We start from the raw sequence: 144,179 nt of genomic DNA, 5'->3' as shown, positions 1-144,179 counted from the left end.
ATAATTGTCTTTCTCTGATTGACTTATTTCACTTAGCGTAATACGCTCTAGTTCCATCCATGTCGTTGCAAATGGCAATATTTCATTTTTTGATGGCTGCATAATATTCCATTATAAATATATATATATATATCTCACATCTTCTTTATCCAAAGCCAGCTTCTTTTTCTGCAGGTGCATCGTCCCCGGGACAGTGGCCGCTCAGGAGGCTCGCCTGCATGGTGAGCTGCTGCGGCCTGCACCCTGTCCTCCCTGCATCTGTGGAAGCTTGTGCTCGTGCTGGGGCCCTTCCCAAGTCCTCAGCTCCTCGCTGCAGCCCCAGCTTCTGTAAGGCTGGCAATATCTGAGCACCATTTTCTCGAGTCGCCAAAGCACAGACCTACTTCTACACAGTCACTGCTTGCACCTGTCCTTGTCATAAGCTGAGGCTACCAGTATGACAAAAACTCCACCATCAGCCACCGCACAGTTTTAAAAGCCTGTCTGGCCCGAGGTAAGCCTGCAGAAACTGTGGCAATCAGAACACCTGCTTACACACTGAGGTCCAAAATCCAAAGCCATAAAATCCTTCCTCCTCTAACAACTTTTCTTTCTCAAATTCCACTCTTTCCTTCCTATGCTTCAATGTTTTTGGTTCATGCACCAAGTAGTGGGGTACCTGACAGGACCTAAAATAAAAGCACACTATCTCAGCTTGAGATCTGAATAAGGTGGGAAATAAAACAGGAAGATATAACACATATTACGACAAATGCAAAGTTAGAGAAGGTAGCATAGTTTGGTGGTCAAAGGTAAAATTAACGGAAGCTGGGTTCAAGGGCAATGCTGAACCTCAGAGGTACAGAGAGGAAGAACTTACGGCATACCCCCGTCTCAGGAGGAAGCAGGGCAGAACTAAGCCATGCATATCCCATTTAACCTTCCAGAAATGTATGGTCCTCAAAGTTGATATTTATCAGCCAGATGGGTCTTCTGCCATCCACGGGAGAGACTGAGGGAAGGGGCTAGGAGTTAGAGTAATTGATTTCCTTCAAGTGAAAGGGAACAGCAGCATTGTTCTTCCCTTACAGTGAATAAAAAAAGAATTTTCAAAAGCCAGCTTCTGTGATTTATGTAGGCTATTTTTGTAAGGTGTGGAGGGCCTGTGTGTGCAAGCTACCTGAGATTTATCTAATTATGCATTCAAAAGCTGCATACAGAATTTAAAGGCAAAGCACTTTAAGAAATACAAAGTTTTTGAGTCAAAAATTATAGCACAGTTTGGTTTACAAAACTGCACAGGGGCACCTGGCTGGCTCAGATGGTAGAATGTGCAACTCTTGATCTCAGGGTTGTGAGTTCGAGCCCCACATTGGGTGTAGGGATTACTTAAATAAATAAATCTTAAAAGAAAACTGCTCAGAAACATGCAGATTTAAAAAAAAAAAGTTTTCAAAGGGTCAAATTTCAATGAGTGGGAGAACTAGGTCAAATGGAAAGATTTCTATTTTCCTAATTGGAAAAGGAATAATAATTAAGGGATTGATTCTGCTTTCTGCCTTTCTCTTTTATAGGTTTGTTTTCTAGTTGTAGCAAAGGTGCATGGAACCTAAGCTAGTTTTTCTCTCCCAAAAAAGAGCAACTTCAGTGAATACTTATGCTAAATAACTAGTTCTTCTTGGTTATCAAGTTTCAAAATGAGAAATTAAGTGTTGCAAATTCACCAACTGTAACCAATTTGCCTTAAGTATATACTACATCGAAAAGGAATGATTTCATGAGAGTTCTGCTTTGTGACACTCCAAATTTGTAGAACTATGATAAAAGCTCCTTAGTGTGAGTAATAAGAAAACTAACAGGTTTCAAATGCAATTTTTAAGCAGCCTACTTTTTTTTTTAATATCAAAGAAAATACTTTGGAAATGTATTGGATTGTAAAATTTTTGACAAGCTAACTGAATCAAAACGACCTATAACTATTTGTTGCATATATATGTGTGTCTCTTACTCTGAAATGACATTTCAAAATGTCAGTGATTTCCCCCAAACGTCTCCCAAAATGATGGGTATAAAGATAACCACACAGGGACATCATTAAGCAAAGTACTAGCTCACAGTTGTAGTGTGAGTCTAAAATTGAAACTTTTAAATTTGCTTTAAGGAATTAAAATAAGCATTTGAAATCGAAATACATCTAAGAGCTTGTAAATTTGAAAGCACCATGCCTGAAGAAAAACTGAATTCCATGAAATCAATGGAAAATCACATCTCCCTTTTAATTAGTTTCCCTCCATGAGGAAGGAAGGGATCACCTAAATGTAATGCCTTAGGTTTAACAAAGTTTTAACTGTTTTGACTTCTCATCTAGAAGAGACATTCGCCATTCCTGGCGGTGGGGCTGATCTGTGAATTATGAAAGCAGTTTATGGAGATCTGTGCACAGAGCGTGGGTTTGGGGTGTCATGTGCTGTTTGGCACTGAGGGCACAGGGTAAAGAGTGGAGGGAGGACTGGAAGCTTCCAGACTCTGAGCTAGCACCATGATTCGTGGGCTGAGTTCAGTCCCGAGTCATGAGGAATCCATCAACTATGAATTACAAACCTGGCAAGGTGCAGGTAATGCCAAGGTTAAGTCCTCATCATCAGGCTCTGAACATTTATAACGGCAAAGCCTGCAAGTTTATCTCCAGCAATATTTGGTAGAACTGACGCTGAATGTTCATTTTCATAGAACGCATTAGAGATGAGCTGCAGGTCACATGGGATGATTTTGTAAAGAAAGCAATCACATGACTGAGAAGTTAGTGTAGAGAAGTTGAGCAATTTAGATACAGGAAAAGCTTACCTAGAGCAGCTGCATAACTTTCTTTGCTTAAACTCATCATCCATTTCTCTACGCAAGAACGACAATGAGAGACCCAGTTCTTACAATTAGTTCATGAGTTTCATTCAAAACTTCGATAAAAATTTTGAGCATCTACTGGGTGCAATCACTGAATAAGATAAAATCCTTGTATTCAAGAAGCTGAGTGAGAAAACCATTACACTTGCAATAATAAAGATATGCAAACAGACTGGGCAGGGTGATTTGGTCTAGCCTGGGAACTGAATGAAGGCTTCCTAGAGAAAACACTACTTAGGTTGTGCCTGAATAAGAAGAAATCAGCCAAGAATTGGGGGTAGCAGTGGGGTTGGTGGGAAGACAATGTTTCCAGTGGAGGGAGCAGAATGAATAAAACCTCAGAGGTTTGAAATAAGAGACAGGAACCCCAGAAGTGTGTCTAAAAAGTTGCAAGCAGCTGACAGCAGGGCAGGGCAGAGCATGAGAACAGAGGGGTGGGAGTCATGCCTTAATAGTTACGTGGTGCAGGCCACGGAGAACACTGCAAGACATACAAAGAGGTTTGGACTTGATCTTTAGGCAATGTGGGAGCCACTGGAGGATGTGGAGAAGATGTCTTTAGAAAGACGTGGCCCGGGGCGCCTGGGTGGCTCAGTCATTAAGCGTCTGCCTTGGGCTTGGGTCATGATCGCAGGGTCCTGGGATCGAGCCCCGCATTGGGCTCCCTGCTTGGCAGGAAGCCTGCTTCTCCCTCTCACACTCCCCCTGCTTGTGTTCCCTCTCTCACTGTGTCTCTCTCTGTCAAATAAATAAATAAAATCTTCAAAAAAAAAAAAAAAAGAAAGAAAGACGTGGCCGTGTGGAGGAAGGATTTGAGACAGACAAAACAAAATAAGGAAACCATTGAGAAGGCTTTTGCAGTAGGAGAGAGATGAGAGATGACAAAAGACTGAATAAGGCAGTAACCACAGAGATAGAGAGAAGAGAGAGAGATTTGAGACCTCTCAGAAGTTAAAATTAATAGAACGTGGTCATTCATTACATGGGAGAGGGTGAAGGAGGAGCAGTTGAGGTGGTGGAGCTTGGTAACTGGCTGTCTACACAAGGAGCAGACATGGAGGAACCTTAGTTTAGTTTTGGATATTTTATGTTAGAGCTCCCTAGTGGAGATATTCACAAGGCAGCTGGATATGTGCTGAAGGGCACAGCCAAGGTCAGAGTTGCCACTACAGATTAGGAAGTCAGCAGTGGAGAGATAGGAACTAAAACCATGAAGTCAATGGATGATTCGGGGAGAATGTGCAGAATGCAGAGGTCAATGGTCAGAAGCAGCAAATGAATGAGAGGCTCAGAAAAGACCAAAAAAAAAAAAAAGAACCCATCAGTAAAAAGGAGAAGCAGGAAGGCGTGGGTTGGGGGGAGTAGCAGCAGGGTGAGCTTGAGAAAGAACCAGAGGGATTAGAGAGAATCTGATAAAGAGTCTGATCAGGAACAGGAGTATAACCTCCCATTAAAAGTTTAATTCTGAGACAGCCTTCTCTGATGAAGTGCACTTAAAATAGTTGAGCAAGCTTTAACCTACAAAGTAACAAAGTAACATTAGTCAGTTTGATATTGGGAGAAACATTTTGATCTGTTGGCAAGTCATCTGTACCATCTAGCACTGTATTCTCTAGTATGGTAACTACTACTACATATAGCTTACATATATTTAATTCAAAATAAGTAAAGATAAAATTTAGTTCCTCAGCACTAGTACATCTACGAGTAGTACTATATACTATTAATACTGGCAGCACCAGCATATTTCAAGGCTCAGTAGCCACATGTGGCTAGTAGCTACTGTTTTGGACATCATAGATATAATATTGCCACCATGGCAGGCAATTCTATTGGACACTACTGATCTAGAAAATAACTAATTTGTGTTATTGCCCAAGGAAGAAGCCATGTGCTAAGCAAAATGCAGTTCATCAGTAGGAAGATTATAGATGCGGTCACAGTAATTATGAAGTCCTATGTTTGAAACATAATGCATCATAGTATTAGAATTAGAATACTTTGAAGATTGAAATTGTATGGTGCTAATTACAGCAAAGTACTATTCAGCAGTAGGGAATAAGCCGAAGTGAATTCTTTTCCTGTGTTCAGATTCAATAAAATTTGGAGATGCTGCCACCATCTGGATGATTAGGAAAATCGAATTAAATCTAAACACTGGAAGTTTGTATTTATTTTCCCTGAATCTGCCAAGTGACATAAAACAGTAGATGCCTTTTGTGTATCAGGGATATTTTGCTTTTAGAAAACAATCTTTCACCATCTCTAATCCAAACTGATGATCTAAACTGTTTAAATTGTTCAATGTTATAAAGTGAGAGATCAGAGGGCCCCAAAATCCTATTTCACTGGAGAAAAAAAGTAGGTGAAAAGTAAAAATGTCTCCTCAAATTTGTGTTTCCATATAAATTATTCTTCATATTAGAGAGTAGTAATGTTAGCTTCTACTGAGAGGCAAACATTAGTAGTAACAATAAACCATTAAATGAAATTAACATACATCACAGTAATGATTTAGAGGATGAAGGTAGGAATTCACTAAATGGCCCATTTTCTATGGTGTTGATACTACTTTTAATAATCATACAATGGTTACCTGGGAGAAGCTGGCCAAGTGGAGGATGCTGCCCAGTTTGGCTGACCCCAGCATGAGGCCACATGGTGTACTGCCCACAGATGGGTGCCTGCTTAACAGGGAAGTATAAGTGGCTACCTGTGTTTTTGTGAGTGTGTGTGTGACCCCAAATAGTCGGTCTTTTTTTTTTTTTTTTAAGATTTTATTTACTTGACAGAGAGAGACACAGCGAGAGAGGGGACACAAGCAGCGGGAGTGGGAGAGGGAGAAGCAGGTGGGAGAGGGAGAAGCAGGTGGGAGAGGGAGAAGCAGGTGGGAGAGGGAGAAGCAGGTGGGAGAGGGAGAAGCAGGCTTCCCGCCGAGCAAAGAGCCCGACATGGGACTCGATCCGAGGACCCTGGGATCATTACCTGAGCCAAAGGCAGACGCTTAACGACTGAGCCACCCAGGCGCCCCCAAAAGAGTCGGTCTTGTTGCTCAAGAAACACAGACCTAAGAGGGAGAGTGCGAAAAACACTATTCTAAAGGCATCCAGTAGGTGGCAGCAGTGCTGCAGTTAATGAGCATGTTCTCGCTGATAAATCCAAGTGAAACAGACTAATTTACGATCAAACTTAACTAACCATATCTCTTTATGACATCTGGCCAGAAGCACAATCTAAATATCTATATATTAAAGAGAAATCTCTTTTAATCTTGAAAATGATCGATTTAAAACATAATTTACAGAAAGCTTAGATGTAGCATAACTTCAAAGGCACGAATATGGTGTGTGGTGGGGATAGGATAAGAACAGTCCAAACGTGAGATAAGTGGATAGACTTTCACTCTAGGAAAGGCCATCTGGAAAGAATGACTCCCTGTTTTCTGTGGCTTCATAAAACCCTTATAGGCAACCCTAATGCATGGGAAGCAGACATTTGGAAGCAATATCTCAGACAACTGGAAAAAAGAGGGTGAGTCCCTTGCCGCTGGTGCAGTCACTAATGTACACACAGGCAGCTTGCCTTAGGCTTACTTCCATGCAAGAATGAACAGCTCCTGACAATTTTGCTTGAGGATTACAGAGATGAAAAATAGATGAGGAGAAGGGTCTAAAACGGTGGTTTTAGACCTGCCATGGACACACCAAATCTACAGCTATATATGGATCATATCCTTCTAAAAAAGATGAAACTTCCAAAAACTAGATGAACTGCTCTCCACAACAAAAGATACAAAGCCCACTTCCAGATGGATAGGCAAGGTAGGCACATGGTCTCGCAAAGAAACACAACCCAGCACGGCGACGTACAATGGGGAGGGATCTCACCAGACAGACACTTCTCCTGGAGAAGTGAGGGGTTGGTGCCCCACATTGAGCACCCCAGCCCCTGTGATCTGCATTAGAGAGATAAGCCACAACATCTGGCTTGGAAAACCAGTCAAGCTGATGTCCAGAGGTCCACAAAGTGCTATGGGAAACTGAGACTTCTTTCTTGGGTGGCTCCCATATGGTCTCACTGGCCCCAACCCAGCACAAAACAGCAGCTTAATAAGTACCTAGATTATATGTGAAGGAGATTTCATTTGCTGATCTGGGGGCACTGACTGGAGGGATGGGGGACAATTAAGATGCTCCCCAAAGATAGAGGTGCTGGCAGACACCATCACTGCACTGTCTACAGAGCCTGCCGGCACAGTCTGGCAAGCTCAGACTCAGCCCCCTCTTGTGACACTTGCTGGCACTGGAGAGCAGCATTCCCCTGCCACCTGACTGGGGTGAAGTACAAGTGGTTGTGGCATTCTTCTGCATCCAGCTTAAAGCCAGGGCATGCACATAGACAACTCATTCTTCTGCTGCATTGCTGAAGCCTGCAGGCATGTGCGGTGAAGACATTTTCCCCCTCTTTTCTGAAGCTGATAGGTACCCCATCCCCAACACTCTCCAGCTGCCATGCAGGCATATGCAGACCACTCAGGGGACACCCCTTGATCTCCTGGTGGCCAAGACGGTTGGTATTCCAGAGCTCCACAATACTACAATAACTGGAAAGGCAGTTCTTGGCAGGCCAACACCCCCAGGGCAGTGCACAGACAGTAAATTGAAACACACCCCAGTCTTCCTGGGAAAAAGGCCTATTTACTTTTCCTAGATCTTCAGCCTGGGGGAGAGGATTCAGGTTTCCTACACATTGAGAGGCTAAAGAGGCAATCGTGGGGAATGTGAGAAGATACGATCCTTGTACACACCCTGGGCCTTGCTACAGTTGGATGAGACCACATAGAAAAGAGATTATACACTCATCTTGAGCCCTGATTTTTGCAATTCTCACCCAGGGGACACCTCCAGATCCCCTAGATGGGAGGTCAACAGGGTCTATGATTGTGGCTTCCCGGGACTGTATATATTTGCACACTGTAAAGGCTGTTGCCTGAGGGTCTGGCTTCAGACTGCAACTAGGTGCTGAATGAGATTCCTTCCCTTGGATCACTAACGGCTCTTGGAACCCCTTCAACAATGGAGGTATATCAAGAATAAGTCAGGTAGTTTAGACAATCACAAAGGTTTAAGAGACAACCAAATGCAAGGTTGAACATGAAGGATCACCACCTAAACAAGGCCACTCCTTCAAGACTGAGAGAGGTAGCTGTTCTGTCTAATACATAAAAAAGCAAACACAGAGAGCCAAGAAAAGGAAACAGAGAAATATGGTCCAAATGAAAGAACAAAAAAAACCCAGCATTGGATTCTCTCTCTCCCTCTCTTTTTCCCCTTCCCCCATCTCCCTCTCTAAAAGAGAGAGAGAGTGTGTGAGAGAGAGAGAGATAGATAAGTAATTTACCTGATAAATAATTCAAAGTAATGGTCATAAAGGTGTTCACTGAGCTCAGGAGAAGAAAAGATGAATACAGTGAGAACTTCAATAGCATGATAAAAAACATAAGAAAATACTGAACAGAAGTTACAGAGGTTAAGACTATAATAACTGAACTGAAAAACACACTAAAGTGGTTCAACAGGAGACTGATGAAACAGGATAAAGGATCAGCAAGCTGGAAGATAAAACAATGGAACCCATCCAGACACAGCAGCAAAAAGAAAAAAAAAAAAGACTTAAAAATGAAGATAACTTAAGAGACCTTTGGGATAACATCAAGGGGAATAAAAATCACACTACAGTGGTCCCAGAAGGAGTGGAAAGGGTCAGAAAACTTATTTGAAGAAATAATGGCTGAAAAATTCCCTAACTTAGGGAAGGAAACAGACACTTATGTCTAGGAAGCCTAGAGTGTTTCAAATAAGATGAACCCAAAGAGAGCCATAGCAAAATACATTATAGTTAAAATGTCAAAAGTTAAAGATAAAGAGAGAATCTTAAAAGCAGCAAGAGAAAAACAAGTTGTTACATACAAGGGGCAACCCTATTAGGCTATTAGCAGATTTCTCAGCAGGAACTTTGCAAGCCAGAAGGGAGTGGCATGACACATCAAAATGCTGAAAGGAAAGAACTTCCAACAAAGAAAACTCTACCCAGCAAGATTACCGTTCAGAACTTAAGGAGAGATAAAGAGTTTCCAGACAAGCAAAAGCTAAAGGAGGTCATCATTACTAAACTGGCTATGTAAGGAATATTAAAGGGACTTCTTTGAGCAGAAAGGAAATGGCACTAATAACAAGAAAACATATGAAAGTAGAAATCTCTCTGGAAAAAGTACATATATTGTAAAGGTAGTGGGTTAATCACTTATAAAATTACTAAGAAGGTTAAAGGACCAAAGTTGTAAATTAACTAAAACTGTAATAATTAATTAAATTAAATTAAAGTAAAAAGATGTAAAAAAGTGACCTCAAAAACAAAATGTTGGGGGGAGAATAGTAAAAATATAGTTTTGGAATGTGTTCAAATTTAAGTAGTTATCAAATTAAAATAGACTGATATATACATAGGATGGTAAATGTGAACCTTCAGTAACCACAAAGCAAAAACAGAACAAACACACAAAAGAAATGAGAAAGAAATCTAAACATAACATTAATGAAAACCATCAAAGCACAAGGGAAGAAAAAGAAGAAAGGAACAGAAAAGAACAAAAAGAGCCAGAAAACATTCACAAAATAGTAATAAGGACATACCTGTCAATAATCACTTTAAATGTAAATGGACTAAATTCTCTAATCAAAAATCATATAGTGGCTGAATGGATTTAAAAAGACATATTTATATACTGCCTACAAGAGAGTAATTTCAGAAGTAATCACACACACAGACTCAACATGAATAAATGGAAAAAGATACTCCATGAAAATAGAAATGAAAGGAAAGCTGGTGTAGCTATACCCATATCAGAAAAAAAAAAAAACAACCTTTAAAACAAAGACAGTAAAAAAAAGGAAGAAGGGCACTCATATGCCAATATAAGAGCACCTAAATATATAAAGCAAATATCAACAGACTGAAAGGGAGAAATAGACAGCAATACAATAATAGTAGGGGACTTTAACACCCCACATACATCAATGGATAGATCATCCAAACAGAAAATCAATAAGGAAACATTGGCCTTAACTGACACATTAGACCAGAAGGACTTATTAGATATATACAGAATATTCCAACCCAAAGCAACCAAATATGCATTTTTCTTAAATGTACACCGACTATTCTCCAGGACAGGTCATATGTTAGGCCACAAAACAAGTCTCAATAAATCCAAGAATACTGAAATCGTATCAAGCATCTTTCCTCACCATAGTGGTATGAAACTTGAAATCAATTACAAAAAGGAAAACTACAAATATGTGGTGATAAAGAAACGTTACTGAATGACCACTAGCTCATAAAAGAAATCAAAGAAGCAATTAAAAAAATGCCTTGAGACAAATGAAAACGGAAATACAACATAACAAAATCTGTGGGAGGCAGAAAAAGCAGTTCTAAGAGTTGGAAGTTAATAGCAATACAGGACTACCTCAAGAAAAAAGAGAACTCTCAAATAAATAATCTACACCTAAAGGAACTAGATAACGAAGAGTAAATGAAGCCCAAAGTGAGTATAAGGAAGGAAATAATAAAGATCAGAGCAAAAGTAAATGAAATAGAGACTAAGAAGAAAATAGAAAATATCAATGAAAATAAGAGTTGGTTCTTTGAAAAGATAAACAAAATTGATATATCTTTAACTAGATTCACCAAGAAAAAAAGTAGAGAGGGCTCCAATAAAATCAGAAATGAGAGCGAAGTTATAACTGATACTACAGAAATATAAAAAATCATAAGAGATTACTATGAATAATTATAAGTCAATAAATTTAGGAACCTAGAAGAAATGGGTAAATTCCTAGGAATGTACAGTTTTCCAAGACTGAATCATTTAGAAATAGAAAATCTGAATTAGACCAATTACTAGTAAGGAGATTGAATCAGTAATCAAAAACCTCCCAACAAATAAAAATCTAGGACCAAATGGCTTCAGTGGTGAGTTCTAGCAAATATTCAAATATGACTTAATACCTATTTTTCTCAAAACTTTCCAAAAAATTGAAGAGGAAGGAGAGCTTTCAAACAAACTCATTTTAGAGGCTAGCATTATCCTGATACCAAAACCAGACAAGGACACCACACATACACCAAAAAATTATAGGCCAATATCCCTGATGAACATAGATGCAAAAGTCCTCAACAAAATGTTATCAAACCAAATTAAACACTAGATTAAAAGGCTCATATACCACGATCAAGTGGGATTTATTCCAGGGATACAAGGATGGTTCAACATACACAAATCAATCAACATGATACACTACAATAACAAAATGAAAGATAAAATCATATGATCATCTTAATAGATATAGAAAATATATTTGACAAAATGCAACATTTATTTATGATAAAAATTCTCAACAAAGTGGGTATAGAGGAAAGGTATCCTCAAAATAATGAAGGCCATATATAATAAACCCATAGTTAATTCACATTCAATAGTGAAAAGCTGAAAGGTTTTCCTCTGCTAACAGGAACAAGACAAGCATGCCCACTCTCCCCACTTTTATTCAACACAGTATTGGAATTCCTGGCTACAGCAATTAGGCAAGAAAAAGAAATAAAATACATCTGGATTGGAAAGGAAGAAGTAAAACTGTCACTATTTACTGATGACATGATACTATGTATAGAAAACCCTAAAAATCCACCAAAAAACTTGGAACTAATAAATGAATTCAGTAAATTTGCAGGATAGAAAATTAATATACAAAATCTGTTGCATTTCTATACACTAATAACTACCAGAAAGAGAAATCAAGAAAACAATCCCATTTATAGTCACATCAAAAAGAATAAAATACCTAGGAATATATTTAACAAAGGAGGTGAAAGACCCATATGCTGAAAACTATAAAACATTGATGAAAGACATTGAAAAAGACACAAATAAATGGAAAGATGTTTTGTGCTCATGGATCAGAAGAATTAATACTGTTAAAATGTCCATACTACCCAAAGCAATCTACAGATTCAATGCAATCCTTATCAAAATTCCAATGACATTTTTCAAAAAACTAGAAAAAATAATTCCAAAATTTGTATGGAATCACAAAAGACCCCAAATACCCAAAACAATCTTGAGAAAGAGAAAGAAGCCAGAGGTATCATGCTCCCTGATTTCAAACTATACTAAAAAGCTATAGTAATAAAACAGTATGGTAGTGGCATAAAAATAGACACACTGGAACAAAATAGAAATAAATCCATACATACATGGCCAATTAATTTACAACAAAGGAGGCAAAAATATACAATTGGTAAAAGGACAGTCTCTTCAGTAAATGTGTTGGGAAAACTGGAAAGCTATAATTGCAAAAGAATGAAAGTGGACCACTATCTTACAATATATACAAATATAAATTCAAAACAGATCAAAGAGTTGAATGTAAGACCTGAAACCATGAAACTCCTAGAAGAAAACATAGATAGCTCCTTGGCATTTGTTTCAGCAAAGGGTTTTTGTTTGTTTGTTAATTTGTTTGTTTTTTGATCTGACTCCAAAGGCAAGGGAAATAAGAGCAAAAACAAACAAATGGGACTAAATCAAACTAAAAAGCTTCTTCACAGAAAAGGAAACCAATAACAAAACAAAAAGGCAGCCTACTGAATGGGAGAGGGTATTTGTAAATGATATATATGATAAGGGGTTAATATCCAAAATACATAAAGAACTCATACAACTCGATGATGAAAAAACAATCCCATTAAAAAATGGGCCAAGGACCTGAATAGACATTTTCCAAAGAAAACATACAGATGGCCAACAAGCACATGAAAAGATGCTCAATGTCACTAATCATTAGGGAAATGCAAATGTAAACCACACATGGTAGAACGGCTATTATCAAAAAGACAAGAAATAACAAGCGTTGGCAAGGATGAGGAGAAAAAGGAATCCTAGTATAGCAGGTGAGGATGTAAATTGGTGCAGCACCACAGGAAACAGTATGGAGGTTCCTCAAAAAATTAAAAGTAGAGTTACCAGGATCCAGCAATTCCACTACTGAGTATCTATCCAAAGAAAACAATAGCACTAATTAAAAAACATACATGCACCCCCATGTTCACGGCAGCATTATTTACAATAGCCAAGATATAAAAGCAACCTAAATGTCCAACAATTGATGAATGGATAAAGAAGATGAGGTATATATACACCATGGAATACTACTCAGCCATAAAAAGAATGAGATCTTGCCATTTGCAACAACATGGATGAAACTTGTAAGTATTATGCTAAGTGAAATAAGACAGAGAACAACAAATATTGCATGAATTTGCTTATATGTGAAATCCAAAAATCAAAACAAAAAACCAAAACAAACAAAACCTAGACTCATTGATGGTTGCCAGAGGGGAGGGGGGTTGGGTGGATGGGTGGGTGGGGGGTTGAAAATGTTGCAGGATTCTTTTCCTTCGGTGCCCGTGGTTCTTGGTCATGCCACTTTGAAGAATGAAGATGTAGACCAGATGAAGAGTGGTGGGCAGCAAAGCAGTTTACTGAGCGATAATAAAGTTTATTGAGCGATAGTACAAAGCTCCTGAAGAGGGAGGGGACCTGAGAGTGTTGCCACCAGAGTTTCTAAGTTTAGAAGTTTTTATGGGCTTGTGTTGGTGGAATGTTTGAATCTGATTAACCCTCCATTCGCCTGCCACCCAACCAGGTTTTTGTCCATGTGTTCATCTACCTGTCAGTTAGTTGCTCATGTGGGAAAGGGCAGCAGGCTCCTTTTAGGGTGGTGTAAAATCCTTTTAAGGGTGGTTTTGTCTTAGGATGGGAGCCCTTGTCCCTGCCTACCTTTCTTCTGACTACCCTTCATTAAAATGGGTGAAGGCATTAAGAAGTACAAACTTCCAGTTATACAATAAGTAAGTCACGGGGATGTATTGTAATGTACTATGTACGGAATGTAATCAATAATATTGTATTAACTCTGTATGATGACAGATGGTAACTAGAGTTATTGTGGTGACCATTTCACAATATATACAAGTGTTGAATCATTATGTTGTACACATGAAACCAATATAATATTGTATGTCAATTAAACCTCAATAAAAAAAAGAGAAAAGCAGATGGAATGCAAAGATGCAGATGCTGAGGGAGGCTTATTAGAACTAGAGCTAACAGTGCTCTGTCAATGTGAGAAGAGCATTAGTTCTCAACTATGACCGTACAATAGGATCACTTGGGTTGTTTTAAAAGAGTCACACCCCAGATGAATCAAATAAAAATATCCAGGCGGAAGACCAAGGCATCACTGTTTTTAAATCACCAGGTGATACTAAAGAGTAGGCCAGGTCAAAAAACTGTTGAAATCCAAGAAAAGGTAGGAGAGAGGGGCCTGGGGCCAGGTTGGAAGAGGAATGTAAATAGGAACATTCAGGCTGGTCTGGTAGTGTTTGGGGAAGGTACAATTTTCTAAAAATAAATTAGACCATTCATTCACCTACTGGTTGATTCAATTATATTATGTCTAGCATCATATTAAGTATTGCATACATGCAAGTAAATAAAACTTGGGCATGACCCTTGAAGGGTGCACAATCCAGGCCTTGTAAATTTGTTAGCACCACACTGCCTAGAGGCAGGGAACCACTGCTGAATGGTGGGGAGGGTGAATGGCTATTAAGGTAGGTGCTGAGCATTGCAGAAATGCTAATGTTGACTTTATCTTGGAGTCAAAATGATACAGATGCCACTAAAATGGGCAAGGGGTGTTTAGAATTTCATGAGCAGCCCTGCTCAGGGCATTCTCAGCTGGTCATGAGGGTCTTGTCTTCCAAGGCTGCCCTCTGGAGAAGGAAAGGCTCATTACCAGTGTCCAATAAAAACCTGGTTAACAGGAAAGACTGTGTGGAAAGGGTGCAGTGGAAGTGTATCAGACTGGCCACCGTGGAATGGAGCCTGAGGGGAAAGAAAGTTTAGGATGCTTTCACTGAAAAAGTGAGGGATGTTGAACAAAATTAATGCATACAAATACCCTTGGCCAATGTGACCCACATAATTGATTAAGCAAATTAAAGCTGTTGAGGTGACCACCCTCAATTCTCATTCATTCCTATCTGTGACACCTACCTTCATCCCACTCTTATTCATTCATCAAAAGGTGTAGTATTTACCATTTGCTAAGATTCACTGTCAGCCTTCAGAGAGCTTACAATTTATTGAGCGAGATTCTTGCACTTCTCCATGCTCAGCAAAGAAAGGTCCTCTACTCTTGTCCAAGACCAACCCTTCCACCTATGCCCTTTACCCCATACTTTGGCTTCCTTCAGTACCTTGTTCAAATTCATCCCTTTTCTTTTCTTTCTCTTCAAACACCACTTTTCTATTGGTTCCTTTTCCTCAGCACGTAAGGAGAGAAATATATTTCCATCCTAAAACACCCTCCAAGCCTCCCTTGACCTTTGTTCCCAACAGCCATCAAGAAATTGTACTCTTCTTCTTCTAATCCAAAAACTTCTTGAAACCATTAGTAATACTTCTTTATCTCTATTTTCTCTTCTCTTATTCACTCTTCAACCCAGACTGAACTGTGTCCCATTCTTTTGTCTCTCATATCCTCCATATAGCCAAAAGGGAAATTTGCCCAATTTCAAATCTGAGCATCTCTTTTAAGGTTAAACCTCTGTAACTTAGGGTAGAGTTCCATTCCTGAGCTGGGCATAGGAAACAATGCCTCCTTCCCTGACCTCAGCTCTCACTAGCAAATGTCTCACTTGATACTCCTGCAATCCTGAACTGTAGTGGTTCCCAGTACATACCATGCCTTTTCTCATTTCTATGTTTTTGCCCCTACTCTTTTCTATACCTGGAATACCCTAACCCTTCTCCTTTGCCAGCTTTGCCTGGCACTCAGGTCAAATATCACCTCCTCCAAGAGGCCTTCCCTGATTCCCCCAGTCCTAGCTGAATATCTGAACTCAGATCTGTGTTTCTGCAATAACCTGAGTATATCTCTAGAATGTACTTATTAGCTAATATCCTAATTATCTGTTTGTGTGTCTACATTATTGTTATTTGCTTGTATGTGTGTCTTCCCTTCTGGACTGAGAATTGCTTTAGAGTAAAGAAGCAGTTTGAGAATTTAGTAATATATTGAAGATTCCAAATATAAACAATTATTACCGTACCATACTCTTTCTTATACACATTATTGAATTTTTTCTTTAAACATCCACTACCTATAAATACAGGCATTTATAGTTATTTCAAAAAAACTACTGTAATGGAAAAATTATGGAATTAATCTATGAGATGATTACTTAGAGAATAGAATATGGTTCTTTGGGAGAAAGTGTACACAAGTCTTCGAAAATCTAAATAAAGGCGGAAAAATTGAAAAAAAAAGACAACATAACAAACACTTAAAGAAGCCACTACCATTGCAAAATACCATGCCCAATGGTATGTTAATAAATTTGGAAATCACAATAAAATAAATGTTTTCTGGAAAACTATGAAATTGATTCAGTATGAAATATGTAATATGAATAGACTAACCACCAAAGATCAAATTTAAACCCTAATCGGCAAAGAAGAAGTCAAACTCTCACTCTTTGCAGATGATATGATACTTTATGTGGAAAACCCAAAAGACTCTACCCCAAAACTGCTAGAACCCATACAGGAATTCAGTAAAGTGGCAGGATATAAAATCAATGCACAGAAATCAGTGGCATTCCTATACACCAACAACAAGACAGAAGAAAGAGAAATTAAGGAGTCGATCCCATTTACAATTGCATCCAAAAGCATAAGATACCTAGGAATAAATCTAACCAAAGAGGCAAAGAATCTGTACTCAGAAAACTATAAAATACTCATGAAAGAAATTGAGGAAGACACAAAGAAATGGAAAAATGTTCCATGCTCATGGATTGGAAGAACAAATATGTGAAGATATCAATGCTACCTAGAGCAATCTACACATTTAATGCAATCCCTATCAAAATACCATCCACTTTTTTCAAAGAAATGGAACAAATAATCCTAAAATTTGTATGGAACCAGAAAAGACCCCGAATAGCCAGAGGAATGTTGAAAAAGAAAAGCAAAGTGGTGGCATCACAATTTCGGACTTCAAGCTCTATTACAAAGCTGTCATCATCAAAACAGTATGGTACTGGCACAAAAACAGACACATAGATCAATGGAACCGAATAGAGAGCCCAGAAATGGACCCTCAACTCTATGGTCAACTAATCTTCGACAAAGCAAGAAAGAATGTCCAATGGAAAAAAGACAGTCTCTTCAACAAAAGGTGTTGGGAAACAGCCATATGCAGAAGAAAGAAACTGGACCATTTCCTTATACCACACATAAAAATAGACTCAAAATGGTTGAAAGACCTAAATGTGAGACAGGAGTCCATCAAAATCCTAAAGGAGAACACAGGCAGCAACGTCTTCGACCTCAGCCACAGCAACTTCTTTCTAGAAACATCGCCAAAGGTGAGGGAAGCAAGGGCAAAAATGAACTATTGGGACTTCATCAAGACAAAAAGCTTTTGCACAGCGAAGGAAACAGTCAACAAAACCAAAAGACAACCGACAGAATGGGAGAAGATATTTGCAAATGACACATCAGATAAAGGGCTAGTATCCAAAATCTATAAAGAACTTATCAAACTCTACACCCAAAGAACAAATAATCCAATCAAGAAATGGGCAGAAGACATGAACAGACATTTTTCCAAAGAAGACATCCAAATGGCCAACAGACACATGAAAAAGTGCTCAGCATTGCTCGGCATCAGGGAAATCCAAATCCAAACCTCAATGGGATACCACCTCACACCAGTCAGAATGGCTAAAATTAACAAGTTCAGGAAATGATAGATGTTGGCGAGGATGCGGAGAAAGGAGAACCCTCCTACACTGTTGGTGGGAATGCAAGCTGGTGCAGCCACTCTGGAAAACAGTATGGAGGTTCCTTAAAAGTTGAAAATATAGCTACCATACAACCCAGCAATTGCACTACTGGGTATTTACCCCAAAGATACAAATGTAGGGATCCGAAGGAGTACGTGCACCCCGATTTTTATAGCAGCAATGTCCACAATAGCCAAACTGTGGAAAGAGCCAAGATGTCCATCGGCAGATGAATGGATAAAGAAGAGATGGTATATACACACAATGGAATATTATGCAGCCATCAAAAGGAATGAAATCTTGCCATTTGCAACGACGTGGATAGAACTGGAGAGTATTATGCTGAGTGAAATAAGTCAATCAGAGAAAGACATGTATCATATGATCTCACTGATATGAGGAATTCTTAATCTCAGGAAACAACCTGAGGGTTGCTGGAGTGGTGGGGGGTGGGAGGCATGGGGTGGCTGGGTGATAGACATTGGGGAGGGTATGTGCTATGGTGAGTGCTGTGAATTGTGCAAGACTGTTGAATCACAGATCTGTATCTCTGAAACAAATAATACATTATATGTTAAAAAAAGAAAAAAAAAAAGAAGAAGAAGATAGCAGGAGGGGAAGAATGGGGGGGGGGGAATCGGAGAGGGAGAAGAACCATGAGAGACGATGGACTCTGAGAAACAAACAGGATTCTAGAGGAGAGGGAGGTGGGGGGATGGTTAGCGTGGTGATTGGTATTAAAGAGGGCACTTATTGAATAGAGCACTGGGTGTTATATGCAAACAATGAATCGTGGAACACTACATCAAAAACTAATGATGTAATGTATGGTGATTAACATAACATAATAAAAAATGCAAAAAAAATAGTCTACATAAAGAACTTTGGCTATCTATAAGTGAATTATTTAAATATTTCAAAGAAAATTTAATTTCTGTCCTCTTAAATTGTTTCAGAACATAAAGTAGTATGACTCATAGTTCAGCCTAAAAAAGTAAAAACCAAAAATGTATCCTTAGCCCCAGAACAAAAACAAAAAAAAGGCACATTTCAATTAAGAATATACATGTGCTATGATGAGCGCTATGAATTGTGTTAAGACTGATGAATCACAGACCTGTTCCCCTGAAACAAATAATACATTATATGTTAATTAAAAAAAAGAATATACATATGGAAATCCAACCAAGAATATTGGCTAACAAAATACAACTATATATTTTAAATATTATGCCTTGATCATAAATGATTTATTTTAGAAAAACAGGGAAGATTCCATACCTGAGAAGCCATTAATATGTGGCATCTCAAACTTGGAGGAAAAACTTTATAAACTTTTCAATTTTATCACAATGACACTTGATTAAATTAAATGACCATTTCTAAGAAATTCTCTTTTATTTATTTATTATTATTATTTTTAAAGATTTTATTTATTTATTTGACACAGAGAAAGAGACAGCTAGAGAGGGAACACAAGCAGGGGGAGCGGGAGAGGGAGAAGCAGGCTCCCGGCTGAGCAGGGAGCCCGATGTGGGGCTCGATCCCAGGACCTGGGGATCAGGACCTGAGCCAAAGGCAGACGCTTAATGACTGAGCTACCCAGGCGCCCCAAGAAATTCTGTTTTAGTAGAATAGTCCTTAAACATAATAAAGAGCTTCAAGTATGAACTTTAACAAATTTATATTTTCTCCATTTTTAGAGAAAGAGCCAATGGTTTCAATTTCGTGTCCTGGAAAGAGAATGTGGCAAATTCTTTTGAAATCCAAAATGCCTACAGTTATGTGGCAAAGACCCCATATGTCTTGCTGGATATTCGTGCAAACGTTATTCTGCCAGTTTGCAGCTCTTCAACAGTAGGTCTAGTTGATTTTAAACTTTGTAATGCTTTTCCTACAAGCTATGTCTGTATATATCTCTAGAATGGCATCCCTTATAAAATCAGGCAACTATCACTTTTCAGAGAGAAAAAAAAATTGTATTAAATAACGATGTGACAGAGTTTACTTAAAAATGATTTAAGGAATTAGAAACATGAGTTTTCTCTTTGTCAATTATCTCCCAGGAGTAATCCAAGAGCAGTTATGTCCTTTGCTGTGTAATACCAATAATAAAAGTTGAACTACTAAAGTACCTTAGAAAAATCTGACGGGCAATCCCTCATCTTCTTAGTGACCATTGTTCTCAGGGTTTGAAAGTGATAAGTAATCACTCTCCTATGTACATAATCCCCTCTGCCCCAAATCAAAGTCAATTAAAAAAAAAATCAGAACAAAATAGTGGAGATGAAAAACATCAGTTTACATACCGATAAAGCTAGATGGAGATGTCAGGCCATATTAGTTGCCAAATAACTTCCTCACCGAGGTTTACTTTCCCTATGACTATAAGATTCTCCTATTGTTGGTAGAGCCAAGCATGGTCAACTTATCACAAAGAAGAGCTAGGAGCAGTTTAACCTGAAAAAGAGACTCAATGTCCTTTCCCTAAACTCACCATTATGATCAGTTATTTCTCTTCCCATGGGAATGGGTGAGTGAAGTACATCTCCCAGTACTAGAGAAAAGGGATAAATTCCTAATTTGTAGGTGGACAGAGAGTATAGTTGCTGCTACCAAACCTAACATTTTCAGTAAGTTCTTAGATACCTAGAGCAAATCATTATTGATCATCAAATGATTGTGTGGTTTAAGATTACACTTAATTCATATGAATAAAAACCCAAAACAATGGCTTAAGCAAGAAGGAAGCTAATTTCTTTCACAAAAAAGAAATTCAGATGTTCATAGTATAGGCTAGCTTAGCAGCTACACGATCATCCAAGATCTAGCCTCCTTTCTGTTATTTGCTCTGCCAATCCTCTTCTATGTAGCACAAGACAGATGACTCTAGCCATAATGTAAAATCCATACTCAGTGCAGAAGGAAAAAAAAAAGAAAGAAGTGAAGAAGACTATGCCCTTTATTATTAAAGAAATGTCCTCAAATCACACACAACACTTGTATAGTTAATTCCTTTGCCAAAATTTAGTAACATGGCTGTCCCTAGCTACCAGGGAGGCAGGAAATGTGTGTGTGTGTTTTTTAAGATTTTATTTATTTATTTATTTGAGAGAAAGAGAGAGAGAGCATGAGCAGGGGGGAGGGGTAGAGGAAGAGGGAGAAGCAGACTCCCTGAAGCAGACTCCCACTGAGCAGGGAGCCTGATGTGGGACTCGACCCCAGGAATCTGGGATCATGACCTGAGCCAAAGACAGGCGCTTAACCGACTGAGCCACCCAGGTGCCCAGGAAATGTGTCTTTTATCTGTGCCCAGTTAATATTGGGGCCTTATTATTATAAAGCAAGAAGGGGAGGATGTATTTGGGAGGCAACTAGCCAAATCTGTCCTGCCAATGAAGCAACCTGTGAAGGAATAATGGCAGGTAGCAACCCAGCTAATCTGAACTGAAAAGGTTTTAAACTATCAGATTCTTTTATATTAAATTCTTTACTCTTACCTCTTTTCAATAGCATATAGCTATGTAATGGTTTCAAGTTATAAGTCAGACTCTTCATAGGACAAAAGGTACACATTTTATTCACATGATATTTGCATCAATTTCTCCATTCACGTTTTAATTCCACAGTGAAGAGAAAGTGAAAGAACAGATTATATTTCTGTAATGAAAAAACAACCAGATCTGCATAAGTATGGCAACTTTTTCCTTTACACTTAGAAATAAGTTTCTTTCTTTCCTTTTTTTTTTTTTTTTTTTGGGACCACTATGCACTTCAACTGTATATGTCGGGTTAGGATGGAACCCTTGAACTTGAGCCAGTCCAGGTTTCCATAGGGTTAAATTTAGATTCTATTCAATCCTAGGAAAATCAGTTCTAACGTACCACCCAATGAATTTAAATTGAACTGAAAGAGAAGGATCCTGGAGGCTGATATGAATGAAATCCAAAATTCTTTTCACTCCCAGGGGGCCTTAGAGCTTCATATTCTAGTTTGGATCAGATCAACTTTGAGCTCCGACAAACATCTGGGGACTAAGCTAGCATGCACTCAAAATCTAGGGAATTCCAGTAACCTCTGAGCCTCTGAAGTGGCAAAAAAGGAACACTTAAAAAAATTTTTTTTCCAGATGCTATTACATTAGCCAAAGTACACATGGCATCCCTCAGCTTGGGTGGTGGAATAGTATTCCTGACAAGAGGGCGCTATTTGTTTCATTCATCTGCAAACACCATATTCATGCTTCCACAGGAATCACATCTGAGCCACCAAATTTCAGTATCCAGTTTCATAATACAGCCACATCTCCTACAGAACACTACGAACTACCTTTGGTTACTTGACATTTCAGGAGACTAATTAAATATCAGCTTCAGTTTGTAGCAAACAAACTGAGTTCCCAGCAAATGTCAATCCCCATGAAATTCTAAAAATGGACAAAGAACACAGGAGGGTGACATTTCTCTATGTGGTGTCTGGCTCGTGTCTAGTTTGGTGGCCCTATGATCACCAAGCACTCTAAATGGTAATCATTCTTGCTTTTCATGACTCAAGTCTCCCACTCAGTAGTCATGGCAGTACATTTGACTGAGATTGAAGAAATCTGAATTACAATCCCAGTTCTTCTCCCAACTAGAGATATACGATGGACAAGTTCCGTAATTGTCTTGTCTGTTTTATAATTGTCTTGTCTGTTTTATATTCTAAAAAAAGTCGGAAGGTTAGATTAGATAGCTTTTAATCTCATTTTCAGTTCAAAATTCTATGATTTGGAGTACTTTTTGAGAACTCATTCCTTCGATGATACCTAAGAGTAACATATTTCAGCATTTCCACATCTAAAAGAGCCAATCTTGGCTTTAAAGGAAATGGATGTAGCATTGTATGCAGCATGGGTTTTCTTAATCCCATTTATAAATCTCCATTAAGTAATAGATCCTATTTGTTGATTTCTAAAGTAATGAAGAATTTTTCAACACACACTGAAATGTGTCCTTAAGGAAACCTTTGCAGAGGATGTCTTAAGCACACAGCTGAAGAAATGTGGTAGTGTATCCAATGGTTCCCTTAATTTTATAAACCTTAACACACTTCCTGCTACGACACTGGGAAATTGTTGAAGGCAGAAAGAAAAATACCTCCATTGAGAAAGAACAAGCAGGGCTATTGCAAGGGTAAATAAAATCTGATGAACTTGGCATAAAGTTGGAAAAATGCTGGATTGCATACCAGCACCATCCCACGAACTCTCTCTTGGGTGAGTGGGTCTATGTAACCACATGCCACAGGACAAGGAGAGCGGTACATAGTGGTTTCTTTCACAGGGAGTAGGGATAAAAATATTAGATTGAACCTTATGAAAAGTTTTGTAGGTTAAAACTGATTGAATATTGGCAATGTGATATGCCTGGGCCAAATATTTCTGCTTCTTCCACGTGGGTATTAAGTGCCAATTCTACCAGAATGTGGTACAAGAGCACTCAGGATGTAGAAGTATAGTTATCCTTAGTAATGACACTGTGAGGACTGTTAGGCTGGACCGCCACAGGAGGTCTGACCACAGTAGAACCTCCAAAGGAACTAGAGGACATGGAAGTGGGGATGGAAGGTAAGGAGTAGAGATGAAGCCACAGCGAATACACAGGAAAGCTTAGGGTACTGCTTAATTTGTATCTATTGCACTAAAATTAACTGGAACCCCACCCAAACATGCTGAGGAGGAGACAAAAGTATAATCACAACTCTGTTACACTTGGGGAATAACACATTTGATACTCCACCCAGGAGAAAAAGAGTACCCAATGCACAGGTTATTGAGAGGCAGTTAACAGTATCATCCTTCCCCACCATGTGGCTCCTTCCCTCACACTTCCCAGTCATTACCAAGGTGCTTTTCTTAGAATACAGTCTCAGGCCCTCTGCTTTCATTCCTCCTCACCCACTTTCAAGAGCTCTTTCCATTTACATAATGTCATCTGATTCCCTACCCATTAGAAAGTCCTCTCATCTTGCCTTCTTGTCAGTCTTATAGGTACAGGTGCTCCTTTCCTGGTTGATTTCACCCATGTACTACTCCATTTAATATCCCATAAATGTTTATTAAGATCTTTAAATGTCTACTCCTTTGTAAATGTTGCGTCTTTTTCATTTGGGTGCCTTGTGTAGTTCCATAGGATTGTGAACTCTGAAAGTGAAGACTTAACATTCTCAGGAAAGCCTGATACAAAACTGGATTCAGAGGAGAGATTGTGTATGTGGAAGTGCTCTTGTTATTACCGACTCATACAACAATGCCTCACCTATCCAGGAATCAGGTATCTGGAAATCTCAAATTTCTGGGGACACAACTAACAGACACAAAATAAGATGAGAAAAAGTACTGAGAGAATTTAAAACCCAAATAAGTGTCATAATATCCAAACACTAATGCTCATGAACATTTCACACATGATGCCAAATCTGAACCCATTTCTGCTTACTTTGCTGAGAAATCTAACAAGTTTTAATACCTGGTTTCCATAGTAGATTAGAAATTTTGACCAAAGGATTACTATAAGTAGGGATGAAATAAGAAGGTTAATATGGCTATTATATAAAGACCATACATCTAAAGAAAGGGCAGAAAAAAATCAGAATGCAATATGAGATTTTAAAGGAGCAATTTTGGGTTATTTAGTGTAATGACAAATAGTAGGATTTTTTCAACTGATTCTGTGGCAATGGCTATACTAAAATTCAGAATAATATTTTATTTCATACTGATGAACATATTTTCAACAAAAGTTAAAGGTAAATAGCTTTTAAGGTAAGTAACAAAACATAGATTTTAGTCTGGAAAAAGTCAATAATATCCAAAGGTTATTTATTTACTGCTTTATTAAGGTTTATGGCTGAAAGTTGTAATGTTCAGTCATCCAGAAATTCTGCTCTTTACATCGACTTATCACCCAAGGATTCTAGATAACTGAATTTCTGTTTAATTATTAACCTACTCAGTATGAGCTCAATAAATGGCATTTATTATTACCTAAATGACTAATGTAAAATAAACTTCCATTATATCTAGCTAGTCTAACCTTTGGGGAAGAATGTGAAACATGAGAAATTTTATTTTTAATTGTGACAGGGTGACAGGTTGCATAGATAAAGGGGAACACAGGGATATACTTTCACCCAGTTTTGTAAAATTTCTCAATTTCTCTTTCTACTTGTAGTCATAATGACAAGCTGCAAGCATGATACCTCTGAAGAACGAATGAGAAACTTCAATCCGGTAGTTTACCAAATAACATCCATTCAGACCATATGGTTGTGGGTGTGAAGTTGTTAAATAATAAAGCCCACAGAGGTAGATCCATGATCACGTGCAGGACGCCTGTCAGACTGTTTCTGGGCAGTAAAGGAGCCCTTCTAGCTCAATCTGGCAATCTACTCTCCTTGTAGGGCCACTACACACGATGACATTAGGCAGCAGAGTTGAAGCAGACAGCAAATAGGGCTCTCGCATGGCACAACCACCCAGAGAAGCCATCTCCACCAATACATAACTGGTGGTGGACCCTCCGACATCAGGGCTGAGGGGCACCCTCCTTTTCTCAAAGGCAGGGAAGATTGCTCTTGAAATTTGGCCTTAGAATTACCATTTTCAACAGCCTCTGATACAAAGCAGCAAAAGCCCCAGGATACTTTCACACAAGACAAGAAGAGTATATGACAAACAGAGATGGGTCAATGGGATCCGGGAAGCATAGCAAAGGTGAATAGATACGTTTAAGTATCCCTTGGTTATGGGTTGAATTGTGTCCCTACCATCCTCTCCCAAAACTCATATGTTGACATCCTGACCTCCAGTACCTCAGAATGTGGCCTTATTTGGAAATAGGGTCATTGCAGATATGATTGGTTAAGGTGAGGTCATACTGGAGTAGGGTGGGCCCCTAATTCAGTGACTGGTGTCCTTATAAAAAGGGGAAATTTGGAGCCAGAGGGAGTACACAAAGAGAATGCCATATGATGAGGAAGGCAGAGATGGGGGTGAAGCATCAATAAGCCAAGGAATGCCAAAGACGGCCAGCAAACCACCAAGACCCAGGAAAGAGGCATGGGACAGATTCTCCCTCACAACCTTCAGAGGGAACCAACCCTGCCGACAACTTGATCTTGGACTTCTAGCCTCCACAACCGCGAGGCAATAAATGTCTGTCGTTTAAGCCACCCTGTCTGTGGCAGCCCTGGCAAACGAATACACTCATTTAACCAGTTCCTTAGTAAGTGTTAAAAACTAATTACCAGAATACCTCTGTATAGAATTTGTAATAATTGTATTCATATAGCAGATGGATAAATAGATGGAAGAAGGAAAAAGAAATAGGGGAATAGGTTTTAATTAATTCTAGTTGTTTTATTTCTACATTTATATGTCTATCCATCTACCTAATCTCCCTCCATAATTTAGTTAACTACACACGGAAAACCGTCCGCCAATCTTGTCCCACGTAGAGGCGGGAGTCATTCTCAGCTTCCTCTCCCTGTTGCTGTATACATTCTAAGCTTGTTAGAGGTAACTGCACTCCAGATTATGCTGACCAGGGGGCCAGACTCACCGAGTGGTGCTTCAGCCACACTCCTGCTGGGGGCGCCACAGGTCACATCCAGGAAATGAAACAACTATCTTTTGTGCAACTACCATGTACAGGGCTCAGGGTGAGGCACTTGGGGACAAGACATACATTAATAATTAACTATTGAGCTGAACATTAACAAGAATACAGATATCAATTTTGTAGCTTTTTATTAATAATGCCCTGGACAGAAGAAAGACTGTGGATTATAGAGCTAAATCACAGGACTTCTTTGAATTTATGTTAGGTTTTATGCTTCCAAGGTCTAGAAAAGCCTAATTACAGCATTTCCCTCCTCCTTATAAAGAGGTACATCCTCTAAGGGTCCCTACTTCTTGGACATTCGCCAAGTGAAGCCCTGTCACCTAGAAACATAATGATCAAAAAAGTCATAGATAATTTATTATTATTTGATCATAATAAATCATTATATATATATGTCTTCCATTTTAAAGGGCAATTTTCTCCTAACCTCTAAAATGTGTACTACTTATCTTCATGTATACTGTGAAAAAATACGTAGTTATGGATAATTTTATTTTGGAATATTCAATACATTTTTTTTTCTACTTATTCGCTTCTTTTTCTCAGTGGCTTTATGGAAGATGTTTTATGAAATGCTTTGAATTCCATATCCCCTCTCCCATGTTCAAGAAGCACATAGGTAATAAAAGCTTCCCACATAGGCTAATTGGGACCTTACTGGATACTTAATCTCTGCTCCAGGATGACCCTCTGAAGACAGGCTTTTTAAACAGCATCATTTAACCACAATCAGAAATAGTTTCCTGACTTATACACCAGTGAAACTACTTCAGGAAATAATTTGCTTTATTGATGGAATGGGAAGAAATGCCAAATAGCAATCATAAAATCAGTGAGCAAATATTATTAAGCTTCTGATGGAGGACGCCTGGGTGGCTCAGTCATTAAGCGTCTGCCTTCGGCTCAGGTCATGATCCCAGGATGGGATCAAGCCCCACATCGAGCTCCCTGTTGGGCGGGGAGCCTGCTTCTCCCTCTCCCACTCCCCCTGCTTGTGTTCCCTCTCTAGCTGTCTCTCTCTCTGTCAAATAAATAAATAAATAAAATCTTAAAAAAAAAAAAGATTCTGATGGAAAGAACATTATTAAATCTGAATCCTTTCATTAGAATCTAGTATTCTGTTATAAATGGGTTACCATAGAATGTTTTCAAATTAACAAGAGCCTCTTATATGGATATATCTTCACTTAGCTTTATATAAATTGAAATCAGGACTTGTGGCTCCTGGAGTTACAGTTCTGCATTTCTTCAACAGGATCAATCTATTTTAGTATACATCTATAAAACATATTTGAAATGGACATGGAGTGCCTCGTATGAACAAAGTGACCACTTTGGCTTTAGAAAAAGGTAGAGAACCATTTGGAGACATTTAAAACCATGAAAATGAATAACTCCAACTTGGCACATAATAACTAGAATTTTAAAAATTGGCCCCAATCCACTCTCTTCCTATAAAAGGTGTATATACAACTGAACACCAAAAGACCCCCAAACAATCCAATTAAAAAATGGGCAGAGGATGTGAATAGACATTTTTCCAAAGATGACATCCAGATGGCCAACAGACATATGAAAACATGCTCAACATCACCAATCATCGGAGAAATGCAAAACCACAATGACATATCATCTCACCTCCCAGAATGGCTAGCATAAAAAAGATGAGAAATAACAAATGTTGAAGAGGATGTGGAGAAAAGGGAATGTTGGTGGGAATGTAAATTGGTGCAACCACCATGGAAAACAGTATGGAAGTTCCTCCAAAAATTAAAAATAGAAATACCATATGGTCCAGTAATTTCACTACTGGGTATTTACCCAAAGAAAACAAAAACACTAATTCCAAAAGATATACACACCTCTATGTTTACTGCAGCATTATTTCCAATAGCCAAGATATGGAAGCAACCTAAGTGTCCACTGGTAGATGAATGGATAAAGATGTGGTATATATATACAATGGAGTTGTATTACTTGGCCATAATGAATGAACTCTTACCATTTTGACAACATGGATGGATCTAGATGGTATGATGGTAAGTGAAATAAGTCAGAGAAAGACAAATATCATATGGTTTCACTTATATGTGGAATCTAAAACACAAAACAAACGAACAAACAAAAATCCCAAACAGACTCTTAAGTACAGAAAGGAAACTGGTGGTTGCCAGATGGGAGCCGGGGGGACGGGTGAAGTGGGTGAAAGGGATTAAGAGGTACAAACTTCCAGTTACAAAATAAATAAGTTACAGAGATGAAAAGTATAAAGAATAAAGAATATTCTAATAAAGAAAAGCATAAAGAATATAGTCAATAATACTGTCACAGTGTTCTATGGTGACAGATGGTGACTACATTTACCATGGTGAGCACTGAGTAATGCATAGAATTGTCAAATCAATAAGTTATACGCCCCAAACTAATATTTTAAAAGTCATATATTCTCTCCTCTTTTGAAAAGCCTTCTCTTGCTGTTCTTTATTTTAATCTATACATGTCTTAATTCTTTCCAGAAACGTTGATTTCTCAATTAGCATGGATTCAAAGTCAAATGCTCATAGTAGCCAGGAAGTCATACACCCGGGGGAAAGGTAGTGAGCAAATTAAAAGCAATGTGGCAAACGACAATAAGTGTTGGGAGCAATAGGGAGAAGAGATGACTGTAGTGAATGGAGATTCTCTAAATTGCCTTTAGCTCTGGGTCATTCCATGCAGGAATGTGGGCCAAGGTGAATGTCCTCATTTTAATGTTAAATTTTTACAAACACTGCGCAAGTTGAACAAAACACCTTTGTGTTTTCCATAGAAAGATTATTTCTTGCCCTCAAGGATGTTAAAATCATTGAATAAAGTGTGATAATAGAGGTAGACAGGATTCTGTGGAAAAAGGATTATCTATTCCGAATGGGCTTGGATGGATAGAGATACCCTAGGTAGAGGGCAGAACAGAAGACATGCAGGTGTGTGAACCAGAGCAGGGAAGAAGCAGCTGAGATTCTTTATGCCTGGGGTACAGGTGAGGGGGCGAGAGTTGGAAGCTGTGGGTGAAATTTATGGAATTTGAGCTGAGCTGAAAGATTTAAAATATTTCCATTCTAAGTTATTTATTTTTTATTCAAGGTCAAAACAGTGATTCTTTAGTTTTGGAATTGCATGGACCAGTAAGTCAGTTGGGACATGTATTTTAAAAAAATTGATATTGAAGATAAACTGTCGATTTATCATAATTATGGTGTAACATATCTCTTTATAGTTTTATCAAGTTTTAATTGACATAAACTTCACATTTGATTAAAATTATAAACATTATTAACATCTGTGTAAAACTGTCACCTCGATAAAGATAATATAACTCTTTCACAAAAGTGTCCTCATGTTCCTTTGTAATTACTCTTTCCCACTCCTCACTGCCCCACCCTTGTTCATAGGCAACCATTAATCCGTCTCCTGTTACTGTAGATTAGTTTACATTTAATAGAGTTTTATATAAATGGAACCATATAATATGTACCCTTTATTGTCTGGCTCCTCTCACCTAGCATTATTTTGAGATTTGTCCATGATGTTGTAAGCATCAAATAGTTCCCAAATCAAGAATATACGAAAGTTTCAGCCTTTTTGAACAGCTTTTCATGTGCTTATTTGCCATCCACATATCTTCTTCGGTGGGATACAACCATTTGGGGTCATAGGCCATTTCAAGCCAAAACCACTTTGTAAGAAAAGATTCTTTGGCCACAGACTGATTCTGAGTCTAAGGACTGTAAGCTTAAGATACAGTTAATGGACGAAACTTCACAATGGAGCACTGTGAATTTTTGGCACTGATGTATATTTAAATTATGTGTTGTGATTGATTTCACATCTGCTGTTCTAAAGAATTTGTGTTATTTTTACATGGATTTTTCCAGACCTTCATTGTCTGGCCTCCTTTTATGTTGTTGGGTAGCCCTTCCCTAAAACCTGGTCCTACCCTCGGAGGCTTGGCACTGCCAGGAGGAGGCAGGACGGTGGCCTGGTGGGTCTGCCTCCTGCCATCACCACGATGGCAGGAGGCAACAGGACACATGGCCAGCTCATGCTGCCGCTGCCCCTGCCGGGAACCTCTATTAGAGTTCTGTCTTTCTCCTGGCCAGGTAAAAATAACCAGACCCTTTGAGAACCCATAGTTGTTGGGGAAATCTGCTTCCCTATTCTACTACTACTACCCTTTCCTCTCAATGCACGAAACGGGTTTAGGATCCATTTCTTCCTCTCTACCTAGGGATTCTTCCCCTTCCTATAATTGGGTCTTGGGAGGCCAGGAGTCAAATGAAAGCTTGCCTATGGTTTTATACATACTCGGTAAATTGTATCTCTGTGTGGTCCTTTGACCCACTAGCTAGAGAAAATGAACATGTTGTACTTTAAATTTAGTCTTTCATCAAATCACTGCAGGTCAGTCAACTAACAGATTTAGGTTTTAAAATTCTTCTATGAGGGCTTTACACTAGGTAGGGCCTCACTCCTCTGAGCTCTAAACTCTCCACATTTGTAAACATCAATTTATGGAGGCATAAAATTTGTCACTGTTCACAAGGCTTAGCTGTTAGTTCTTTCTTTCCCCCTCTCCCTTCTTATGTAATGGAAACATATGGCACGGAAATTAAACAATATTAGGAGTGTTGATTGAATTTTTTTAATTTGTCAGGACATGATCTGTGATGTATATTCTTAGATGTTTAATTTTCTCAGGAAATTTCAGTTGGCACTGCCATATTACTATTGTTACACACACATTATTATATTACTTATATTTTGAATTACTCATGTTTACTATTTCCTGTCTTCTCATATAAAGAAAATTTGCTGTGAAGAGGGACAAAGGATTTAGAAGTCAACTGGGTGGCAACATCCATTAGCTCCAAGAATTGGTGAACACATTTTTCTTCTAAAATGGAAAGTAATTACTGGAAGAGAGCTATCATGTTGGCAGAGATCAATAGTACCATAAATATTCTAATATTTTTTAAAGCTCTATTATTTTTATCAAAGTTGTACATATTTTAATCAAATAGTTTTGTAAGACTTAACAAAAAACTCTTCACATACCACCACCATTTTCAACACCACAAAGGCAATAATTTTCCATTTTTTATCTAATTATTTTGCTATTTATCTTGCTATCTCGACATAATAATATGCTTCTGGATTGTGCACTTCTTGGTTTTTCAATTTTAGTCCTCTATTGAGTGTTGAAAATGGAAAACGAGGTATAAGCTCTTTTTCAGTTTTTCACAATACCACACACACTTCCTAAAACTTTAGTTTATAATTCTACTATAGGATGACCGTATAAATGCTCTTAAAAGCTGAATTTTAAAAATATACAGTGATGAGTTTTCCTTTTCTATACATTTTATTTTCACTGGAATAATTGTGCATATTTATTTGCTAACTCTTCTATGTATTTATTATTTAGCCTTCAACTTTCCTTTAGTTATATACATCTCTCAGCATGTCCAAATGTTTTAGATAGTCTAGGAATTTTGTCTTCTTGAGCTTGTCTCTCTCAGAGCTTTCAGACTGGCTTCAGTCTGGTTTTTGTTTTTTTGCTTTTTATTTAAATTCAATTAGCCAACACATAGTTCATCATTAGTTTCAAATGCAGTGTTCAACAATTTTTCAGTTGTGTATAACACTCAGTGCTCATCACATCCCATCAGTCTGGACTGGTTTTATCTTAGTCCTCCCGCTCAGGGTCATGGTGGGCTCTCCTCTCACTATCCTCTTGGTGACTACCCTCCCCTCCCCTCCTGTCGTCAATCTCCTGTTTCCTGGATTCCATGTCCTCCTTTTCTCTCTACTCCCTTGGTATGATGTGGCACATCCTCTTTCAGCTTCTTTTAGAAAGCAGGGGAGATAACTTTTTCACCTTGCTATTTATTCCATCTGAACACTTAATTGATAGTTCTGGGTTTAAAATTTCAGTTTGGAGATGAACTTTTTTCAAAATTTTGAAAGCATGAATTATCTCCAGTCTTCCAGTGTTGCTGTTAAGAAGTCTCTTCTTCACTGCATCAAGGACTAATTATGTACTATACAGTGGCTAACTGGACATAAAAAAAGTCTCTTCTCATTTTTTAAAATCGTTTTTCTTCCTTTTTATAAAAATCTTTTTCTTTTCTCTTTGAAAGCTTGTTTTTTCTGCAGTTTTGCCCCACTTTTACATATTGTGCAGAGCACTTGGTGTGTCCTTCTATCTGCAAACTCTTTTCTCTTCCCAGAAATTTTCTTCAATGATTTTTACAATTATTTCCCTCCCCCCCCAATAGAAGTCCAAATATCTGAATGTGCTCTAGTTATCTTATTTTCTTGCTATTTCATGTTTCTCTGGACTATTTTCTATAAGATTTTCTTAATATTCTTTTCTAAACTTTCTATTGAATTTTTAAATTTTCTGAAATGATCTATTACATATTATTCCAGGAATATTTTTCTCTGAATATTCATGTTTCATGGACATAGTATCTTCCCTTCTGTCTTTTATGATATTGATGTTAGTTTTCTTTTTTTTAAATCCTTTCTTCCCTCTGTCTTATCTCTATGCCACACTTATTTGTTTCTATTTGTTCATTTTGGCTTCTTTTTGCGACTGGAATATTTCATTTTGCATAATGTCTTCAAGGTTCATCCATATTGTAGCATGTGTCAGGATTCCTTTGCTTTTTATTATTTTTTTTAAAGATTTTATTTATTTATTTGACAGAGAGAGAGACAGTGAGAGAGGGAACACAAGCAGGGGGAGTGGGAGAGGGAGAAGCAGGCTTCCTGCCAAGCAGGGAGCCCGATGCGGGGCTTGATCCCGGGACTCTGGGATCATGACCTGAGCCGAAGGCATAAGCTTAACAACTGAGCCACCCAGGCACCCCTCCTGTGCTTTTTAAAGTGGAATAACATTTCATTGTATGCACATGCCACGCTTTGTTTATGCACTCATCTGTCCATGGAACCTGGGTTGTTTCCACCTTTTGGCTATTATGAATAATGCTGCTGTGAACATGAACATGGGTGTACAATATAATCCTTTTTAATTAATGTTGCTTTTGCTCAGGCCTTTCCTCAAAGATCTCCAAATTTCTTCCCTTTGGTATTTCATCAAAATTTTCTCTCTTCTTTGTTCTTTTCTCACAATTTCTCTATAGCCCTTTACTGAACTCACAGGCTCAAGGACTGTAAAGCCATGAAGACTCAATAGTCAGCAGGGTTTGGCTAAGCCTCAAAGGGACTTGTCTTCAGAGTAACCCAGGGCTCTGGAGATTTAGGGATCTGGTCCATATAGATAAATTAATATGGTTTCAACTATTTTATGGATGATATAGTTTTATATGGCCTATCTTAGAAACTTAACCTCAATTTATATTGAAATTTCTATAGGAATGTACTGAATAAACATTTGGGATATAATTTATATTGATCTGTATATTATGGCTACAACTTGCAACTAATTTGTAACTTAGTGGTTATTTGTAGAAACAAAATATTTTAGAAATAGTTTTAGCTATATACTAACAAAATAATATGGGCATGGAATTGAATGCTGCCTACAAGTCTACAATTCAAGTCTACAAACATTTTAAAATAAGTACAACATTTTAGGCACTGAATGTAATGAGAGTAGCTACCTATTAATACATGCTTTAAATATTCTGCCATGTTATACTCAATGAAACTATGAGGTGAGCATGATCACTCCAAACCCCTTGCCGGGAAGATCTAGACTTAGAGCAATGACATAACCTACCAAATCACACAGATGGCCTGTCTGAGAATCAACATGGTCCGATTCGCATGTTGGTGCTCTTACCACTTTGGTACAGAAACAGAACGCACAAAAAAGGCAGGAAAACTCTAGGTGAAAAAGGGAGGGAAGTCTTGGCATTATAGGATGGACCAGGGAACCCTCTCATAAAGTTTTTCATTTTAATCTTTGACTCCATTAACTAATATTAAAAAAATAACATCTTTCAAGAAGAATCTTAAAATTCTCTACATGTGATAGAGTCACCACAGTAGAAGTTAGTGTGGTGCATTTTCCAGGGACAATAGAACAACTTCCTTGTCTGTTTCATATATAATATATCATCCCTCAGTTATTAATCATGCTAATATGGCCTCTCTACACAAGCAGTAGCATAATACATGAATATGAAAGACCATTGGAAATCACAAGATATTTAATTCAGGTTTTATAAAGATCTTTAATCTTTAAAACATAAACCTATTTCTTTCATTATGATATTCTTAAATCCCATGTCCTAAAAACATAGTTTTAACTTCTGCCAAAAAAAAAACCTTTTATACTCAATGCTTTCAAATAGAACCTAATTTATGTGACTGCATGTCTAGATGAGATACCTCTCTAAAATTCAATAGAATTGTAACTGAGGGGGCGCCTGGGTGGCTCAGTCGTTAAGTGTCTGCCTTCGGTTCAGGTCATGGTCCCAGGGTCCTGGGATCGAGCCCCATGTCGGGCTCCCTGCTCTGCAGGAAGCCTGCTTTTCCCTCTCCCACTCCCCCTGCTTGTGTTCCCTCTCTTGCTGTGTCTCTGTCAAATAAATATATAAAATCATAAAAAAAAAAAAAAAGAATTGTAACTGAGAAAAGCTTAAATTGAGATTTCTATAGAGTTCACTTGAGATCAAGATGGTCTTAGAAAAGAATCTTTCTAATGGGCTTAATTTCAGGAACTCATTTGCCGATTCCCTTGTTACTGGTGCCACTCCCTGAAGAAAACAGTGTGAAAATGATCTGAATCCAAGGAAGAAGGGGGAATACTTTTGGAAAGCTAATGTGTTTTAAAAGCCTCATCATCTTCATCTCTGAGTACCCTGACGGGCAGCATTAAACATCTAGAAGATGAAAAGTGCTCTGTGAGAGCACAATTTTAACGTTATTCAGCTTCTCACAGTGAATTGAGGTTTCTTATTCAGAAAAGTGCTGAAGGAAACCTCAACCCTGTTGAGTAGTAATAGTGCAGAAAACTGGGACAGCAACAGTAATTGGAAGTGGATGCAGCAGTGAAATAGAAAACAGTTCTCACAGAGTTCAATGGCAATAACAAAGGAGGGAGAAGACATTTCTCAAGGTCGGCTGAGATCGAATCCTCAAAAGTTATTTGAGTGCTTCCAACTAAGAGCAGCAATTGTGTGGCTGTGAACCCCTGCTGGTACATTTTGTCATGTGAGGTAAATCAGGTCCTCTAAGGCACTAGAAGCAAGACTCTCTTCTTGCTATATTAAATCATATTCCAATGCTTTAGAAGAGAGAATGGTCACTTTCATAAAAACCATGCTATACCCGTATTCTTTAATAATGTAAGATAAGGACATCCCTTATCCCTATTTCTCATGAACAAGGTCTTTTGCAGTTGAGCAGGTCAGAGCAGTGCAGAGCGTCTCTGGATGGAATGCGGCAGTCAGAGGTGCAGACCGTGCCTCCTGCCCTGTCCTTTCTTATATCCACCCCAACCCTACAGCCCAGTTAAAGCAGTTTAACCTTTTTACAAAGAATTATACTTAAAGAAGGCTAAAAAAAAGGCATATTTAAAGATATATATCTTTATGTCAGATATGTCTATACAAGTTCAAGGCAGTCGTAAGTAACATAGAATCTTCACTTGGATTTCTGACTCTCTTTCTCTCTCCTTTTAAGAGAGGGAGAGAGGGATAGGGTGGGGCAGAGGGAGAGAGAGAGAGACAGAATCCCAAGCAGGCCCCACACCCAGCATGGAGCCTGATGTGGGCTCCATCTCACAACCCTGAGATCATGACCTGAGCCGAAATCAAGAGTCGGATACTTAACTGACTGAACCATCCAGGCACCCCCTGACTATCTCGTATTTATGTGTCATTATTTTGCCACTTTATGGAAATTTGTATGTCTTTCCATCTTGCTTTTTCCTAGAGAAAATGTTAAAAATACCCATTTAGAAGTTAAATCCAATAAAACAACACAAAAAGAACCAAACTCTCTTGGTTCAAACCTCTAAGACCCCCGCAGGTCTCTGCCACTCAGTTTCAGATTCCTACCAGCTTCCAGCTGCAGGTCAAGTTTGACACCCTGGAGCCTCAAGGAATAACCTGCCCATCACCAATTCGTACACATCCTGAGAACTCAATGACAGTTTGTGCAGTTTAATCCTCTCCCCCTACATAGTGGTATTCCACAAATACAATTATTGAAGAGTTATAATTTCAAAATACCCTAAAACATAGGGTGATAATAACATATGAACAATGAAGTGTGCCCTCATACCATAAAAGGGTACTTCTCTCCATGCAGTGAGTCGAAAAGACTCTATTGTGACATTCTTACTAAATTTTTCAAAATACATAATTAGAACACAAATCTTTTTTAATCTAAAAAAAAACTAAATAAAACTCCAAAGATTGAGTGAATTTAACACAGTAAATGAAAATTACATGAAGATTAGCAAAGAACACTAGAGTTTTGTTTAGTCTTTTGGTTTGCCAAGACTTTACAATTTGCCATAAATTGTAAAGACCAATAGGATAACATTGCATTTATTTTTCATATATATATTTTTATAATTATATATATATTATTAGATTCTTTTTTAAGTTTTTATTTAAATTCCAGTTAACATAGTGCAATAATTAGTTTCAGGTATAAAATTTAGTGATTCATCACTTCCATACAACAGCTGGTGCTCATCACAAGTGCCCTCCTTAATGCCCATCACCTATTTAACCCTTCCACCCCCCCTCCAATCCACCTTCCCTCCAGTAACCATCAGTTTGCTTTCTATAGTTAAGAGTCTGTTTCTTAGAGTCTTTCTTACCTAAAACGCTGATCACAAGAATTCTCTGTGGGAAAGAACTCATGATAATATATCTCTATTATTAAAACTTAAAAACTTTATTGACTTAACAGTCTATGAAATAATAAATTGTAAGTAAAATTCTAAAACCAAAAAAGTACTAGCCCACCTGAAATTCATTATGATATAGGCTTTGGTATGAAATAGTTATTTCTAAGTTTAAATGGATGTGTGGCATAATAAGAAATATATATTTTGGTTTTTGTCACTGGTCCCTAACATAGAGCTCCTAAAATTCTTATAAATTTCTGAGGGATAGGGATAATAAGAACATCTCTTATTCTATGGGAGAAGATATCTGCAAATGACATATCAGAAAAAGGGCTAGTATCCAAAATCTACAAAGAACTTATCAAACTTAACACCCAAAGAACAAATAATCCAATCAAGAAATGGGCAGAAGACATGGACAGATATTTCTGCAAAGAAGACATCCAAATGGCCAACAGACACATGAAAAAGTGCTCAATATCACTCGGCATCAAGGAAATAGAAATCAAAACCTCAGTGAGATACCACCTCACACCAGTCAGAATGGCTAAAATTAACAAGTCAGGAAATGACAGATGTTGGTGAGGATGCGGAGAAAGGAGAACCCTCCTACACTGTTGGTGGGAATGCAAGCTGGTACAGCCACTCTGGAAAACAGTATGGAAGTTCCTCAAAAAGTTGAAAATAGAGCTGCCCTACGACCCAGCAATTGCACTACTGGGTATTTACCCCAAAGATACAAATGTAGGGATCCGAAGGGGCATGTGCATCCCAATGTTTATAGCAACAATGTCCACAATAGCCAAACTATGGAAAGAGCCTAGATGTCCATTAACAGATGAATGGATAAAGAAGATGTGGTATATATATACAATAGAATATTGTGCAGCAATCCAAAAAATGAAATCTTGCCATTTGCAACAACGTGGATGGAACTAGAGGGTATTATGCTAAGCGAAATAAGTCAATCAGAGAAAGACAAGTATCATATGGTCTCACTGATATGAAGAATTTGAGAAACAAGCAGAGGATCATAGGGGAAGGGAAGGAAAAATGAAACAAGACGAAACCGGAGAGGGAGACAAACCATAAGAGACTCTTAATCTCAGGAAACAAACTGAGGGTTGCTGGAGTGGAGGGGGGTGGGAGGGATGGGGTGGCTGGGTGATAGACATTAGGGAGGGTATGTGCTATGGTGAGCGCTGTGAATTGTGTAAGACTGATGAATCACAGACCTGTACCTCTGAAACAAATAATACATTACATGTTAATAAAAAAAAAAGAACATCTTTTATTCTTTTTTTTTTTTTTAAAGATTTTATTTATTTATTTGAGACAGAGAGAATGAGAGAGAGAGAGAGAGCACATGAGATGGGGGAGGATCAGAGGGAGAAGCAGGCTCCCTGCCGAGCAGGGAGCCCGATGCGGGACTCGATCCAGGGACTCCAGGATCATGACCTGAGCCGAAGGCAGTCGCTTAACCAACTGAGCCACCCAGGCGCCCAGAACATCTTTTATTCTAATATTCGGTCTTTGTCCTGATTCCTGACCTAGAGCTCCTAAATCCTCTGGAATTTCCCGGGTGATCAAAGTATCTTTTGTTTTAATGGGGTGACTTTTGTATGCTCCTACATAGCTAGTCACCAGACAGACCAAGACTTTTTCACTAGGGCAAAAGTAGACAAACTGAACAGAAGGACTAAATAGACATGCCAGAAACAAACCTACATATATCTAGATACCTGCATTATGACAAAATGACCTAGAAGTACAATAGGCAAAAACAGCTTTTTAATAATGGTGCTGGATCAATGAGATGTTCATATGAGAGACAAGTGTACTTTGACTCACACCACACCACATATAAAAATCTCACACCACATATATCAATTCTATATAAATTGTAGATCTTTATGTGACAGATAAAATATCAAAGCTTTTGGAAAGAAATTTAAGATGTCATTTCATGACTTGGAGTAGGCAGATTTTTAAAATAATACACAAAAACGAATAAAGATAAAAGGAAAAGTTGGCAAAGTTGACTATGTTAAAATTAAGACTTCTGTATATCAAAAGACACTACTGAAAGAGTCTAAGGACAATTCACAGAGTGGGAGAAGATACTCTCTTATATACACCTTAAAAAAAGGACTTTTATCTAGGACATATTAAGAACTCTTACCAATCAGTAAGAAAAACATATATGTCCCAAAGATATTGAAAAAATACTTCAACATATACATCACAAAAGTAGATATTCAAATAGCTAGTAAACTTATAATAAAATGTTCAATTTCATTGTTATCAAGGAACTGCACATCTAAACCACATGATACCACAATACTCCTGCCAGAGATAAAAAATGAAAAAGATGGAAAATATTGGGTGTTGGCAAAGATGTGGATAAATTGGAACACTTACACAACACAGGTGTGAATATAAATTGGTATAACTGCTTTGCAAAACAGGGGCATCTACTACAACCGAACAGACACATACCCTATGACCCAATAATTCTACATATATACTCAACAAAAAAACCAAGAACATATATTCACCAAAGGATATGAAAGAAAATTTTCACAGTGACACTATTTTTAATAGCAAAATCCTGAAAATCTTAAATGTGAAATTGAATGGATTAGTGAATAGTGATATATTCACACATTGGAATATATGCAGCAATGAGAATGATTTACAGCTGCATGAAACAAATCCAAAATATCTCAACCTAATATTGAATGAAAAACCAAGCCATGAAGGAGTGTTTAATTTACATAAATTACATAATTAGGCAAAGATAATGATGTGATAAGCCAGTATGGTGGTTAAAGTAGATTACTAAAAGGGGCACAAGTGGGGTCTTCTGAGGTTCTGGTAATATTTTGTTCCTTTACCTGGGTGCCAGTTACACAGGTTCAATGTGTGAAATATTCCCTAAACATTATGTATGTACACACACACACACACACACACACACACACACATTTAAACTCTATGTTTAAAATGCCTCTCTTTCCTATGGATCTCTATACTAGAGTTTTCTAGTTTTATTGTTTTTTTATACATTCTATTTTTGGAATGATGCATATGAGCAAATATATTTGACACAATTGCTTTTTAAAAATCAACATTTGAATGTAAAATTGTAAGAAGGTTCATAAGAATTCAAGTGGCAGAAAATGGAAATTTAGTTTTCTGTAGCAAATTATAGCTTTGCAGATTCAAGTGACACAGTAATACGCTGGCCATGTTTATCACTGTGGTTTGGATATTTACACAAAGGAATTATAATGCTTCTTGAGCACAGGATGTTTAAACCAATGATACTCTTTCATGATGGTAAAAGGAATTTATATTATCATGACCTAATTTTACTCAACATATCTTGATGTTAGGAGCCTGAGTCATCATTGAAAAAGCTGGCCTAAGCCCTTGAAATACAATGGTGCTTTCCTAGGTAATTTTTCAATTAATAAACTTTTATGGTGACAAAGCAGAGGAGTACATTGGCAAAGCTATCAATATTGATTTTTCCCTCACTGTAACTGGCTTCAGCAATAGAACACAGTACAGCAATAGAACATAGAGAAAACTCCTGCTAGTTTATTTTGTTTTTTAAAGATTATATTTATTTGAGTGAAAGAGAGAGAACACAAGTGGGAAGGGGGCACAGAGGGAGAGAGAAGCAGACTCCCCACTAAGCAGGGGGCCCGATGTGGGGCTCCATCCTAGGACCCCGGGATCATGACCTGAGCCAAAGGCAGACACTTAACCGACTGAGCCACCCAGGTGCCCCTAGTTTATTTTGTTTTTGAAAATATGGGTAATGGGATGCCTGGGTGGCTCAGTTGGTTAAGCATCTGCCTTCGGCTCAGGTCATGATCCCAGGGTCCTGGGATTGAGACCTACGTCGGACCCCCTGCTCAGCGGGGAGCCTGCTTCTCCCTCTGTCGGCCTCTCTGCTTACTTGTGCTGTCAAATAAATAAATAAAATCTTAAAAAAAAGAAAAAAAAGAAAATATGGGTAATAAGTCCTCCTTCCCACAATAAAAAATAAAGCCAAAATTTTGGGGGCTAATCTCTGCTTGATATTGATTGGTTTCTTCTTCTTCGAGCACCCAAGAGACATCTCCCAAATTTGTGCCATATTTAATAAAGGGAAAAGAGTAATGATAAGGACTTTCTGTTGTTGCTGTTTTGTTCTTAGAATGAGTTGCTAGTAATTTTTCTATGTCACCATTAGCATTTCAATGAGAAATTGGGAGAGGCCTTGTATAATTATATGCATTTGAAGGACTGTTTTTAAATGCAAGTAAAAGAAAGCCTTTATTGTTTTAGTAACAAAAAGCACAGGGAAAAGGGGTTCCAGGATTGGTTCCGTAGCTCCATGATTGTGTCGCAGATGTAGAATCTGTTCATTCTTCTATGTCATCCTTATATGTCATCTTCTACTCAAGCAGTTTGCCTCATGCTACAAAGTGGTTGCTGCAGACCATGGCATTAAATCCTTACATGACAATGTCCAAAGCTGAAGGAAGGAGGTAAGTAGGAAGAAAAAGGCTTTTCATCATATGATTCTCTCCTATAATCAAGGAGAAAAATTATTCTCAAAAGCCCACTGTTCCCCAGCCAACCTCCTCATGTCTCAAGTTCTAGATGTTCATACCTAGAGGGACTACCATGATCAGTTTAAACATATTATGGCTTAGTCCCTGAGATTCATTGAGCAAAACTCAGTATTTTCAAAGAAAAAAAGTAGAATGGACATCAGCTAGGCAAGGAACAACATCTGTCCTGGGCTGTTTGCCATGCACCATTGTGAACAAAAGTCTTCACCGAATTCGCTTATGAGATGCCAAATGTAGGTCTTATATGCCAAATATAGGTCATTAGAAATCAATATGAAAAGCAAGATATAAAACAACGTATTTCTTAATATTTTTACTGCACAAACCTAATATCTATATGTATTTTAACGGTAGGCTCATAAGTAAGATCACATTGGAATGCAAACTTGCTCTAGCTAAATGAGTAAATTGGAATGATGATATTTGAACAGATATTTTCAATCCTACAATAACACCACCAAGAACCAGTAGAAAGAAATGCTAGTAGATGAATGCAAGTTCATCACCACCATGCAAAAATAATTATAAGCATAGGAACCTCTGATATTTCACCTTTGTACCCCAGAACAACAAGTTATTTCCATGAAATCAAAATAAAAGAACACTGGGAAATGTATCCAAGAACCTCAAAAGATAGCCCAAAGTCCACTGAAGGAAAAATCAACAAATGAAGATGTAGTTTATATAGTGGTTACTATTCTGGAACAAACACATCTGAGTTTATCTTCTCCCCAAATATTTATTTCACTTGCTAAGATAGTTTTCGTAATGTTTTAAATTTTTCATATGCCTAAACACCCTTGTGAATAGGCAACAGCACTGTAAGACAGTGATATGTCAACTTTACAGAAAATCAGACAACATTTGGCAATATAAACACATGACCATAACAGAAGATTAACATCTGTGCAGAAGGAAAATTAGCTGTTCAAACAGGGCATCAAAGTCTGTGGTGTGCAGTGACCCTTTGTACCTCTGGTTGGCCGTGTTGGCCAGCACCTTGTGGGAACATGTTCCACAAGAGGAGATTTTCACTGTTTGAACAGATGGATGGAATTGGATTAGTTTATTTCCCTGAAATGGACTGGAATCCTTATTAAAGGATGCTCACTCAAGAGAAAAAATATTACTCTGGAAGTGCAGGGTGCAGGAGAAAAAGTGGAAGGAAGACAACAGGAGGATAAGACAAGAGAGAGGATGATCCCCTTCTTGTGGAGATTCTTGGATGGTTTTAGGGGGCCCCTTCTTAGTCCAAGCTATTACTTTGTACCACATTCTTTCCTCTAACTCAGTGGCATCACTTAAAGGGGCAATGCATCACACCCACATGGTGGGGTGCAGGTGGCATTCCCCAGGACATCAGTCTTGGCTCTCCTCTCTCTTTATTCTAGATATGGTCCCAAAAGTTTTTGGTTTCATTTGCATAGTCCTTCTTCTTTCCCCACCTGTTCTTGTTCTTCCCAATTGCCCTGGGAGGTGATTCTTGTGGGCTCCTTTAAGGCTTGCTCATGGGTGTGGACAAAAGACACCAGCAGAACATTGAAGGACCTCAGGAGAGAGAAGTCAAGTAGTTCTTTCCTGCTTCCTCCCTCTTTCAATGCTGTCTATCTGGTGGTGGCCTTGTTCCTGCCAGCAGGTCCTCCTCTAGTACTCTGGGTCCCGGTGGGCTCTGGAAGCTCTAGTTCTTCTTTTCCTTCTGCCTTAGCAGGCTATCATGCTTCCCAGTGCATTCTTGCTAACTAGTGGAAGCCTCACCAGCCATTGTTGGTTTCTTTATCCTAACCTGCCTCTATAAGAAGGTCTTTTATTTCTCTACATTTGAATCATCTGGCGTAATTCTGCTTCCTTCTGGGCCTTGACCACACAGCTGCTGTCTCTTAAAATTGGGAAATTGCCTCTTGATAATACCAGGCTCATATTCTTACATCAAAACAATTAGAGCAGAAAAAACAATTGGACCTTTTAAATCAGTGCTTCCCAGACTTTAGTATGCCTGAGTATCCATTGGGAATCTTGTTAAAATGAGTATCAGGGTATAGTAGCTCTGGGGTTGGGTCTAGGATTCTGCATTTCTAACAAGCTTTCAGGTAATGTTAATGTTGACAGTCTATGAACCACATTTTTGAGTAGCAGGACTTTAGACAGGATGTAGTTACCCACACTTGCCACTCTCATTTATGTTACTTTCACAATACTTTTATTTTCTCCACCAATCCTCACTCATTTTTGATACTAGTCTGGCTTGTAATCTTTGTTCTCTATCTATTCATTTTGTTTGATTTCCTTTACTCTGATGATCTCAACTGTCCCTCAAGTTCAGACCTCTCTCTTGATCTTTAGATGAATGATACCACTCACCACCCAGAAATGAAGTAATAAGAAAAAATAAAATCCCCTTTTCTCTACGCACATTCAACTGCTTAGAATTTTTGCTGTTTCTGTCTCCTATAAATCTTGTCCATCCACTCGGCTCTCTATTTAAATTTCTACTGCCCCCCAACCAAACTCTTATCATCACCTGCCTGTTAGGACTTCCTAACTGGTCCCCCTGTCTTTAAGTTTTGTGCCTTCAAACTATTCTTCAGACAAGCACCAGACTGATATTTTCTAAGAAGCAAATTGAATGTTGTCCTACTTTTTTTTTTTTTTTTTTTTTTTGGTATTTCATACAATCTACAGGATAAGAAAGCCCTTAGCAATCTCGTTTCTACCTTCTGATGCAGCCCCTCACCTATCAATTTTATGTTCTGAGAACATTGAAAAACTTACATCAGACTTCCAGTCCCTCAAGCCTTTGTCCATGCTGTTTCTTCTCCCTGAAATGCCTTTGCCACCATCTCTTGACTCCTGCAAACACACGTATGTGCTTTCCCTCCCAGGAGAAGGTCTTTAGACCAGAAACCATGTCTTGTGATTTTTCTTTTTTCTTTTCCTTTCTTTCTTTTTTATCTCCAGCATCTAGTCCAGAGGGTCTTCAGTAAATGTTAATAAAATAAATGTATCATTTAAAATGGGAGATTAATGTTTGACCATGTATTATAATATTCTATTTCAATTTATACATTAAGATTTATTTTAAATGTCATTAGATATAAAACAAAACTGTGATATTTCTCTTGATGTTTTCAATAGTAAGGAAGCAATTTTTAAAGAACGAGGCTAATAATTTTCACCCTGGCTCTCCATTTGGCCTTTATTAGATATTAAGTAGTTATCTTCCTTTGATCTGTGCTTGGAATCTCTCAATGAGGGTGACAAATGATTTGTCCAATGCAGACCCTAATTTGGATTAACTTTGTATCTACTGAGCAAGTAAGCAATTGTATTTTGTTTCTTTTTCTTTAACCACAACACAGGAAATTTATATCTGGAAGGATTTCCTCTTGGGCAGGCAATCTGCCTGGAAGCATTTATTGAGCACAGTGAGGATGAATCAGACTATCATGTCTCATTGTTTACAGATAAAAATAACTTCCATGAGTAGAGCAATAGAGGGAGTATTTGAGACTTGGTGATGCATAGAGATCATTAAATGTTAGAACTGACAACCAAAGATGCTACAGAATCTCTATCTGTGGCAGTCCTTAAAAGCCCTATACATTGACTTGGGAAAGTCACTCCACCATTCCATGACTTTATTGCCTGATTTGTAAAATGGACAAAATAAAGGACCTACTTCATAAGTTGTCATGAGAATTCACTGAAGTAATAAATGTGAAGCACTTAAATGAGATAATAAGTATAAAACCTGGCTCACTGTGTTCATTAATAAATGTTACTATCAATTTGGTAAACAGTGTCCAGTAATTATTGTAAGTATCTTGGTGACTCTGGAATAAAGAAGCATAAAGCATTATTTCCCTTTTATTACAATGACTCAATTAAAGAATCACTCTATAGTCATTTCCCCAAAGGCTCATCTTATTCCCAAGAACCACAAAGAAGCACCTTTGACTTTAGAAAAGTCCAAGATTTAATGTTTCTCCACCTGAATGGCTCATAAATGTTTTGTCTTGCATTGTGCTCCTAATGCGTTCTCCTATTACTGATCATCAGCATAATAAATAAGCATTTTGTAATGGTGCTCATAAACCCCAGATGATTATGCTGCACTTTACAGTTTAATCAACATTTTCTCATACACTGCCTAATTTGCTTGTAACAACCCTAGGGAGGCTGGTTTTACTATTTCCATTTTGTTCATGAGAGATGAGAAATTCAGAGGAATTACATGACCAACCTAAGGTCACAAAATTGCCAGATGGCCAGTTGGGACTCAAACCTTGGTTTTCTTACTTCAAATTCCATGTCATTGCACGAACTTTTTTGGTCTCTTGGCCTGGAAAAGATTGGTTTAGCAGAGCATTTGTGGAATCTTGTGTGAGTAGATGGTACTTTGGGCATGGGTTTGCTGATTTCCTACTGGGATGACAACCAACATTTGTAGTGTCCTCTATATTAGTCCATAGCTGTTTTACTTTCCATTATGGAATTACTGCATTTACTTCATCCCTGGTGAGTCCACAGAAAAACAAAACCAAAAATAACCAAATGTAAAAGGCAGGTTATTTATTTTGTTTTTTTTGTAAGAACTCATCATATTGTAAGTTTAAAATAAATGAAGGTCATTCACCACTTAATTAAGTTTTTGAGCTTCGCATAGAATATATAGAGAAAAGCGTGCTCCATCTCAGTTTTTAAGAGTATGTGATTGTATAACCAAATACATTTTATAAGTCAATTCCACACTTTTATTTCTTTGAGACTTTGTTATTTCAGATAATGCAGTATTGCATTCTCAGTTTTGAGAGATTTTCCATTCTACCAATTCCAGTTTTGCTAATTTCTATAAGCTATTTTTTTTATCCTTCAGAGATTTGGTATTGCATTGAAATGTCTGTTGTTAAAATGTTTATCTTTGATAATAAATAATAACTAAAGCATATTATTGGCTATAAGGATTTGAAAAAAATAATTTTTGATTCTGCATACCTTGAAATTTTGTCATAAGTTCCAGAAGTCATCATTCTTGCTAATAGCATGATCTTCTATCATTTTTATATTGAACTTAAAAAAATATATTGTAAGTTACAACACTCAGCATGACATTTTAGTAATAATAATCACATGCATTATCATCATCAAATTTCCCAACAAATTTAAGCAGAGATGAAAGTCTTCCATATGGAGACATGCCAGGGTTGGAACTACAGTAATTCTGTATAGAAATAATCTTTTTTATGTTCAAAGCATAATCATTCATTTTAAAATTTGTCCAATATCATTGTGATAAACATCAAAACCCCTTCCTATCTATAATTGAATCACTTAAACACTAAACTAAGCTGTACTATTATTTATCATAACAAATGTGATGTTATTTCCAAAGTTACTAAATGCTTAGTATTAACCAATAAATTTAAATGTTCATACTGCTGTTAGCAAGGTCACCAGTGAGATTCTAGTTTCTGCATTGAAAAATTACCCTTTGATTCTCATTTTACCATTTGCAGATTTTGCAAAATTAAATTTTTCTAACATTTTGAAATCTCTCATCTCATGGCCTTCTGGATGGCAGGATTTTTTCTCTCTCTCCTCTCTGAACACGTCTCACTTTTTCCTTTCTCTGTCTCCATCTCAAGGAAACCAGAAACCCTGAAGCCATTCTACACTCTACTTTCACTCATCTCACCCTCAAATTGTCCTCCAATGTTTGTAGTGTCTATGTCCCAGATGTCTAATAAATCCTGCCCCCTCTTTATTTCCATTGCCATGACTCAGGACTTCTTCCTTCTCAACTTTATGGCCACTATGCCATCTTTACTGATTTTACTTTCTCTACTCTTATCCTGCTTGCTTTATCCCTACAATATTGTTAGAGAGACACACAAAAAAATGGAGTTTTACACCCTACAAAGTGGACAACCATTCTACAAAAACCATCCAAGGCCCCTCATGCTCTCTTTTCCTCCTATTCCTTCACAGGAACCCATGTTCTTGAAATATGATCTTGCTCACTTGCCTCTTCCTTCACCACTCCAATTTTCTCCTGGTTAGCTGCTACTCATCAAATCAGATGGGCTTTGCTTCCTTCAGAGAGCCATCTTTGACCAACCTTCCACCAAGCTGCAGTCCCAGAGCACCTGCAGAAGGGACTATCAAGAAACAAACTCCCTCTTTCTCCTCAGCACCACCTTTCCCAGCCTCCTTTGCAGTTATTACGGTCATATAACCACAAAGGACCTAGCCCAAAACAATACCCCTGGAGCTGCTCCATGCTTTTTTTGTCTTTCATGGCTGGATACAAATAAACAAGGCAACATGGGAAGCCCTGAGATGAAGATGGCAGAGTCACTATATGAGATACATGAGTCACTCTCCTTGGTTTCTGAACTATCACTTGAAGAAAAGTTTCTTGCTGATTAGGAATACCTATCTTGGACTTTGATTAAAGTACCAACTTTTATTACCACAGGTAGTTTATGCTAATACACTTTGTACACTCTAGTGAAAACATCTACTTGTCTAAGCGGGCAGCTCTCAGGGAAAGCCTAATACACTACCTATTATACTTACTACTCAATGAGTGTTTCTAAATAATAATTAAATGAGTGAATAAAAATGCTTTCGGGACAGAAAACAGAATACATCAGACGGGACATCTTTTTTTTTTTTTAAAAGATTTTATTTATTTATTTGACAGAGAGAGCGCACGAGCACAAGCAGGGGGAGTGGCAGGCAGAAGGAGAAGCAGGTTCCCCACTGAGCAAAGAGCCCAATGTGGGACTCGATCCCAGGACCCTGGGATCATGACCTGAGCCGAAGGTAGATGCTTAACCACTGAGCCACCCAGGCGTCCCCAGATGGGACATCTTTAATCAAGTTGTCATAGTTGATGTGCAAAGTTAACTTAATTTTTAAATATTACAGTTTTTTTTTTTTAAAGATTTTATTTATTTGACAGAGAGACACAGCAAGAGAGGGAACACAAGCAGGGGGAGTGGGAGAGTGAGAAGCAGGCTTCCCGCGGAGCAGGGAGCATGATGCGGGGCTTGATCCCAGGACCGTGGGATCATGACCTGAGCTGAAGGCAGATGCTTAATGACTGAGCCACCCAGGCACCCCAATATTACAGCTTTCATAAGGTAACTTTATAGTTACCCTCTTTAGAAATGCATTTTTCTTCAAATCATATCTCTGATAGACACAGATATATGCTTATAGTATGAGGTATCTATCATATTTTTAGATAATTCTCCTTGGATAGGCCAGTTTTATCCCCAATTTACTGGTATGTAGCACATTTTAACAAGGAAGTGATAATGCTACGATCTTTTATTTACTTTTCTTAATAATCTTTTATTCAGTAGGAAGATGGTAATTAGTTTTCTAAAAAAGCTGGATAATTCTCCTAAGCCTACCATTGTTAACTATTTTGATTTGTGGTACTGCATTATAAAGGGGTCATGGCAGGTGAGATAAACCTACAAGCAATAATTAGGTGATTTTTTTTCAGTAGCTAATAATCAAATTTTAAAGCTGAAATTCTGCAATCTTAGTGTTTACCCATCATTTATATAAGATAGTCTAATAAAAAGGCATAATATTGACTCTTAGAATGAACCACCCTTTGTATAATTATATGGAACTATAAAAGTGGGTGCAACCTATTGACTCTGTCAGGAAAAGAACAGTTCTTTACTTGGACATTTATACTTGTGTAACATCAGAAACAGGATGTCAATTTCTGTGAATGAAGGTAAGCATAATTCTTACTATCTTGTAACTTTCATATTTTTAAAGGATAATGCATAGATTCAGATGTTAGATGAGTCAAGTTTTCCCATGTAAGAAATTAGTAAAATTTTAATACTAATTATATATCTGAAATGCCAGTTTGGGTTTCAACTGAAAGGAATGTAGGCTCTCATTTTACATTTGATGTTATTTAGTTTTAATCTGACCTACTTCCCATCATGCACTGGATAAAATAAAAACTTTATTTTACAACTAATTCAATTCAAATTGTTTAAGCTATTGTCCAGAATTCATTAAGAAGCTTAAGACTTGGGATCCTAAAAACTTCTTCTCTTCACAGACTGAGATAAGTTAATACATCCTTGAAACAGTAAACAATATCTCTAAATACTAAAGACAGACTTTGAACTACAGACATTATTAGTGTTAGCTACTTAGGAGAAATCTGATAAAATGTTCTCATATTTTAAATACTTTAAAATTTAAATAATTTAAAATATCCTTGGACTAAAAACATTCCATATATAATAAAGTTGCTAAGGTAAATAGCAGAGGTGCTAAAGAAAAAAGAGCTTTCTTTTGTATTCTTACTGCCCTAGTCTAAAATGATCTACATATAAATTGGTTAAGTGCATATCAAGTAAAGTTGTAAACTACAGGCCTTTTATAATCAGTAGGAAGCTTCAATTGTACTTTCAAATCCTATAAAGGAATACTACTACTATGAGAAATCTGCCATTATCTCTCATTCACTGGCAGATATCATGGCAACATTTTAAATTTTGTCTGTTGCCTCAGGTTAAATAGTTAGAAATAAAAATACACAATGTAAAGGTTAATCCCATCATAAAATTTTGGCTATCACTTCAGGTTAAATAGTTAGAAATAAAAATTCACAACATAAAGATTAATTCCATCATCTAAGTTATGGAATAAAAGTTTATAAGAATACAAATAAATTTTGGGGCACCTGGGTGGCTCAGTCGATTAAGCGTCTGCCTTCAGCTCAGGTCATGATCCCAGGGTCCTGGGATCAAGCCCCACGTCGGGCTCCCTGCTTGGCGGGAAGCCTGCTTTTCCCTCTCCCACTCCTGCTTGTGTTCCCTCTCTCGCTATGTCTCTCTCTGTCAAATAAATAAATAAAATCTTTTTTTTCAAAAAAAGGAATACAAATAAATTTATATACCTAATTTTATTCCAAAATTTGAAATATTATTTGGCGTGAGCCAATTAACTTTTAGTAAGGTGTTCCTTGTCTAAAAGGCCAATTTAATTAGCTTTTTAAATATCTCACATTTTAAATAATCTTATCAGATTTGCATTTTTATTAACTGCTTCAATAATTTCTTTAGACTCTGGTTGCTAAGGGCCCTGGGAATGGTGCTGGTTTAGATCATCTATGTACAGCAATTAGTCTTCTGGGAAGTAGACAGAGCAGAATTTGCTTCAGGTTTCTCTGTAACAAAGCACACAGAGTTTCTCTGATTCCCTGGTAGAAAAGAGCATTTCATAGGTGTCCACAGTAGTGTGTGTGTGTGTTTGTGTGTGTGTGTGTGATTTATGTCACTATTTATCAATATTGAGCAGAGTTTTCCGTGTGAGACTGGCTGTCACGCGACTGATGACACAGCCTGGTGAGTAGGAGCTCATGAATATTAGTTCCCTCCCTCCCCGCCTTACCCTGATCCTTTTCTAATGTAACTTAAACATTTCAACACATGCTCTATGAAACATTTCTCCTTTCCACACAATTTGGCAGAAACAGGGTAGAATTTTTTTAAAATTATGTAAAAAATAAGAGAAAGCAATTGAAATAAGATAGTTGTCTGAGTACACATATTTATTTTCCTTTCCATCTGAAAACCTATGAAATGCCAAAAAAAAATTTTAATAAGGAGTAAAATACAAACAAAGGTATGAAAACAAAAAAGCAATGCCCGGTGATGGGTATTAAGGAGGGCACATATTGCACGGAGCACTGGGTGTTATACGCAATGAATCATAGAGCACTACATCCAAAACTAATGATGTACTGTATGGTGACTAACATAACATAAAAAAAAAAAAAGAAAAGCAATGCCACCTACAGTCTAGAAATGTTAAAGAATTCTGGAAAGATAGAAGGTGGGCAAGATCACATCTATAGAGATACAAATAAAGGAAAACACTGTGATGGGAAAATGACAAGGGAGCCAGGCCACAGGATAAAAGTGGTTTTTAAGCATTCCTCAGAGCAGTTGCTAAAGGGGGAGAAATGGTCAGAGTAAGCCTAGTCAATACATCTCCCCTCTCTAATTTGTAGTAAGCAGTGGACAGCAATGGTGTTTCCCAAAGCCGAAAGTGGAGTGTGGGCAATGCGGCCCTGGGAGGCAGGGCAATGTTCCAAAAAATAAAAATTTCTTCATTGGGGTGCCTGGGTGTCTCAGTCGGTTGGCTCAGGTGGTGATCTCAGGGTCCTGGGATGAGTCCTGCATAGGGCTTCCTGCTCAGCAGGGAGCCTGCTTCTCCCTCTCCACCCCCCCCACCCTCACCCCTGCTTGTGCGCAATTGCTCTCTCTCTCCTCTCTCTCTCAAATAAAATCTTTTAATAAAAATAAAAATTTCTTCATGAAATTAAAAAAAACATTTGAATGATAGACATTACTGGAGAGCAAAATAGTGAACTGGAAGATGAAGTCAAAGAATTTTCTCATGATACAGTGTAAAAGAAAAAATTATATATGTGTGTGTGTATATATATATGCATACCCATATATATGTATGAGTATGAATTCATACATATAAATGAGTGACAGTAAGCTTAAGATGCAGGGAAAGATGGATCAGGAAATGTTAATATGTAACCAGAAAAATTAAACAGAAAGAAGATATATAAACATTTACACATCCAGCTGGAAATAGACACTTAGCATCAATTCCTCCTTCTTTTGCCAAGTGTACTCCAATTGGTGTGGTGGAAATGATCCTTCCCCCATTCTCAGTCCATGCAATTCAGTTGACTCCAAGTATGACTTTGACAAAAGGCATGTAACTCAGATCTGAATAATCCGATCATTGTTTTTCTGGCTATGGTGACTAAGATATTGAATTTATAACTTAATTAGAGCCAGTGGTACATCATGAAATTTTGTAGAGCTGGTAGAAAATTCAGTGATTATACCCATAGATATAAATTTGAAAGATTTCAGCCAGGTGCTGCTGTAGGTGAGCCTTCAAAGAAGTGGAGAAATCTCTTGCTCTTGATGTAAAAAAGAGAAAGAGAGGAACAGCTTAAAAAAAAGATTTTATTGGTTTATCTGAGAGAGAGAGAGTGAGAGAGCACAAGACAGGGAAAGGAGAAGCAGACTCCCCACTGAACAGGGAGCCTGACTCAGGGCTTGATCTCAGGACCCCAGGATCATGACCTGAGCCAAGGCAGACGCTTAACTGACTGAGCCACCCAGGTGCCCCAAGAAACAGCTTTGATGACATTAAGTCCCGGATCCATCTGGATCTTAAGCTAGTTCTACAACAGACCTTTTTAGTTTTGGAGCCAATTAATTCTAGTTTGGGTTAAGCCAGTTCTGGTTGTGTTTTTCTATTAGTTGCCATGAAAAGATGCTTAACCTATGTAGAAATAAATAATGATAGGGGCGCCTGGGTGGCTCAGTCGTTAAGCATCTGCCTTCGGCTCAGGTCATGATTCCAGGGTCCTGGGATCGAGCCCCGCATCGGGCTCCCTGCTCAGTGGGAAGCCTGCTTCTCCCTCTCCCACTCCCACTGCTTGTGTTCCCTCTCTCGCTGTGTCTCTCTCTGTCAAATAAATAAATAAAATCTTTAAAAAAAAAGAAGAAATAAATAATGATATTAAACAAAAGAGAAGAAAATTTCCCAGAGCCCAAGAAAGATAATCACTAGATTAGAAGCAACCACAGAGTACAGAACAAGATAAACAACAGAAAATCCCCACTGAGTTACATGATGGTGAAATTTCAGAACACAAAGAATATAGTAAAAGTCCTAAAGGTTTCAGAGAAAAAAGTGAAGTACCAAGAAATGAATGAGAAATAGCTTGACATAAGACACTTTATCTGCAAATATTGGATGGAAAAAGGGAACAATAAAGTTAAAATTTCTGAGGGAAAATGACTTTGAAAGAGTTTTGTATCTATTAAACTGCTATCTAATAGGAAGCCAAAATAAGGAGATTTTTGGACATGCAAGGACCTAGGCATGTTACCACCAAATAATACTTTTCTGGCAGAATTACTTACATATAGAATCTAGAAAAATTAATACGAATCCAAGAAAAAGAATTACAAAGATTGTGAGAAACAACAATTTACAATTGTCTAAATATTTTATAAAGTTTAATTTCTTAAAAATCAGAAACTAAAATACTGGGTGTATTAATATGGATAGAAGAGACACTTAGGGAGGAAAGAAATGCAAGCATGCTAAGCTTATTATATTGTAAATGGGGAAGATATAGACAATCATTAACTTTTGAGGTTAACAAAAATCTTAAGTCATTTAAACAAGTAACAACAATATGATATTTTGATGACTTCTCATCAGAAACAATGGAGGACAGAATAATATTTGAAGTCCTTAGGGCGCCTGGGTGGCTCAGATGGTTAAGCGTCTGCCTTCGGCTCAGGTCATGATCCCAGGGTCCTGGGATCGAGCCCCACATGGGTCTCCTGGCTCAGCAGGGAGTCTGCTTCTCCCTCTCCCTCTGCCTCTCTCACTGCTCATGCTCTCTCTCTCTCTCTATCTCAAATGAATAAATAAAATCTTTAAAAAAAAAAAATTGAAGTCCTTAAAAAAAAAAATAACTGTTAAACAGAAGTTCTCCATCCAGCAAAAGTGTGCCTTAACATTTTTCAAACAGAACTGCCTTACAAAAAATTCCAAAAAAGTCCTCCAGATTGAAAAGAGAGGACACTATACAGTAACTCAAATCTACAGGAAGAAATGAGTAGTGGATATGGTAAATACAACACTATATTTTGGAGTGCATAACATAAGAAAATAACATTTTAAAAACCTACCAATAAATGAGAATGGTTTTCTAAAAGAATTGTTGGACACAAAAGAAGGCAGTAAAGAAAGAACAGATGGTAGAAAAAGATAGGAGACGTAGAAAACAAGTATCAAAATATAAGTATCATAGCAACAATTACATTAAATGTCAAAGACTAAACATTAATTAAAAGGCAGAGACTATCAAGCTGGATAAAAGAGCAATATCTAACTCTACTATATACAGGAAACACACTTTAAAGACACAAATAGGTTAAAAGTAAAAGGATGGAAAAAGATTTACTATGGAAACAATAAATATGTGATATCTGCAATAGCTATCTCAGACAAAACCGACTTTAACAGGAAATATTACTAAAGACAAAAAAATCTTGTAATGATAAAGGAAAAATACAACAGGAAACCAATAATTACAAATATGCATACATCTAAGAACAGAAGATCCCCAAAATGAAGTAAATACTGAACAGAATGAAGAGACTAGACAATTTAACAATTATAATTGAAATGTTAATACTCCCCTCTCAGTATCTGATAGAAGAATAGACAGAAAATCACTAAGAATATAGAAGGCTTGAGCAGCACTATTAACTAACTGGACCTAATAACCTATTGAGAAACTTGACCAAACCACAGAAGAATACACTTTCTTTTCAAGTAATAATCTCCAGGATAGACCACATGCCAGCCATAAAACATGTTTCAACAAGTCTACATTTGAATTTAGACAGACTAAAATCATACAAAGTATGTTTCCTGACCACAACCAGATTGGATTAGAATTCAACAACTGAAAGAAATTTGGGGAAACCCCACATATTTGGAAATTAAACATTACACTTCCAAAAAATAACTTATGAGTAAAAGCAGCAGCTACAAATGAAAACAACAACAAATTAGAGTTTATGGGATGCCACTAACACAATGTTTAAAAATATCTTGTAGCTTTAAATGCTTACAGTAGAAGGATGAAAGATCTAAAATCAATAACCTAAGGTTACATACCAAGGAAGTAGAGAAAGAAGAGCATATCAAACCCAAAGTAATTAGGAAGAAAAATCAGAGAGAAAAAAACAATGAAAACAATGAAACCTAAAGTAGAAAGACAATAGAGAAAAACCAATAAAATTAAAAACTGGTTCTTTGTAAATATCAAGAAATTTGATAAACCATTAGCCAGAAAAGAGAGATGACACGAATTATCAAAATCAGGAATGAAAGAGGGGACATTACTGCAGGTCCTATAAGAATTAAAAGGATTATAAGGGAATTTTATGAATAAACTTATGCCAAAAATAGACAAATTAGATGAATAGATAAAGTTATTGAAAGGCACAAATTACCCAAATTTACTCAAGAAAAGTACAAATTCAGAAAAGACCTATAAAAAGATAAGAAAAGTGAATTGGTAATTAAATATATTCCCAGAAAGAAAACAAAAAGCCCAGACAACCCAATTCATCAGGCTGCACTGGTGACTTGTAACAGAAATCTTAGAAAGAAATAACAATATTATGTGTACTACTTCAGGAAATAGAAGGGAACAGTTCTCAACTCCATCAGTGAGGCCACTTACACTGATACCAAAGCCATACAGAGACATTACACAGAAGAAAAGCTACAGACCAATATTCTTCATGAATGTAAACACCAAAATCCTTAACAAAATATTAGCAAACTGGGGCGCCTGGGTGGCTCAGTTGGTTAAGCGACTGCCTTCGGCTCAGGTCATGATCCTAGAGTCCTGGGATCGAGTCCCGCATCGGGCTCCCTGCTCAACAGGGAGTCTGCTTCTCCCTCTGACCCTCCCCCTCTCATGTGCTCTCTCTCTCTCTCTCTCTCTCAAATAAATAAATAAAATCTTAAAAAAAAAAAATTAGCAAACTGAATTCAGCAACATATAAAATGTTGACTTAATATTAGAAAATCAATTAATGTAAAATAATAGAATAAATGAGAAAAAGCACACAATCACCTCAATAGCTGTAGAGAAAGCATCAGATAAAATTTAACATCCCCTCATGATTAACAACTCTTAACAAAGTCATCATGGAAGATATGTTCCTCAACCTAATAATAGGTAATTATGAAAATTCTAATATTAACATCATACTCAATGGTGAAAAACAATGCATTTCCCCTAAGACTGGGAAAGAGGCAAGATGTCCACTCTCTGGACATCTATTCAACAATGTCCTGGAGCTTCTAACCAGTGCATTATGGTGGAAAAAAAGAAGTTAAAGGCATATAGTTGGGAAAGAAAGAAGCAAACTGTCCTATTAGAGCAAAAGACATGATCTTATATGTATAAGTTTCTAAGAAATCCAGAAAAAAAAAAAACTATTAAAGTTAATGAGCAAGATTAACAAGGTTGTAGGTTCTAAGAGCAATATAAAAATTCAAATTTTATTTTTATATTTATTTTTTAAAGATTTATTTATGTGACACAGAGAGAGACACAGTGAGAGAGGGAACACAAGCAGGGGGAGTGGGAGAGGGAGAAGCAGGCTTCCCGCTGAGCAGGGAGTCCGATGTGGGGCTCGATCCCAGGATCCTGGGATCATGACCTGAGCCGAAGGCAGATGCTTAACCGACTGAGCCACCCAGGTACCCCTATCTTTATACTTTAACAACAGATAATCTGAAAGTGAAATTAAGAAAACAATTCTGTTCAAAATACCTTAAAACTAATAAAATTCTTAGGAATACATTTAACAACAACAAAGTATATGACCTGTCCATGGAAAACTGTAAAACCCTGCTGAGAGAAACCAAGAAACATCTACATAATAGAGAAAAATGCCATGTTTCTGGATTAGGAGACTTGATATTGTTAAGATGGCACTTCTGCCAAACTGATATATAGACTAAATGCAATTCCTCTCAAAATCCTTGCAAGCTTTTCCATGGAAATTGACAAGCTGATCCTAAAATTTATAGTGCAAAGAACTTAGAATAGCCAAACCAATTTGGAAAAAGAAGAACAAATTTGGAGGATTTACACTATCTGATTTCAAAATTTACCATGAAGCTACAAAATCAAGACTGTGTGGTATTGACTTACTTATGCACAGACTTATCAATGGAATCGAATATGAAGTCTAGAAACAAACCCATATATTTATGGTCATTTGATTTTTGACCATGGTCCCAAGGCAAGTCTATGAAGAAAGCATAGTTTTATTTAACAAATGGTAACAAGTGAATATCCATATGCAATAAAAATGAACTTATACCTCTACGTCACACCCCATACAAAAATTAACTCAAAATGAATGTAAGAGAATAAAATCATAAGCCTTTTTATTGTGAACATAAGCAAAAATTGCTGTATATGACACCCAAAGCACAATCCATAAAAACTAATTAGACGCTTATCAAAATTAAGTTTCACTTCTCAAAAGACACCATTAAGAAAATAAAGAGAAGCCACAGACTGCAAAAATTTGTGAATCATTCATCTGACACAAGACTTGCATCCAGAATAAAGAACTCTTACAACCTAATATTAAGAAGACAACTCAATTTAAATAAGCAAAATAATTTAATAAGCATTTTGTTAAGAAGATGTATGAATGGCTAATAAGAAACAAGAAACAAAAAACAGTCTCATTAGCCATTAGGGAAATGCCAATTAAAACCATAATGATATACCACTATATACACACTAGAATGATTATAATCAAAAAGATTGCTGACACCAAGTTTTTGTGAGGATACAGAGAAACTGGAATCCTCATACAGTGCTGGTGGGCATGTAAAATGGCCCAGCAACTTTGGAAAATGGTTTGGCAGTTTCATACAAAGCCAAACACATACTTATCATATGACCCAGCAATTCACTGCCAGGTATTTAACCAAGAGAAATGAAAATATGTGTCCACAGAAAGATTTGTATGAAAAACTTCATAGCAGCATTACTTATGATAAACTAAAATTAAAAATAATCCAAATACCCATCAACTAGTAAATGGTGATAAACTTCAATATTATCCTTCTAAGGAATTCCATTCCATGGGTGGAATTGATGGCAATCTGCAAAATCTATTGATAGATTTTTTTGGGGGGGGGGGAGCTTCCATAGTCCCAAAATATAATCATGCCACATTACCTGCCCTTATGTTCAGCCCAGTAGCCCTCTAGGTCAAGTAGTCCACAAACCTTTATTTAGCACAGGATGTATGCCAGGTCCTGGAGCCATGAGGGTCTTAAAACAGGTGCTGGAGATTGCCAGGTGATTATGACCATCCAGGGCCTTAAAGAAGCACACAGATTGTCCCAACAACAGACTGCCGAAGCTAAGTTTTGGCCTGTGCAAAGTGTAATCAGTTCTTGAAAGTTTTTTTTTCTTTCTAACCTTGTAGCCTAAACATAGTTGCTACAGTTTCAAAGCCTCCACTGAATGAAAAGAGAGAAGCAGCCTCTTCAGCTGAGAGGAGACACCTTCCACTCCACAACTTACACCCATGCTGTTGATTAATAGATGCAGGGCAGGCCCATGAAGATAAGCCTTTCACAAACAAAGCTGAGGGTAAACAAGCCGGCCGCAGTCAATGCGATTTAACCTTTAACCTAACAGTCATTTTTTTTTTAGCCATTCTGAAACACCAAATCGTGAGATTAGTATTGGCATCCACAGGAAATGGGACCTGAGGTTCAAAGGGACCTGATCTAGTTGCTCAAATCAGTGCTAGGATTTAATCTCTCTCCCTATTCTTCTGGAAAGAGAAGTTTTCATTAAAATCTTATTTCCAACTCAAAGAGTCTAAAATGAAAAGGGAAATCCAACCTCAGAAGCTTTGGGGGGGGGGGGGGGGAAATCCTAAAAAAGAAAAATCTTCCCAACGGACTCAGTTATTCTCTCATTCTCAATTCCCCCCTCCCTTCCCTCCCCTCCACCGCCCGCCGCGGTCCTGCGGATGGGCGGTTCTTACTGTTTTTATTATAAAAGATTCCAGAGTCCTTGGATCCACCCAGACCTGACACCTTGACTCAGGGGGTGCGCGGCCGAGCCAGGCAAGTCGCGCGTGCTCTGGGCCCGAAGCGGCGAACGGGGGACGGTCTCGGCGCGGCCACAAGGTCTGCGTCCCTGCCTCTTCCCCGCGCCCCTCTTGCTTCCTACGCTGCCGGCAGCCCGGGACGCGGAACCCCTTCCAGAAGTTCTCTCGGCCTGGGGGAGAGCGAGTTGCCGGCAGCTCTCCGCGCTCCCGCGTCTCAGGTGCCCGCGCTCGTGGGGAGCAGCTGGTGCAGGTGGCGCCGGGGTGCGGTCGATGAGGCGCAGCCTGAGGAAGATGCTGAGCCCTGGGGAGCAGGAAGAGCCCCAGGGCGCAGTCTACCAGGGCGTGGAGAACGACATGGACGACTCCAAGGACTCGCTTAAGGTACCCCGGGCGATGGGCGGGGGGGACGGGTCCGGAGCCCGGGCGGGGGCGGCAGTGCTTAACTCTGCCCTGCGGCGTTCGGGGTTTGCCAGCCGGCAGCCCCGGGACGGGAGGACGCCGGGCACTGGGGACCTTCTCAGAATTGGGGGGGTGGCGGTGGGCGCGAGGGGCCGCGTTAATGAGGCGCCCCAGCAGCGCCTGCTGTGTCCTTTCTGTTTGCCTGCGGGTTTGCTCAACCTGCCCTTACCCCTGCGGGGGCACCTGCAGTCTGGGGAGACTTACCCCAAAGTACTGGGACTGGCGGGACTGGCGAGTTCCTCCAGGGAGTGGGGGCGTCAGGAAGGACTGTGGAAGAGGAGGCCCTCTGACGTTGGCTAGGTGGTCTTCGCGAGGCGCTGAGGGCTAGGATGGGCTTGAGTCGTTTGCGCGGTTCCCGGGACACCCTGGCGTCCGGAGAGGCACACTGGCCCCAGAGGGCACGGTCAGGGCACAGAGGCTGTTGAGGGCTCAGCAAACCCGCCCCTGGCTTTCCTCACACGGTCAGCAGGAGGAAGCGTCTCTTTTTAAACGTTAAAATATCACGTCTTTCCAACCTACCCCCCCCACCTCAAATCCATTTCCTGAAGTGGAATCAAGTTAACAGTGCCTCATGTATTTTCCAGAGCGCGGGGAAGGGGGAGTTTGCACAAATACACACACGTGACTTACAAAATTATATTTTAGAGTACTTTAAAATTCACCTGGAGATGTACCTCACTCTTTTTTGCAGCTTTATAGTATTCCCTTGTGTGAATGTATCATGATTTACCTAACTAGTTCAGCATGAGTAGACACTTAGGTTGTGTTTTTGTTTTATTTTGCTATCACACACGTGATTGTGTTTGTGAGTGTGAGTACAGCTGATTCTGTTAGTATATTAGTGAATATGTATGCATGTCAAAGTCTTAGCAGGACCAAGAGGTATGTACAGCTTTAATTTTGATAGAAATCACCAGATTGACCTCTAAATAGGTTGCACAAATTGACACTGTTGCCAATAGTGTGAGTCCGGCATGTGTAGTAAATCACACAAACTGACAAACCAGACTTCTCCTATTTGCGCATACAGATTAAACACTGGCTTTTTTTCCCCCTCCCCCTTAATAATAGCATATTAACTAGGGTCTTTTGGCTTAATCCAAAGAACTGAGATCATGAGCTGACTTCAAGTGCCAGGATAGTGTCTTTGGAATTAATATTATGGACTGTAAGAAAATTTTACATTTCAAAAATCTCGTCAGAAATACTTCACTTACCAATGTGGTTTTGTTTTCAAGAGGTATTTGCTGAAGGATTTCTGTAACACAGAGTCTCAAACTTCATGTTTTTAATTGTCTTCATTTAGTTTTATGGCCTAAGTCAAGTAGAGCTATTTATGTTATTTAAGGCTTTTAGAAGCTACAATAGAGCTTGTAGTTGGAAGGGTTTATGTATTTTATTACCTACAGTAATTATAGATCATTCTGTAGGAATGTCAGTGGTGAGACTAATTACAAATCAGTACCATAATATTGTGGAGAGTTCTGACTCTAAGGATTTCCTGATTAAAAATATATGGTGTATAGTATTTTCTCCAGCATAGACACACCATGTCAGGAATACTAACAAAATCAAAGAATGGAAGAAACCTTAGAAGATGAGAAATGTAGAAAAAGAACCATCTGACTGAGGCCTTTACCTTTTTCCATGACTTACTTTCAAGAGTTAATACTTTAGCATTTGACTCTTCATTTGTTACAATCTTTCACCTAGCTTCCCTCTTTTTTTTACCCCATTACTGCTTATATGTATTAAAGCAACCTAGAACAAATGTATTTGATATCTGTTTTAAAGTGCTTAGAATTAGCTTCTTTAAAAGTGATCTAATCTGTTATGTTCTGTATCTAGTCATATAGTTTGGAATCCAAAAGAATCTGAAGTAACCCTGTGACAATAAAAAACTATATTGAATGAATATATAATAATTTTGTCTAAATGACATCCTTGGATTACTTTCAGAACCTTAAGAAGTCTCTTCAAGGGGCGCCTGGGTGGCTCAGTCATTAAGCGTCTGCCTTCAGCTCAGGTCATGATCTCAGGGTCCTGGGATCAAGCCCCGCATTGGGTTCCCTGCTTGGCAGGAAGCCTGCTTCTCCCTCTCCCACTCCCCCTGCTTGTGTTCCTGCTCTTGCTGTCTGTCAAATAAATAAATAAAAATCTTTAAAAAAAGAAAAAAAAAAGGTCTCTTCAAAACCTGACTTAACATGTCATGTACTGAATTCAGACTGTTTAACATATCTGATGAGCTTATATAAAGTACTTAGAGGCTCTTTTGTCATTGTGAATTCAGCAGTACCTTATGAGCATCTGAACCTAGTACTTGTTCTCAAGAGTGTGTAATTGGGTTTGTGTTGACAGCACATCACTGAACAGACCTGTAAATTGTTCTCTCTGGCACTGTGGGGTGGGCAGTGTAATCCCTTTCTTATCACTGGGAGAACATCAAATTCAAGTGCTAAAATACTTCCAAATGTAATTAGACACTTTCTTTGATAGAGTGAGACATTGAGAAATAGCTTATTTCTGTAAGAACCTCATTTTTAATTTATTACTGAATCTGTTTAAATTTGGAAATGGTTGCATGCTCATTGTTCTATCCTTCATTCACTAAAATTATGTGTAGTTACATAGAATTTTGTAGTTGAAAAGTGATACATGTGTATTTAAAGACTCATAGAAAAATGATTTCTTTGGTACTATTCTGTGATAACAGCAAAAACCAAAGTTCAAACTTCTAAGGGATTTTGTTTTATTTATTTCAACCTGGTATTTATTGAATGGATCCTTTTTGTTGTTGAGTAAATCCTAATATGCTCCATGTTTATTAACTATATTAAAACACATTAAGTACTTTAACACTTAATTTTATTTCATATGTGTCAAACATGACCAGTCACAGCCAAAGGTAGAATTAAAGCAAGTACCTGGATCATTTGTTTGGAGGAGGTTTCTGTATTTTCAGGAAGTAGTTATTTTACGGTGGTTTCTATGAAAAGCTACTGTCTTGTACAATGTTTTTGTTTCATGTGATGAAATATTTGATAAGAAATACCTTCAGAAAAAAATCAGATGTATTATTTGGTCACATACTTGCAAAGCTGGGGGCAACACTGAGAAATAATTTTAGTCTGTATATTAGCGTAGCCCTGGAATGATGTTCCATTCCTTTTTCCCACTGATTTTTAAAAAGGTAGTCTGGGGAAATTCTAGTGTGTCCATATGGCCCAACTGTTGCTCTGTAAGAGCTCTGGATTTTCCTTATTTCTCTCTTTCCTTCACTCTCTCTTTTTGGAAAACCTATTTACATATATAAAGTATCATGCAAAACAAGTATCCAGATGTGTAGCGCACATTCAGCACAGACAGTGTGAGGAATGAACTAGAGTGTTTCTCAAACTTTTTCTGTGTCTTAGAATCCCTTTAAACTTAAAATTGGTGATTCCAAAGAATGCTTGTTTATGGGGTTAAAGCTAGAGACAGAAAGAAAGGCTAGGCTAGAGAATGGCATCTTGTAGCTCTCGTGAGAGCCTCAAGGAGGAGGGTGAATTTAGGAGGGCATCAGGAAGGTGGATTGGAAAGGAAAGAGAGCAGGGCACACTTCATTCAGGTGGACAGCCTGGTATAGCTCAAGCTAAGCACTACGTGAACACGGCACAGCATGGTGCTAGAAGAGGCTGGCTTCTGGAATAGAACACTTGTGTGCAATTCAGGGACATGTCAGAGTTTGGCTACAGCCTCAGTTTTGGCCCAAACTCTGCAATTCAGCTTTGGCTTTGCCTTTGGCAATCAAATATCAAAATACCTAATTCAATGCCATTTCTGGTGTCTTTGGACCGGTGTGTTATCAGTGATACCATCATATCTAAACAATGTAAAAATGTTAGCAATAGAATAAGGTATGTTGTTCATATCTGTTGATAATACCTAAATACTCCCTTTCAAATATAAGGAATTCTAGAAGCAACTTTGAATAACACTCTTGTCAGTCAATTGAAGTGTAATTAATAAATATGATTATAATTATTTTGAAGATTTTTTTTTAAAGATTTTATTTGAGAGAGAGAATGAGAGAGAGCACGAGAGTGGGGTGAGGGGCAGAGGGAGAAGCAGACTCCCCCCTGAGCAGGGAGTCCAATGAGGGGCTTGATCCCTGGACTCCGGGATCATGACCTGAGCCGAAGGCAGACGCTTAACCGACTGAGCCACCCAGGTACCCCCAATTTTGAAAAGTCTTAATTTTTTGTATAAAACAGATACTAAGAATTTTCAAGTAGGGAACTAGAATAGATTGTCAGTTAATATAGATACTAAAAGAGAATACTTAATTTTTAGAAAAACCGTATACTTTTGATCTAAAATGTTTATGAAAATTTAAATAATGCAAGGCAGGATAATAGAAGCAAGTTCATCACATGAAGATTTTTATAAAATTTTGTTTGCAATAGTAACATTAATATCAAATGAAATTATTTTTAAAGATTTATTTAATTTTTAGTAAGTTTATTCTGTTTAGGCCATGAGACTTTCTAGAAAAAGTTCTGTTTGGGAATTTTTCATATCTTGTGAGAATGAATCAAAAGCAGAATGTCAATATTGTCACCACAAAATTTTACAAGGAAAAGACACAATGTCATTTATGATAAATCATCCTCAGTCCAGTCATAATAAAGAATATAAAAAGCATGAGGAAGAAAAGAGAGTATTAGAGAAAAATAAGGTATTCAAAAAAAGCTCTCACTTCTCCCCTGACATCAGTGGAAATGAGCATGTGTTTGGAGCTACACTTTCACAGGGCCACTGTGCCAAAAACTTACTGAACTGGCTTTCCAAAGGCTATTCTTATGGTTTAAAATATTTTAGTCTGTCACACAACTCATTCTATGATAATGGTTTTTACCTCCGCTTCAGTTTCTCTCGTATGTTGGTTTTTCCATCGTTGACCAGTCAGCCAAAATACATATTCCATGCATCTCCTGTTCAAGTTCTGACTTTGCCATTTACTGGGTGCCTTTGGGCAAATTGTGTAACCTCTCCGTGTCCTTGTGTCCTAGTCCTATTTACTTTATCATAAGCATGATAAATAGTTTTGGATGATAGTAACCTTTTAACAATTAACTTGTTTTGAGGTGCCTGGGCAGCTCAGTTGGTTACTCGTCTGACTCTTGATTTTGGTTCAAGTCATGATCTTAGGGTTGTGGTATTGAGTCCCACATTGGGCTCCACCCTCACCAGATTCTCTCTCTCCTTCTCCCTCTGCCCCTCCCAACTTAAAAATTACCTTGTATTATTAAGTTTTACATATGCTCGTTGGAGGTAACAATTTTTTATATACTTCCAGGTGGTTTTTGAAGGAAGTACATGTAGATTTAAAAACCTTATGAAGAAACGAAAGAAATTAAGCAAATATGATATGAATGCATCCCCTTTGCACCATGCTGCGGAAGAAGGTCAAGTGGAGCTGTTGGAGATGATCATCAATGACTCCTCTTTTGAAGGTCACAGGATGTTACAATGAGTGCTGTATAAGTCCATCATCCCATTAGATTCATTGGGAAGAGTGGTATGAAGTAATTTTGAAGGGCAGATTAGTTCCAGATTATAAAGGGCTTGAATATCTCACTCAGGAGTGTGACTTTTCCCTTCAGGCCAGTTTCCACTGAAATACTGCAAAGGATGGTTCAGGGATTTGGGACATTGCACAACATGCAGAGATTTTGTTTATATACATTTTATGTATTCTTCTTTACTATTTCCACTGAGGTCATTCTGTACTTAAATTGCATCATTGAACAAAATCAAGGCTCGTATCCAGCTTCGTGCACACACAGCCATGTTTGAGAAACTCAGCTGTAGTCACATAAGGAAGGGCGATGCCACAGATTTAAGCAGTGAGATATTGTGATAAGACCTTTATTATTTAAGATGATTCCATCAGTATTGTGGGATATGGATTGGAAGTGGAAGCCCAATTGAAAAGCTACTTTAGTAGCAAAGAGTCCATGAGGGTTTTGAGATTGCAATAGGGAGAAAGGGAGAGAATCAAGAGCTATTTTGCATGTAGAATGGACAGTGCTTGATAAGAGATTGAGTGTGAGGAGTAAGCAGCAAGCAGTTGAACTGACTTTGAGATTTCTAATTTAGGAGATTAGGCTAATAGTGTAGCTATCCAGAAAAGAAGGCATATAAAAAGAACAGAAGAAAAGTGAGAATGAGGTGTGAATAATAATGAATTTGGTTTGGTCATACTAAGTCTGAAAGGTCCAGAGGACCTCTACTTGGAAATATCCAGTAGACTAGTTCTAGTAGCTAGTGTTCTAGTAGACTAGAACTCTAGAAGGAAGAGAGCTGCCCCCACAGGGCCATTGTTCATAGAAAGTATCTGAAGCTATGGAAGTACATGGAAATCCTTTAGGGGACCGTGAAATTGACAGCAAAGGTAGCTTAAGGGTAGGGCACTGCCATTAAGGATCAGATGGCAGAGGAAAAGCCGGCAAGAGAGTGGTGAAGAAGGCGGTGGATAAGAGATTGATGGTACAGAAGCCCGGGGAAGAGTTATCAGATAGATGCATAATAAGGGTAACTGCACCCAAGAGCTCAAGTAGGAAGATCACAATAACCCTTGTGTTAAAGGGCCTCATTGACCTTTGTAAAAATGATTTCTGAAAACTGATAGAGATAAAAGTCAAATTCAAGTTATTTAATTAGTGAATGGGAATTTATTATTGTAGGCCCCTGCTTAAGTTTGGTGCTGAATGAAATGCTTGAATGGAGTGACTTGATCAGACAGAATGGTCAAAGGATGTATATGAGTATGAGAGAGTGGGAGTGTGTGTGTGTGGGCGGGGGGGATGTTGCTGAGAATGAGGTACTTGGATGAATGAAAGGAGAGTGGAAAGATAAATTTTAAAAGGAGGAAAATGGTGAGGTGGCGCCTGGGTGGCTCAGTCGTTTAGCATCTGCCTTCAGCTCAGGTCATGATCCCAGGGTCCTGGGATCGAGCCCCACATCGAGCTCCCTGCTCCGCGGGAATCCTGCTTCTCCCTCTCCCACTCCCCCTGCTTGTGTTCCCTCTCTCGCTGTGTCTCTCTCTGTCAAATAAACAAAATCTTTAAAAAAAAAAAAAAAAGGAAAATGGGCAGTGTGCCTGCAGCATGGTTGCACATGGTCCCCAAATCCTATTCATGACTAAATACTTCCCCCTCCTCAGACATAATAATATCCTGCCACGAATTAAAAAGGCTGATAAAGCTGACAGTCATGTATATTTTAGAATAGATATAAGACACTGCTGTATAAAAGGTTATATTCTTATGCTGAGCTCACAGGGTAAATAGTACAATATGGTGCTTTATAGAAAGAAGTGGAAACCGTGTGTGGCATTAGGGGCACAAGCTCTAATTCCAGTCTTAATGGTTTATTAGTGGTGTGTCTTTTTTCTCATTAACATTTTTTTGAACCATTGCTATGGGCCACTATACTAAGATCTTTGAAGACATGATTTGATATTCTCCCCCGCCCACCCGAAGCGTTGTGAAGTATATATGTATTTTAAGCTTTCCCCTCCCTCCCTCCCTCCCTCTCCCCCACCCCTTCCTACCAAATTTGAATATAATAACACTGAGGTTCAAAGAGTAAGGCAGTTTACAGAACTCCATACTGGTTGTGTAACACTGGCAAAGTTTTGAACCTCTAGGCCTCATTTTTCTTTATTTTTCTGAAAAAAATGGTCATGGTTCCTTGTGGGCTGTTGAAGGGTTGAGTGCAATAATGGTCGTATGGAACTTAGTGTTTCTGGCATATAGTTACTGCTTTTATATAAGCTCAATATTTTATAACTATCCTCGAAGTCATAGTGCAGATAAAAACATATAGCAACAGGAGAATCTGTTTCTTGTGGATGCTATAGACAGACATCTAACTCATTTGACAAAGTCCGTGCCGTACTTCAGCATATCCTCTGTAGGTGTCCATTAGATGTTTCCTGAGAACTGAAGCTATATTTTAATGTTTTTATAAAGAGGGTGAAGCCTATGTCAGCAGCACTTGGCACTGAGCTTTGAAGTGAACAGGCATGCAATAGGTGTTGAATCTAGTCCAAGCAAAATCTAACTCTTATTTCGGTGTATTTTTCTAGTGCTGAATGTGATGGATGATTATGGAAATACCCCTCTGCACTGGGCCGCAGAAAAAAACCAGGTTGAAAGTGTTAAGTTTCTTCTTAGTAAAGGAGCTAACCCAAACCTCCGAAACAGCAACATGATGGCACCCCTTCACATAGCTGTGCAGAGCTTGCACAACGAGGTGATGAAGGTAAGGCTGCTCCCTGCTCCCCATCATAGCATGGGCCAGGACTCAGGTCCAGTGGTCTCTGCCTGAGCCACTGAGCCAGAGTGGCCAACCTAGCCTACCAGGATGGACAAAATATAGTGATTATAACATTAGTTTTGCTTTTGACCAACCAATGATGATTGATGATGATAGTCTTATCTTTAAGACTAGAGATAAGAAGATTTCTTATATATCAGCATTTTAAGAGAAGTTTTATATGTTTCAATTTTTTAATCCTCATTAAAAGAAACAGAACTGTGTACTAAGACTATTATCACTATTTCATAGCTGACGGAACTGAGGCACAGAGAGAATGAAATAATTTGCCTAATGTCGTATAACTGGTTGAAAGCAAAAATTAGGAATTTTGTTCTCATCTTTATGTTTGTGAGTTAATGCTTTACTTTTTTTTACCTGACTGATAACATGATAAAAAGGAAGATAGTGATGAATGAATGCCTCAGTGAAGACAGAAAGCATAATTGTGACTTACTATTTTTGTTAGACAACATGCCTTAGTGGATGGCATGTCTTGGCAGAAGACATAATGATACTTTTGGGGGAATTTCTTATTTTTTCCAAGGCTTCAGAGTGTTGTCAAATAAAGGAAATGCTGGTGAATGCCAAAAGGGTGAGTTTTAGGCCAAGGCTTTTAAACTGCATTGCAGAGTCTCTCGGACATATGGGAAGACACACATGGTTACTTAAAGAGCACTGAAATTTACAAATGGATCAGGTTCCACATATTCATTTCTGAGAGAGGCAATTTGGAACTTATAATAAGTTTTCCTGAGGTAATTACATTGCAAATAATAACTTGGATATTATGCTAAGCCACATATCTTAATTAGTTCGAGTTGCTATAATAAAATACCATAGATTGTGGGCCTAAAGCAAAAACATTTATTTTTCACGGTTCTGGAGGCTGGGAAGTCCAAAATCAAGGCACTAGCCAATTTGGTGTCTGGTGGGAGTCTGCTTCCTGTTTCACATGTCTGTCATTTCACTGTGTCCTTTTTTTTTTTTTTTTTAAAGATTTTATTTATTTGACAGAGAGAGATATAGCGAGAGAGGGAACACAAGCAGGGGGAGTGGGAGAGGGAGAAGCAGGCTTCCCCGCAGAGCAGGGAGCCCGATGCGGGGCTCGATCCCAGGACCCCGGGATCATGACCTGAGCCGAAGGCAGACGCTTAACGACTGAGCCACCCAGGTGCCCCATCACTGTGTCCTTATAAAGCAGAAGGGCGAGAGAGATTTTGGGGTTTCTTTTATATTCGTCATCACCTTCTGAAGGCCCCACCTCCCAGTACCATCACATTGGGGATTAAGATTTCAACATGGATTTTGGAGGGACAAAATTAGCTGGCCCATCACACCATACCCAAACCTACTTTGTCTGTAAATCACCCAAAAAAATCCCAGGGGTGTTCTTGAGCTCCATGCTCCTTTAGCCCAGACACCTTCCTCTCAGCCCCCTGGGTCCTTGGTTCCTTGAAGCCAGGCATAGAGGGTGTTAGAGGGGCCTGCTTTCTGCTTTCCCACTGTAACTTGTATAGATAGCGTATAGCTCTGTCATTAATACCTAGCACATGGTATTGTAACCAAAATTCATGTGCTCCAGGAAACAAACTGAGTGTTACAGAAGGGGAGGGGGCTGGGGGGATGGGATAGCTGGGTGATGGGTATTAAGGAGGGCACGTGTTGTGATGAGTACTGGGTGTTGTACACAACTAATGAATCATTGAACACTACATCAAGAACTGATGATGTACGATACAGTGGCTAACTGAACATAGTAAAAAAAAAAATGAAAAAAATATTTAAAAAGATTTATTAAAAAAAAAAAGTTCATGTGGTTTTCTCCGGCTCTGGCTGGTTATCTTTGAAAGAGGGACTGTGTGCAACTAATCTAAATATCTCCATTCCTCACCACTATGGCTCCTGAATAAATGAATGAGTAAATGGGCATTTTGCCTGAAGGAGAAGGGATGAGCTTAAGTGTCCGCCCCTAAGAAGATGGTTCAGGACTGAAAAGGCCTTTGGCAGCAGGCTATTTGTTTTTTAAATGTCTGCATTGTTTGTGACCCAGATGCTTATTCTATACCATTTGCATTGGACCACTAGTGACCCTGGGGACCCCTCTCCAACCAAAGAGGCCTCTTATTTTCTCAAGGAACTCTTGTGCTTCCTCTGAAGGCTCTTTTCAGAAGGAAATGCCCATCGACTTAATTAACCTTGACTCTGAAAGTGTGATTTGGGAATTCAAAGGCAGGTAACGGTTGAATGGCTATCTTTAATTAGGAATCAGAAATGTTAAGATTAACAAGTACAGAAAGATACCACATAGAAATAGAAAAGAAAGTTTAGAAATAAGCCCATAGCTGATTTATAAAGTAGATGGGGGGTATAACAAAGAATTTCCTGGTGACACCAGAACAAGGAAAAAAAAAAAAAAGGCAGGGTTATAAGAGAATTGAAATTAGTTGCCTCTCCTTTGCTTGATCTTACCAGCCATAACTTCATCTAAAAATATTTCTAAACCCCTCCACTTCACCGGAGATGAAGTGAATGGAAGGAGGAGGAATTTTGGGGTGTGTCTCTGTGTGCTTGCAAGCCCCTCTAGGGCTGCCTCTCCCAGTTACGCCCATGGGTCCGGCCTGTACCCCACCAGCCTTTGCTGAATGTAGAATGCCTCTCCATTGTCTACTTGGCCAGCCTTCCCTCAGACCTTCCACCACTGCCTATATGCTTGTAAAGTAAAAGACTGTTGCATGTTCCCTCAAGTTCTTGTACAGATACCAGCAGTGTTTCCTGGGACACGTTGGCCTAGGGGTTAGTGGGTGGCCTTGTTTCTCTATAGCCTGTAAGCCTTAGTCCTTAGGGCTTACCCCATAGGTATCCAGTGGTTTGACCCTCCTGTGAGGCTCCCTGGATTTTTACCAAAGGGACCACTGGAGGCCACACCTGCAAACTTCCAGACTTGCCTGGTCGTGAGTGAATCTGAAGTAGGCACAGTTTAGTTGCTCTCTCTGGGATCTCTGCCACATAAAATTTTACACAGCTTTATGAAAAATTGTGCTTATGGTAGCAAGCAGTAACACACTAATAAGTACAGTAAATCTATGATCTCTGATTCTAAGAGGGCAAAGAGAGAAAAATCTCTTACAGACTCGGTAAGTTACTTTACATGGGAATCTAGAGTTTGTTGAGAACAGAATGTGAAAGTGCCTCACGTTCAGAATGAACTTGTGTTCTCGTTTTCTTTCATCCATCAATAATCTACGTGTTCTTACATACTAAAATCTCAAATTAAGTTTGTTTTATGAGCAGAGCTAATTAGTAAGCCTAATTCATTTGCTGACATATCAAGGCATATTCTATTAACAAGGGGCTCTGTGCATTTTTTTTTTTTTTTAAGTCAAGGTTTTTAGGAAACAACTTGTTTAATAAATTTTTCTTAAGAAATTGTAAGTACATATTATAGTTTTATCATAGTCTTGTTACAAGAGAAAAGGCCTCTAGTAGGCCAATTCAAAGATTCTCTCTTGGGGGAGACATTTATATGAGATAATTATTGTTAGATTTAATATAAAATAAAGACTGGTTAAAGATCTATAGATTCTTGGCCTATAATCAGTTGGAAGTCACCAGGTGAGGGGGTGTCCTGGGCATGCTACGAAGGCTCACACGCACAAGTTGTTCCTTTCCACAGTGTCAGCTTTATTCAATCATAAAGCAAAGTTAATCACAATTCTAAAGCAGGTTCAGGATTCCAAACTCAGTGACGTTTCACCATGTGATTAAACTTGGCTTCTTACACAGCCCCCGGAGCAGGACAGAAGACAAATCACACAACAAACAAGGTAACAGAAGGGTGCAGGAAGTTAACAAATCAAACTCGAAGTCAGTCTGTGGGCGCACAGTTGAGATAAGTCCGGTCCGGGTCAGCTTTTGGCACTCACTGCTTCAGATCACTCGGGCAGAGCCTTCTGCAGCAGTCTGAAGAGTCTGACAGTTTGCTGCCCAAATCCTCCCCTTTCTAAAGGGATTGAATCTGTCTTGGATCTCTGCAGACCTCCTCTGGTTTTGCTCCTTATTAGTTCTGGGGTGTCAGGTGCTGGTCCCAGCGATATCTCCTAACTGCAGTACCTTAGCTGCTTGCGTCATTGCTTCACATGAGAGACTCAATTGTGATCTCTACAGAGGTGACAGGTCTTCAGTTAAATTCCATCATTGCTTAACCATTTTGTCAGGAATGCTAAGTTATTAAATCATAGAAAAAGTTTCTATTCCGGACTAAGTTTGAATTAATTGAGTTAAGCCATACCAGTGTTACATGAACTCTCTTTTCTCTGCTGAAGAAAAATAAAGTTTTTAATTGACATTTCCCAGAATACTTAGAATAGAGGTACAAGAAAAATGGCTGGAGGGGAGAAAGCAGCCCTTCCCTTCCCACTCCCTCCTCCCTCTCTCCCTTCCTACCTCCCTTATCTCTGTGTCTCGCCCTTCTCCTCCCTTCTTCCTCTACACTCATATTCTGAATGGCTCCACAGAAGCTGTTAGTTACCATAGTTCATTTAATACAAGTGAGAAGTATTAAGTGAGCTGTTTATTAGTATCCACATTTCTTCTAGTTTCACAACTCCATATTGCCTTAATTGATGTGATATAGAAATCTCTTTCTTTCTTTTCTTTCTTTTCTTTCTTTCTCTCGCACATGCATGGGCACATGGAGGGTAGGGAGGGGTAGAGGGAAAGGGAGAGAGAGAATCTTAAGTAGGCTCCATGCCCACCACGGAGCCTGACACAGGGCTTGATCTCATGACCCTGAGATCGTGACCTGAGCCAAAATCAATAGTCAATCGCTTCACCAACTGAGCCACCCAGGTGCCCCCAAATCACCATTATTTCATCTTTTTTGAGAAAGGTATGTAGTAACTACTAAGTACGATGTTTGTGCCAGATTCTGTGGGAGAGGGATGAAAAAAGATGAATAAGGACATGGTCCCTAGCATCCAGGAGCTTATAATCTAATGGAAGACAAATTCTTTTTGGAAACTTGAAAGCTAACTGACCGTTATTCCCCTCTTTTGTGTAGGTCTTGACTGAACACAGCAGTACAGATATTAATTTGGAAGGAGAAAATGGAAACACAGCTGTGATAATCGCATGTTCCAAAGACAACAATGAAGCACTGCAAATCTTGGTTTGTATTTTAACCATTTTTCCCCATTTTCTTTCCTTCATTAGGGTAACATGAATCATTGTTATTTATAGCAGCTCTTGATTTCTCAGCAAAATATAAACTGCAGAAAATGTCAGAAAAAAATAGTTTTTTTGTGTTTCTGTATTTGTACACACTCCTTAAATCTTAAATCGATCTGAGATTGCTTACAGAAGACTCACAGGAAAACATTAAAGAATATGTGAAGAGAACCAAGTGAAAAGGAAGTATAGACAGCAAAAATGAAGGTGAAGCTCCTGGTTAGGCTAGACTACAGAATGTGAAGTAGAGTAGCTTGGATGTTAGTAAAAGTGGACCATAGTTTTTACTCTGAGCTTCTGAATAGTCTGAGGAGAGAGAAACATAGTCAACTGCAAACTTACTGTTGGGCTCATGAAATAAAAGCCAAGAGACACAGCTATTCATGTTCCCAGGACTAGAAGTTGCTGCCATGGATTCTCAGAAAGGGAGCCCTATGTGACATAATGACCAAGGTCTTTGGCCACAGCCCTAAAAGTAGGGCCAGCCCTCTCTCCGGTGGGATTTCCTGGGGTGGTTCACTGAACCTGGAGATGCCCATCTAAAATGACTGACTCTTACCCTACATACTGTCCCTTCTGAGTGTGGTGTTAGAATTCCAGAAAATAGCTTTCTTTCAACTATCCCTTAATCATGTGCATGTTATTCAGGCCAGGGTATATATTTTTGCCACTTGATTTTTTTTTCCTCCACTATGCCAGAGAGTAGGAAAATAAAAATAATTTTAGAAATCTTCCTGAATATTTAAGTTTACAAATAGGTTCTAACATGTTAATTAGATGTTTTGGAGAAAAAAATACATATTCCTATAAACTGTCATGATTGGACCAAAAAGAGGATAAAAATAAATGAATTAGCACTCAAACTAAGAGTCTAGAAAAAGAGCTTCAAATAAAACAAAAGAAAATTGTAATAAAGGAATAGTAAAGTTGTAAACAAAAATTAATGATTTTTGGATTATTTGATAAGTTGAGTTGTTTCTTTGAAAAAGAAGATAAAATAGAGCTGGTATGGGCTAAGTCTAAATAAAAGAGAAAAATATAAAGTGCAAATCACAGAGGACTTTATCTGGATATGATAGGAAATTTTAAGATGACAAAAGATCAGTATGAATAATCCTATTCTTAAAAAATTGGAAAATCCTTTTTAAATGGATAGTTAAAAGTAATTGAAATTTAGAAATTAACCAAAAGTTAATTCTCATTTATGTAGAGAACCATAAAAAATATTAAAAATGCATTATTAAGCTCTGGAGTCAGCTAATTTTACAAGCTTTTATAGATTTTACAAGTTCTTTCAAACTTTCATGGAAAAAGTTTTCATTTCAGGTAACTGTTTTGTAGCATAAGAAAAGAGTGAAAATAACCAGATTAATTTTAAGAAACAAATGTAATAATTCCAAAATTTGACAGTTTTCCTCAAAAAAATTTAGACCAATTTTACATATAAATAAACATATAGATGCAAAATCTTAAAAATACTAGCAAAATTGATTGAAATCATTAAGAGTAACACACGGTACCACATTGGCCTTATCCAGGGAATGTAGAGATAGTTTAGTATCCGATTATAGCACATCAGTTGACCTGAGCAAACCAAGCATATGATGATATCCACTTCTTTATCTTTAAATGGATAAAAATTTATCTTTAAGGTATTCTTACAAATCTGTGAGGAAAAGACTACAGAAAATTGGCAAGGGACACATGAAGTTTAATTAATTTCTTTAATCGAAGAGAAACTTTGAAATAATGAGATTCAATTTTTTTTTGTCTCTTAAATTGGAAGGATGAGGGGCGCCTGGGTGGCTCAGTCATTACGCGTCTGCCTTCAGCTCAGGTCATGATCCCAGGGTTCTGGGATCAAGCCCTGCGTCAGGCTCCCTGCTCAGCGAGAAGCCTGCTTCTCCCTCTGACCCTCCCCCTGCTTGTGTTCCCTCTCTCGCTGTGTCTCTGTCAAATAAATAAAATCTTAAAAAAAAAATTAAATTGGAAGGATGAAAAAAACTTGTTGATTTGATATTCAGGGTTAGAGAAATTTTGATGAATCAAAGAATTTCATTCACTGTGGGTGTGAATACTTTTTAATTCTCGGAATACATTCCAAGGAGATAATTAAAGCTATTACTAATATTAATGCTAGTGGTACATATATCAGATGGAGAAAACTGGGGAAAAAAAAGTATAAGTTCAGTAATAAGGATTTATTGTATAAAGTTTTGTGTATCCAAAAATGGAATATGTACTTAATAAAATCATATTTTTAAAGAATGTAAACTTTTTGAACAAAATGATCATACAGTATGCACATAATTACTTTTGAAAAGAAATAAGACAAAAAAGATCGTCTCTTAAAATGTAAACCAACACTGTCCCTCAAAAGTGAGATTATAGGTAATATTTGCTTCTTCACAGCTTCCTGCTTTTTCAGATTCTTTCCTTTTGTGAAAATAAAAGGCACTTAAAACTGAAGTTCAATGATGTATAAAAAAATGATAGTTGAAAATGATGGACTCAGAGATCAAGGTAACATTCTTTTAGTAGAGAATTTCTACTATGAAAATACCTGATTTTCATTCTTTTAGTAGAGAATTTCCATTAATGAAAATACCTGATTTTCATACTTTAACAAGAGTGCTGGTCTTACCATTTATTAATTTTACATAAATGAGAGGACAGGAATCTGGGAAATATCACTTTATTTATATAAGGTATTGAGCATAGAAATAGGAGAAGTCATGATAATATTTTAAAACACTTCATTAATTCCATTGAAAAATGTGTTAGTTGGAGTATTAAGATTGATATTTTTATGTCTACATTGTCACTTCATCTTTGGAAAATATAAAGTGTCTCTAGTTCATAATCCTAGCCTCCTTCCAAAATTACCTTCTTGCCTAGATTTCATATCCAACAAGCTTTTCTATATAGTGTTACCTATATTCTGTGGCACAGAATAATGAAATGGTCTAGGAAAGACCTTTAATTCTTGTTTATCCTTGTGATTTGGGGTTTAACTTGTGTCAGTTGACTTTTGTTTGTTTGTTTGTTTGTTCTTTTCCTCCAGTTAAATAAAGGAGCTAAGCCATGTAAATCAAATAAATGGGGATGTTTCCCTATTCACCAGGCTGCGTTCTCAGGTGCCAAAAAATGCATGGAAATAATATTAAAGTTTGGTGAGTAGAGGCTTTCATACATTATATACTATAAAGAAACCTATTCTGCTGGATGTTATTAATTTGAAAAATATTTAATAGAGTTTATACACAGGCTTTTATATAAGTCTAAATATCCTTTTTTTAAAAAATTTATTTATAATGTTTGTTCTCTTGAATTCTGTTTTCCTCTGAAGGTGAAGAACATGGATATAGCAGACAGTCTCACATTAACTTCGTGAATAATGGAAAATCTAGTCCCCTGCACATGGCTGTTCAAAGTGGTGACTTGGAGATGATTAAAATGTGCTTGGACAATGGTGCCCATTTGGAACTGATGGAAGTAATTGTTCATGTTCTACATGCTGCTTTTATTTAGGGTTGTCATAAATTAGTTTCCAAAATGCTTTATAGCTCTTTTACAGTTAATTCAGATTGCAGCAGGCATTATTTTTTGCTGCTCATGTAGAAGCAGAACAAGAGAATATCCCAGATTTCAACCTCGCCAAAGAATTTTGAGAGCTACCCAGAACACTTGCAAACACAAATACAGGACAGGTGATGATATGGATCATGATAGTAGAGGTACTGTCAGAGCTGTCAAAAGCTCTCAGACTGCAAGTAAGCAAAATTGCTAGCATGATTCTTATATTAATGCTTGATTTTGTTGACCTGGGAAGAAAAACCTCACGGCTGAATTTAGGTTATATCCTTAAATTTGGACTTAAATATTGATTCTGATATTAAAACTCTTTACAGAATGGGAAGTGCACACCCCTTCATTTTGCTGCCACCCAGGGAGCCACTGAGATTGTTAAATTGATGATATCCTCCTATTCTGGTAGCAATGATATTGTCAACGCAGTGGATGGAAATCATGAGACACTCCTTCACAGGCAGGTTTCCTACCTATCATTGTGTGTACACATTTATAGTCTGCATGTGTTAAATTATACCCTGCAAGAAAAAGTTAACACTTAGAGTAGCAGAGATTCTATAGTTCAAAAGGAAAGAACAGAGATAAAGATCCTATGTTTGAACTGGAATCTCTATGTTCCTCTGGAATTAGAGTGTTAAATAGAATTTCTTAGAAGAAAATCTCCAGTGGCATGTTCTGGATCATTTCTTAGGCCAGTGGGTATAGGCTCAAGATTAACTTTCTATATGCTCAGGAGATCGATGTACATGCTTTTCTAAGCCTTTTCTTATTTGTTTCAATTCCTTATGTGTGTCTTCTCATTTTTAGTAGGGATAATGGAGCAGTTACATCTGGATGTTCCACTTTTCCCACCTCTTTCTGCTCACCCTCACAATTTTAAGTATTTTCAAACAGTTTTTAGGAAATGGTGGCCAAGCTCCAAACAAAATAAAAGTTTAACAGGAATACACATCAGAGAAAAAAAAGCATCTGAAACTGTAGGCTTACTAGATGCTAGTGTGGACTGAGAAGGGAAAGTAAGGAGTAAATGCTTCCTGTGTGAGTGAAAGAAGGAGCTGAGATGAGCCTTCCCTCTCTCTGTCCTTGCCTTTCTCTCCCTCTCACAAATTGGTATTTGCGAATAAAAGATTGGTGATATGAAAATGGCTATTAAATCAGAACAAAAACAATAGAATAACCTCCAGACTGGAGATTCTCAAATACCTGCATATTAGAATCATGGGGGTAGTTTATAAAATCCCAACGCCAGTTCATAACCCAGATTACATCAGATTCTTTGGGATGGTCTCGGGAACTTTTTAAAACTGTATAAACTATTTCCAGGTTTTAGCCAATTTAGAAACCCAATGATCTGGATATAGTTAAAATGTGTCCATTTGGATCACAGCTTTAATGTACAAGTATGCATAAGAAGGAATTATTTTAGAAGAATAGATCATTCACTTGACCCATATGTGTCCTCAGCCTGGTGACTACTCTAGTTGGACATACTCAACTTGGACTGGCTGTAGATTTCTTGGACCAGTTCAGTCCAATTCTGATTATCCTAATACTGATCTATAATCCTGGAATGTCCTTCTAATAGCCAATGACATTTGGAGTTTATCTTGAGCTTCAAAGGGAAGTTTGCTCTTTGGGCTAGAATTCTTTTTGTTACCATAGTGCAAAGACCCCAGTACATTGTTCTGACTGAAACAGTAAGCTTTGGAGTAAGGGGAATAGGGTGCCAGCCCTATCTGGCTATGTAACATTTGGCAAGTCATTAACATCTCCCAGCCTCAATGTTAAGATCTACTGAGAATTTGCATTTTTAGTGAGCTCCCAGCTGGTGCCAGTGCTGGTCTATGGCCCACACTTTGAGTAGCAAATCTCTAAACTGGGGAGATAGAAGAATAAATTAAATGGGGCCTTAATGTTTTATTCATTTCCTATAATTGCTAAACCTATTTCATGTAATTTATTTATTTATTTATTTATTTTAAAGATTTTATTTATTTATTTGACAGAGACAGAGATAGCGAGAGCAGGAACACCAGCAGCGGGAGTGGGAGAGGGAGAAGCAGGCTTCCCCTCGAGGAGCGAGCCCGATGTGGGACTCGATCCCAGGACCCTGGGATCATGACCTGAGCCGAAGGCAGACGCTTAACGACTGAGCCACCCAGGCGCCCTATTTCATGTAATTTAAATGTAATACAACCTCTTGTGAATTTGAGGTGAAAATTGATAAGCTGATTCTGAAATTTATATACAAAAGGCTAAGAATAGCTGAGATAATCTTAAATAGGAACAAAGAAAAAAGATCTGCAATAGGAAACAAAGTATTTTTTTTAAGCATTTGTTTACTTTTTTTTTTTAAAGATTTTATTTTTTTATTTGACAGAGAGAGACAGGGAGAGAGGGAACACAAGCAGGGGGAGTGGGAGAAAGAGAAGCAGGCTTCCTGCTGAGCAGGGAGCCCGATGCGGGGCTCAATCCCAGGACCCTGGGACCATGACCTGAGCCGAAGGCAGATGCCTAACGACTGAGCTACCCAGGCACCTGAAACAAAGTTTTCAATCATTAGTATTAACATTTGTTACAGAGGTGCTTTAATATAGGTTGAAAGTTTTTACTGGTTTTATCCTTATGTTATATTATTTATATATATATATATAAATATATTTATATATATATATATATATATTATAATATATTATTTATATTATCCTTATGACTGGCTGTGAAATAATACAAAAGTGACTTCAGTTCTCCCCAAAATTTGTCTTTGGCTTCATGAAACCTTAGGAAAGCTAATGCTGCCTTGTTAACTTTTGGCAAAGAAAGGGCACTGCAGATGAATTTTAGGTGCATCTTGCATGCAACTGTTTTTATTCCCCATGATCGCAGTGATAACAAACCTGTTCTTTTGTTTTAAGCTCTTAGCACAGATGTCACTACTCACTTCACATCTTCATGATGATTTTACAAGGAGAAAATCATTTATCTAAAAGATGAGGAGGAAAACCTTGTGATGTATTTGAACTATTACTATTACTCTGAAAATATGGTCCTCATCACAACCAATTATAATTTTTTAATAAAATTTTATATTTCAAATTATACAAATTAAAAATTCTGAAAGGTTATTGATTGCCTAGCATTTTATTATGTTGTTAAATGGTCATTTAAATTGACTTTATGAGTGCAATATAGTAGCTTATTATATTTATATCAGCAGTACCTTAACGTGTGTCACTCTCTTTTTGCAGAGCCTCACTATTTGATCACCATGAACTAGCAGACTACTTAATTTCAGTGGTAACTATTCCATGGACAGTTTTTTATTTTATTACTATTTCTAGTTGAAAAATCATATAGTTATATAAATTTTCAAAATAAGCCAAGTTTTTTTTTTTTTTAAGATTTTATTTATTCGAGACACGGAGATACAGAGAGAGAGAGCATGAGCAGGGGGAGAGGCAGAGGGAGAGGGAGAAGCAGACTCCCCGCTGAGCCAGGAGCCCGATGTAGGGCTCGATCCCAGGACCCTGGGATCATGATCCGAGCTGAAGGCAGATGCTTAACCATCTGAGCCACCCAGGTGCCCCAAAATAAGCCAAGTTTTAATTTGTTGCTTCTCAACAAAAAAGTTTACAAAAAGATGATTGACACATTTACAAATAGGATATAATGTGAATGAATACATTCAGGCCAGACATCATTGCCATGCAGTTGGTCAGAAGTACCAAAGTGTGCTTTTGATACCTGGATCCACGTTTTTAGTGTTGGGAGTTGGTGGGTACATCGCAGGGACAGTTCTGTGAACCAGTCCTAGAAGAGGGTTAGGCTTTGCAACCCTGCTGACTCTTCCATGCACGAGAAGCTTCGAGGTGGAAGCAGGACAAGTAGCACATGTCACTTCCACCATTCACTGTAAGCTTCTACCCCAGCTGCCTCAGTGAAAACAGTGAAAAACTGAGAAATTAAAAATATTGTCCAAAGCTTGTTACAAGTGAAAGCACACAATCTTTTTCATTCGAAGAAGTGTACTCAGTTGGCTTGAGTTAAATTTTAACAAGTCATTTATACAGATAAATATATGGTGTATTTATTTAAGCCCCACCATATCAACAATGAATGTAATTCCATTTGTAATGTTTATTGTGGGTTTGTTGTCAATAGCAACATTGAAATTGTGATGTTTACATAGAGGAATCCTGGAAAGATTCATTATATGCTGTAGTTTTGTCATGCATGGTTTCCTGCAAATGCAGCCATGTCTTCACCTGGCAAGAGAACTGTGGCAGAACCTCACTAACCAACATGAGATTTTCAAAGGGGACACTGGTGCTGTTGTCCTCTGTATTTGCTGGTCCGCCCAAAAACTGGGAAATATTCACAGTCGGAGTTTAAGCTATTTTTATTACCTGTCCAAAAGATAGAATTCAAGGGGCGCCTGGGTGGCTCAGTCATTGGGCGTCTGCCTTCGGCTCGGGTCAGGATCCCAGGGTCCTGGGATCGAGCCCCGCATCGGGCTCCCTGCTCGGTGGGAAGCCTGCTTCTCCCTCTCCCACTCCCCTGCTTGTGTTCCCTCTCTCGCTGTCTCTCTCTCTGTCAAATAAATAAAATCTTTAAAACAAAAACAAAAAAAACAAAAGATAGAATTCTTTCCATGAACTTTTTTAAGCCTTTGTTTCTGGTCATGTAAAATAGTATAACAATAACACGTCATGATAAATACTTTATCATTTAAAATATATATGATTTTTAAATATAAATTTTCTCAAATATTTGGCTAAAATTTTACTTTAGGATCTGATTTAGTTCAGTTATTTAAGTTCATCTATTTCAGATGAAGTAGATTTTTTAAAAAAGTGAACAACTTCTTGTGAAAGTTTTAAAAATCACATATGCAATAAATTTGGAAGGTTTTTGTATTATGGATATTTAAAAATCTTTTCTTACGTTGAGAACTAAACTATTGCTATAGACCAGAGGATTTTATTTTTATGATTTACATAGTAACACTGATCTATTGCCAGACGTCAAACAAAAAGTTAGCATGTGAGGATAATTTTTGTTGTTGAAATTGTAAAAGAATGTCTTGATTTCTGATATTACAACATATGAATTATAGGGAAATTCCAAGTAGTTCTGTAGTTATGTGCTTGAGTGCTAGCCATATTATGGATGCTCTATTTTAATGAATTAACATTATTTACAGATTGCAATGTAAGCTAATTTGTTCATAAGCTCTTTGTTGAATAACTTGTTTTATTTTAGGGAGCAGATATTAATAGCACTGATTTGGAAGGACGTTCTCCACTTATATTAGCAACTGCTTCTGCATCTTGGAATATTGTAAATTTACTACTCTCTAAAGGTACTACGAAGGGCCTCGCCAAGCTTTTAGAACTACTACTCAATTAGATATTAAACATTTATTGGCCATTTATTGTGTGCCAGGCATCAGGCCAGGTGCTGTGAATACAAAGATAAACAGAATACTTTCCCTGTCTAGAAAAATTTTCAGTCCAGTAAGGGTGTGATATTTAAAAAGATAATTTCAGAGCAATAATAGACAACACTTATAAAGCAAGTATTTTATTGCAGGTACACTGCTGAACATTTTATCTACATTCTCTCAATGATTAATCCTGTGATGTAGGTACTGTAACTGTCCCTATTGTAGGTACTAACCTGATGTGAAGATTACAGAGAAGAGAGCTACTGTCCCTTCTTTTTTCTTGCTATCTAATCTCTCCATCTTTATATTTTATGCTTTAAAAGCTAAGATCTCATGTATTAACGTAACAAATCATATATTCTCTACTCCCCCTACACACACACACACACACACACACACACACACACACACACACTAAGGTAAACCCATTTTAAATACAGTTTTGTCTAAATAAAGTTTCCTATAAGTTAATGGTTGACAAAGTTTTAAGTAAAAAAAACTTTTATTTTCTTAAATTGAAAATCCACCATAGGTAATGCTTTAAATAAATAAGTAGAAGTTATATTTATATTTTGTTTTATAGGTGCCCGTGTAGACATAAAAGATCATCTTGGACGTAATTTTTTGCATTTAACTGTACAGCAACCTCATGGATTAAAAAATCTGCAACCTGAGTTTATGCAGGTAATATATGTATACGTACATGGATTTCCATAAACTCAGTTGGGTTCAACAGAGAGTACAGTGATTTTGCTTATTATGAAGGCTGCTTCTGGAATTTAAAAATTATGTTAAAATAAAGATGCCATATTTGAATATTTATTTACAAGACAGTGGTGATGATTATGATAATGATAATACATTTCATTGGGATTGAATTTTCCAAGTTACCAAGGGTTCCCATATATCCCCATCTATAATGAGTCAGCTTACCATCACTCTTTGAACCATTATGAATTGCATATCAGTGGAAAAGCCAGGTACTTGAGTAAATTAGCAATATTTCAACATCAATTAAGAAAAATCATTCAACATATTTGACTTGACAGGTTGAAATGTGATCTCCATATTTATATTCACCAGCTCATACTTACTGAGTGACTATTAGGTGTATCTGAAGTTCATCATATTTTTGTAATAAGTAGATTTTAATATTGTCAAAGTCTTTAATAAAGAATAAAAATAAATATTTTAAAAATAGAAATTTATTGATTGGATTAAGTGCTTATTTGCTATTTGCTTTTTATTTAATATTCATATAAAAATAAAGTAAATCTAATTTCAGCATCTCATCCCTTTTGCCTAACAGAACATGTTAGCATTAAGCTCTTAAGTCTTATTTGGGGGAAAAATGTAAAAGGTGGGCTGAAGTGGGTGGCCTGTAGCAAAATACATTTAGAAAACGCTCGGTTGAACATGTTAAGTACATTTCTTATTCTTAGGATTTCTCAGAGCCCTTAATACAGTACTATACATTTTAGAAGACAGCATACACCATCATCCATATTTATTTTACTCCAGTACCTTTAAGTTATTTATATTTTTGCCCTCAAGGTATACATACTGATCCTTATTGGGAAATACTGTCCTACAGAATAGTTTGAAAAATACTATATTAGCATGAGAACAGAACCATATTTAGAATATTCATTTTTTTCCATAGATGCAACATATTAAAAAGCTGGTAATGGATGAAGATGATGACGGGTGTACCCCTCTACATTATGCATGTAGACATGGGATTCCTGTCTCTGTAAATAACCTACTTGACTTTAATGTATCCATTCATTCCAAAAGCAAAGATAAGAAATCACCCTTACATTTTGCAGCCAGGTAAGGGTCAGTTTATGTGACATGTGAGCATATCTTCTCTCTGTTTAATATTTGCTTTGAAAACATGAAACCTAATTTTTTCAAGTTACGGGAGAATCAACACCTGTCAGAGGCTTCTGCAAGACATGAGTGACACAAGGCTTTTGAATGAAGGTGATCTTCATGGAATGACACCTCTCCACCTGGCAGCAAAAAATGGGCATGATAAAGTAGTTCAACTTCTTCTGAAAAAAGGTTCATTATTTCTCAGGTGAGGATATGTGATCAGAATATTTATATATTCTTTTTAATTGGCCATTTTCTGGCTTTTTTTCTATCTTATTTTTAATTATGATAGTTAACTTTCTATCTCACGAAGTACTTTTATCCATCTTATATTTAATCCTCAAAACATTTCTCAAATATTGAAAGGGACATCAGTGTTATTTCTAATTGACAGATAAAGATGTCACGATTTATAAAGTTGAAGGCTTCATTTGAGGTCACAGAATAAGTGGCTTTGTGCGAAGTAGTTCTCAGAACCTTTGAAATACAGTTCTTCATATTTTGCTTCATCATGCTACCATCCTTTTATGCAGATACATGTGCACACACACATCCCATACAAATGCAGACTTTTTAATTCAGTCTGATGAATGATGGACATGAAAAGTTGCCTTTACACTGCAACACCAGACATGAAGAATTCCTGAATTTCATTATACTTAAAGGAAGTCTAACACAAGGAGGAAAGACAAAATTATTAAGCATTTAAAAATGTATTATTAAATGACATCTTTGTAAAAAAAAAAAAAAGTTTTATAGAGGTTTGGTGAGCTATTTTCTAATTTTACCAGCATGGAAGCAAAGAACTCATTAGGTTAATGTTCAAAAGGCTAATGTTCATTTTTTTATCAGAGCACCAATCATGCAAAGTAGGGTTGCAGCTGCAAAAGGAATGCTTTGCTCAGTTCCTTCCTCTAAAGGGACACCAGGCAGTGGACATGCAAAGGAGATCCCAAATGGATCCAGGCCAGAGACTTGTTGCTTTTAATTACATCATAATAACTGAAATGGTGAGGTTGCCTTTGCATCCTAAAATAGTTGTTCACTAGCACTGAAATTAAATTGTGTCAGGATCTCATGCTTTTTTTTTTCTATCTCTGATTTGGAAAAATGACAAGCCTTGATTGTATTTACATCTTGAATTTCTGTGAGAAAGGACAAACATTTTCTAAAGGGATTAAGAAAGCATCTTTCAGGGGAGGCTGGGTAGCTCAGTCATTAAGCGTCTGCCTTCAGCTCAGGTCATGATCCCAGAGTCCTGGGATTGAGTCCCCACATCGGGCTCCCTGCTCCGTGGGAAGCCTGCTTCTCCCTCTCCCACTCCCCCTGCTTGTGTTCCTGCTCTTGCTATCTCTCTCTCTGTCAAATAAATAAAATCTTTAAAAAAAAAAACAAAAAACCATCTTTCAGAGCACAAGAGGAATGCTCTCTTCAGACCCAAACGCTTAGAAGAATAAGTAGCATTAAGCTAAACATCTTAAGACCAACTGTTGTAAGATGATATTATCATTAGCAATACCTAGTGGCCATGAAGACTAATACTACCATCATGGAATTTTTTTTTTTAAGATTTTACTTTTAAGCAATCTTTACACCCTCTGTGGGGCTCGAACTCACAACCCTGAAATCAGGAGACGAGTGCTCTACTGACTGAGCCAGCCAGGCACCCACCCCCCCCCATCAAGGAAAATTTTTGATATGATATTCAATTAAAGAATAAAATAAGATTTAAAATAGTGTGTATAAGTACATTACAGCCTTGAAAAAAATATGTACGACACAGACATGCTAACTCTGGTTTTACCCACCCCCAGATGGTTGATAATGTGTTTATGTACTTTTATATGTTAATCTACTAAATTAAAAAATATGTGTGAATCACATTCTAGGAAGGTTATTTAAGACCATTAGGCTTGAAATTAGCTCATTTGTTAGAAATATGTAATATTTAGTTGCTAGAACTCATTTTGTTGTTGTCATCCGACTCACCTTTCCAATGGGCAGCATCCCTTCCCACGATTCATCTGTGAAGTGAATGCACAGCTTTTTTCTTAACTCTTTAACAGTGACCACAATGGCTGGACTGCTTTGCATCATGCTTCCTTAGGCGGGTACACTCAGACCATGAAGGTCATTCTTGACACTAACTTGAAGTGCACAGATCAGCTAGATGAAGAAGGGGTATGTACTGTGTTCCTCATACCTACCCAGTGTCTTGGCATAGAAGCTTCCAAAATTGCAAGAAAGCCTCCTTCTTAGCCACTCTCTTTCCTTCCTTGCTGCATTTATACTCTTTTTTGGGTTCTTACTCTGCAGGGGAAAAGAATAAGGAGAATGCCAACGGGGTGGATGCATGTTGAGAACACCTCTTAAGTCTCATAGAGACTCCACAGGCCCATGTAGATAGATGAAACAATTTTCACTACTCCCTGGTGAACCAAGAAAAATGAAGAGGTTAGGGATGTTTTCTAAAACTAAGTGTACTGGATTTGAGGACTATCCTTTATTCTGCTATGATGTTCTCCCTCTTTTTATGGAGTGTATTAAAATAAATGCATATTCTTTCATGAAATGATAGAGGGTTGTCTTTGCTTTTTGAAATGTCTCTATGTGGCAGAATTAAAGACTGGCAACCTTCTAGCAGTTATTTATTTTTTTTTAATTTCACAAGCCTGTGAAAACCCCAAATCTGGAAATCATTGCTCTAAGACAATAAATCTCTTAGAAGAATTCTGTGTTCAATCCAATATCCTTACCCTGAAAGTTTGTCATTTATCCTTGTGGAATCATCCCACAGCAAAAACAAAATAAAATGAACCACTTTGAATTCCATATATACACACACAGCACCCCTCTCCCTCTCCCCGCCCCCACACGATGTTCGAACTATAAATTAATTATGCAAAGCCTGATTCTTAACACTGGCTTTGGATTTTATGATTTTGGTATTAAATAGTTAAGTTTGTTAATAATTTATTTTAAGCAGTCCAACAATGAAAGCAGAGAAATAGCCAGAGGATGAACAGCCATTGTTACTGGATTTTCTGTGTTGTATTTTTTCTAAAAGAACACTGCGCTTCACTTTGCTGCGAGGGAAGGCCATGCCAAAGCTGTTGCACTTCTTCTGAGCTCCGATGCTGACATTGTTCTGAACAAGCAGCAGGCCTCCTTTTTGCATGTTGCAATTCACAATAAGAGGAAGGAGGTGGTTCTTACAACCATCAAGAACAAAAGGTATGCTGTCTCCCTATCCCACTGTCATTTAGTGTCCTCTGACGTGTGGGATGATAGATAACCTGAGAGGAAACAGGAAAAGAATAAGTTTCAGCTGTTAATCAACATTCCTTAAACATCACTTGTTTACATAAAATATTTAATTAACTCTTTGGGTAACAACAGACATGTTACTTAACCTTTCTGGTTTTTGGTTTCCATCTGTAAATTATGGGAGCATAGATCGCCTTCATAACACCCATGTAAGACGCATGGGCTTCAGACATGCGTCGTCTAGTCATTGTCTAGCACATTCTGCCCTGATCTGCCTGAATCTGCCCAACATTCTCTTGTTAACAGAAATGTCAAACCTGGATGTTGGTGAAAATAATCTCCAGGGTATATCCATGCTGTTATTAGGGCCATCTATTGGAATTTCTCTTAACACATGATCTTTTGTGATTGTAGATTTTTAAACCATACGCTAAGGAGTTTTAATGATGAAGTTGGGGGGTAGTTTGTCCTACTTTTTGTACATAAACTTTTTGTATAATCACAGAAATGCTCAAGGGCCCAGTGTCACCCAGTCATGGACACACAGATGAGCCATGTCCTATTCAAGACAGATCAAGCCTGTGTTTTGATCTCAAGATCCCCCTGCTGATCATTTCTTTGAAACACTACCCAGTGCAAGTGTGCAACTGGAAGTTTTCTACTTATTATGCAGATATTCTAGATGAATTTTACTGATAGGGTTAACAGAAAATATGGATACTTTTTAGAAGTAGTCTCTTATGACAGATCGGATCTTGGAGGTAAATGTCTCTTCTTTACTTCCTGTTGGGGATTTATTTCCCCCTTGGTATCATAAGTATCTTCTTGTTCTGTCCAACTGGATGGTGATGAAGAAGGGAGCAGCTACGCAATCTTCTGGCAGAATCCATGCTTATTAATGTATTTGACACATGTTGTTTTGTAGTTTAATGCAACACATGGTGTATACATGGATTAAATGTTAAATGTTGTGTGTCCAGTACTATGTTGTTATTGTATATACATGCATGTGACTATCTCTACTCAACATGACCAGCTCATACTATTTCATGATTTCAGGATGAAAAGAAGGTAATAACTTACCTTCTTTAGAAGGCATTTAGAGAAAGAGAATAGTGATTATAACAGCCATCCTGGAATTTGCCCACATTTCTAATTTCCATTAGTGGACAAGGATCCTATTAATGGACTGATACTGATTCACATATTGGTTCCACTGGAACAAATTCAGGTTTCTTCTAAAGATATAATCTTGAATCTCAACTGGTAGCTTTGTTGTATAGAACAGAAAGATTAAGACCTTGTGTTTGTTTTATTATTATCACCATTGTTATTTTTTACAGATGGGAAGAATGCCTTAAGGTTTTTAGTCATTATTCTCCAAGCAATAAATGTCCAGTCATGGAAATGGTAGAATACCTCCCTGAATGCATGAAAGTAAGCTCTCCAGATAGAACTGCTTCTGAGTATATGCTTGGCATGTAATATAATATGAAGATTTATTGTTGTAATCACAATGTAAAGAATAGTAATTTTCATTTTTAAAGTAAAGTTTCTAGTTTCCCATAGGCTATCAATCAGGGAAGTTAGCCAACAAGTATTTAATAAGGACCTACTTGGATTAAAGAATGCTGTTAGGTGTTGGGTTAGGAATATATAGGCAACAGATTTTTTTATTCACATGATCCAAGTCTAGAACAGAGACTACTAATGGTGGTTACTGGCTGAATAAAGCTCTAGGTGGTTTTTTGGAGCCATCCGTGTTATTATTTCAAATCTACAGTAGTTGTTAACATTTAACACCAGGATGCCTCCCTTAAGGATCCAGATATCTGGCTTTCTGTAAAAATCAGATCTGGTTACTGGGCCTCCTGCTCACGAGGAAGGAACTGCTGGGCTACTAGCAGCTGCTTCCTTTAGATGGGGCAAACACTACTCCCATTTGGTACACCTCTTCCTTTTGTATACTCCGTCTAATGCCTACTATTGGTTGCCATGTATTGTTATTCTGGTGCAACTGCTCTCCTTGTAGTAGAGAGGTATTTCTCTATATCTGCCTCTACCCAAACTGCGAAGACAGAAGCCAGCCCAGGGAGAGCCCACATTTCAGAAACGATGGGAAAGAGCTCTTAAGGCTGGCACAGTTTATTCATTTACACTACCTACCTGGCCTCTAAGGACCTCCAAATGTGTAATTCTCTGCTGGATTAAGCATCTACCCAGCATGTGACTGGACTCCTACAACAAGAGAAACACCCACGAACTGTTGAGGATTTGAGTGTATAAGGATGCACATAAGAGACCTCCTTGGGAAGGTTGAGGTTTGAAGATTGGGATAGATATAGAATAATCAAAAAGAGAGGAAGGATGTCGAGTGTCATTCATAGGGAAAAATATATTCAAATACTGGAGGAGGCAGTGAGACATAGTGACACAGGGGCCATAGGGCCAGGTTCAGAGCCTGATGGTCCTGGGATTTAGTCCTGGCTCTCCCTCATGCTGTGCTGCTTTAGGCAAGTCATTTCACCTCTCTGAGCTTCATTTTCTGCTTTCTTTTTTTATTTTTTATTTTTTAAAGATTTTATTTATTTGAGAGACAGAGCATGGGCATGGGGGAGCGGCAAAGGGAGAGGGAGAAGCAGATTCCTCATTGAGCAGGGAGCCCAGTGATGTGATGATGCAGGGGATCCCAGGACCCTGGGATCATGACCTGAGCCAAAGACATTTGCTTAACCGACTAAGCCACCCAGATGCCCCCATTTCTGCTTTCTTTACCTCTAAAGAAGTGTTGCTGATCCTGATCTTGCAAAGTGATTACAAAAATTAGACGTAAAATATATGAAGTATTCAGGATGGTGCTTGGCTTATATTATACATCCTACTATTTTTATAGTTCTCCTGTGGTTATTAGTACTATAGCTACTCACACGTACTATTTTTATTTATTCAGTAAGCACTTAGTTTGTGCTAAGTGCTGTACATGTATTTTTTTATTTACAATAGAAATTGGAGCCAGTCCAGTCCATAAATTAGCATTTCAGGTGCTTAAATTTCATCAGAGGGCACATAAATATTCAGGATTGAAAATGATCTAAGAATTTCTTACTTAGTAAATCCTTGGAATCTGTCCTAATGAATAATCAGAGGTACAGATTTATATACAGTAATATGTCTGCAGCATTATTAATAATAGTAAAAAATATGTTAGAAATATTCACATATGGAAAACATGGGATAGAACTGAAGAAATTATACCAAAATGTTGATGAGAATTATCACAATTGAGAGACTATGGACTCTGAGAAACAAACTGAGGGTTCTAGAGGGGAGGGGGGTGGGGGGATGGGTTAGCCTGGTGGTGGGTATTAAAGGGCATGTACTGAATGGAGCACTGGGTGTTATACGCAAACAATGAATCATGGAACACTACATCAAAAACTAATGATGTAACGTATGGTGATTAACATAACAATAAAAATGGAAAAAAAATTATCACAATTGTAGGATTATGATTAGTTTTTTATACTATATATTTTCTAGTTAGTTTTCTATAATTTCCTTGTATTTTAGTATTGTGAATTTTTCCTTAAATAGGGTAATTTGGTTTTTCAGTTTAGCCTCACGTGACACATTTGAATAATTTACATAATCCACCCCCCGCCCCAGCCCCGGGCAGCCTAGCTTTATTTTGCCTGTGCCGATGATTATAAAATTCTCAGTCTAAGACTGGCTTCTCTGGTTCTGCTTTGCACAGCACTACTGACTAGCTTTGTCTTTATTTTTTTTAATGATGCCTTTTATGACCCTTAGTATCACTGCCTGGTCACCAACAGAGATTGAACTTTTTTAAGTCCCCTGGTGCTTGAGGATGGCAGTGCCCTCCCAGTGGGGCCTGGGTCCCTGTTTCTCCCCTGCAGAGTGCTGTCCAGTCCTCCACCATTGTGTCTTGCAGGTGGGGTTGACCAGATGCCCCAGGAGTTTTGGGGTACACACTGGTGGGGTCATCTGAGACTTTGTGTCCAGACTCTGTTCCAGGAGGGCAATCTGACTGAGAAGTATTTTTTTCTCAGGATGATGAATTTGGGCCACCAGAAAGGTGCCAACACACAGATTGGGGGTGACTGAAATTGTTTATGTTGATAGGTACCCCATAAAAATATTTGTCCTACACACCCTAGAGGTGTGGCTCTAATGATCCCTTAAGCATTCTCTCCTTGTCTTAAGCATCTAGAGGGCCTTCAGTATTGCTGCGTATAACCTAACCTGTTCCCCACTGTGCTGTCCATGCTGCTTTGGATGAATACTTTGTCAGTGTTGTTCAGCAAGTGAGATACAGAAACCAACACAGTACTCCATGCTTGAGCAATATGGAAGATGACACCTAGACCAAAGAAAGACCCCAGTGCTCAGCCATGAGATCACAATTAGAGACAATAAATTATCACTATAAGATGCTGAGCAAAGGCATCCTTTATATATTCTCTAGAAGCCCAGGACATCAAATTTTAGGCCAAACTAATGAAATATTTCTTACTCAAATTTTAGTAAATGTAATTTCATTCTTAAGCATGTGGTACATTTTCTGAATCACTTGGTATTTCTGAGGCATGCAGTGATAGTTGAAACACTTTATATTTTAAACTTTATTTCTTAATGACATGGATTATAGTTTATCTTTGAGGTACTAGAAATAAAGGGAGAGGAAAGGAATATCTTGGGTATAATTTTAGAAAGGGAATCAAATCCTGTCTCTTATGTAGTCTTCTGACTAATATCTTAGCCACTTTTTCTTTCTTAAAGGTCCTTTTAGATTGCTGCATAATACCCTCCACAGGAGACAAGTCTTGCCCAGACTACCATGTAAGTTTATTTTATCATGATAATTTGAAGTTTATTCTAATTCTTTAATGAATATTAAAAACAATGTTACTAGAGTTCCATGATCTCAGAAGATGGCAATTATTGTCTTCATTTGTCATATTATTATATCATCTACTTGTGAGAGGGTTTTTCTTCCATTTTCTCCCAATATTTTAATTGTTTCTAATAGCATTATTTAGGGTTGTTTCTAGTCTTCATATTTTCTTTTTTTTTTTTTTTTTAAGATTTTATTTATTTGACAGAGAGAGAGATAGCGAGAGCAGGAACAGAAGCAGGCTTCCCGCCACGCAGGGAGCCCGACGTGGGACTCGATCCCGGGACCCTGGGATCATGACCTGAGCTGAAGGCAGACGCTTAACGACTGAGCCACCCAGGCGCCCCATAGCCTTCATATTTTCTTTAGCAGTACTGCCTGAAGAATGAAGTTCCAAAGATCTAAGTGATCTTTTGAGAGTTCATCTTCTTCCATGACTATGGGTTACAGAAGGTTAGGTAATAGCCTCCTGAGATATTTTTTAAAATTTTTAAAAAAGATTTTATTTCTTTATTTGAGAGAGAACACGAGAACATGAATGGGGCAGGGAGGGGCAGAGGGAGCGGAAGCGGCAGATTACCCGCTGAGCGGGGAGCCCACCTCGGGGCTCAATCCCAGGACCCTGAGATCATGACCTGAGCTGAAGGCAGAGGCTTAACCAACTGAGCCACCCAGGTGCCCCTAATATAAAAATATTTATTTTTTGAAATTAAGATGAAATAACTTAATCTACATTTCTTCAGACAAAAATGACTCAATTTTATTTGAACTACTTAATTTTCAGCAGAATGATAGCCTTGCATATTTGATTTGTCAAGCCCTCTTTTGGGGGTATATACTAGACTGTTAATTTTTTCAAAATTTTATCTCCTACAGATCGAGTACAATTTCACATATCTTCAATGTCCATTAGAATTTACCAAGAAAGTAACACCTGCACAGGATGTTACATATGAGCCTCTTACAACCCTCAATGTAAGTCTGGTATTTTCATTATCCAGGTTGTTTCTACATGGGTTCTATAATGTTTTGGTGCAATAGTTCCAGGAAGGGGCCTGGAAAGAATTCCACATTAATAGTTTTAGGTCTCTGTCCTCCATGTGTCCTAACCCTTTATTTTTTAGGGAAGAAAACAGTCATTTTCTATAGTTGCTATAATTTGATCTGCCCTAAAGTTCCACACTCTTGACCACTTTAGTCCTAATGGTCATGTTAAACCTGCCCCAACCCAGAATCCAATAAACCATGGACAACATAGGCTGACAATCAGCACTTGCTCTCCACCTCCGTCCACCTAAATATAAACATCTATATTTAAGAGTTTCCTCCATGCAAAACCACGGGAAAATTCAAGGCTGACATTTTACAATCATAGCTTCCAAGTCAGCTAACCACTGGGCTCCACAGTAAACTCTGACCTTTCAGAACCTTAGATCCTTCTGGAGGAGTGATCCCAATCTGAAAGCAGGCCCAGCATGCACAGTGTGGACCCAAATTGCCCAAGAGACTTAAGACCAAATCAGCTCTTATTCCAAAGAGTACTTTTACATTTCCAGCAGATGGGACAATAAAAACCATGCCAAGATGATCCACTGCAGTCTAAATCAGGGGTCTCAAACTCAAATAGCTACAGAGGAAATAGGTAACAGATGGTCTAAAAGGAGATCAGCTACTAGCATCAACAAGTTGGTGCCCTCTGGGAAGGGCAGCCCAGCCTTATAAACACTGGCAACAAATTAACACTGTGTGCAAGCAAAAGAAAACCTATTTGAGGGTTGGATTTCCAAATGTGGCCTAGGGCCTAGATATGTGTTAATATGGTAACCACTAGCCATATGTGACTACTTAAAACTAATTAAAATTAAGTAAAGTTAAAAGTTCATTTCTTCATTTGCAGTAACCACATTTCAAGCACTCAGTAGACAATGTGCCTTGTGGCTTTCCTATTGAACACAAATATAGGACATTTCCATCACTGCAGAAAGTTCTATTGGACAGCACTGGTCTAGACCAATTGGGAATTTTCATTCACTTTAAATGAATTCGTTTCTCTGCATGGAAGCCTTTGGTACAGATCATGGTATCAACCATCACCTAAGTGATATGTAGAAGGCTTACGAAGTACTTGGAGTAGGAAGGATGCAGAGCCCCATGGACTTTATGCCCACAGGCTGGCAGTGGAAACGACTCTCATATTGGCTTTATGCAAAGCATTTTAGCTCTGCTGGAGTATGTTTTGCAGTTGTTATTATAGTTCAGACTCAATAGCCAAATGACCTAAAAGTAACTATACTACAGCTATACTTAGAATTTTTGTGTATGTATGTGGAAGTTTTTAAATTGTAATTTAAAGAATAGGCAATACTTCTATCAGGGTATGTCAGGAATGAGAATAGGAGGAAACAAAATCTTTGTAGATTCTAAAAAGTAATAGATTTAATAAAATACAGATTCAGGCAGGACAGAAACCAGTCCCTTGGGCATCTCCCTACAAAGTTAGAACATTCCACACCTCTCTTTCCTCCTCAGGGAGAAGCTAGGAGTTGGGAATTTTCTCTTGATCTCACTGCTTTGTGCTGGGAGAGGGACTGTGGCAAGTAAATGCCATGGATTTTCCTGCTGTCTTTGATGTGGTTCTTCTTGGCTACGGGCTCGCTTGGGGTGCAGGAACCTCTTAACTGGTTTCTGTATTTCTCACAAAGGCAGTTTCCAGGTATTGCTATTAAGTTGATGTCTCTTCTCTCCATGGGTATAAGAGGGTCTGGGACTTCCTGTTCCATCTTGCTGACATCACTTCCTATATGTATTTCTTTTTTTTTTTAATATTTTTTATTTGACAGAGAGAAAGAGCAAGAGAGGGGACACCAGCAGGGCGAGTGGAAGAGGGAGAAGCAGGCTTCCGGCTGAGCAGGGAGCCCAATGCAGGGCTCGATCCCAGGACCCTGGGATCATAACCTGAGCCAAAGGCAGACGCTTAATGACTGAGCCACCCAGGCGCCCCCCTATTTATGTATTTCTTGAATAATTAAAAATTAATTTGGGGGCACCTGGTTGGCTTAGCCAGTTAAGCATCTGACTCTTGATTTTGGCTCAGGTCAGGATCTCAGGGTTGTGAGATGGAGCCCCAAGTCAGGCTCCATACTGTGTGTGGAGCCCATTTAAGATTCTTTCTCTCCCTCTTCCTCCTTCCCCTCACTAAGAAAAAGATTTTGAAATAAATACTCATAGTTCCCAATAATTCACGAAAACCTAATAATCTACAAGCTAATTTAATGACTATTTATGTGTACTATTCAAAATTCTTCTAGAGAGATAAGCCTGAGTTTCTTCAAGTAAAGAACAAGGGTGTAGAGCTTCCTTATTTATCTTTAATATCCTTTCCAGTTGTAATTTTGTATAAGATTAAAATGCTTATTCTATGTCAACTAGTGAGAAATTGAAAGAGACAAACTGAATCAAATAACTGCATCTGTATAAAATGATTCTCTCTAGCTTGTTTTTGAAAATATACATTCTTGCTGTAATTTTTGATTTTTTGAACTTTCATAAGGAAGTGTTACTTTTACAATATTAAAATAAATTTATAAAACCAGCAAACAGCTTAGTTTGTACTTACTAGTTTAATAGGATTTATTTTTATTGATCTTTCCTTATTTCTCAGGTAATGGTACAACATAACCGCATAGAACTTCTCAACCATCCTGTGTGTAAAGAATACTTACTTATGAAATGGTGGGTATTAAGTAGTATTTCTTTTTAATGCCCCCATTAAGTTTGTTTAAAGCCTTCTAATTAATTGTTTAGATTTTATTATTTTAATGTTTTACACTTTGAAAAAGACATGTGTTGAAGGCAAATTTTGGTATTAAAATGCTGTTGTTTATCTTTGACATTAAATGAAATATTTGGGGGGTGGAAATCCTTATATAAGACATGAAGAAGCACTCCTCCTGGGCCTTGCATTTTAGTGGACGGTGAAGTGAGAGGGGTACCTGAGAAGAGCAATCAACGTGGAAGTCAGAAAATAGGAGCTAAAGTCTCTGTTCTTCCGTTACTTGGTGAGAGATTTTAAGTAAGTCATGATTTTCTGGGAAGTTGAGATTCCTTTCCCGAAAATGAAAAAAGGTGAATTTGAAGATCTTGGTTCTAAAGTTCAATGAATTTACCAAATAGATTTCTGAGAGAGATTATAACTACTTTTTCCACTTTTTATCTTATGCATTTTTTTTGTTGAAATTGTGATTTATTTTTGTAGGATGGCCTATGGGTTTAGAGCCCATGTTATGAACTTAGGATCTTACTGCATTGGTCTCCTGCCTATGACATTTCTTGTTATCAGTATAAAGCCAGGTATGGCTTTCAACTCAACTGGAATTATCAATGGAACTAGTGATCATTCAGAAATCTTAGACACCAAGGTATTTTCAATTGGTCTTTATATTTCAACTTTTTAAAATAAAATTATTATCAAAAGTGTGGTTTTTTCCTTAGAAATACTAACCCCATAATAAATCTGAACTATCAGGACTTTATTATAAATAGACTGTAGAATTCATATATGAACAATTTCTCCCAAAATCCTTTGTGGAATGAGAGGGACTATAAGTAAATAGGTCAATAAATGAGTTTGTAAATTAATTTAAAGAGAATTGACATGAATGAGATACTAGTTTTAATGCTGGAGTTTAAAACTTTAAAATAGGTCTACAAGAAAGCAGATTTGTGGCTGTGAGGGATTTTGGGGGAAAAGAAGTGTTTCTTAGTGGATACAGCGTTTGTGTTTGGGGATGATGAAAAATTACAGAGCTAGATGATGATGGATGGTGGTGGTAGTTTCCTTCATGTCACAGAATTATACATTTTGAAATGTAAATATACATGTAAAATGTAAAACTTTGAAAATGGTAAATTTTATGTTTATGTGTATTTTACCATAGTAAAAATTTTTTTTATATAGGTCTACAGATTTCATATTCTTTTAGAATTCGTTTGGTAATTTTTGGACCTCTCTTAGAAAGGACATTATGAAATGGGTATGAGTTGTCTTTATATTGGTATCACAGTAATTTTCTGTTTAAAGCAAATACAAACAGTATGTAGGAATGAAACAAGAAAAACGAAATATTTAATAGTGGAAATTATGAAGACGCTTAAGTGCTGTTTTATTTGATATCCTTCATAACGGTTTGTTTTGTATTTTTCTGTTTCAGAATTCATATTTTATAAAAGTTTGCATGATTTTAGTTTTTTTATCAAGTATATTTGGATATTGCAAAGAAGTGGTCCAAATTTTCCAACAGGTACACAATACATTTTGTATCTCTAAAGTTGCAAATATTTTAATATGCAGAACATAAATTGCTGAACTATTATTGAAGCAATATATATCAGAATAAAATCACATAACTTGACAAATGTATAGACTGGAAATACCAAGCATAAACTTTTCAAACTGTAGAAATCACATGATTTTAGATAAGACTCCTGCATTGAATGGTGCGTATTTGATAAATCTGAAGTAAGGATGTTCCCGTTGTACTAGTCCATATGGGTCTGCTTGGCTACAAATGAACTTATGAATGACTTTTCTGTATTTTCTCTGATATCAGTTAGATATTTTGCTAACATAATAGATTTTGAATTTGATACTTTTAGTAACAATTTATAAAGAACTTACTTGGTCCATGACTCCATTTCAAATGGGTTTTTCTTTGAATTGCTTTCTTAATTAGAATGCTTTTCTTTATTGGATAAAATTTCAAGTTATAAAAAAAATTTGAGAACACTTTATAGCGTAATTTTTACTTCATGCCTTATTTTTTGTTTTAATGGGTAGACCCAGATCAGACTCAAGAATTATGTGAGTTACCTATAGGTCCTTACTTTGGCTAATAAATGGCATCAATCTTTTCTCAGTGTGGAGGTTTAAAGTCTTTTATTCATTTTTTGGGGTTTTTTGTGCATCTTTTTATAAGATATATATCTTTTATACAATACCTCATTTTATGTGAAAATTTACTTTGTTACATAAGCACATTGATATGTGCATTAAAGAATGTTAATGATAGTTCCAATGCTTCACATTTGTTTGATATACATTGCAAGTACTTATGTGTGTGTGTATGTAGTTGCAGTAAATTGTCACAATTCTGAGAATTAGACTATATTGTTCCATTGTAGCTTAAATGATTTAGGGCATATTATTTAATCTTGTCATAATTTTCATTTTTTTTTACAGGTTATAACCTAAACTATAAAGTTATATGATTTCTCTAACAGAGTTGGTCTCCACATTTTTTTATTGATACTAAAATCATCACCTCTATAGGAAATTTAATGTCCAAAACATGAAATCTTTAAGAGTAGGAAATGACGTCAAATTTTTGCAGTCATTAAGTCTTCGCACAGGCCTCAAACCTCCTTAGAAGCAGCTTTAGTTTATTTGTATCCTGAGAAATTCACATGTATGTCCTTACACAGGCATAAAGGAATTAATTAAACCAACCGGCGGCTCCTCAGGAATTTCCTTAAGAAGGAATGGACTCTACAGAAAAAGCCCAGGAAATTGTAGAATTTCCTTAGGTATCAGATTCCCAAAGTGTGCCAGGTCAACAGAAAAGGCTGGGCCACCTCCAATACTGGTCCATACCCAGGGCTCTGAGTTCAGTCGAGGATGGCAGAAGCTGGCTCCTCGGTCCTAAACCTCTCCAACTGCAGTGCCACAAAAATGTTGCTGCTGGTCAACGTGTGTGTGTGTGTGTGTGTAAGATGCCAGGTCTTGGTCTCTACATGTGGTAATTCTCAATTCTTTTCAACCCCAGAAGAGGAACTATATTTTGGATCATGCCAATGCAGTTGAATGGATTATCTATACAACAAGCATCATTTTTGTGTCACCCTTATTCATTGGTATACCAGCTTCTGTGCAGTGGCAATGTGGAGCGGTTGCTATATACTTCTACTGGATGAACTTCTTATTATATCTGCAGAGGTAAAGCCAGCTTGAATGATTCCTATATCCCTTAGGTATTTTTAACATTAAAAGAACTATTTTAAGTACCATAAATTTATAATTGGCTCATTCCTTTTCCAATTGTTTTAGACTGTGAAGATACATTTTATATACTATTAAGGAAAAGGTGAGAGAGGTTTGGAGCTCAGAGTGTAGACCAAGAATTCTTAACCTTGGCACTACTGAAATTTGTGGCTAGGTATTTTTTTGATGTGGGGGGGATGCCCTGTGCATTGAAGAACGTGTAGCAGTATCCCTGGCCTCTACGCACTAGATAACCAGTAGCAACACCCCCACCATGTGACAACAAAAAATGTATCCAGATATTGTCAAATATCTTCTGAGTGGCAAAATAGTCTGCGGTCAAGAATCACTGGTCTAGACAAATCTAGGTTAAATGTGGGGTTTAAATCGGAATAAAAGTATTGGCTATTCTTGGCTTTGGTATTATTTGCTAAGCATTTACTTTAGATTAAAACAAAATGAAGAGATAGGTATGGGAAATAATAGTGATATAAGAGACAAAAGAAGTTCAAAAAACCTAATTCTAGAAGGGGAAAAAAGGACTAAGCTCTCTTACCTCCCACACTTGCCAATGTTGAGATAAAGTTATTTCATAAAATCTTTACAATAACAAGAGATAAATATTACAGTATATAAAAGAAGAAAATGAAGGGCTGAGTTAGGTAACTTTCCCAGGATCTCAGCTAGCAAGCGGACATTTTACCCACATCTTTCTAACTCCAGGGACCATGCTTTTCCTACCATATCATCTGCATCACTGTTTACAAGCACAATGTTGTGGGGTTGAGCCCAGCCCCTTGGAAAGGACATGGTATAGTGGGAAGAACAGTGGTCTGGAAGTCAAGAGGCTTCAAGGCAAGTCCAGGTACTGCCACTCCTTTGGCTTTGCCATTATCAGCGACCTTAGCGAGTTCCTGGACATCTTTTGGGAACTTAGTTTCTGAGACCTCTAAAGTCCCTTTCAGCTTTAAAGTCTCATGATTCCCCCTTTAACAAGCTGTCTTTGTCAAAGGAAATGTCCAAATTGGTGGCTAGATAACACATCCATTATCTGCCTAACCATTTCACAATTTTAGTTTCTGGGAGAGAAAAAGGAAACCTCAGGAGGCCATGTAAATCATATGGGTGTGCCCTTCAGGTCTAGGAGCTCATTTAGAATCTCCACTGGATGCATCACATAAATCATCTTTAGGATCCCTTTATCAAGCTTTGGTAGCACTTTCTATGATCCTGGGAAGATTTTTCTCTCCTACTTTGTTTGAAGTGATACCTAGTGGTCATAGTAAAACAAAGATAAACACTAACAAGAAGGAAAAAGAAAACCGTTTGACAGTTTGAAAATAAGACTACTATTCATGATTTCTCATGTCTCCTTTTTGAAAGTAACTGGCCTCAGTTACTCATCTATGAAACATTGTACCTAATGCATGATGAATATTAACACTTTGACCAGAAAAGTAAATACATATTTTAATTGTTAAATTTTCCTAGATTTGAAAATTGTGGAATTTTCATCGTTATGTTAGAGGTAATTATGAAAACTTTGTTGAGGTCTACGGTCGTGTTTGTCTTCCTTCTTCTGGCTTTTGGCCTCAGCTTTTACGTCCTCCTGAGTTTGCAGGTGAGGCAGCTACATTAGTAGTTGATTTTGTTGATGTGAATATTGGGAATACATATTTATACTTAAATCTGAATGGCTTAGAAAATTAATAGTAACATAATTTTTTATCTGATAAAGTTGCCTTCAAATGATTTTTATTGAAGGAAAAAAATATCGCCTAACTCAATGACTTTCTTCCATTGTCAAAATGTTTATATATATAATGCATGATGATTTGTTATAGATGCAGAAAAGATCTTGATGACTTTATTGCCAGTTTACTAGTTCTTATCACTTTCAGTAGCTATAGTCCTGTGACTTAAAAAAAGTATTCTAAATAAGATTTTATCATTTTACTCTTCAGGAAGTATTTTTTCATTACATGCATTTTGCATTTCACTTTTACCTTACCATCTTTTCTCAGGATGCATTCAGCTCTCCATTGCTCTCTATAATCCAGACCTTCAGCATGATGCTAGGAGATATTAATTATCGCGATGCCTTCCTAGAACCATTTTTGAGAAACAAATTGGCATATCCTGTTCTGTCCTTTATACAGATTATTGCCTTTACCATGTTTGTCCCAATTGTACTCATGAATTTACTTGTAAGTAATTTATCCTTATATTTTCTGTTTGTTGATCATGTGGAGCATTTAGCAATGATAATTATTCTTAGCCTCCTTCATCTCCCTTCATGAAAGTCAAAAGGGACTATTATAAAATCCATTCATTCAACATTCATTTAGTGCTGGGGGTGTGCCAGGCACAGCACGAGGCCCAGGGGATGCCAGGATGCATGTACTTGGCAGATACGAAGAATCTAGACACTGATCCAGGTGCTGGGAAACAGTGGTGAATAGAGCAATACCCAGTCCTTACATTATAAATTAGTCATGAAGTTAAGTAGTAAATAAATAAATATGTAATATAATGTCATGGGGATGATAAATGCTATGAGGAACTACAAAACTGAAGAATAAGGAAATAAAGATGAATGGTGTGTGCTGCTCTGGAGTTGGGGTAGGGGGTCAGAGGTTGGGCAGAGATCTTGGTGGAATGAAGGATTAAAACCTCATCTCTGCCTTTAAATTTCTCATTGACCAGAGATTCAAGTGGGGAAGAGCCTCTCAGGCACGCGGACATCTGTGGCATTCGGGTGCCATCTCTAAACCAGTTACAGGCTAACGTCCCCAGCAGACATGAACATGCCCTGCACAGAGAACCTGCTCCAGCCACGAGCATCTTAGCCAGTGCAGGCAGAAGTACATCCCAGGTCCATGGAATACCCGAGCTGACATTACAGTGCATTTTTTCCCCCCTTATTCATTTATGTAAACATGCACACATTCAATACACTTTTACTGAGTCTGACTATGCACCAGGAATTGTGCTATACAGTGTTTCTGGAAAGAAAAGATCGACTACTTAATGTTTTGATTCACTTACTTGATGCAACTCCAGAGTTTTATTTTGATGACCTAGAAAAATAAAGGATAACACGAAGAATAATAAAGAATGACATAAAGCCCACATTTTTCCCTTAGAATCCCTTATGTTTTAGAAGATAATTATCTAGAAGAGGATTTGGCCTAGCAGTAGTATACATTGGTGCCATCTCTCCCTGCACGTCCTAGAAGAAAATCAAACCCAACAGAGCCAAGACTGTCAATGTTTTCTTTCCTTCAAACTCTGCCGATGCCTCTCAGTAGCACCTTCCTGGTCATCTCAGATCATTGGAAGATACTTTAGATTCAGCTCTGCCCTTTCCTCACTTCTTCCAGTAAATATTTGCCTCTTATGCCTACTTCCGGTTGGCTTACACCCTCATGGTTCCTCATCCATATTGCTGCAGTAGCCCAAAGAGGCTATCTTGTCTCACTTCTCTAATCCTTCCTGCAAATTGTCACCACAATGATGTTCTAAGGGAAAGCCGAACCTGTCAGTGACTTTTGCATCCCTTTTTTTACCCCCCTAGGACTCTTCATTTCAGTCTAAATCCATCAGCATGGCACGCAAGGTCTTCATGATCTGGATCTTACCCAGATCTCACCCAGCTCTCCACTGTTGGCAGGATTTACTCAGACATGCACCATGAATGTCATGGAGTGTGCCAGACTTTTCTTTGTACCTCCTGGGCTCCACACAAGCTGCTCCTTTTCCTGGAAGGCCCTCCCACTTTGGGTTAACTCTTTCTAAGCTTTCAACACTCAGCTCAAGCATCATCTCTCCTAGGTAGACTTTCTTAACCAACACCTCCCCGCCATCACCCTAGTCTGAATCAGATGTCCCTTCCTTGTGTTTTCATAATTTTGAGGACACAAATCAGAAAAAGATAATAAAACCTACTTTCTAGGTTGTTATGAAGATGAAATGAGCTAATACAAGGCACTTGAAACAGTGCTTGGCACATGATAAGCATTAAATAAATGTTACCTGCGATTAAATATTAGTAATTTATCTACTCTATGACTCAAGATCAGATATCTTTAGATCCTAGGCAAGTATCTTAAATGTGTGAGGCAGCCAGTATGAGACAGCTGGTTTTGATGGAGGCTGATATAAAAACTGAGAGAATGCCCACTGAAAGGCTTCCAAATTTAAAATAAAAAACATTATCCTGTCAAATAAAGCCTACTTGTTGACTATACATGGTTCTCAGTGCTAGTCTGCACCCCCTGGAATATACTCTTTCAGTGCTCATTCACTCAGTAGCTATTTTGTGTACCTACTATATGCCCTGTATGGTTCTAAGCACTGGGCATACAGTGGGGACTTGGACAGACCGAGCCCTTCTCTCTTGCAGTTTACTTGACTTTGAGTTTTTGAGAGCACCAGCATCCAGAAGGCTGGTTCAGCATAGGCAGGTACTGATTGTCTAATGAAACAGGCGGCAGCTAATGTAAGTAAGTGAATTTAATTTGGATTGAGTGGAACTGAGCTGACGGGTTCCCCTCACCTAATTCTATGAAGCCATGGAGTTCTAGACGGAGTTACTGTTTGTTTTTGTTTGTTACCAAAGCCACACCCCCCCTTGCAGTGTACCCCTTCCTGCCAAACCTATGTAAGGTAGACATTTCTGCTTCGCCTCAATTTGCTATTTAACTTTTCCATGTTGTCAAGTCACTCTTGTTTACCTTAGATGCCAAACTCCTGCAGTTTGCAACCATGTTGCATGGCTTACCCCAGTGGCATTTGATATTCTATCACCCCTATCATCTGCAAAAATAACAAATTTTTATTTTAAAATGAATTTGATTAATTGGTGTGTCCTAATTTTTTAGGATAACACTTAAAATTAATGAATCCACCAGTGTGGCTACCATTGTGACAAAGGTATATAGGCTTTGCAGTTTGCTGCAAGATGTGTCATGTGTGTTGAGGTCACTACTAGGCAATTTACATGCTCACTCCCTCACTGCAGCCAAAGAGATCTTAATGCATTTTGAGGTGAGCCATTAAGCTGGTAATGACTTGGTGCTGTGTTGTATTTCAGATTGGTTTGGCAGTTGGTGACATTGCAGAGGTCCAGAAGCATGCATTGTTGAAGAGGATTGCTATGCAGGTAAGTACTGTATTTATTTAAAACTTCCTGAAATTAGCACCATCGTAAGTATTCATGTATAAGAATAGCTGATTTCTGTGACCAGTTATTTAAAACCGACATTTCGTTAGGGCTGAGAAGCACCACACCGTATAGTGTCTGTCATGCACATTCCCTGGTATACCTGCTGTAGTCAAAGGATCAGAAATGAGGAAAAAATTTTCAGAACAGTATCGGCAGAGGAACGGAGAAATTATCTGGGCCTCTTTTAATGTCAACATGTGGCCAACCAGGTAGCTAGCTGCTAAGTAAGAATATGACAGGTGTGAGGTATTCTGTCTTGTCACAGCCCCGCTGTTCCAAGGAGCTCCTGATATTCTGGCCATAGCCTTGCAAGCTTCCCACATCATGTGTTATATTGAAGTATTCACTGCATCCATGAGATTTTTGTCCCTTTGTCACATCCCTTACATTTTTCTAGATAATTCGATGTAAAATTTGCTCGACTCAGAGGCTTCCGGATAGGTCCTTGGCTGTTGAATCTTGTGAGGTGGTCTCCTATTACACAATGCAAAACTATTTCTATGCTCTTATTTACATTGTCTTTAAATTTCAAATTTGAATGGGAATACTTGACGCTTCAAAAATATCTGATGACCAGTTGAACATACACATTCAGAAACTTAGGCCAGTTCAAGAGAAAGACAAATTCATGATAAGATTTAACTTTATCCTCTTCACTTTTCTTTGTCACGCTGCTTCCTTCTCTCTTACTCATTCAGCTATCCATTAGCATATGTTTATTTCTGAAAAATGTTCCAGTACATGATATGTGTGGAGCACAATACAGCTTAGCATGAGAGAACACAGAACCCCAGCATAAACTCACCCAGTTACTTACTGACTTTAATAAGTAAAATCAATCTAATTAGCGCATCAACTGAACATTCAGAGTATAAAATATCAAAATCAACTTAGAACTATCCTTAAACTCTCTTTTCTGTGACTAAGCTGTACATTATACAGAGAGGGCTTGGCACATTTAAAGAACAAATATATATAAATTAAATGGTTAAAATGTTAGGTACAGAAAATGAACGCAAATACAGTTAAGGAAATGCTACATGAAAAGTTGGCATGTGAGGCAGACATTGAAAAATAGGATTTAGAGGAGCAGTGAGGCCAGTCCAGAAGGGCCATACCCGGCAGGAGCAAAGGGCTGAAGGCAGAATGAGAAGTGGCTAAGGAGGGGTGAAGGGCCACCTGGCCTGGAAGGATGGCTCCTTAGGGGGCACTAAGGCAGCTCAAGACGATTGAGGGCTTTATTAAAAAACAGCACAAGAAAACCTTAGCTTTTTTTTTTTTAAGATTTTATTTTTGAGTAATCTCTGCATCCAACCTGGGGTTTGAACTCAAAACCCTGAGATCTAGAGTCTCGATCTCCTGACTGAGCCAGCCGGGCACCCCCGAAAACCTTACCTTTGAAAGAAAGGGCAGTAAATGGTGGAAGTGCTTCAAGTTATTTTGTTAGTGGGACGTTACTCTCAGCTCTTCCAAAGAATGAGAACAAAATGAAAGTGGTATATAAGATGATCTGTTGTTATCTCGAGTTAGTGGAGAAAGATTAGAGGAAGGAAGAGCTAACTGACCAGTTACTACTGTAACAAAAATGGAGTGCGGGACTTGAGGGAGGTGGGTGAGGAGAGGAAAAGCGATGTATAAACCTCTTCGCAGGCATGTCATCAGTGCTTCATAACAACTCTTGAAAAGATCAAGGAAAGTAAATAAAAAGAATGATGTAAGCAACAGCCCTACATAAGACGTCTGGGGGAAGCCCACTAAACTACAGTGTCGGTACAGTTGATATGAAAAGCACGGTTCTATACTAGACTTGATCTCTTCCCTGAAACATGACGGCACAAGGGCATGTAAAGGAAACAGGCAAAGCAATTGCTCCTGTGTTATCTGTGCCTTGTTTTGGATCACGAAGAGCACGGACTAGAAACCCAGGAAGCCATTCTCTTGTTTCCCCTAAGTTGTTGTTTAAGCAAATCTCTACAACCATGTACAACTCTCCCTGTCAGACATACAACCTGAGTCTGAGGCCACATCAGAACCGGAGCATAAGGGGACGGCAGCAGCCCTTTCACAGAGGGACATTTAGTCTTCTTTCAGACCCTTATAAGTGGGGACAGAGAGGTCCCTGGGGCAGCGCCTGCTGGGAGCTGTAACAGTTACTCAAAGACACGAGTCATGAGTATTTTGAGGAGCTTGGAGCTCTTTAGTTTTCAACATGAGTATCCCCACTTCCGGTTCAGGCTGGCAGCTGTAGACACCACACATGGACAGACCTCTGCACATCACAAAAGGAGCACCACGGAGCTCTCTTACCTTCAACATGGGAAACCCAGCAGGTGGAGGTGCAGATGAGCCCTTAGCCCAGAGGAGCCATGCCCAGTGGGTCCCAGCAGACCCACCAAGGTTGGACTTGAAGCTCTGCTTGCCTTCCTCCCCAGGACCATACTGGAGCAAGGAAATCTGGCAGGTCCTATGTAGAAAATGGACAGGGTTAAGACACACCATGTGCTTTGTCTGTTGGCAGGCACTAGACTTGAATAAATCTTTTTCAATCAAGTAAGTGAATGATAACATATGACCTCTGAAAAAAATGTTTATTGCAAGAGGAAAGGAATATTGCCCTTAAGACCCAAGGGAAAAAGGAACCTTGGAAATTATTTATTATAGAAACCCAAAGAAAATATCTAATTGGTGTTGTGAATAAAATACAAGAAAACATAGCTGTTCTTGAAACTGGAACTAGTACATAGCACGTTAAGTGGTGGTAAGTGTTATAAAAATAGGGAAGCAAGATACAGAGCGTGTTGTGTGAGAGAAAGGCTGACATTTTAAACAGGTGGTCAGGGAAGTTCTTATCATCTCACCATTTGTGGGTGTGAATGACTGAAATGCCCATGTATGAAAATGCCTATGGTCTTAGCAAACTCACCTACATGGTGATTACAATAAACCTATCTAAACAACAGACACAAAGGACTATAAAAAAAAAGTGGAAGAGAAAATTTGGCAAACAGAAAACTAAATATCAACTCAAGGTCAATCTGTTAAATGAGACAAAAGATTGTATCTCTGAAAATAGAAATTAGACTCAAGATATGTCACGGATAAACCATTTTGCACCCGACAGCACAGTGTGAAAAGTCGATGAAGTACTACCCTTCGATGTGCCAGTTGTGGTCCTTTCACTGGTTCCTGTCGCGGTCCTCCATCTAAGCATGGCTTCCTCCCCTGTCGCAGGTGTGCATCATGCCCGCCGCACAGCCCGGCTGCGTGCATCTTGTCGTACGATGCCCCAGAGTATGGGCCGAGTCATTGCCGTCTGATGTGCCCACTGTCAGCCACGGTCCCTGAACAGTGAACATCTGCTCACTTACACTGAATTCCTTCTGTAAACACTTTGCCCCAGCTGCAGACTGCTGCCCCTGTCTTGTCAGTGGATGAGCTGAGAGACAGCAAACCTGGCCAGCCCAGCTGCTTGTGCATAAAGCAGGACACAGGAGTCAGTTTTCAGTTTGCTGTACTAACAGCAGTTGCTTTTGTGTGGTGTAAACATTCCAGATGCTTATTAATGATTCCTCTCAATAAATCCAAACTGTACTTTAGGTGGAACTTCATACCAGCTTAGAGAAGAAGCTGCCCCTCTGGTTCCTACGCAAAGTAGATCAGAAATCCATCATTGTGTATCCCAACAGACCCAGATGTACAGGGTTATTAGTAAGTACATGTGAAAAATATCAGCATAAATCACGTGATACCGTTTGACATTCATTCATTGTGTTATCCTTAAGGGTACCCTTTTATAGACTTTGAGTCACTGTACCTGTGGAAAAGAAGTAATTGTGATTTAAAAAAGTAAGTGCATGATTAACCCACAGTGAGAACGTGATGGGCAGTGTGAGGGAGGCATTTGTCCTACTGGCTCATTCACAACATTTGTGTTAAATGTGTACCACATCCCTGTGAGAGCAGATGGGTGGTTGGGTGGATCAGCCTTACCCTATATCTTTCTTACAGTGTACCTTTTTGTTTTTCCTAGTCACATGCCACTTACATATATGTGAAAAAAATGTGTCTGTGCAAATATAGAGCACATAGGTACATATACACACGCACGCACGTGCATTGGGAATGTACATTATAGAAAATGTGCTAAGTGTCGAAGACTAAGCAAGCCACTGCATTATAATGGAAAAGGGACCATATTAAGAGAAGTACTGGATGCTAATCCTGATCATGCCTGGGCTTCCTCATCTCTCTATGAATATTCTGAGTTCTTTGCACGTTAATTTTTCATTGTGTAGTCATGAAATGATAAAGTCAATCTGAGTATCAGCCTAGGCTTTATTCTAACTACACTATTTCCCTGTTCAATTTCATTCATATCCATGGTTGCAACTACTCCTAAAATACAGAAGGCTCAGCAATTGATTCTCTAGCCTAGAGCTCTCTTTGAGGTCCAGGCTCCTATGTCCAGCTCTCTACCTGACATCTTTACTGGTATGTCTCAAGGTACCTCAAATTTGGCATATTCAAAACAAACTCATGCAAAAGAAACTCACAATTTTCACTCCTCCCATGTTTCACTCCCCCTGCAGGGAAAGAATGAAAAAGCCTCTTCTCTCTCCAAAGTTTCTTAATGTCAACACCATTTGCTTGTGCAAGATGTCATCCTTGATGTCTCCTTTTCCCCGCTCCTGACCCCTCACACCCAGTCACTCCCAAGTTTGGTTGATTAGGCTTCCTGGATGGCCTGTGTGTGCTGCCATCTTCTTTTGCCTGGACTCCTAAAATTGCCTCATTTCCGGTCATTTCATATCTGCCCTTGACACATTCGTCTACCAATGGTTTAAAAGACACTAAATTTTAAAAATATATATTAAAATAGCATTTCAGAAATGTCCTCATGGGAAACTCAGTTGTGTTGCATAATGGTGCAGTTTTAGAGAATAACTAATCCTATATGGAATACCACCACTTATAATGAGCATTTTTCATGAGAAAATATATGATGATTCAGTTATACCTTTTCATAAACAATCTTCCACTCCAATTTTCTCCTTCTATATTATCTATACATCTTGTACTTCATTATAATATGCATGATTCATTTTATAGCTCTTTATAGGTCTGTTTCTGTCAACAAATTGTGAGCTCCTTGAGGGAGCTCAAGCTCAAGCTCAATAGCTATGTCTTAGCTATTTGTGGTGCTAGCATACCTGGTTCAGTAGCTGAATCGTGGGCACACATTCAAGAAATAGTTCCTGAATTGAGTTCAACCTGAGTAACTGTTCATCTTTTATCCCACAGCGTATATTTCATTTTATTTTTTACATCAAAGAAACAAGACAGGAAATTCCAAATGTTGACACATCTCTAGAAATAGAAATATTGAAGCAGAAATATAGGTATGTGTTTTTCTTTATATCTGTATTTGAGAAACTTAAAACTTTTAAATAATGATGTATAGTGTAAGGTTATATTGTATATTTGTGTTTATCTCATATTAAGTCATGCTTTAGTTGACTGATGTCATAGTATATTGAGAATCATGAGAAATTTTTTAGACCCAACAACTTATTTGCTGCAATTCACCAATCAGTTCTGCCAGTCAGTATCTTAAACTGCATTTCCATGAGCCATATGAATTCATACATCAAAGCTTTGAAAGATTTTCAGGATTCCTAGAGAAGCTATGCTGTGTCCAGTGGTTAAGCATGAGGGCTTTAGAGTTAATTTACCTGAGTTTAAAGCCCTGTTCAACTGCTTACTAACTCTATGACCTTGGGCAAGCCAGTTAATCTTTCTGTGCAAGAACATTTTAATCTTTAAAATAAGAACAAAAATAAACTGGCCAAGAACTAACAGTACAACCTTAAGAAGAACACTTAAACTTAAAAAATGTGTATTGCTTAGAAGGGTTATGACTCCCATGAAGCTCTGACCTGACACAGCCCATCTGATACAGAACACTTCTCATAATCTAGGCCTCTCTGCACTCAAGGATTGAAAAGATCATTGACAATAAATTCATGAGACATGTATATCCTTTTAGGCTGAAGGATCTCACTTCTCTTCTGGAAAAACAGCATGAGCTTATTAAACTCATCATTCAGAAGATGGAAATCATCTCTGAGACAGAGGATGAAGATAATCATAGTTTTTTTCAAGACAGGTTTAAAAAAGAATGGTTAGAACAAAGGAATAGCAAGTGGAAATCTGTGTTGAAAGTAGTAAAGACAAAGACACACAGCCCTTCACATTAGCCTGCAGTGGGTCTTCCTGTGAGGGTTGGGGGGGGGGCAGTTTGCATGACCCTGCTGGGTCCAATTTCCAGTTTGACAAAAGTGAGGAAAAGGCAGAAATATGATTCTGATTTCACTACATGTGAAAGGATGGTTCCTGTATTCTTTGTAAAAGTATGTCTTTCTCTCTATTTATATTTTATGCCAGTTAGTATGTATAAAGAATATCCTTTCTAATAAATTCAAGTTGCACTTCTCATTATTTGAATGGGTAGAAAACTAATTTGTTAAACACACATTTTAATGATAAGGACTAGTAAATGTAACTGTTAAGCTAGAATACAAATGTCAATACTGGATTCCTGCTTGATAATTATATAATATGTAATGTATTAGACAATAAAGTATTATATTAGGTTATACCATTTGGTATGCTTTTTTTGTGTGTGTTGGAAGAACCTGTGGGTGGAACACTGTGTACTCTGTTCCAACTATAATTGCCACACCCTTCTTGCTGCTAACACACCTGACGTCACTTTGAGTTGAGACCCAAATTAACAGACCTTATTATACGCATGAATTTTACTATAGATATAGATAGTATATGTTTCTATTTTTGGTTTGCTAATAACCGTAATAAATGTAAAACCTATATAGTCACCCCACTGATTATTGTGTGAGCTTTTTACTATGTTTAGTTTTTTGAGATTTGTAAAAATGCTTCCATCATATATGGAACCAGAGAAAGACACTACAAAAAAAGAGAACTACAGGCCAATATTTCTAATGAACCAGATCCTCAACAAAATATTAGCAAACTGAATCCAACAATACATTTTAAAAAATCATACACCACAATCAAATGGGATTTATTGCCAGGATGCAAGGGTGGTTCAATATTTGTCAAACAATCAACATGATATGTCACTTCAGTAAGAGAAAGGATAAAAAAAAAGACACCTTCAATAGGTGCCAAGAAAGTATTTCACAAAGTACAACATCAATTCATAATAAAAACTCTGGAAAGTAGGTCTGGGGGAACATATCTCAACATAATAAAGAACTTATATGAAAAATCCACAGCCAACATCATAGTCCATGGTGAAAAACTGAGAGCTTTCCCCCTAAGGTCGGGAAGAAGACAAAGATACCCATTCTTACCACTTTTATTCAGCATAGTACTGGGAGTCTTAGCCACAACAATTAGACTACATACAGAAATAAAAGGCATCCAAATGGGTAAGGAAGAAATATAATTCTATTTGCAGATTATATGATACTATATATAGAAAACCCTAAAGACTCCATCAAAAAATTACTAGAACTGATAAATGAATTCAGTGAAGTCGCATGGTACAAAATCAATGTACAGAAATCTGCTGCATTCCTATACATTAATAATGAAGCAACAGAAAATGAAATTGAGAAAACAACCTCACTTACAGTTGCACCTAAAACAATACATTTTCTAGGAATAAATTTAACCAAAGAGGTGAAAGACCTGTACTCTGAGGACTATAAAATATTGATGAAAGAAATTCAAGATGGTGCAGAAAAACAAAATAGACATTTCCATGCTCATGGGTTGGAAGAACAAATATTGTTAAAATGTCCATACTACCCAAAGCAATCTACAGATTTAATGCAATCCCTATCAAAATACCAACAGCATTTTTCACAGAACTAGAACATACAATTCTAAAATTTGTATGTAACCACAAAAGACCTCGGATAGCCAAAGCAATCTTGAAAAAGACAAAACTGGAAGTATCACAATTCCAGATTTCAAGTTGTATTACAAAGCAGCAGTAATTAAAAAACACTGGTACGGGCACAAAAATAGACACATAGATCAATGGGCTGGAACAGAAAACCCAGAAATAGACCCACAATTACATAGTCAACTATTATCTTCAACAAAGGAGAAATGAATGTACAATTGGAAAAAGTCTCTTCAAAAAATGGTGTTGGGAAAACTGGGCAAGAACATGCAAAAGAATGAAACTGGACCACTTTCTTTCACCATACACAAAAATAAACTCAAAATGGATTAAAGATTTAAATGTGAGACCTGAAACCATAAAAACCCTAGAAGAGAGCACAGGCAGTAATTTCTCTGACATTGGCCATAGCAACATTTTTGAGATATCTCCTGAGGCAAGCAAAATAAAGCAAAAATAAACTCTTTGGACTTCATCAAAATAAAAAGTTTCTGCACAGTGAAGGAAACAAGAAAACTAAAAGGCAACCTACAGAATGGGAGAAGATATTTGCAAATGACATATCCAATAAAGGGTTAGTATCCAAAATATATAAAGAACTGATAAAACTCAGCACCCCAAAAGCAAATAATCCAGTTTAAAAATGGGCGGAAGTTATGAACAGACATTTCTCTAAAGACATACAAATGGCCAACACACACATGCAAAGATGCTCAACGTCACAAATCATCAGGGAAATGCAAATCAAAACTGCAATGAGATATTACCTTACACCTGTCAGAATGACTAAAATCAAAAACACAAGAAACAAGTGTTGGCAAGGATGTGGATAAAACAGAACCCTTACACACTACTGGTGGGAATTTAAATTGATGCAACCACTGTGGAAAACAGTATGTATGTTCCTCCAAAAATTAAAAATAGAAATACTATATGATCCAGTAATTTCATGATTGGGTATTTATCCAAAGAATACAGAAACACTAAATACAAAAAGATATATGCACCTTATGTTTATTGCAGTGTTATTTACAATAGCCAAACTATGGAAGCAGCCCAGGTATCTATCAATAGATGAATGGATAAAGAAGATGTGGTATATATATATACAATGGACTATTTTTCAGCCACAAAAAATAATGAAATCTTGCCATTTGCAACAACATGGATAGAGCTAGAAAGTATAATGCTAAGCAAAATAAGCCAGAGAAAGACAAATATATGATCTCTCTCATATGTGGAATTTAAGAAACAAATGAGCAAAGGAAAAAGACAAACCAAGAAGCAGACTCTTAACTATAGAGAACAAACTGATGGGGAGGTGGGTGGGAGGATGGGTGAAATAGGGGGTGGGAAAGAAAGAATACACTTATCATGATGAAAAAAAAAATTCTTCCATCACATATGCCCTCTTTTCTTTTGATGTCCCCCACAAAGTATGAATCAGTCACATACATCATTGTTGATCTTTTCAAGGTCCTTGTTTTTATTTTCCCCTTCACCCTAATTCTCATGTTTATTCCCTCACTTGCCCCAGGAGATACCCACTCATGAATGTCTTTGGCCATGTGTGTATCCTTGCATTACAACTGGCCAGTGTTGGTTCATGTGTGTTTTTGTTTACATAGGTGTTATTATGCCAGGGTTCTTGTTCTCCTTACTTCTTTCCACTTAATGTGTGTATAAGATACAACTGTGGTACCCTCTGTCCACCTAGTGCAAGGATTCTGACAGATGTTCCTATAATTTTGTGGACCCCATTGCATGGACTCATCTCTTCTCCACAGATGGGTCACAGATGGGTGTCTTGGTGGCCTCCACCTCCTGCTATCATACATTCTCAACCACACACTCAACACAAACAGAGTGCTGAGTGGCAATATGTAATATGAGGAAACCATTTTTTCATTCATGGTCCAACAGAATTCATGCCCTAGAGACAATATTGTATGTTCCTTAATCTTTGATTCAGACAAGATCTTTGTCCTTTATTTTCCTTAAAACAGAAAGGCTGGAAATTCACAGTATAGGAACAATCACCAGAATGTCCTAGTCATGAAAACAAATGGTCTTCTCACAGTCTTCCCACTCCTCACACTTTGTAGAGCATTGCACATATTCATTTAACATTTATTGAACACCAAGAATGTAAGAATATGTGCAATATTGTACTACACCTGTTGTGGGGGAATATGGAAATAAATAGGTTATCTAACCTGCTCTGAAGATTACAATTTAATAAATCATTTAATTTTCTGAAATTCTCCCCTCCTTTTTCCCCCAAACACTGAATTCTGCTTTTTCCACTATTTTTCTTACTTTTCCTCCTCTGCTTCCCACTGACTGCTCTCTACTGCCTGCTAGCTAGATGTTTACACCCCTGAGGTCTGTCCTTGACCCTCTTCTCTTGCATACTCATCTCTTTGCCGTCTTGCCATATCACAACTTCACTTACCTTTGTAACTGACTACTTGATATAATCTCTCCTGCCCCTCCCCCCAAAGTCCAGTTCTGCATTTCCATAGTTCTTCAAATTAAATACCCATAAATATGAATGGGGGAGTGCAAACTGGTTCCCCCAGGTTTCCTATTTCCTATCAATGTTACCAACATTCCTCAGGGTCCTAGACTTGAAACCGACATATTGCATTGCTTAATCTTTCTAAAGTACAGCTCTCAGCCTTCACATCCATGCTATAAAGCTTTAAAGACTTTCTTTTTCTTTCACAAGCAACCTTATCATCCTAACTTGACTCTTCAGTCTAATTTAGCCTTATCTGCATTTCATCCAAACCAGATCACTATTTCATCCAAACACACCATGGCCTCCCACTTCCCTGGCTCTTACTAGGCTCTCTTGCACCCAGAATGTCCTCCCTCCAGCTCTTCTCAAGCTCAGTTTAAGTGGCACCTGCATCTTGAAGTCTTCCCTAATGACCTAACTGATGATGCTCCCCACCTCCTCTGAACTGGTAACACTGCATTTCTCCTCTGTCAATTCCGCCTGTTTGGTTTGACCGTGACTCTCTTTCCAGTAGGGTCCATCTAGTGGGAAATAGAGTCCATCTCAAGTTCATCTTTGAGACTATTATCATCAGTCTCAAGTGGCCCAAAGAATTACACCTTGTTTTTTTTCATCCTTTGTAGCTCCTGGCCCATGTCCTTGCACATAACAGATATCAATGAATATGCACATATAAATTAAATAATAAAAATCAGTGAAAACAATAAATATCACAGGCCTAAAAGATACCGCAAGAAAACTGGTTCAATCTGCCTCAGAAAAGAAGTTTAGTGTCCCTATTCTGTTGACCCTTTGCCCTACAAAAGTTGAATAATATGGCTCTAACTGGCGGACGAGACATTCAAATACCACTTTTCTGCCTTTTCTCCTGTTTCTGTCTTCTGTTGTTGTTGTCATGGTTTTTGACTATGGTTAGTAGTGGGTGAAGTCTGTGCTTTGCAATAAGACAACCTGAGCCTTCATACTGACCCTAATTCCTGTTGACGAGTGACTCTGGATATGTTTCCACATCTCTAAAATGGTGATCAGAGCATAAATTGCTATGGTGTTGGTAGGATTGGAAAATATCATGCATGCAAAGTACCTATGTCAATAAATGCTATTGCAATGTGTTTAAGAGAACTGACTTACCCGAGGTAAAGGGGATTATATCCTACTGATTACGCATGGAATTTCCTCAGATACAAGCTGGCACTCCCAGGTACTTCTGGATCTCATCAGCCAAACAAATCCTGGAGCCAAAAAAAACTCACATTTAGAGAAAACTAATTAAAAAAATATATTATAGCACTTTTTCTAATTTTTTTTTGCCCCAGATTCAAATTGCCAAACATCAACAGAGCACCAACTCTCTGCTAGTCAGAATAAGCCATCGCCATTGTGTATTTTTAAACCATTTTCAACATTTTGATATGAGATTAAAGGACAGTAACAGGAAGAAGGCTTATGAAGTATTTACTATGTATCAGGTACTGCTCCAAACACTATGTTAACTCATTTGATTCTCAAATTAACCATATGTGGTAGGTACTATTATTCATCATCCTTGTCTCCTAAATAAAAATCAGGAAAAAGGTAATTTTTTCCCTTGGGGATTCTATACCTGAAAGGTCACTGAGAAGATATTTGCAATGTCACATTCATAGGTACATGCTTTTGAAGGTTAGGAGACATGGGGATGGCAGACAGAATGAAATTAGGTGTGCAGCCTCTGAAGTTCGGCTACCTGAGTCTCTCCAGGTCAAATGACCTAGCTGTGTGACTTTGAACAACATACTAACCTCTTGGTTAGGTGGGACTAATGAGAGTACATACCTCACAGAGTTGTGTTGATCATTAAGTGAGTTCATGCAAGTAAAATGCTTGGAATAGTGAACTGGCACTATTCTAAGTAGCACTAAGAAAATACTAGCCACTAGAGAAGAGTGAATCATTTGCAAAGTTCTGGAAGAACAACTATTAGTTTAAAGCATTTTTTTTCTTTTTTATCCAAACTGAAAAATGTAAGAACTATACAAGGATGATCTTAACAATGCAGCATCATATCCTAGTACAGATTTTCCCCCCAGTTTGATCCCAAATTTCTCAAATCTAATTTCATTCAAGTGCTTGATAGGACCTCAGTATCTTCCCAGATTATGAGTGACATTTTATAAGTTGTAAAAACTCAAATGGGCAATTTTTTTTTTTTTTTTTACTATGACTGAAATAGAGGGGCACAGTGTACCTAGATAGCCCTTTCATGGGTCTAAAACCTGTTTCAAATGATGGTGATTTATAAGAAGATGGTGAAAATAAAACATATCATTTGAAGATTAGATATGAATGTGAGTACATATAGGAATTGTCCAGGTTCTCTTTCTGTCTGCCAAATGTTTTTAGGCCACAGAGTTATTTTAAAGCCTGATGTTTAAGGGCAGTGAGAGTTAAAAATGCAGCCTGGAAATTGCTTGGATCCTTCCAAAAACAATCATTGGCCAGGGTAGAAAGTGATTTTTAAAAAACCTATCAAGTACATCTAAGAAATGATTAACTTTAAACATCACTACTGCATTCAGCGTATGCAGGCCTATGGTCTGACAGAGGGGCCAGTAACCCTGTAATCCAGGGATCCCAGGTGCCAAGCTGCCACAGAAACCTCCAGAGCAGCACCTGCTTGGCTGCAAGGTCCCAAGTGCAGTTACAGGGAAATTGCAAGAGTCAGGAGCTAGAACACCTCCTGACGACGTTATGGAAACGGTGTCTAAAAAGCCATCAGAGCTAAATGACAGAGGACCTGTCTCTGATTCTAGGGACAGTAACAGTTCCGTTCATTGTGTGGCTTCATGCTGGGTTAAACTTCAGTCTGTTACAAATGAACCTTCTAGTGTAGAGTCTCTGCACCAACGTCTTTTTTTTCACTAACATGTTTTCAAGGAAGAGCCATTTCAGTGGGAGACAAGACAGGAAGCTGCAAGCCACCCCTTGCACTTTCCAACTGTAGATTCCACCCTCCCCACCCCGCCAAAAAATGCTTTCAAGCATTTCCACAGGTTCTCAGGAGGTGAAAGGAGACTTATCCCAGCGGCCATTCCAGTAATGTCAACAATGAAACTAGCACCCCCTTGAGGTGTGATTGATACTGAGCCCGAATGGAAGACCTCATTGACAGAGACCTCTGTTTTGTGCAGAAGGGTTTTTTATTTCAGGAAAATCTACAGTGGCAATTACATATAATTTTGCCCATTCTTCTACTAAAATGTATTGGTCACTTGAAAGGGCAGAGGTGGATGGTGGTATTGATTCACAGAAGCTTCAACTGCAGTTGTGGCATTACAGGATTTAGGCTGCCAATAAATAGTACACACGATAACCAGGTGTATAAAATGGTACTTCTTTGTGAATCAGAAGTATTTAGCAGCTTAAAGGAGATCTATTCCCTGTCTAGAACCAGATCTGAAAAAAAAAAAAAAAGGAGTACATTGAGGAATAAAAGTCTCAGAAGAGAAAGTTATCAGTGGTAACTTCAACTGTTCAGTTGTTTTTAAAAATTGATGGAGAGGAAAAGAAGGAAAATGGGGAGTAGGATGGTTATTATGGCTCATGGACAGAAAGGGTCTCAGCAGTACCAGCAAAACCTGAAAGACAGTTTCACTTGCACCTTCCAAACCAGCTTCCAAGAATTTCATTTTGAAGCAATACTGAAGCTCAAGAACCTGTTAGAATAACAACCAACTCTTCCACAGCCTGCCACAGAAACAGTTACTCTCAAAATGAAAATTTCTCATCAACACCTGCTGCAGGCATGGTTTCCGGGCAAAGCAGGATCCTAGTTTAAGTCCCCACTTAAGGACTTCCACAAAGAGAGGGAAATTGTGTGTGTGTGTGTGTGTGTGTGTGTGTGTGTGTGAGAGAGAGAGAGAGAGAGAGAGACAGAGAGAGACAGAGAGAGAGATAGGGGGTGGATATCAAGTGGCTTAACAAAGCTAATTGTTTTCCTATCTACAAATTGACTCAGTAAAGGCAAAAACACTAAAGGTCAGTTGAGACCCACACGCTGTGTAGACATAGAGCACTGATTCTGGAGAAGCCAAGGCTGAGGAAATGGCAGTGGGAGAAACCAGGAGCTGGGGATGAAGAGGACAGACATCTCTACTTTCGGGAAAACGTAAGCAGACACAAAATCTTTCACAACCAGATGCACCAGCCAGTCCCAAGTATACGGTGATACTGATAGGTGTCCCCAGCCCTGGAGACACGGGATAGGTTCCATGAAGGAATGGAACCAGTAAGCCACACTGCAGTCTTCAAAAAGGGACTCAGAGGGCGCCTGGGTGGCTCAGTCGTTAAGCATCTGCCTTCGGCTCAGGTCATGATCCCAGGGTCCTGGGATCGTGTCCCACATCGGGCTCCCTGTTCGGCAGGAAGCCTGCTTCTCCCTCTCCCACTCCCCCTGCTTGTGTTCCTGCTCTCACTATCTCTCTCTCTGTCAAATAAATAAATAAAATCTTTAAAAAAAAAAAAAAAGGGACTCAGAGCCAGTTCCTCCTCACCATGGTGACCCAGACAGTTTTGCCTTTCAAGTCCAGGGTGCGCTACAGGAACAAGAAAAGTACTGGAGAACTGCAATATTGGACTCCCTATAAAAATGTATGCAATTACCACCATTCAGTGTCACTGTGAAAACATTCCCAATTATAAATTTGCTAAAAAAAAAAAAATGCGTTCACCCAAATTTAAAAAGCCTGGGCAATGTGAAGCCCAATTGTCTTTCTCAGTCGAGTAAAACCCCGGCAGCTCTGGGGCCTTCAGAGCACTGCCATCTAGTGGTCAGCTCCGCCATTCCTTCTCAGCTTGTAAAACAAGCCAGCGGCCGTTTCCTCATCCGAATCCCTGTAGACGGACCGGGCTGCCAGAGCCATGCTGCCACTTCCTGCCTAGAAATGGCTTCCACCCAAGCCGGCCACGGAGGCATGGCCAGCAGCTGACCAGCCAGAGGATCAGGGATTTTCAAAGTTTCTATAAATTGGTGAATGACAGTCCACAGAATTTATCAAACCTTTGAAATGTGGAATATATTAATTTCATAATATGAAGTGTACTACCTATGTGGCAGGTCAAATTTTTCAAAATGTTAAGATTCTAAAGTAGGGATGTGTGTATGTGTGTTTTAACTAAGAAGAAAAGCCAATGAGAGAAAAAGCTAAATGCTATGGACTATTTTGAGGTATGTTTGAAACTGTCATGTTAAGTCCTAGAATTTATAATAAGAATCATCAAAAAGCAGTGATTTCCTTGTTATTAAGATAATACCATGTTGGGAGCGCCTGGCTGGCTCAGTTGGTAGAGTGTGTGACTCTTGATCTTGGGGTCGTGGGTTCGAGCCCCACCCTGGGTGTAGGGATTACTTAAGAAAAATAAAATCTTAAAACAAAACAAAACATAATAGCATGTTGGCTTTACTGATGTTCTTTGCACGTGGAGATTTGGCAAACTTCTGCTTTTAGTTTTCCCCAAGATTGGTAAGCCGTTACCATTTCAAAGTGGGTACTTTGAAAACAGAATAAAGTAGGACCAAAAAAGGGCTGAGTTGCTTAAAGTAGTCATTCTGTTCTATTTTTAGTTTTTAAGGCTGTTTACCTTGAGAAGCTGCTGGAGCAGAAACGTGGGGTAGGCCTTTCGGGCTGGGCACAACTTTGCTGCTTGAGTAAAATGTTTCCTAAGATTTAGGTCCTTACCTGCTTGGAAAGGATGAGAGAGAAAAAGTCAGGATGGGTGTTTTGATTAAACCATTTAAAATGGCAATTGCAAAAGTATAATGTTAAATGTTTCCATTTATTGTTAATATTTGCTTTTAAAGAAAGCAGTAATCAGCTGAGGTTTTAAGTTCCCAAGGATATACACATATATCTTCATATTCTGAAAAATGACATCCTAAGAATGATTTACAAGTGAATATATTGAGTTACCACAGAAGATAACTTTTGAAACATAAACTGATTTGAACAGTATATTTCAAATGACACAAATCAGAGGAGTAAATAGACAATTAGGACTATACATCGGGGCTGTTATGTTAATATACAGAATATTGTGTGTGTGACTTAAAAGTCTGTCTTAAGGTAAGAAGGATCAGATGCTTTTGAATTACACAAAAGAAAGTGTCCCTGATAAAACATAACCACTCTGTCATTGAGTGGCTATCATAACCTTCGAAGGAGATGATGTAAGGCAACACAACCTTGCCATGTAAATATTCTAGAGTCCGCTCCAGACAGAGGCTTCAGCTCTGCACTGCTCATGCACTTGTGACCCACAGCCTTCCCAGATGGATGTAGCCTGTCTGCACTGCACTTTTAAAACAAGTTACAAAAAAGGCAAACTCTCTGTTCTTTTGGTCCCATGTGTATATATTTTGGCTATTTCAGGATATAAGGTAATGGGGGAAAAGCACCTTTTGTTTCATTTTTCACCATAATGAGGAACACCATTTGACATGTGCACCAATTCACTAGATAAGACAAGAGCAATAAAACACAGGGCTGAAACAGGAAGAAAAGAATGTTTCCTAAGGTTCTCTTGGGCACTGCATTGCTGTTTTATGATATTTTGAAGCTTAGTTTTAACTGCCCATGCCTGAGTCCAAACTTTGGAACAGAAATACCTATGAATTCTCACTAATCAACAAATGTTCCAGGGGATCAGGGACACCAGAGCATGGATGTATGTGGCACAGGACACAGATGTTTATGGGGAAATGACTAACCCATTTGTAAATTTCCACTGTATACATTTCAAAGACCGCCAGTGCTATGTAACTGTAGATTATACCTTCAGTATTGATCAATGATAACGCTGACAACTATAAAAAAAAAAGTCAGACTGTTTGCATTTCACAATTATGGGTGGTGAACAGGAGATGGTAAATGTACTATATCATTTTTCTTAGCAAGGAGTCAATTCTATTCAAATCAAGTAAAGATACTGCTTCATACCTGATGTTTGCAACTTAAGAAATAGAGGTTTGACAAGTTCTTTTAAAAATTAAGTAACCACAAACATACTTTAACAGAATAAATACCTATGAATGCACCTAACAGTAGAAGAAAATAAAACAAGCAATATCAGAAAAGCTTTCTTAAAAGATAGAAAACATCAAAACACACAAAAATCCAAAAAACACAAACAAGACTACCCAAATAAAATAAAACCTATCAACTGACAACAAATACAAACATCAGCAAAAAGCAAATATTCTCCATTTGAGTTCAGAAATTTAATTACTAGGGAATAATATAAACTAGCACTATAGAAAGATAAACAAAGATAAATCTAAAAATGTAAGCAACAGTAGTGATCAAATGAACTTAACACGAACTGAAGGGAGAAATTATGAAATTAAGCAAAAATAGTGCTTTACACTGATAAAGGTTTTGATCTATCAGGAAGTCATGAGTTATTAGCCTTTTTGTTTCAAATAAGTTACCAAATTATGTCAAGCCATAACTGGTAGAAATGAATCACTGGTAGAAATATTATGGGAGAACCTTATCACACCTCCATTAGACTAATCCCAAGCTCTACATTTATGAACTGTGTGACCCACAAAGGTTATTAAAACACAGTTGTCAAGGGACCAGGAGAAAAGAGGCTGCCAGGCCAAGGCCGGCGACAGAGACCAGCAGTCGCTAGAGTAACACAGGTGCCAAAACCAGGTTCCCGGACGAGAACAGGGCCTCAGCGGAAAGGCGCGTCTTTGGAGATAGGAGGGTCTATGAACCCTTTGACCATCTGACTCTATTTTGTAGTGTTACCTCCTCGCTTGACTCAAGTTAACTTCTTTTCATCTCAGTCCATTTCCCCCCTCCAATTTCAGACATTAATATCCCATTTTGAATAATGAATTAGTTTTTAAAAATTCATAACCCACAGAACTTGAGTTTGTAGGTAGAGAAAGAAGATCATAATGAAATCTGAACCGATACTGGGTCTGACTTTCTTCCCCCCTTACCTGGGTTTTAAGGACAAAATGAGCCTATATTAGTCCGTATGCCCATTAAGGGGCTATTTAACCATCCTATATCCTTTCCCCCAATTAATTCAGCCCCTAGATGTTAGCTGAATGAAACCTGCCCTACTTAAGCTACCTAAATTTAGTCTTGCTTGCTGCTTCCTCCAAAATTGCTCTTCATATGGGTTTATCCCCTCTTCCCTCATCCCTGCTCAAAAGCATACTTGTTTAAACAGTTGGTCCTTATGGTGAGTAGGATAGGCTTCAGTATTTGCTCTTTCACTGCAATACCAAATATTTTTTCTTGACTCTAATATGTTCTAGTGCCTTGCTACTCCAAGTGTGACCTATGGACCAGCAGCAGGGACATCTCCTGGGAGCTCGTTAGAAACACAGAATCTCAGATCCCACCTTAAACCCACACAATCAGAATCTGCATTTTAACACGATTGCCTGGTGATTCATGTGCACATGACAGTGGGAGAAGCACTGCTTTAGTGATTCTTTCACGCGAATAGTGCCAGATACATCATTCAGTAACGTGTTGAACCATCCCCACTCCAGGTTCACAATGTCCATGGGCTTAATAAAGTCTCTGCTAAAACTGTATTGAATAAACCAAATTTTTTTTTACTTCAGTATTTTTGCAACTTACTCCTCCATGGATCCCCCTGTCCCATGATAACTATTATCATCCTTCAGAATTCACAATCTATGGAATACATTTTGAGAAATGCTGGACTAATGGACATAATGTAATGAATGAAAACAAATCACTAATCAGCCCATCTTTGGATTTCAGTTTCCTCACCTATTCAATATGGATAAAACTGACCTACTAATGTCAAAGGGTAGTTTGGAGAAAATGATGAAATAGATCTGAAAGCCCCTTGGAAATACAAGTGTTGAGAAAAATTTCGTTCATTTATTTATTCACTGAGCAAATATTTGTGAGTGCCTACTCTGTCCTAGGTCTGTGCTGAGTATGGGGGCTACAGCAATGATAAAAGCAGACATGGTTCCTATGTTCATGGAGCCAAAAATGAGTTCCGGTGAATTAAGGATTAAGATCTATAGACTACAAAGGTAGGCACTAATTCCCCTGAGGTAATCAATTACTAAATCAATCCCATCAGTGTTACTTTGACTCAGAATTCATTTAATTAGCAGAATGCCATCTCAAAACCATGAGGGAGTTGGAGTACCCACTGAGTAATAATCGTAACGATGTTAACATTTACAGAGAATTTATGGCATACAGCCAAGCCAAGCCAGCCCCTGATGTGTAATGTTTAACAATTTCCATGGTGTATATACTCTCACAGGACCAATTCATTTCAAGCTACTGATGAGAAGTTACTGGATGGGGGGATGGGAGGATCTGGAGAATCAGAGAAGGTATACACTCTCAGTCCTTGCGAGACACTGCAAACCAGCTGCAGCCCATCACGATGTAGATCATGCTAAGTAGTTAGCATAAAATAAATCATAACTACCTGATAAGAAATTAGCTGTTATATTCCCCATTTTATAGATGAGGAAACGGAGGCATAGAAAGTACATAATTTCCAAGATCATGCAACTAGTAAATGGTAAATTGGGATTTGAATCTAGTAGAGACATGTGATTCCAGAAGCCCTACCTCTAGACACTCTAGCCCAGTACTGTGGAAAGCTCTGATGTAATTCCTTAGGTTAATGTTAGCCAAATCCACCTCATTCATTCATTCATTTACTCAATAACTCACCCGGTGCAGCCAGTGATGGGGAATACACCATGGCCAAGATCCTCACAGTTGCTTCACTGGAGTGAAAATATTCTACATGGGGACTAAAATAAATCAACATTTGGATGTAGCTTATATACTCCTGTGTTATAGATCCACACTATCATAGGACAGCCACAAGATGTCCTTGCTTTGGCTTTCCAGATAAACTGAGATACGGCCCAAACGGCTGATCAGGGATTGGGGAAAGAAATTATGATATAAGTTCAGGTAGGCATGTGGATATGTGCGTAGTTCCTGTTATCTGAATGGTAAGAATGTTGCTCTGGATTAAGTTAAGGTTCTTCTAGCCAGACTTTAATTGGCTAGGATGTAACAAGAAAGATTTACCTCAGAATCGAGAAGTTGCATCAAAATCCAGTCACAAGTGGCTGAAGCCAAAGCAGCCTTGCAAATACATCAGAAGAACGAAGAAAAGCTTCAGGCATTCAGGTATGGAGGTAGCCAGAAAAGAAGGTTTGGATGAAACTCTCCATCTTCAGGAAAGCATAAAACTGCTTTATCAAGAACCTGAAATAGGGAAGGAAAAGAGTAAATGGACTGAGTAAACAGAACAGAGATTTTCCTAACACACCTGTTAGCATAAAGGACTCTACCATAAACACTCAGCTTGTTTCCATACCCCTATATCCTGAGGGCAGAAGTTAATTAAACCTTCAGATAAGCTTACTTCTGAAGACCTAGGAAGAACAATAATTTTTCACTCTCATAAAATGTGATTTTTAATTTTCTATATTTCAGTTTCACTGCTGTTAAGGATTAGGCAAATGGCTTAAAATGAATCTTGATAGAGTTATAATTTGTAAAGATAGTGTTTCAAAAATACAGATGATTTAAATTGGAATATATGAATAAGTTATATTCTTTTTCTTCCGATTCTAAATAGTCTAAGTTTAGTATTTTGTTGATTTTGTCGTTTAACAAGTTCACAAAAACAAACAGAACAGGCATTCTGTATCAGCAATTGGAGACGTGTGAGACAAATTGAAGACACTTGAACAGAGTAACTGGAGACATTTGAAATAAAGGCCATGTCTGTACATGCCCAGAGATGTAATTACTATAGCTATATGACAAACATGAAAGCAACCTAATGTTTACCTAAATAACTTAGTTGGTTTTGGGGGGATTTACAGATGAGGAACTCACGTGTTTAATATAAAGTTCAGAGGCTTCTCCTGAGTTGGAGTTTTATTATAGTGAAAGTTTAAGCTCACTTACAAAAGTGGAGAAATCCTTTTCTTGATGATCTCCCTAATTAATTGGTGAGTTATAGACTTTCTCTTTCTGTTACAAACTTTCTGCCCAGCAACTAATGCATCCAGTCCCGTGAGGTTATGAAGCCTGAAGGAAAAGTCCATGCAAGGAGGGCTGGTACCAGTGATGGAGGTCTGGGGAAGACAAACAGAATAAGCTGAGACTGAGCCGCAGGGTGTGCCTGGGTAGACAGGAAACACAGTTTTTCAGGACACAGACATCACAGCACAAGACTAGATGTTCAGAAGAGATGGTCTGCAAGCTCCACTTTAATCTGAATACAGAGGGCTGGGAAAGGAATTTAGGAAAACAATATGAAAAAATTTCATTTATCTGGTTAACACTAGATGGCAGTGAATGATAGTACTTATTAGGAAATAGGAATTGGGTGTCATTAGTAATGACATTATGGACATATTTGGACTATCTTGAGTCTTGACATAGAACAACAACAGCGCAACAACAAAAATCACCTGATCCACTTTTCCCTTGGTTCACTGTTTTTGCTAAAATCAAAGTGAAATATTAAAGTCATTAGTTTCTCCCTTCCCTAAAGATAACTATAGTTTTGTCTCAATCTTCTGTGTTACATTCAGTTTCTCTATTCTTCATTTCAGTGCTGTGATCTTTCACATTTATGTGCCTTAATGTAAATTTAGGGTTTTTAAAAAGATTTTATTTATTTGAGAGAAAGCACAAAGGGGGGTGCAGAGGGAGAGGGAGAAGCGGACTCCCCACTGAACAGGAAGCCTGATGATGATGTGGGGCTCCATTCCAGGACCCTGGAATCATGACCTGAGCTGAAGGCAGACACTTAACCCACTGAGCCACCCAGGCAGCCCCATGAATTTCTTTTTTTAAAAAGCATATATAGGCTCTTTAAAGATAAGGAGCATACTTCATTCCTAAAGGAAGAAATTGTGTTATATTTTTATATCCTTAGGAAGTAGAAGTTTAGCATCTTGGACCATCAGAGCTGAAAGGGGCATTAACAGTCATGTGGTCCAAGTTTTCAAATGAAATAACTAAGGTTCAGAGAAGTTTAGTAACTTGCCTGAGGTCACACAGCCCAGCAGGGATGAAGTTAGAAATGGAACCAAGGTATCCTGGCCTGCATAGTTTCTTCATTACTTTTGAAGCTCCCAGGCCAAAGGTGCTGAGTGGAAGAAGTAGGTTCTCTCCAGGCTGAGGTACTGGGCTGGGGTAATGTCCTGCCTATGGTCATTTCCTTTCAGCTGGCTTCTATGACCTTGAAGCCCAGCAAGATGGGACAGAGGTCCCATGCAGGCTCTGTAAACTTCAGTTAGGGGCAGGACAGTCAAACAGGTGGGATACGAAGGACAGGCTCCCTTTAAGCCACTGAAGCAACCCCCCTCCAAAGGGTGAGTGTAGGTCCCTAAATGTCGCTGCCTTCAGGAGGAAAAGGGTGTCACCAATCCTACACTTAAAGGAGGATGGCAGCGGGCTCTGTCTGTGAAGCTGTGCAGCCTGGGACGACCAGTGGCCGCGCAAGTGGATGCGCAGCTGAGCCGGAACACCGCGCACAGGGTGGGGGAGGGGACCCTGGCTCTCCCCCCGCTGCCCACAGCACCTGAACTGCCACCGCCTCCTGATCCCCGCGTGGCTGACCCAGCCGTGCTTTCCCAGCCGGATGCCCTGCCGCCGCCGCCTCCTCCAGCCCAGTCCCCGCCGCCCCTACCATGGGGCATGAATGCTCCCCAGTTGCGGAGCAGGGCGGCCAGTACCGGTTCTCCTGACTTCTACCTCCGGGAGACCACTTGTAACGGCGCAGAGTCCGCAGGCCCCTGGCAGGTGGGCGGCGGGCGGCAGGAGCACTGGAAGCAGCCCAGCTCTCCTTCCTTCCAGCTCCAGCTCATCTCCGGCTTACATAAATATACACTTGCTCTTTGAAATGGTGGAGCCATGCTGGTCTGCTGCTCAAAGAAAAAGAATACAAACAAAACAAAACAAAACAAAAAGCCCTCAAACTTGACTAAGCTTAAGAAAACTGCACAATTTAAGGGACTGGGGCCCTTGTGGGAACTCCTTATAACCTCAGATCGTCTGCCAATAAGTATTAGCCAATAAGTACTTGTGGGACATCTGCTAAGTGTCAGGACTGCGCTAGACGTGGGAGTTACGGTGGTGACGCTGCTTCTCTCATGGAGCCTGAAGTTTAGAGGAAAAGCCTGGCATGGAGGAAACAAGTAGTTACGTGATCACATGCTTACACTGGAGATCACTGACAGCCAGGTGCTGAACCAGGAGGCAACTGCTCAATATGCAGGAATGTCGTCAGCCAGTCATGAACGAAATCCGCCGAGGTGGGAGAACTTAGACCACTGAAATCAGTAAATGTCCCGAACCAGTCCTGCCCCCAGAGCCCCTGCTGTTAACCACCGACCTGCACAGCATTGGAGGTAAGTGCATGTCTCTTGTGAGGGTTGCACCTTGCTACTAACCAGGATCCAGTGAGTACTGCCAACTACCAGCAGGGCCGGGGGAACTGGAAGGGGGCCAATGCATCTGACATCAGGGTAGCGTTGTTTCCTTCTCTTCATTAGTAATCGGAGGAGGAAGGATTACTTCCTAGGCCACCTGTGTCAATCAGGTGGCCAAGTAGTGTAGATAGGGCACCTAAAGATAGCTTCTTTCTTGAGCAGAAACATTAGGGTTATGGAGGTTTGATGAGTTCAAGTAAATGCCCCGGAAGCACTCTCCAGTTTAGACACAAGCCTTCCCCCATCAAGATTTTGCCTGATCTGGGGGTGCCTGGGTGGCTCAGTTGGTTAAGCATCTGCCTTGGGCTCAGGTCATGATCTCAGGGTCCTGGGATCGAGCCCCGCCCTGGGATCAAGCCCTGCCCTGGGATCGAGCCCCATGTCAGCCGCATGTCAGCTCTGTGTCAGCCCCATGTCAGGCTCCCTGCTCAGCGAGGAGCCTCTTCTTCCTCTCCCTCTGTTCGCTCTCTCTCTCAAATAAATAAAATCTTTAAAAAAAAAAAAGTTTTGCCTGATCTGTATACCTCCTCTCCTATCAATACTTCACATTTTCTTTAAATTGGCTTGCTTCATCCCCAAAAACAAATATCTTAAAGGACACTGTAGACACCACCATTAATAAATCTATATTGTTTGTAATAAATAATCATAAAAATAAGTACAATGAAAACAAAACAATGCTATTAAATTCCAGCTCTGAGCTTGAGGTTGGCTCAGAGACTAAACTGCAATTAGTGTACAAGACACACTGGTGCCACCTGGCAACCTTCTTCTGCAGGTCATCAGAATAATCGAAATAAAAAATGAAATAACTTCGTCAATGCGTGATTTGACATTATTGCATGTCTTACCTGAATATCACTTAAAATTACCTTGTTATCACAGGGATGATCATGATGATGTCATCATATCATACTGACATTTACTGAGCACTTCATGTATGCCTGGTGCCGTTCGAAGGAACTTCTGCTCTTCAATGGGGATTGGATATTAATGGAACTCTCCTTTATTCAGTTTCTGCCAGTTCTGTTGTGATTCTGCTTTGGCCTTTTTCTACCCATAATGCTTCAGCTGATTTTATTTCTCCAGAACCTGAAGGCAAACACAATTCACTACTGTGATAGTTATCTTCTAATGAGCACAACATTAATCCTTCTAACTAACTGATGGACATTACTTTAAAACATGCCTTCATCCTGTTATGGTTATAAATGCAGAAAAAATTATTTTCCCAGAACTAAAAATAAAATTAAGCTTTCTTGACTGATTCATTCATTCAACAGATAGTTATTGAGTACCTATTACAAGGAACAGCAGGTGGACACAGAGGATGAACTTCCCTGGCTGATGATGTAGCCGGAGTCCCTGAAGTCACTGTCTCTCCCAGAACGTGGACACAATAAATGATCATGTTGATATCATCAGTTATCTGAAAGAGTTTACTTAAGAGCAGAAGGAGAGCCAGGGGCTGAAGTTCATGACTGAGAGACAAAAGCGCAGCATGGTGATTATAGTTAATACTAATGTATCATATGCTTGAATGTTGCTAAGAGAGTAGATCTTAAATGTTCTCACCACAAAAAAGAAATGGTAACTATGTGAAGAGATGGACAAGGTAGCTAATATTATGGAGGTAAGCATTTTTGCAATTTGTAAATGTATCAAATCAACACCTTAAACTTAAATACACTTAAGCCTTAGAAAGATGGTCCATATTTTAACTTCAGACAGGCCAGCCCTCACCCTAGCTAGCCTGGCTGATCAGCACAGAATTTTTCCTTTATAATTGAATAAATTGAAAGACAGTGCATATTCTATTATTTCATTCTTTCCCTTCTCTCTATACAAGCTCATTTCCCCCAGTATTTTTAATGAAATAGTCTATCTAGATCTCTCCACACCTTTGTTGTCTTCCTATGGTTACAGTCCCACTTATCAACGTGTCCTTTAAAAGGCTTGGATGCAGCCTGAGCTTTGCGGCAATTCCCACACCACATCTAGAGAGGAGAGTGGGCAGGAAAGTGTCTCATCACTATGGGATACAGGATACAGACATTAAAAGAAACATAAGAAGCAAGAACATAATACCAAGGAAAGTCGACCATTTACAAGAGGGGAAGCCAAAACAGGGTGGAGCTGGGATGACCTTCAGGCCACCTATGAACAGAAGCCAGTATTTTTCTTCTTTAGTGCATTTTATTTTCCTCTTGAACATCTGGTCCATTTCCTAGTGGAAATGGAAATGCAAAATGGGTGTTGTTTTCATTCAGTTTGAAGAATGGGGGACAGGGCCATTTTGGTTGTCATAATTGGGGTGCAGGGAATGCTACGTGCATCTAATGAGTATGACGCTAAATGTTCTACAATGTGCAGGACAGCTCCCACAGCACAGACTTATTCCCCAAATGTCCATAGCCCGAGGTGGACAAACACAGGATTAGAGGAGCAATATTTGGGACGCTATAATATGAAGTCTGCAATACTCTACAAGAGTCAAAACAATCAGGACAGAAACTGAGAAGGGCTATCACTTAACTGTTCTCTAGAGTTTCCAGAAGACTTGGTCTATTTACCTCCTGTCACTGTGCCTGGATTCATTCACAGATGGAGTTATAAAATTTTAAGATACTCTTAAAATGGGTTCTAGCTACCCACATGGATGTCCCTTGATGCTAGATCAATTTCTCTTTAAGAGACTTTTTTAATTCTTAAACTATCTCCTTACTTTGCATTTCTGTAACTCCACTCTGCATCATATCTGAAAATAGGCAGATTAGTCAGCACTGCATCTGAAAATAGGAAGATTAGTCAAAACCCCCAAATAAGTACCTTTTCTTGGTGTTTGCTTTAAAGGCAAAGGCTTCAACCACCAATCACAGCTGCATTCTGAAAGACATTGTAGCAAAAAGTAGGGCACAAACGCACTTGTAGGTAGCCGGGCAGGGGCCCTCAGCATGCTGGTAATGGTGACCGAGCTAAGGACTTGCAAGGCTTGGCCTCATTGGTCAGGTTGCTCACACTTTGGCTGGCAAGACTGACATTTCTTTCAGTTTAACTAAACAGGTATGGTGGAATGAATCACATTTCATAAGACTGGGGCTTCGCAGAATTGTCCTCTTCCTCGAATCATTGTCAACTTCACCTTTTTTTTTTTCCCGAGGTATTCGGTAATCAACAGACAGTGAACCACAGAAGAGAATGGGTTTGGTGCGGCCATCAGGTAGCAGTTGTAGGATGTAACATAGGAGGGAAATTTACATTAGAGTGATAATTATCTATTATATATAATTACATATTGTATATTTGTATATTTATAGCATATTTTAATATTATTAGTGTAATTATTTTTTTTATAATTTATTTTTTTAAAGATTTTATTTATTTATTTGACAGAGAGAGACACAGTGAGAGAGGGAACACAAGCAGGGGCAGTGGGAGAGGGAGAAGCAGGCTTCCCAAAGAGCAGGGAGCCCGATGCGGGGCTCGATCCCAGGACCCTGGGATCATGACCTGAGCCGAAGGCAGACGCTTAACGACTGAGCCACCCAGGCGCCCTAGTGTAATTATTATATACAATTCTATATGATATATATTTCCATTATAGGGGAAGGAAATCACAATTGTGCAGCTGCAATGATAGAGGTTTGGAAGAAATATATAAATAGAGCAATGGGACATAAACATGATGAGGAAATGGGCAGGGCTAAGCCCTGGGGAGGGTAAACACGGCTTGTTTAAAAAACAGAGATGATCCTTGTAACTTCAGCTCTCGCGAACGCAAACAGCGTCGGTCGTGTTCCACTCTGTGGTAGCAGGACGCTTCTTTACCTTGGGTAAACAGGAAATTACAACCAAAGAATGCCCCCGTAAGACAGAGTAACCTGTTCTGCATCACCCTGCACGCTATGCATTGCGGTGCTCCTGGATTGATATATAAATACTTCAGAGCTTTAAATAGTAAAAGGCTAGATCTGTTTATGTCTGCACTGTATACTTGGGAATTAAGAAAAAATTAAGGAAATAATTTACTGTTACAGTTAAAGCCCTGAGTACAATATTTAGGACATAAAATTCCTTCCCTTAAAAAATGCGGGGAACTCTGCTGCAGGAACTTTTAAAATGACATACAGAACAGAATGCTCATTCTGCTGTTGAGAAGCTAAGCACACCCTGTCCTTCCCCAGCACCTGTGTCAAGTAAATCAATTTGAACCAGAGATGAAACCCTTCTCTCAGGCTCTCCATGCCTGGATTTTATCAGAGATTCACTTTTTTGTCTCTCACAAAGAAGTTGCCTCATCAAATGATTGCCCTGTGCCTGTGTTCTGAACCTTTGTTCAGGGAAGCAGTACAGAATGCTTGGGGACTTACTGTCCTTCACTGAAACACCAGAGACAAAAGCTAGAAGTGCTCCCAAAGACATCGGAAGGTGATAGGAAGTGACTGGGACAGCCTAGGCTTCTGATTCTGGATGCAGGGTTAGGTCTGCTCCCGAAATGCCGGTGGCCCCAGACATCCTTACAGCCATGCTCATAGACCCACACCAGCCTGTAGGGGTCTCTCCTGGCAATCTAATAACCGAAACCCATTTGCATGTGTAAACCAACGTAAGGATATTTGATCTAAAGAATGAAGTCCAGGGGTGCCTGGGTGGCTCAGTTGGTTAAGCGACTGCCTTCGGCTCAGGTCATGATCCTGGAGTCCCAGGATCGAGTCCCATATCGGGCTTTCTGCTCGGCAGGAAATCTGCTTCTCCCTCTGACCCTCTCCCCTCTCATGCTCTCTCTCACTCTCTCTCTCTCAAATGGATAAATAAAATCTTAAAAAAAAAAAAAAAAGTCCGCATGTACTCATTTTTCTAGAAACCTCGGAGAGGTGGCCCAGGTGCCTCAAATGTACCTTTCAGTGCAGCCCAATATCACTTCAGCTTTTAGTATTGGAGTACTTTGTACAAAGAAAATACATTGCTTCTTATAGAAGCACAAACAGCACTGAAACCACCTACAATTCCACTATCTACCTACTTACTAGCGGTGTAAACTTCCGGCTGTTAAACTTTATGAGACTCAGTTACCTCTTCTGTGAAAAGGAGAAAAATAGCACCCTCCTTGCTGGAAATGCAGATTCCTGAGTTCCACTCTTAAAGATTTGGCAGCTGGGTGGGGTGGCCCAGGAACTAGCATTTTTGGAAAGTTCCTCCTGTCATTCTGATGTACAGCCAGACATAGGAACCCCTGATTGATTACAATATTCCAAGAAAATAAAACTGTTATCTTGGAAAAACCAAAGGTATATTTACATTTGATGTTCACCCAAACCAGGCATGATACTATCCTAATTCAAGAAAGGCTTAAACTTAGCATGTACAATTTTATAGGCTGAGATTGAGAGGGAAAGAAAGCAGCAAGCTATTGATTGCTGGCAGGATTTCCTCAGCTAATTTGTGTAAAGTGCTTAACCAGTGCTGGGTTCATGGTAAATGCTCAATGCATGTTAGCAATTATTTTTAATATTAAATAGAAATTGTATTGATTCACTTAGGAAAATTGTAAGTGATCATTAAAGCAGGGAGTGATCAGCTCTTTATGTGAACAAAATGCCTCTTAGAAATTATATATAAATACCAAAACACATTAAAACCACTGACATGTTAACTTCTTAGCATTTTCCCACCAAGTGAATAGACCTCTTCTTACTCTCGCCTTACTTTTTCCTCTTTAAAACTGGTATCAATCCCGTTCTTTCTGAAAAAAGGAATACTAAAAATTACACGGAAAAGGCATATGTTCTCACTCCAAGAAATTGGAGCTGGACACATCCTTTAGATCATCTCATCTATCCTTGGGACAAACACTGAAAGGGCATATTGTAACACACACCAATTAAACACACATACCTATCATAAAATTCCACAGACTTCTACCTTGTACCTTATTATCGTACAAAATGTATCTGAAATAGCCATGGTTTGAAGGTGTAAAATGTTTGATTTTAGTTGCTGCATTTCCCCAGTTGAGTTTCAAGGGAGTTCTTGGTCTTCTTCATCAGCTTTCTGCACCTTGCAGGCGTCAGCCCACTTCTCGCCTGTTCTTAGCTGGGGCTGGGTGGTACTTCTTAGCAAGTACAAAATGACTAAGTAACTTTTGGTGAAGTCAATCCCTGGCTGGGTTCTTAATGTGAGACCACTTTGTGACCCTGCTCAATTATTTTAACCCTTTCTTCTCCCCAAGGTGTCCCTTAACCAAAGCCAAGCCACTATTAAAACAGGATTATAAATCATGGTTATTTGCCCACTGACCTTTCTTACAACACCAAAAAAAAAAAAAAAAGAGAGAGAGAGAGAGAGAGAAGCTGTGAGCTCTGAGGGCTCAGGCCTGACTTCGACAGTGTCCTGCTGTTGATGAATCTTTATGGAAGCCTTATCGTATATTTTTAACAGCAAAGCTTGGGCTCTGTTTTACTGAAGCTGTTTATATATCTAATCAGAGTAGATCAGGAAATGTGGTTGACAGCGTAGGGCTGCCTGAGAAACATAATATTTGCTGGCCAGCTTTAAGGCGACCTCTCAGCCAAGAGCCATGATCAATGAAGTGTGCCTGAGGCCCTGTTTAGATTAAGGGAAATAGCACATTGGTGGCCACATTCATCCCAAGCAAATCGTTTTCCCTCATGCGAGCTGCAGTGAAAAGCTTTCCAACAAACTGATGACAGGATTAAAGACAAGCAACTCCTCATGTGCCCCTCATCTGGCTGTGGGCCACAGGCTGGGAGCAATACTGGCTCTCTAGTTTGACCAGGAGGAGGATGGCCCTGCAAGAAAAGGCAGCTTACCCTCTACCCTGCCACTAACTAGCTGCATGGCCTACGGCAAATTAATTTCTAGCTCTGGGACTTTGTTTCAATATTTGTAAAAGAGAGATGTATTAGTCAGGGTTCTCCAGAGTTAAAATACATACACACACACACACACACACGGAGAAAGACAGGGATGTACTTTAAGGAATTGGTACATAGGATTGTGAGCATAGACAAGGAAAATCTGCAGTTGGACACCCAGGAAAGAGCCGATGTGGCTTGGGTCCACACGCATTCTTGAGGCAGACTTTCCTCCTCCTCAGGGGAATCCAGTCTTTTTTCTTAAGGCCTTCAACTGACTGGATTATAGATGGTACATACACATTATAGATGGTAATCTGCTTTACTCAAAGGCTCCTGATTTATTTTTAAAGCTTTTTTATTTTTTTAAAGATTTTTTATTTTTTATTTGACAGAGAGAGAGTACAAGCAGGGGGAGCGGCAGGCAGAGGGAGAGGGAGAAGCAGACTCCCCTGCTGAGCAAGGAGCCCGACGTGGGGCTCGATCCCAGGACCCCGGGATCATGACCTGAGCAGAAGACAGATGCTTAACTGACTGAGCCACCCAGGCGCCCTAAAGGCTACTGATTTAAATGTTAATTTCATCTGAAACTTACCTTCACAGCCACATCTAGATTGGTGTTTGGCCAAAAACAGGAAACCATGGGTACCAAGTTGACACATAAAATTAACCATCATCACAGGCATCATGGTAATACTTTGCTCAGATAGGTTTGAGGAAAATTAAGTGCCAAGGCCGACAAAACACTTGGCGCGGGCCTCAACCACTGACTGTGTCCCAAGATTTTAGGCAGATTGACTAATAATTAAAGGTTACATTTTAAAACAGTAGAAAACCTGAGTTAGCACTGGGTATAATTCAGCATTACCATCTGACGGCACCTGCTTCAGCCACACCGATGAGTCTCTGGCAGTCAGCTTCAGTTGGTGTCCTTGGAGGCTGAAGGATGACACCTTTGTAGCAAAGGCACGTGAATAGGCTCCTGGACTTTTTTTAAAGACTTATCTTCTGTTCTTGAAAAACAATAAAGAAACGTTGTGGGTACAGTCAACTTCTCATGGATGTTTTCATACCAGCAATTTGGAACATGGAGGAGTAAGTTAAGGGCTCATTTAACAGTCTCACGAAGTGCATACCCCAGAGTTGGAAAAGGGTGCTTAGGAACGTGGCCTCCAACGTACGTCTCCGTGGTATGAAATACGGTGGCAAAGAAAACTTCATTGTTTCCATTTCACGGTCTTATTGGGGGGGCGGGGTTGCGGAAACTGGGCAGTTACTGGTGGAATGCTACCTTTCTAAGATTTATTAGGAGTCATAGAGGGCTCTGCAAACTCGGAAGGTACCTTTGTATCCTACAGCACTCAAGCCTGATTTAATTTCATGTCAGTCCTGGAACTGCAACCACAATATGAACTGCAACTTTATAAATTGCTCCTTGGAGGTGGGGAAGTCAGATGGGTGGAAAAGTGGAGGAAGCTGGACGATGGAGAATCCACACCCCGAGCGAGCAGATACATTTCATCAAACTCTGTGGTTCTCAGCTGTCCCTCATTTCACCCCCAAATCCCCTTCTTTCCTTTGTGTTTGTCTCCTGCCTCAAATTCTTTTTTTTTTTTTTTTTCCCCAGAACGATGTCAGATGAGATGTGAGGGAGAAACTGAATTATGCTATCATAGTGCGTAAGGCTTTTGGATTTCCAAAGATTAGTCATCAAAATTCTGTTTGTGAGAAACTCAGAACAAACAGAGTAAAGCCTAATTTACGTCTCCTCTCACAATAGAATCCCTGATGAGAATGTTAAAACAAACTGATGTCACTAAGAAAACAAAGCTAATACTCAGAAGCACAGACTTCTTACAGAAGCTGGAAAACGTGGTTTGGTTTCATAGCATCGATTAAGCCGTGCCCTAAAACGAGCAGGCAGCAGACAGTGTTACTGGAAGGAAACCACATACTGCGGATCAGGGCGAATCTCCTAACAGTCTATCCATTCTGTTGCAGAAATTTCAAAATTCTCGAAATTTTGTCACTTGAAATTATTCTGGACCAAACATTTGTGGACAATGTGAGGACAGACTTACCTTGGTGATGGGATGGTCATAGTAGCTTGAAAGCTATTTCCATGCCTTAGACAACATACGTGTGGTTAATTCTAAATATATATATATATATATATATATATATATATATATATATATATTTTTTTTTTTTTTAGAAGAAATGCAGGTAATGCCCTTATACCATTCACTGTACTCATTATAATTCGTCAGCTAACACAGATCCACAGTCACATGGTCTCAAAAAATTCTCAATTTATAGAGAAATATGTTCTTTGTTGCTAATCACATTTCAGATATTTAGACAGATTTCAAGAATGAAACTAAATACTTATGTTCGCTCTGGCCGAAATTGGCCTCTACATGGCACTGTATTGGGTATTTTAACAGTGAGAGAATGAAAAGATAGAATCACAACTACACATTTACAAACCTCAAGATTTACCAACATCTACCACCCTTCTGACGAGAATATGCGATATATATCTACACACGCACACACCCTCCCTAGGAGCCCCGCTGAAGCTTCATCTAGCACAATCTTCCACTACTCACGTGTTGTGTGCTCATTGTTCCTCTCTTTAATCAGGGGATTTCCTTGTTACCTCTCATCTGAAATCAAACATAGAAGAGTCATGAGAAGTATCTTTCTTGTCCCAAACTTCAAAGCAGAAATGTGGGTTTGAGTCTGGGTCCAGTGTCATCCACCTGATCTGCATTTCCAGCTCCTCATTCAGCATCAACCAATTATACCAGAATTGTAACAGGTGGGATTCACATCTCCCAGGCGTTTGGACACATTTCTCATACCTAAGCTGGACATTTGCTTCAGGATTGAGAGGGAGGATAGCTGTGGAATGTATTCATGTCCTGAAGGGATATTGTGTGCAACAGTGGTAGGAGGGAAGGATGAAAAATATATATTTATCTGGTTCCAAAACATTTCTATCACTTCTGACAGCACACCATTGTGAACGTACTAAATGCCACAGAATTTTTCACTTTAAAGTGGTTACTTTTATATTAATTTCACCTCAATAAATCATTTTTTCAAAATTATCCACAAGCAGTCACCTAAATGATCTAAGTGTCCAACAATATCGGACCCCACCCTCTCTTCTTCCCTCCTCTTTCTTTTAGTCGTATCTTAAGCCTCCGAGTCTAGTCACATTGACCAGACCTGTTCTCCTGTTCTTGGCCCACTGTGAGGTAGATGTAGTGTGGCTGGTGGCCTCCTTGGTCCCTGCTGATCTCTCACCTCCTCCATCACTGTCCCCAAGCCCCCATGTCCCCTTACTACTCAGCACCTCCATATTTGAAGGTAGTGGATTGATGTTTTACTCTCAAATGTTGGAGTTTCATTCAGCCAGTTATTCGCCAAACATATTTTGAGCACCTACTGTATGCCAGGTACGTGGTATGCTACGTAATAGTGCTGTGTAGTGCAGTTGTGTGAGTAACCCAGACGGGTTTGGAAGTCCTCCCTGCTCTCAGGCAGCTTGGTCTAGTGGGCGGAGGGTGTAGTTTGAAATATGGATACCACAATATGGTCTGTGCTTGAAGAGACATGCTTCACAGAGGTGGTAGCATTTGAGAGGACTATGGACTTGTAAGTAGTATTTTCCTCGGCTAAGCAGAAGAAAAGTACAGCGGGGAAGAGAAAGTCATGGAGTTGTGAAAGGGCCAGAAATGTTCCAGGAAAGTTGAGAATTTAGTGTGCCTGAAGCAAAGATGCATGATCAGTAGCTGAGGAGCTCTGGGAGAAAGCGAGCCTAGGAGCGGCCTTCTAATGGTCTGGGAGTGAAGACGGGATTCTCCCAGATGCTCCAAGAAATGGCTGTAAGAGCAGAGGACAGAATCCTGGAGGAATTTTATGATCAATTGGGTGTGGGGGCTGTTAGTGAGAAAGAGGGGTAAGGATACACAAGTTGCTAGCTAGAGAGGCCACACAGAAAGTCACCCCGCTGAACAAAGTCATTGCTTAAAGTAATGGGAAAGACATGCAAAGGCAGATACCAAATGCAATGGCAACTTGAATCAGAGGGGGTAGAAAGTTTCCCCTAAGACCTTTTCAAAGTCTCCTTTCAAATTAATGACGACTGCGCCAATTCAAGAAGCCAGTCCATCAATATGGAAAAGAATTTGTGTCAAATTCCACAAGCCAAGTTAATCTTGAAAGAGAATTTTAATAGTCACACACTATTCTCCACACTCAATTATATAACTGCATTTAAATCCCAAAATAAGATTCAGTCTTTGACACAATGTAAGTTCATCTTCAATTAAACCTTAAAATATGCAAATTTCATTTTAGTCCGATGGAGAATTATTTTATTTGATAAGGACCTAAGAAAAAACAGTCTGGTCAAAGTCAAAATAGCACAGAACATTCATCTAAGAAATTCTTTATAGGAGGTGCTACAATTTTTCCTGGAATACTTTCATGAGATCGAATGGGTCAAATATGCAATAAATTATTTCTTTCAATATGAAATTCCATCTAGATCAAGGTACACTCATTGTGCGCATATGTCTACCTGTGAAAACCCCCAGTCACTTCCACAGTCAACACCTAATACATCACCAGTATCATAAACCTATGAGTTGCTAATATTATAAGGCAGGAGGCAAATTACATATAAAGTGACTTTCATTTGGCTTTTCTTTTTTGTTATATCTTAATAATCTTTCTATTGTAAGCATCTCATTTTAAAAGTGGGGAGAAGGGGGGTTAATAGTATTACATAAAACCATAAATGAACCAAAACTAAATGAGTGTTGATATAAACTAATTTAAATGCATTTATTTGTGTGAGCTATGCTACAAATAATCCCATTCGAGGGTAAAATTATATTGGGAAAAAATTCTAGTAATGAAAATAACCAAATAAGAATATTTGCATTCTTTGGCATTTAAAAAAATCAACCTGAATAATGTAAAAATTAGCAAGTTCTTTAAAATAATGAGATAAATCTCTCCTCTTGTGAAAGAAATGGTAAATTTAAAGCATTTAATCAAACTGTATGTAGTTATTAATAAAATGAATGTTGCTAAGTTGGTTCCTAAATGTCAACATTTAATTATAAACTGCTAAGTTAAAGTCAGAATATTTGGACATTTGTAAATGGATTTGAAATTTTGTCCCCAATTTCCAGTCATGCCCTGTATTTACCTACACATAACATAGTGAAAGGAAAAGAATAACTAGCAAAATTTGAAGCTAACACAATCAGGAAGGTGGGAAACTAAGCTTTGATTTTTAGGAAGTCAATACATCTAAATATTCAATTTCACTAGTACAAGCATTACTGAGTTGACCTTGTAAATGACAAGGAAGAATAATTAAGTGTAGAATGCAAACAAAATGAAAACTTTTCATATACTCATTAGAAATCTTGAAATTTTACTCATAAAATTTAGGTAAAAAGTAGAATAAAAGTAAGCCATCAGAGAAAAATATATCTGGGAGGGATTTGAGGGCTTTTCGAGAAAGTTCTTTTTTTTTTTTTTTTTTTAGTAACAGTTTGGACTCTAACGCTTTAACATGTTTCTGGGATTTACTGAACAATTTCCAATAATATGCTTTTATGAAAATGATATTAAAGATTTTAAGGTTAACCTTGAAAATGTGTTAACAAAGCATAAAAACCTACTACCTTAATTTTGTAAATGTCATAACAAATCACTAATCAAATATTTTTAAAGTGTCCCTTTTTATATAAGACTTAATTGTGTAGTTTATTGTATAAAAAGTTGGGAGCTAATATCAGGTGCTATTCACTGTTAGGTACCAATGAGAAATAAGGTTTCATTCTTACAGTAATGTATGAATTACGTGTGTGTGTGTGTGTAGATAAACTTTAAAAAATTCTGTGAATGTTTGAGTTTTCCAGCCATGTCTACTGAGATAGAGGGGAGGAAAAACTACTTTTAACTACTTTTAATTGAGCTTCTTTTATATTGCAGACTCTGTGATAGGACTTTATATCTATTTTGTCATCTAACCCTAAAACTATGAGGTAGCTCTTCCTCCCTTAACATCATAGCTGGTAAATGGAGATATGATCTTTAACAATAAGGTGTGCTAAACATTTAAACCAAGAATTAATGCCAATCTTTTCAAACTCTTCCAAAAGAGGAAATCATACTGTGAATAATTTCTATTCATCTCTTTCAAATATAGCAAAGTGCTTCAAGTCTGATTTCAAATAATTGTCATGTAAGCAATAACGTTCTTTTGGGACTAGTAATATTTTCTAATGGACAGCCATTCCTTCTGAGATTAGTTTTCATTTTTATTTTATTTTATTTTAGTGACATATCCCTCTGAGTCTTTCTTAGAAAGAAAGGAGGCCACTTTAGATACCCCATTATTTTCTTAAAAGGATTTTTATTACTGATTATATTTATCCTCCGGAGCACCAGGAAACTACTCAGCGGTTGAAGGTGGGATCGGCCAATTTGCTGATCTGCCATCTGGAACTGTGGTTTTTTGTGGAAGTAGGTGGTTGGGTCAATGATCCAACCATCAGGATCAGTTGGACTTCAGTTGGACTTCAGGAAGGGGTAAGAGGGAGCTCTCTGGGATCACTTTCATAAGGGCACTAATCCCATTCATAAAGTCTCCACTCTCATGACCTAATCACCTCCCAAAGGCCTCACCTCCAAACACCATCACATGCGGGATTAGGATTTCAACATATGAATTTGGGGGAAGCACAGATATTCACACTATAGCTGGATCCCCAACAAATAGGTGGCAATCCCCAAACACTACCTGAGAGGCTCTCAAGTTGGCAAACCACCAGTTTTCTATTTGAAAACAAAAAAAATATCAGGAGCAAAGACATTACTTCAATCATTGAATCCATAGCACATCAAGAACACAAGAACATATTTTTAATACCTTAAATTTTTATTCAAGGAAAATGCTAGATTAAACATATTAAAGATCCACAAGTCCTAAATATTCCCCATTTTATAGAAATTCTTTTGATGTGTTCTTGTCACCTGGACATTCCAGTTTTGAGGCTACCTGTTGCTGGTAAGCTGTGAACCATATAGCACAAAAAGGACCTGAAATATGTAACTGAGAAGATTCAGCTACAATGAAACAATTGATATGTCTGGATACCTATAATCTATAAATAAAATCTTTATAACAAAAGAGAAAATTCAGTAACTATTTAAAAAAGGACTCATTCACTGGAATAAATTCATAATAAAGCAGCCCTCAGCTTGGGCTGCTATAGCAAAACAGAATAGACTGGCTGGTTTAAATGACAGATACTTATTTCTCACAGTTATGGAGGCTGGGAAGTCCAAGATCATGATGCTGGCTGATACAGCTCCTTCTTACTCTGCTCACAAGGCTGAGAGAGAGAGAGAGAGAGAGAGAGAGAGAGAAACGGAGAGAAAAAGCTCTGGTGTCTCTTCCTCTTATAGGGTCACTAATCCCATTATGATGCTTTGCCCCCATGACCTTATCTAAACCTAATTAACCTTCCAAAGGTCCTACCTCCCAATGCCATCATATTAGTGGTTAGGGCTTCAACCTATGAATTCTGTGGGAACACAAACATCAATCCAGGACATCTACCAACTACTAACTCTGGAGGTCTTATCCCTTAAAAAGCTAGCAAAATTAGTTTCTGATTTCAACCAACTTTCTGAATGCTGGCTGCTAAACATTTAAAATTCTTACACTAAGTTTTCTCCATTAGTTCCTGCTTCCCTGTCTAATTTATAAACTTACTACTTCTTAATTAAAACTATCCAATTTTGCCTAATGAGAGCTGTCATTTATTTTTCATCCGTTTACTATGGCTAGCATGCAAAATTGAGTCATTCTCTTTCAGCAAATGAAAACCCATTAATAGGCCATACTCATGCTTTACAGAAATGTACACAAAACATCTTTTTTTTAAACAAATCACAAGATATTTAACTAAACTTGGATTTCTCAACGCAAGCCTATCAAAAGGTGAACCCACCTTGAAGTTT

General features: G+C 38.4%; 1 protein-coding gene and 1 non-coding gene across 2 annotated transcripts; both read left to right on the top strand.

Annotated features, from left to right (window-relative positions):
- The first annotated feature begins 60,086 nt into the window (after window positions 1-60,086).
- On the top strand, window positions 60,087-111,485 carry TRPA1 (transient receptor potential cation channel subfamily A member 1). The gene is made up of 27 exons (XM_032422025.1): window positions 60,087-60,197; window positions 65,614-65,770; window positions 68,410-68,585; window positions 73,702-73,809; window positions 76,933-77,041; window positions 77,218-77,363; window positions 77,780-77,916; window positions 80,708-80,756; window positions 82,722-82,821; window positions 83,489-83,589; window positions 84,569-84,738; window positions 84,824-84,988; window positions 86,850-86,964; window positions 87,851-88,017; window positions 89,394-89,487; window positions 92,851-92,910; window positions 93,842-93,940; window positions 96,627-96,697; window positions 97,221-97,383; window positions 98,176-98,265; window positions 99,787-99,956; window positions 101,493-101,622; window positions 102,026-102,208; window positions 105,097-105,165; window positions 108,826-108,936; window positions 110,530-110,627; window positions 111,275-111,485. Exons 1-27 carry the CDS (start codon window positions 60,087-60,089, stop codon window positions 111,483-111,485), a joined length of 3,360 nt encoding a protein of 1,119 aa, XP_032277916.1.
- Window positions 111,486-121,013: 9,528 nt separating this feature from the next.
- On the top strand, window positions 121,014-121,086 carry TRNAK-CUU. Its single transcript has one exon. It is a non-coding gene; the product is annotated as a tRNA-Lys (tRNA).
- The last annotated feature ends 23,093 nt before the right edge of the window (window positions 121,087-144,179 follow it).

The sequence above is a fragment of the Phoca vitulina genome, unplaced genomic scaffold (genome assembly GCF_004348235.1).
Source record: "Phoca vitulina isolate PV1807 unplaced genomic scaffold, GSC_HSeal_1.0 scaffold25, whole genome shotgun sequence".
Taxonomy (NCBI): domain Eukaryota; kingdom Metazoa; phylum Chordata; class Mammalia; order Carnivora; family Phocidae; genus Phoca; species Phoca vitulina.
The sequence above is the reverse complement of the archived record's forward strand: the minus strand, read 5'-3'. Positions and strand labels throughout refer to the sequence as shown.

Bases quoted from the DNA above. Each gene is read 5' to 3' on its own strand.
- TRPA1 (XM_032422025.1), top strand. From the start codon at position 60,087: ATGAGGCGCAGCCTGAGGAAGATGCTGAGCCCTGGGGAGCAGGAAGAG. The intron at 77,042-77,217 runs GTGAGTAGAGGC...TTTCCTCTGAAG, and splicing joins GGAAATAATATTAAAGTTTG to GTGAAGAACATGGATATAGC. The intron at 84,989-86,849 runs GTGAGGATATGT...ACTCTTTAACAG, and splicing joins AAAGGTTCATTATTTCTCAG to TGACCACAATGGCTGGACTG.